Source organism: Paroedura picta, chromosome 5, assembly GCF_049243985.1.
Source record: "Paroedura picta isolate Pp20150507F chromosome 5, Ppicta_v3.0, whole genome shotgun sequence".
Lineage (NCBI taxonomy): Eukaryota > Metazoa > Chordata > Lepidosauria > Squamata > Gekkonidae > Paroedura > Paroedura picta.
Genome location: NC_135373.1, coordinates 83,287,221 through 83,403,867, shown reverse-complemented (window position 1 = coordinate 83,403,867; position 116,647 = coordinate 83,287,221). Strand labels below are relative to the sequence as shown.

At 41.5% G+C, this 116,647-nt stretch overlaps 3 protein-coding genes across 8 annotated transcripts; 1 reads left to right on the top strand and 2 right to left on the bottom strand.

The window, feature by feature from the left end:
* Positions 1–3,056: 3,056 nt before the first annotated feature.
* On the bottom strand, positions 3,057–16,089 carry RAB21 (RAB21, member RAS oncogene family). The gene is made up of 7 exons (XM_077338828.1): positions 15,759–16,089; positions 9,124–9,183; positions 8,909–9,016; positions 8,640–8,703; positions 6,609–6,663; positions 6,203–6,291; positions 3,057–4,915 (listed from the first exon to the last, which is right to left on the bottom strand). The coding sequence occupies exons 1-7, from the start codon at positions 15,918–15,920 to the stop codon at positions 4,776–4,778; spliced, it is 678 nt and encodes a 225-aa protein (XP_077194943.1). The 5' UTR covers positions 15,921–16,089; the 3' UTR covers positions 3,057–4,775.
* Positions 16,090–32,610: 16,521 nt separating this feature from the next.
* On the bottom strand, positions 32,611–70,430 carry TMEM19 (transmembrane protein 19). Of its 4 annotated transcripts, XM_077338825.1 has the most exons (8): positions 70,168–70,430; positions 67,523–67,608; positions 46,595–46,748; positions 44,750–44,863; positions 41,814–41,951; positions 40,406–40,657; positions 36,718–36,927; positions 32,611–33,978 (listed from the first exon to the last, which is right to left on the bottom strand). In XM_077338825.1, exons 3-8 carry the CDS (start codon positions 46,725–46,727, stop codon positions 33,815–33,817), a joined length of 1,011 nt encoding a protein of 336 aa, XP_077194940.1. In that variant the 5' UTR covers positions 46,728–46,748; positions 67,523–67,608; positions 70,168–70,430; the 3' UTR covers positions 32,611–33,814. The 4 variants fall into 4 exon arrangements, with proteins under 4 accessions (XP_077194940.1, XP_077194941.1, XP_077194939.1 ...); XM_077338826.1 differs by lacking the exons at positions 67,523–67,608; positions 70,168–70,430 and adding an exon at positions 48,358–48,580 and having other exon boundaries at positions 40,571–40,657; XM_077338824.1 differs by lacking the exons at positions 67,523–67,608; positions 70,168–70,430 and adding an exon at positions 48,358–48,577.
* Positions 70,431–70,436: 6 nt separating this feature from the next.
* On the top strand, positions 70,437–116,182 carry ZFC3H1 (zinc finger C3H1-type containing). Of its 3 annotated transcripts, none has more exons than XM_077338821.1 (35): positions 70,437–71,175; positions 75,830–76,246; positions 77,433–77,494; positions 77,686–77,884; positions 77,971–78,197; positions 79,486–79,609; positions 81,169–81,266; positions 81,722–81,925; positions 82,464–82,628; positions 83,106–83,243; positions 86,177–86,295; positions 86,561–86,707; positions 88,043–88,217; positions 88,393–88,524; positions 89,052–89,600; positions 89,690–89,799; positions 90,907–91,038; positions 93,720–93,841; positions 94,531–94,632; positions 95,183–95,302; positions 97,192–97,375; positions 99,546–99,732; positions 100,409–100,600; positions 102,509–102,746; positions 103,704–103,809; positions 104,282–104,480; positions 105,033–105,127; positions 106,756–106,866; positions 109,858–109,962; positions 110,057–110,222; positions 111,696–111,796; positions 113,202–113,303; positions 113,860–113,899; positions 114,943–115,005; positions 115,130–116,182. In XM_077338821.1, exons 1-35 carry the CDS (start codon positions 70,602–70,604, stop codon positions 115,265–115,267), a joined length of 5,943 nt encoding a protein of 1,980 aa, XP_077194936.1. In that variant the 5' UTR covers positions 70,437–70,601; the 3' UTR covers positions 115,268–116,182. The 3 variants fall into 3 exon arrangements, with proteins under 3 accessions (XP_077194936.1, XP_077194937.1, XP_077194935.1); XM_077338822.1 differs by having other exon boundaries at positions 75,827–76,246; positions 77,436–77,494; XM_077338820.1 differs by having other exon boundaries at positions 75,827–76,246.
* Positions 116,183–116,647: the final 465 nt, after the last annotated feature.

Here is a 116,647-nt window from a genome sequence, read left to right as displayed (position 1 = left end):
AGTAGCCTACCCTTTTTGCTGCTGGACTTCCATCGCTTGGGACCGAGCACTGGCACTTACGTCTGTTGACGGTTTATCCTCAGGCTGACAGCAACAGAACGAGATGGTAGAATATACTCCACTACTGGCGGCAGGTTTGCAGTTTACTTAGCCTACCGACCCACCCCTTTCCCTCCAGAAGTCAATATTCAATTAAGTTCTTGTTTATACCTGGTCTTCCTCCTCAGTGGAGACCGAAAACAGCTTGCATCATGGTCCCAATGTCCATTTTAGCCTCACAACTGAGGTTAGGTTATCTTGCACACATCTAATGACAGAGCCGGGATTCAAACCTACATCACACTAGCTCCCTAGAAATAGCTGTTGTGTATGAAAAATACAGCTGGAGGCTCTGTAGCATTGCCAACTCGAGGTAGGAGAAATTCTGGACATTCCATGGGTGGAGTAGGGATGCCAGCTCTCGATTGGGAAACTTTGGGGGTGGAGCCTACAGAGAACAGACTTTGGGTAGGGGGACTCTACTGGGGTATGAAATTCAGCCCACTTTCTAAACTGCCGTTTTTTCAAGGGGAACTGATCTCTATTGTCTGGAAATAAACTATAATGCTGGGGAATTCCTAGGCCCCACCTGGAGGCTGGCATTCCTACGGCCAAGTCTGGGAAAAACAGGGCCCTCAGCCTGATATACCTCAGTGCAAAAGTTGCCATTTTCTCTGAGCAACTGATCTGTCATCTGGAGATCAACTGCAATTCCCTGGGGATCTCACACAAGCAGGTACAATACGTTGCTCTTCACTGGCTCCTTGTTTTATGTAAATTTAAGCTGGTGTTTTATGCCTGTTAATAAACTTAGTGTTACGACATAGTGCTCTAAGCCCATAGGTTACGCAGGGGAAGTAGCTGAAGCCAATTTCATCATAGGAAGTCTATTGTTAGAGCTTGGATAACCATCTTAATGCACAACTAGTAGAAAACCACACCAAACTTCATATAAACATGTGCCTTAGATTAAGCCACCTCCAGAGCTAATCTTTCAGTAGCTACCATGTCCTACAATGATCAATTAAATGATAATCCAAACACTAGTGAGTACTGCACAAAAAGTATCTTTTCCCCTTGTCTTTAATCTATTGGTGGAATTTCATAAACTGTGGCTGCTAAAAAGTCATTAAATTCAAAGCAAAAAGTGCATCTGTTACCCAATTATACAATTGGCCAAACTAGAAGTTTACAAGGGCAATTAAAGGGCAAAATAGCAACTTTAAAAAACTTGTTGGTATAAGCTTTTGTGTGCAAGCAGACTACTTCAGGTCCTCATGAAAGCTTATATCCAGAATTAAACTATGATGGTCCTAAAGGTACCACTGGACTCAAATGTCATTCTATTGCATATGCTAAAGTCACACCAACTCCTTTGTGTAGGACTGTTTATTGGGTTTCATAATAAAACTTGTATAGTTCTAGGAAGTATGTTTAGATACCAAATGGTTCTGTTTAACATTAGGAAACCAGAAAGTACCATATATGGAGGTATTATACTCATTCTCTTTACACTGGATACAACCTATAAAACTCATTCATTTCAGTAAACTCAGTATAGAAACTGAGAACTTGCACTCACTGCAAAGGTTCAGTAATAACTCTACCTTTGCAACAGCATAAAAATTCCAAAACATTCCTCCAAGGTCTATTGAGAAACATCTGCCAATATCTACTATATTGCATGCTACTCTTCCAGTTATATCATCTTCCTTCCTTTCCATGATTAAAACTGCGTGGGTATCCAGATACCTACCATTTTAGAGCAGCCAAGAGAATGTTGCCCAACTGTTTTAACAGCCAGCCATTCCTCTTAAGGCTGTTGAACACCAGTAATACAATAAAATCAGAGTCCAGTAGCACCTTTAAGATCAACAAAGATTTATTCAGGGCGTGAGCTTTCGAGTGCAAGCACCCTTTGTCAGACTATGAACTCCTTACCTGACAGGGAATATTTGAACTGAACATTAGTAATGTTAACAATGATCCTTTTTGGTTTTGCTTTTGGGGTTTATATCAAAACTAAAAACTAGAAATACCAGTGCCGTTGGTGCTAGGAACATAGAAGTAACTAGGGCCTTATCTAAGGCAGGCTTTCTCAACCAGGGGTTCATGAAACACTGGGGCTTGATGGCCCTGGATTTGTTTCCCAAATGACCCATTATGCACGGGGGTTTTAGCGCACATTCGGGGTGGAATGGCGGCGACTAAAATCACCAATAACGCACGGTGCCGGCTGCAACCGGCCACAGCTTCGGTGCATGCCGCCGAAAAAGCCGCGTTCGCGAAACGCGGAAGAAAGCGCAGCTTCCGGGTGACCGGGGCGCAACCAGAAGCGGCGCCCGGATCGCCGCGTGCATAATCGGTTACTCTGGGTTTTGTCGCCGTCACGCCCCGCCCTGTGCATAACCGGTGTGCGTCGCGTCTTCCCCCTCCGCCTTTTCCATGTGACCCGAAATCGCCGTTTCGGCGGCCATGCATAATGGGCCAATGAGTGGTGATGGACTTTTTATATATTTCAATTTGTTAAACATTTATTGAGTGATAAATGGCCAACAATGGCCCTGAAGGAGGTGGGAAGGGGGGGGGCTAGGAGGGCACATACACAGCTATGCTTCCCAACCATATTCCACACAGTCATACCACTTCTGGAGTTTCTTGAAGCCTGAAGACTATTTCAGAGGTCTCTCAGTCGTAAAAAACATTGAGAAAGACTGGTCTAGGTAAGGAAAAGACTTTTAAAAGGTACAAGAAAAGAACAGGACATCATAGCTGTTTGGAAGAAATACTGAGTTTCCCATTCAGAACACATGCAGAGCAGACCACAAAGCCTTGACCCTCAGATCTTGATTTGACTGACCTACTTTATGGCCCATTTCCATTCTGTGTCAGATATTAACACAAGTGGCAGAAAAGTTTTTTTCTAACAGTCTGAGAACCCCCGTCTGTCTGAATATATATATTCATTCATAGCTTTACCATGCTAGGCAACATTCACTAAGAAAAGTATTTGTAAGTAAGAGGTACTAAATGTGAATATTTAATGAAGATAGAGCAGCTTACAGTAAGCAGCACATGGTAAAGTCACAGTAAGCAAGCTATTTAGACATATGTACTTTTGACAGATCATCTTACTTACAATTCCAAGCGGTAGGGTACAGATTACAATGTACACACTAAATTATCCAGATTATGGTCATGTGCAACAGATAGCTCCTTCCCCTGTACCGTCCCAGATCTTTATAATCCACCTTATTCAAGACAATTAAAGCACGCAGTATTTTCTAAAACTATTGCTCTTAAAGTTTGTGTCAGATTTGGGACAGTAAAGTTAGATTATTAGTGACATATTCCAACTATTTTGATGTTTGAACTGTGTACATTCGTCTCTGGACCGGTGATAAGAAATTAAAATCTGCACATGTGGAGTTAGAATGATGTACATGCTCACTAAGCTGAAAACTCTATTACTTGTTATTTCCCACATCATAAATATATCCATTTAACCAAAAAGGAATAAAAGAATTTCCCTTGGAAAGTTGGTGTGTTCCATTTTGTAATTCGTGATTAGCTTGACTGTTCTAATACTGACAATTCTCGGTTCAGTTTTCACATTTTCTCCCTTTGGAAAATATTATACAGTCGGCGGCAGCAGTTGAAATGTTTCCTAATGAAAAATGCAAAGTGGATTTAAACAAGGCTTACACAAAACACACGATTTTTTATCAATTTCAGTGGCCAACAAAATGAACTACAGCAAAGTTACTTTCACTTCATTCCAGCTTTGTACAGGATAAGGGTGAATACATTTTAGTGAAGCAAAATTTAAGAACAGGTTTTGTTCAGTGATTATCAGATGGAGGAAGCCTAATTCATCAGATTAGATTTCTTTGCAGTGTAGAAAACTGGAGAAGTTGAAAAATCCAGGCACATCAAACTTCTTCTAATAGAAACAAGTGTAGCAGCAATTCACAGCATTCCAATTACCATTTTGGGGAGTGTGGGTTAGCCTAAGTGTTATATAGACCAATAATTGCCAGAAGAGTTTCAAAAAGGTATGCAGGCTTGAGAGCAAGCAGAGAATATGAACTTGGAATATAATGGGAGGAGGAGAAATGACCTGGTAGACAATTAAATTTGTATCTTTTCACCAATGGTTATTCACTTCACAATCACCAACAAGACTAATGTACATATTTCTGCACCTGCACGTGTAAAAGCAGATAAAATATTTAATATGTAATTTACAATTTATTTTACCAGCATGGAGTACAGGATGAGTATATCAAAGTAGTCAGACAGTTATAGGTTGATGCCAACCCTGCAAAAATAGTACATGGATATCTGCTAATTAAAAAGAATTCGCAATTTTGAAATAATGCAGTTCAATCTACCACAAAATACAAAGGGCTGCAAAAGATGTCTCATTCCAATAGTATACATAAGTTATTAAATAATGATCTCATTTAAAATATAAATGAATGCTTTAAGTCTCTTCCACATGCAGTATTATTCATTATTAAAGAAACATGTAAAAAGGCCATTGGTTTGCTTTGTTAACCACGGTAGAAAATGCCAAATTTCTGGTCACATACTCCACTAGTTTAGCACTTAATGGTTTTCTGAATTGTTACAAATGATTTTGAATACTGTTAATTCTGATTCTCCACTGATAAAGAATGAGACTTTGAGTATGGCAGTCTTCACTAGGGGGCATGATGCACAGTCTTATACAATTATCCAGATGAGCAGCAACCTCCACTGCTCTGAACAGGAGGCTCATCATCGATGATCTGTACTCCCCGCCTTGAAGGTCCTGTCTGACTGGATCCATTACCTCGTGCTCTCTCATCAATCTGTGCAGTTTCTATCATTCCTGGGAAGCAAGGAAGTTTGAAGTTGCATTCAGATCTGTGATATCATGTAGCCAGATTCACAATATCATTTCTCAAATCTTGGTAGACAATTCAGAAGATGTTTTAAACATTATTCAAGAAGAACAACTGAAGTATTTAATATTCATGAACAGAAAACCATTTTAAGTTTCCATTATACTATGACTAGAGCCTCTTGTGGTGCAGGGTGGTAATGCAGCCGACATGCAGTCTGAAGTCCTAACCATGAGACTGGGAGTTCAATCCCAGCAGCCGGCTCAAGGTTGATTCAGCCTTCCATCCTTTCGAGGTCGGTAAAATGAGTACCCAGCTTGCTGGGGGGTAAAACGGTAATGACTGGGGAAGGCACTGGCAAGGCCACCCTGTCTGCCATGAAAATGCTGGAGGGTGTCGCCCCAAGGTCAGGCATGACTTGGTGCTTGCACAGAGGATACCTTTACCTTTATACTATGACTGCCTATGTTTCACCTTGTAAGAGACAGTGACAACTGCAGTTTTGTCAGGAGGTATAACTCATTAAGATGCATCTGATTTCCCTTTTACTCATCCAAGGCAATATATATGGCCTAACTCCATTTCTATCGCAAAAATCACTAACGGAGATGATTCCGCAAAATCTAGTAAACAAAGTTCAACTTAGTGCTGAGCCCAACTCAGCAAAGCCTGTAGCAGCCCACGGAGCCAAGGAGAGGAGAAAGCTCATCAAAAACTCCCATAAAGAAAGAAGACTGTCTGAGGAATAACTGGAAGATATTAGTACTGAGCCAGATCTCAAGTTTATTCTAGATAAAGTATAGACAAACATGAAATGGGAGGGGGCTTATAGGAATTGTAATTGAAAACACTGTTGAAAATGTTATATCAATGTTTTACCTAAATTACTTTCAAACTTGTATGACAAGAAAATTAAAAAATATTTAAAGAACAATGCCACAATTTGTCAGCATCTTTTGATAATGCAAATGATCCAGAAACTTTCACAGCTGTTCACAGCTGTTACCAGTGCAAGAGATTCACTTACAATATAGCCTTCCTTTCTCATATGGTGTAAATCAATGTAATCTAGAAAATGAGTTCTCTCAGACTGAAAGATCACAGAAGACAAGATATTCTGTATAGCCTTGCTTAGAACCAGCTTTCATTGGGTCTGCTTAGAACCAGCTTTCATTGGGTCTGCTTCTATAGAATACCATGTGATTGCAGAATACACTCAAGGTCTACAAGTAGCTTAACATGACTAGCTGCGCATAAACACAGTGCAAACTTACTTTTACAGAGGTCAAGAAAGAGTTCTTCTATTCCTTTGTTTTGTTTGGCTGATGTGTGATAGTGTTTTGCTCCCACTGATTCTGCATACCTGTAAATAAGGTAACACAAAGATAAGAAGAATCTTCACACAATGAGTGACATCTGCCTCCTAGGCATGCCATTTAGTGTTTTTCCTGCATCTAGCATACCTGCATACTACCAATATGTGATATGCTTAACACCAACTTAATAATGGATTTTTACTTGACAAGCAGAGAATTTACACATAAAGTAGTTCAAGAGCCATAATGAAAGAGCTGAATAATTTCCCCTACAGACTGTGCCTGAGATTGCTCAAGAACTGCTAGAGATGCACTGAGTTCCAAGATCTTTAAAAATGTTACTGAATGAAAGAAACAAACTTACGTTTCTGCTTCTTGAACAGAGACATGTCTTTCTTTGTCCAAATCTATTTTGTTACCTGTTGGGAATTCAAACTTCCTTAGTATCTAATGTATTAGGAAATACATCATGCATACAAAGTCTACAAGGGATTTCCAACTAGTTGTACACTGAGCCTTTGGGGAGGGCAGTATATGGATACAATCAATCAATCCCCTCTTTCCCTTTCCATGCCTAGATAAAGTTAGCTTTTCCCTCCCCAATCACTTACTGAAATGAATCATAGTTCAACATAGCTACCCCAAACTCCATGATCACTAACCAAGGCTCTAAATACATACTATTACTGAAAAGAGTGAAGAGTAGGATAAGTATCTACATGTGTACTCTAAACCAGTGGTCCCCAACCCGCGGGCCACGGCCCGGTGTCGGGCTGCGAAGGCCTTGGCGCCGGGCCGCGGCTCCTTCTTCCCTCCCCCCCGAAGCAAGAAGCTCGCCAGGCTGCGAGCAAATCGGCCGCCAAAGCGGCCGATTAGCTCGCAGCCCAGCAAGCTTCTTGTTTCAGGAGGGGGGGGGAGAGAAGCTTGCCGAGCCGCAAGCTAATCGGCCGATTTGGCGGCCGATTTGATGGCGGCCCGGAGGGGCCGGGAGGGGGAGCCGCGGCCGGTGGCATGGCAGCGGCGCAAACGTGCGTGCGCAGCAGTCCACGCACTCGCGTTTGCGCTGGGGCTGCCGCGCATGGGCAGGCCCCCGGGCCACCCTCTCCCCGCACTCCGGAGCAGCAGTCTGCGGCAGCCAAAAGGTTGTGGACCGCTGCTCTAAACCTTCACAGGTTATGCCACATCACTACTCCAATGTATTTACTTTTGCAATTGTTCAAGAAGCTGTGGTAATTAGGGTGGTGTAATCCTTACCCCTGTATATTTTGGATCATGTCTACTGCATTTCCCCAATTTTTGGGATTCCTGAAAATCTGGATCTGGAATTTTTTGGGAACTCTAAAACAATTTGGGTCAAATAGCCCTGAGTCAAAGAACACTAGTAAAAAAAAAAATACCAGCCCAATCCTGGGGTTGGCTTGGCTTTTTCTGCAGCCTGGTTTCAAGCGAGCAGCAGAAGGCGGCAGTCCAGACCTGTATCTGCAGAAAGCTATTGGCTCTCTGCTGGCACAGCAATCCCAGCTGGGCTGCTTTCTTCTGCTGCTCAGAGCTGTGCTGGTGGGGAGCTCTCAACTCACCAATTCAAGCCAACCTTCAGGGGACTACTCTTGCAGTCCGATCTAAAGAGAAGCGAACTACACCCAAGGCAATAGCGAGTTCTCAGCTCCTCACTACTCCAGCTGACTTCTTTAAATTTTAAAGGGGCTACATACAGCTGCCTGAGAAACAGCTGGGGGATTGCTTCTACCTCTCCACTGTTTTCAGATCTACCCAAAATTCTCAAATATAATCAGGATTTTTTTTCAATCCCCACCCCAAATAAAACAGACACATTTGGTAAAATGAAATATACCCAAACAATACAAATTAAGTGTTTTTTTAGTATATTTTTGGCTCAGGTAGATCAAAATGAACATCCCTAGTGGTTACTGCAACACACTTGGGACATAACAAGGCTTAATTTTAAAGAAATACCAAAGCAATTTACAAGAGACAATAACATGGGTAATAATATCCTACCTTAAGAAAACTTTCTAAATTAGCAACATGAAATAGATTACAACCTATTCGAAGGGTATTACTGTTTGTTCACCAGGAGGTATCTGACTGGGAGTTTTATTAAGCTAACAAAATATTTAGCAATTTATCATCTGCTCAATGAAGCATTTAATCTCTAAACTGCCAGTTCATATCATCAATGGTGCAACTGTTTTTAATTTCTATTCTACACAAGCTCAAAGGTCAAGAATATTGTTTGTACTAAGTGAGCAAAAACAACTGTTGAAGACTTTAGAAACCACTGTTAGAAGTTGCTCAGGAACTGGAAATGTACTTTAAACAATCCATATTTTAAAAGATTATCCAACCATACAACATGTAATGGTTTAGAACTTACCAACTATGCATAGACAAATTTCATTTCCCAACATTTTTCTGAGTTCCTTGACCCAGTTTTTTACCTGTACAGAAGAAATATCGTTTTAATTTAGTTCTTACAACAAATTTAGCAAACTTGTGTTACAATTGAATACAAATGGTTAAAATACCAAATATTAGCACAAAGACCTCAGTTTGTCCCAGTTTTTTTACTTATCTCTTCAAACATTATCCCAAAGAAGCTTTGAAGCTGTTTCTTACAAGGAAAGAGTACATGTAATGAGTTACCTTCTGAAAGGAGTCTTCATCTGTTATATCATAAACCAAAATAGCTCCATTAGAGTCTCTGTAGTAAATAGGACCAAGTGCATGAAACCTTTCTTGACCTGCTGTATCCTGCATTCAGCAAAGAAATGTATGTTACTTATTAATGTCATTAATGTTACTTAAAGCAAAATACAGTATATTATCATGTGAGTTTTAGTGAAGACAGAAGTACATACCCATATTGCAAGGTTGACTCTTTTCCCTCCAATATTTAGTTTCTTTGTTAGAAAAGATGCCTAAAATGAAGAGCAAACATTTTCAGTACTTCAGATGTCCAAATGATGTCAATGTATCATAGCTTATCAAATATGTCGATACACAATACTTTTATATTTATATATACAAGTGTGCCACCTAATACACTATAACAATTCAACAAAAAAGTCAAACCAGATATCTGTAGTTTACTAACATCAGTCATAAGATCCAATCAGAATATTCAATCAACAAGCACTATCAGAGTCTAAAAAAACCTCAGAAGACCAGTTTATACCACTTTTAATAATAAACATGGAAGTGATCCTCTCTTTATGATTTCTATTTATCTATATAACTGAATGCACATACAACCTGATGAAGTGCCAAGCCTGCAACTGGCCCTCACTGAGGGACATGCCCCCAAGAGGTAGAAGGCACTCCCCCACTGAGAACCAATGAAAGGCTCTTCCCTGCTCCCCTTTTCCTCCATGCCAGTTCCCGGCACTTGCTATGAGGAAGAAGAGTCAGCAGAAGGTAAGCCAGGAGAGAGAGGAAAGCTGTTGGACCATGTTCTGCTGCAGGCATGCCATGCTGTCCTGGCTGCTGGGAGACCAGGGAAGGCCATCATGGCCTGCTCCACCACAGCCATGCTGCTCTTCCAGGCCTTCTGAACACCAGGAAAGCAGAAACTGGCCTTACTGACTGGCCCACCACACAGGAGCCCCTCCACCCTCCCTCTGCCTTTCTACAGTCCGTTTTAAAAATGGGTTCCCCAACTAGTAAGATAAAATCATTGCTGAAAATACGAAGTGCATCAATGAAATTCCTAAGCACCATGGCTAACTGGTCCCTGGTATTTATTGAAACTTGTACTGAACATCTCTTTTTAAAACACTCTTGCACTAACTAGACTTGTATCTCTACAGTTTTGTCCTTCTTCCTTGAACTCAATTACACTGCTTAGCAAGGTATATAGACCTACACATGTCCCACTAAGATTTATAAACAAAGTAATTAATGCAGACATGACTGCAACATACAGTAATTCTAAACTAAATTTTCCAACATTTACTGGTACAGTTCTGCCCATTATGTTCCTCTCCCCACCATGCTTTCCAACTGAAAAGATGGCAGCTTTCACTGCACTGATGCTAAAAACTACATGAGCTGCTTTTCCCCTAGCCAAGGAAATGAAATGGCATTATGTCAGCAGCTTCTCTCCCTCTATCCCTGGCATTAATATCAAAATAGTGCTCAAGCACATGAGCATGGCCACTTGGTCACAATACTATTTCCACAGATCTCTGGCTCCGGCTGATCTCCTTACAACACTCAAAACAATGTAAACGCCAGGATTCAACAAGGATATTGATTTCTTATCTCACTAGATATGCTAACCTCACTCAACTCTTATATCCACATTCCTTACAATCACCTCATCTTTTTATTTTATTTGAGGCAATGAGACTGTTATGTGATGTGAGTAAATATGTAATCCTATTTGGAATCTAACTCTCAGGACAGAATGACAAACTCAGCAGGGCTTGTCACTTGTGGGTTTGCCTCCAAGCTTGAGTGGAGATGGATGGGGCTAACAACAACTTGCTTTTAATTACTTCTGCCATTAATAGCCAACTTCACATTTTTATTGCCCCAATGTTTTGGGGAACGACAATTGAACCCAAAGGATTATCATACTGCATATTTGGACCTGCAATGTTGTTTATTAATTTGCTACACATTTACTTTCTCCTTATATCTATACCTGTATGATCCCTGTTCCATTATCTGAGAAAGTGTGCATGGACATGAAAACTCATGCCTTGAATAAATCTTTGTTGGTCTTACAGGTACCACTGGACTCTAAGTTTGTTGAACTATTCCAATTGTTCAAAGCTCAGTAGCTACTAATGCCAAAATCTGAGTCTTTATTGTCTCAGGAAGACAATTAGCTGTGATATTCTCCCCAAGTCTTTTGCTAAATATCAAGAACACGTTCTGATCTAGATGTAAGTTGTAACATAGGGACAGCAGAAGGCAGGGCTAATACACTGCCTGATCTATTCATGGATCATTTTGTCCCAGTTTCTGTGGAGTAGTGACCCAGGGTGAAGAATCACTACTTCTGGCTGCTAGATTTATCTCAGGACCACGTCAAGAAGTCCTATTATAAATCAGCCACTAATTCAGGGCTTCTTCCTTCAGCTACTCAAATCATTATCTACTACTTTAAGTACTTCTCCAGAAAAATGATGTGGCCAGTTATCACCCAGACTCCAACCTGTCGTTGTTTGGAAATGTGATTGTGTGAGCAGTAGCAGACCAGCTCCCAAGTTACCTTAGGTAACTTGTCTGCCCTAGACCCTTTTCAGCCTGCTAGCTTTAGTTGACAATCTTGATCTGGTTGCAGACAGCGGCCATGTCTCCTTGCTGTTTTTGTTGGACTTAGCTGCAGCCTTTGATACAGTTTTTTTTTGAGGTCTTTGGCTGCAAAAGTCTGTATCAGGGAATGCACATTATCCAGGTCAAGGATAAGGGTAGGCGCATGTAGAACGAGTTACAGAAGTCTAACCTAGAGGTGTCTGTTGTGTGGATCTCTGGGGCTAGGTAGCAGCTTGGTTTGACGAAGATGCCAGTTGGGCTACTCTCATGAGGCATCAAGGATCACACCCAAATTCCTGGTTTTGTGGAAAGCAGTAGCTGGTCTTAAAGGTGCTACTGGACTCTGATTTTATTGTGCTACTTCAGACCAACACGGCTACTCATTTGAATCCACCATCTGGGCATGCAGCCAGCTAGGTGACCTTGGGCCAGTCACAGTTCTCTCAGAACTCTCTCAGCCTTACTTTCCTCACAGGGTATCTGTCGTTGGGAGAGGAAGGGAAGACAGTTGTAAGACACTTTGAGATTCCACCAGGTAGTAAAAAGTGGGGAACTATGGTCTATGGTTTCATTTTCCCCATAATGTGTGTGATGCAACACAAAATATTTCTTTAGTTATATATACTTTTGTTTAGAGGCACTAATAACCTTTATTTTGTGTCATGGAGAATGTTTCACATGTGTAGCGTATTTATAACTGAACTGTCAATTTTCAATGGAACAAGAATGTAACTCATTCTAGCATGTCAAGTCTGAACAATCAGGAAGTGGCAAAAAGAGTTCTCTTATATTCTCAGAGGAAACATTAGAACATTTCCTTGAATGACCCAAGACTGAAAATATAGAAGTAGTGAGGATTATCCTCCAGCAGCTGTAATCTCAAGTGTTACCCACTCTTCTTTAAATGTAAGGTTCTAAGAGTTTCAGTACTTCCTCCTGACCACAAGATATTAGTAATTTTTCTTCAGAATTGCAGCAGGAAGTTTGTCAACCCATCAGTGCAGTGTCGTCCCTGCTATTCGACTAGCAATGGGGCGAGTCGCCCACAAACTTTACTATAAACATTTGGGACATTTCTGAAGACACTCGTTTTTCCAACACTTGTAGGACAAGCAATGGAAATTCTCCTGCTTTCAACTAAAAATCTATGCAATACAAGAAGAGGAGTTGGTTCTTATATGCTGCTTTTCTCTACCAGAAGGAATCTCAAAGCGGCTTACAATTGCCTTCCCTTTCCTCTCCCCACAACAAACACCCTGTGAGGTAGATAAGGCTGAGAAAGCCCTGATATTACTGCTCCGTAAGGACAGCTTTATCAGTGCTGTGGTGAATCAAAGGTCATCCAGATGGCTGCATGTGTTGAAGCAGGGAATAAAACATGGCTTGCCAGGTTAGAAGTTGGCATTCCTAACCACTACAGCAAGCTGGTATTACATCAATGAGCCAATGTTCCCTCCCCACCCTTTAGCAGGTCCAAAAGGATGGGGAGGGGGTGGATGAAGTGCAGAGGTATTATTTTCTTGTTAAACCTTGAGATTAGCAGAAATAACAAGCAGGCCAGGTAACATTAAAGTTATCAGAACCAGTGAGATGAAGGCCTGGGAGGAAAAACACTCCTTCTGAGATCTGTTTTCAATTTTTCAAAAACAAGAATGAAATTTGGGGGAACACTCCTATGAAATATATTTGCTTTTAGAATGAGTGAAATGCTTTAAATACAAGGTGGGCATGCTGTACATATATACAGCTCTCAAATACAAGATGCATTTCTGCATCCAGAAAGACACCTGATCCTCATACAGGCTGAATGCATGGCTTCTATTGCTATGGTGGTCTGTTTGAACTGACTCATTCTCTCGTGCATAGCCTTTTCAACTTTCCTTCAAAATACTAGGACACACATATCCACAGATTGGGTGTCAAATAGCTTACTACTCTATGGTGCAGGAGGAGAAAACAGATCATAAGGAGGTGCAGAAACCTGCAATAAAGCTTCAAGAGAAAAAAGTTCACTGAGAGCTCCAACCAGTAACTACAGGAGGAATGAGATAGCTTCTAGTCCAGCTGTGCAAATATTATTCACCCTTTGTGTGACCATTTTTCTGATCAAATAATACATTTTCTGTAACTTAACACAAAGTTTGTCTTTTCTGTTTAACTCTCTCCCTACCCTGATTTTCAGATAGCAAAAAATAAAGATAAAGGAGATAAGGTAGCATGAAGTTCACCAGCTTGCAATTTTGCATGCAGAAGCTAAGTCATTTATGTTTTTTTAATTCTATAAATACCTCAACTACTTTAATTTTATATGCTAAGCTGTAAATGATGCAATGTCTGTTGTTAAAGAATTAGTTCAGGTTTGATAGGACAGTAGGTATTGCATGTATTTCATTTCTTCCCATAGCTTCCAAATTTGAGTGAATTTTATCTCTTTAGTCCAGACTTTCTCAACCTTTTAATATTGAGAAACATTCTTCAGGCTTCAAGAAGCCCCAGAAGTGGTGCAATTGTGCAGAACATGGTTGGGAAGGATAGCTGTATACACGCCCATCCAAGGCTCCTCCCCTTCCCACTCCTTCCAGGCCCATCATTTTGGGAGGGGTTGGTGGGTTGGCATGACCATGCATAGTCCTATCACCTAATAAATGTTTAACAAATTTTAAAAACTTACAAGAAATTAATTAACTCCCACTCATTCAGGAAACCCTTTCAGAGCCATCAAGAAACCTCAGGGTTTCACTAAACACTGGTTGAGAAAGTTTGCTCTAGTCACATCTGACTTTCAGGTTTCATTTGAAACTTCTCAAATCCAAATTGTTAAACAAATCAGGACTGACTTGATTATATGAAATTATTCCCCCCCCCCCCAATTTTCTGCAAGGGCCTGCCCTCCTCATCACTGCAACTCTGAAGGAGAGTGAATGAAATGATAATTTGGATTTGAACATAAATCTTCCTGGATCTAATCCAGCACAAGATGCTATACAACACACAGGATCCCATTATACCTAAAAGCAATAGTCACACTGATAAAAAAACATATTGCCCATTTTATGGTTGTGACTGATGATACTGGGGGGGGAAATACACCAACCCAACTGCTGAAGCACTGCAGAGCAGATGTTCGTGAGTATAAATGTAGGACAAGCTACCACTTATATTTTAAGTTACAATAGCATTTACTTTCCCTCTCACAAAATGCACACAACCATATTTTGCTTATCACTGGCCAGATAAACAAACTCATGTGCAACTTTATCCTATGTATAAAGGCCTGTCCATCATTCTTTCCACCAGCCTTCCAAACTGCAATACAAAACGTATCTAAGTAGAGAAGAAAAATTTCTAGATCACTCTTCCGCAAGGAATTGAATTGAAATTTAATATATTCAAGTTGTTATTTGCTTGCTTAGCAAACATGTGAAGAACAAATAAGCAAAACGTCAACCACTGATTTAGAACCTGGGCATTCTGCTCACAGAGATGAGGTAGGGGCATTACAGCAACGTAGGAGGATAGTTCATAAGAAATCTCCCTCTAGCATCAATAGATTTTTGCACTGATGCGTTACATCTACAAAACATTCTTCCCAAAGTAAACGTAACCACTTGAATTAGAGACATGTGCGACTGGCATACCCACCCTTTGAAACTACTTCAAACTACCTCACCAGCCAGATAATTCTTCATGATTGCAAAAGGCCTTGTCGGAGAGCTCAAGTTACTTAACCAGGAGCAAGAATAGTTAACATGAAAGCCTGGAGTTCGACTATGTATACTATTCTGGAACCTTGGGAGCTGCTTCGCACTCCCCCATAGATCCAGAAGCAGGCATGTTTATTACAAGTCAAATTACTCGGTTTCCACAGTCCATTTGGCAACTGGTTTCTGAAGATAGCCCAGGCCTCTTTCGCCTCAGCCAGGTAGAACAGGTAGTCCCGCAGCATTTTGCGCCCCTCATCGACTTCCAGCAACGTGCTTCTGGCTTCACACCCCCTTGCTAGGGGAGCGCGCAGAGCCTTCCCCGGCGACTGTGCGGGGGAGCAGGCGGTGCAAAGAAGCGGCCGGTTCGGGGACAAGAGCTTCACTCGCCGCCGCGAACTGAGCGTTCCCCCCAAGGGCACGTGCAAACTCCGTCAGAAACGGAGGCGTTCACGGGGGAAGGCGAAAGCGCTCCGGGGCGGGCGGGCCCAGGCCGAGCCGAAGCGGCCTCCTCCGGGGGGGAGCCCTACCTGCAGGGTGGTGATGTGCTTGTCGTTGAACTTGTTCTCGCAGTAGCGGAGCACCAGCGACGTCTTCCCCACGCAGCCCTCGCCGAGCAGCACCACCTTGAAGGAGAAGTTTCGCCCGGCCGTGCCGCCGCCACTTCCTGCGCTAGAAGTCGCCGTCGCCATCCGCAGCGAAGTCGCCGCCGCTGCCGCGGCCTCACATCCGCCACAGCCGCGCCCCCCGCCCCACCTCCGACACGGGACGCGGAAGAAGGCCTGGCCCCACGGGACGGGAAGAGGTCGCGGCGCAGACGCCCCCCGGAGCGCCCCAGCCGGGCTGAGAAACAGGCACACGCCCCGCCCGCCCCGCTCTAATGGCGCCGCCGTCTTCCTCCTACGTCACGCGGCGTGCTGTCACGCGACCCGCCGGGCGCTCGCTTTTAAAGCCCCCCCTCCCTCCCTTCTCCGAAGACGGCCAAGCGCGGGGCGGGGCCGTTGCCTTCCTAGCTGCGTTGAGGAGGCGGGGAGAAATTGCCCGGATCGCAAGTGATAGGACGCGGGAGAAGGCGGGACTTGTCACTCTCGGGTTATCCCAGTTCCGGGGGGAGGGGTTCCGCCGTCTTGGGAAAGGAGGTTCCCCGCCGCCGCCGGGACGCGAGGCAGCAGGCCACGCTCTCACCCTTTGGAAGAACTTCCCAGGACATCGTTGGGATTTCCTGCCAGGGGAGACCACAAGACTGTCGTGCGGCAGCACAGCGGAGAGGCGCTTCTGCTTCAGACGCGAGTGTCCCTCGCTCCCCCTTCGTCTTAGGCGCTCCGTACGTTTGGCTGGCAGACGGGATGAGAGTGAGGCCCGTTGGGTTCTCCCGCCCAAAACGCAATTCAACACCAAAATGTTGCGTGTTTTATTAGGATTGTACGTTCACCCCCTTTTTGGAAAAACCGGTTTGATGAACAGTAAGAGAATTTAGAAGCTTGTAAACGGTGCTGTTGTAGTTTGCTAGCTCCTTTTGGAAGGTATCAGGTGACGCTTGTTAGACAGCTGTGAGCTAACCTGGAGACTAATTTCATCTGGATCACTAGATAGTCCCTTATTTAGCCACTAGGATTATGAAGGCTGGAGGAAAGAAAGGTTTGGATCCTAGTAGTACCTAAAAGACCAACAAAAATACTCCAGGGTAAAAGCTTTTCTGAGTCAAACCTGATCTCTGAAGGTAAGAGGAGCTTAAGGAGACAATTTTAAAACTATTTAAATGCATTGCAAGGCATGTAAACTTATTACAATGCAAAAGCAGAATGAGAACAAGTATTTAACTTAAAAGTGTAAGGGGATTTATTGTGAAATATATAATAAACTTATATTTTGAACACATGTATATCGGAAACTGCCTAGCATGTAGAAATGAAATATGTAACAGAATATGTAGTGATGAAAATGAAAATTATAGTTATAAGATACATCAGTTATGAAATTTGAAGTGTTTGTATTTCTTAGAGACTGTCTTGAGGATTTTAATGGAGATGTTGGGAAGAAATATGTATGGTAATATAGTCCCCCGTTTGCCCTGACCTGCATAGGCCAGGCTAGCCTGATCTGGTCAGATACTGGAAGTGAAGCAGAGCTGGCCCTGCTTAGTGCTTGGGTGGAGAAAAAGGAAGCCCAGTGTGGCTTAACAGCCATTCCCTTTTTTTTTTCTTTTTTTTTTACAATACAGAGGTAAAGACAATCCAACAGGGCAGCAGATCTACTGTCCCACAACAGTTCTTCAGAGAGTGAAATCCTGCCCGGCAAGGCACTTGTGTTTACTCAGCAGTGCTCCTCTGCTCCTCTGTCCCTTCCTGAGTCACAGTTTGGCATCCTCCTCTGTCTCTTACCTTCCCCCCCCCCCCACCACCACCACCACCACCACCACCACACCCATCTATTCCCACTCCTTCCACTTAGGCTGGAAGCTCACCTCTTCCAAACCTTGAAAAAAATCAAAGCGTATTTATTGTATTTCTATACCACCCTCCTCAAAGGCTCAGGGCGTTTTACATGAATACAGGTAACTGAGTTTGTAATAATGTGGTGATAATGATAAAAATAAATAACAATAAATAAACAATAAAGAGCCTCTTGTGGCGCAGAGTGGTAAGGCAGCCGTCTGAAAGCTTTGCCCATAAGGCTGGGAGTTCAATTCCAGCAGCCGGCTCAAGGTTGACTCAGCCTTCCATCCTTCCAAGGTCGGTAAAATGAGTACCCAGCTTGCTGGGGGGTAAACGGTCATGACTGGGGAAGGCACTGGCAAACCACCCCGTATTGAGTCTGCCATGAAAACGCTAGAGGGCGTCACCCCAAGGGTCAGACATGACTCGGTGCTTGCACAGGGGATACCTTTACCTTTACCTTTAATGATAACAATATAGTGATAACAATAAACAACATTTTGGAATGGTAGAATACTGGGGAGAACATTAATCAACTTGTGCTGATGGCCTAGTGGGTTGGGCAGATCTGTAATGAGAGGGAGGCTTGGGAGCCAAAGGGAAGCAGTGGTTCAGGTCAACCTTAACCAAATTCGTGGCGGAGGAGCTCCCTTTTGCAGCCCCTGTGGAACTGTTCAAGTTCTGTCAGGGCCCTGATCTCTTCTGGGAGCTCGTTCCACCAGGTGGGGGCAGGATGGAGAAAGCCCTGGTTGAGGTTAAGTGGGCTTCCTTGCGGCCAGGGACCACCAGGAGGTTGGAGGTTGTGGAGTATAAGGCTCTTTGAGGGGTGTAGGCAGAGAGGCAATCCCTCAGGTATACTGGGCCCAGACCACATGTGGCCTTAAAGGTGATAACCAAAACTTTAAGCCTGATCCTGAATTCTACCAAAGCTAGTGCAGCTGCTGGAGGATGGGCTGGATGTGGGACTTCCATGATGTTGCTGTGAGGACCCAGGTAACTGTGTTTTGGACCAGTTGTCATTTCCGGATAAAGGATAAGGTCAGGCCAGCATAGAGCAAGTTGCAGAAGTCCAGTCTAGAGGTGACTGTCGTGTGGTCACTGTGGTTAGGTGTTCCAGGACCAAGTAGGGCACTAGTAGTTGAGGATAATATGCTTTCTCTCCCTACCCCCTCATTTCAGTTTGAGGTTAAATTAGTAATTTATAATGAATAAAAACTTCTAATTGTTGGAACACAAGGTCTAGAGCGGGGGTCGTCAACTCCCGGTCTGCGGCCCACTAGTGGGCCGCGAAGGCCTCGGTGATGGGCCGCTACGCCTGCCTCTCCTCCCCCCCCCCCCCCCCGCAGAGAGAAACGGCCACTTCACTCACGGCCCGGCTAGTTTTCTGCTGTGAGAGCTGGGGGGGAAGATGCAGGCACAGCTGCTGGCGGGCACATGCGCGGAGCTCCCACGCATGCGTGTTAGCATCCCCTGGTGGTGAAAACATGCATGCACGTTTTCACCACCAGGGGCGCTAACTCACATGCGTGGCACCCAGGCCGCCGGCTCTTCACCACCCCCGGGCGCGGTCCTCAACCTTAAAAAGGTTGGGGACCGCTAGTCTAGAGGACACTGCTTTTCCATGATTAGAAGAGTGGTGTAAACATTTCCTGCCCACAAGAATAACAATTTTCCTTACTGTATTGATTCTCAGAGCTATCTGAATCTTTCAAATAGTAGTACCTTTTTATGACCTCCAGTAATTTTTTCGGATGATTCTTCTGGTTTGATCCTTTTGAACCTCATCTCTGTTGGTCTTATTGAATCTTTTGGCTCCTTTCTCCTATGTGACTATAGGATTTCGTCAAGTCTGAGTAGCTATTGTGCATTAATGCAAGAGTGCAAGAATATGAATTTGATGTTAATTTTTTGCTATGGTCCTACTTATCCTACGTTTTCTCAGAATTTTCTATAAAGGAACTACAGTATATAAATATACACAGTGCCATGGCTTCTTTATGGTTTAAGTTCTATTAACAGTGACTCATATAATTGATAGTGGATCCTGACAGATTTTTGCCTAAGCAGAATTGCTTGTGCCATTCTACATTTGAGGCCTGAAAAGCACAATCTTTGCCATGGTAGAAATTAAGAAATACAAATACAAATACAAATTTAGTGTGAGGGAATAGCACTAATAGCTTATACTACACTGTTTTTAGGAATGTTGGGTAGATAATTCTTCAGCTAGTTGGCCTAAATTACTTGTCTGTGGCAGGTCTTTCTCAGGGAAAAGTGAGATGGATAAATGTTTGTCAGTGGCAAATAAATTATATATTAAAAAATCCGTGATCTAGCCCTATTTCTGAATTGCATTATTTCCTTTTAAGAACATAAATCCCTGCAAAAACATACATGACTTTAATAGGTGGATGGATTTCAGTTCCCTGGATGTTTAACTGGTAGATATATTAAGGAACAATTAATTTTTATTTTATTATATATTATATATTTAATGCAGTTCTGAAAATGCTTGCCCCCACACACCCCTGTTATGGGCAGTCTGCACCGTCACAACTAGTGTTCTAACAGTATAAATGTTTTCTGACATTTAATATTGTCTTGTATTGTAACCAAGCTGGATTTCATAAATTGTGAATGCAGTACTAGAACAAATCAGCATTCCTCCTTTGAATCATTATATAGGCCTTTTCATATTTTCCCAGTGACATCTCCTGTATGAAATATTCAAACCAGAGCAATTATCATTCAGGCTTATCTTGTTTTTTTTGATGCTCTCTTTATGTCAAAACTCAATGCAATGATTAATGTGTGGGGGAGGAAAACAGCTTCCTTAGATCATATTTCTTAGAAGGATAAGACCTAAAATGTGAGACATTATCACAGAAATATCCCACAACAGGCTTTCTGTGCTTCATCATGAACTATTGGCCTTCCACACCCATCTAGCATTAGGGGTAGCTCTTCCTAAGTTAGAGGAAATAGCTTAAGCATTTTTCCCTTAGTTCATTTAGAAAAGAGTCGGTTCTTATATGCCGCTTCTCTACCAGGAGTCTCAAAGCAGCTTACAATTGCCTTCCCTTTCCTCTCTCCACAACACTCTGTGAGGTAGGTGAGGCTAAGAAAGTTCTGATATTACTGCTTTGTCCGAACAAACACTGTGCACCATTGCATATTCCAAAGTCAAGGAAGGAATTTTCTTATTTGCTTTCAGTAGGTGTTGGCAACTGGAAAATTGAAGTTTGCAAGTCTGCATGAACCACAATCTATCATGAACCATCTTATTTTCCAAACCAGTTTAGTTCATGAGGTTTGTAATGTGGTAGAATGCCCCCCCCCCCATTTGTGGACTACAGATGTCCAATTCACTGTAGATCCCCAAGGGCATCGTTTCACCTACCTGGTCACACACTTCAGCTTTTAAGGATGCTTAGTTTGAGAGCACTGTCACAGGGGCCTCCTGGGATATGGCCCCCTTTCCTGCAGTTGGGGTGATAGCTGGACTTACGATTCTAAGCTACCCTCTCTGTTAACACCTTTCAGAGGGATTTAGCCACTGGGTGGCTTGGCTGAAGATCCACACACCGTGCTCGTCATCAACACCCTTGTGTGCCATGCAGATGAGAGTGGGCACTAATGGTGGCTGTTAGAAAAAAATCTCCATCTAAGCCCATTCTGCCATCCTCCCAGAGTCTCTCTCTCTCTCTTAAAGGGTGGGGTTCTTAGGCAAGGAACCAATATAGCTAAGCCCCTCTGTTTGTCGTGAGCAGAAAAACAACAAATCTCCAACCCCACAGTTCACATTGAGAATCCTTTCCACAGTAATCCAGCAGTTCCCTTCCCTCTCTGACTTCTGCCTTTGTCCCACTGTTTGACTTCCAGTAATCCTCCCAGATTCCTTCCCTCTCTAACTGCACACCACAAAAAATGCCAATGGAAAAAAAACAGTTGTGTGCATGCTTGGCAGTGCTGCCTGTTGAGCTTTGGAGGGCCACTGTTGGTGTTTCCAGGGCTGCAGAAGTCAATCTCACCCCCCACCACCACCACCCATTGCTTTGACAATCAATTGGTCAGCGCCAGCATGTATGCTTAAGACAGTGATGACATGCCCTACCACAAACTGCCAAACTTTATTGGAAAACTACATGGAGGGTCATGGGAGGCTCATGCAAGATCGCATGGACCTTGCCTTGTGGACCATTACCCAGGTGATTTTTGTGATGTTTAAGGTTCGTGCACTAGGTTGTGCCCATCCCTAGTAGTAATTAATATAGACAAGAATTGCCTATTCTAGGACTTCTGGACAAATATCAGTGTTATAATTGTAATACTGAAATACCCTGGGGAACTTCTGCATTGAACTGAAACCAATTTTATGACATGAGAGACTTTTACTTGAACTCACTTTACCTTGAACTCACTGAATAAGAAACTTAAGGGGCATAGGAAAGTTAGTATCACAAAATGCATTTCAGATCAGTCCACTGCAAAAGTATTCCAGCTGTTGCTAAGAATGAATCATCTCTTGGATTACAAAAATAAACTTCACACAGTACCTCATTCAATGACACTTCAAATATACAATGAACCTTAATTAGTCTGGCAATTTATCAGTATCTCAATACTTGACAGACATAATCCAAAACATGATTAGTAGTTAAGACATAATCTCAAGCCTTCCTCAGCTTGTTTGAGAGACACTGTGTTTGCCCGCAGAAGAGAGACTCAGCCAGAGGTTCTCTAAGGTAGCGGTCCCCAACCTTTCTCAGGTCAGGGACCACCTCCGGGGTGTTGCTAACGCGCATGCATGCAGTTGCAGCATATGCGTGTTTTCACCACCAGTGGGCACTAATGAACATGCGTGGCAACTGTGCGCATGCGCGTTTGCATCGCCGGTGCAACCCTGGACTTCATTCAAGTACTGACCAGGGCTGACTCTGCTTAGTTTCTGATGTCTGACAAGATCAGGCCAGCTTGGGGTATAAAATGAGACTTCTTAAAACACTAAGCCATTATGCAAAACAGTGGCTCCTATGTCTGCAATGCTAAACCAAAAAAGGAACAAAACCCAACCTTAACAGGTAGGAACTCAAAAGTTGAGCTGAACAATAAAAATAATGTAAAACTTGTTAATTATTTATTGCAAAATTAAAAACAGAATAAAAACTTCTTAAAAACTATACCGAACTAACGGCACATAGGACCAAGGACCAAATGCGTTTCGACCCTTCCAGGTCTTCCTCAGTGGTCAAGATTATGATAATACACTATATATAGAAATATAGCTATATAGAACTCTCTATAGTGTGTAGCTGAATGGTTGAGTGGGATCTGTAAATTATCGCTCCAACCAATACGTGTAAATTTTATCCTTTTTGGAGACCAATTCCTATGTTATGTTCCTAAAGTCACCACTCTTCGCTTTCATTAAGTTCTGTAAGAGTGTAATCTCATGTGCGTAAATTTTTACATCACTTCCTTATCCATTGTTCCTCTTAATATTGTGAAACAGTCCTGGGGGTGGAGAGCATCCTGGCTGTCCAAGATGGAATAGGGACAATCTGGGTGCGGCCAGCCTGATAGGCCTTCCCTCTCCAGCTCCCGCCCTCCTTCCCTGGATGCTAGTCACTTTGCTCTCAGATGCCTGATAGACACACAGAGGCCCCTGCCAAACCACAAACAACCCCTGATTACCTGCTATGGCTCCTGCTGCAAGGGAGAGAGACAAACAGAGACAAACTGCGAACAATCCCCAAACTGCAAAGGACCCTTGCTTCCCTGCTAGGAGCTCTGATTACCTCCTATGGCTCCTGCTGTGAGAGAGATCTGCACCTGCCGGTGTCTCCTGGGTCCTAGCGCCCATTGCATTCCTGGTTGCCATGGGCTTTCTTGCTAGTTTAAGTACAATTGCACCTTTTAAAATCAATGTTACTCTTCACATGTGGCACCAAGCCACATGCCAAATAAAACAATGGCATAATTTGATTCCATACTGTACCATTTGTATTCTGAAGCAGCAGACAGAGGTGATATTGATGGAATCAGAAATATCACTTCTGCACTGAAGGACATATTACAGGTTTATAGGTCTGTCAAACCAAATATGAAAATTAATTTCCAAGCACATAGTATTCTTATTCAGATCAGGAGTGCAGCATGCAAGGAAATATGACTTAAACCTTTCTTTTCCAGCCAGGTGCCATTTACTACCCTAAAATGGCTTGGGGGACCAAGATACGCACCACTGTGGAAACATACAGGTAGCCCATAAATTTCTCCAGGGGGCAAATTAGCAGTCTCCTGGTTCTACATCAAGTAAATTGCATGGGACTATGTTAAACCCCTTCCCCCTGTCCACCACAATCCCAATGTCAATCAGGGTCCATTGCACCTTTGAATTGTATTCCAACACAAACTTCAGGCAGATGACAAAGTTGACACAATGTAAGGCAGATCCATTAACCATGACTGTAAAATTGGGGCTACAATCTAAAACCAAAGAAGAAAAAAACTTGATTGCCTCCACTGATGGTTTATCCAGAAACAAAGAATGGAAAGTCAGTAAACAAACTATCCAGAGTTGAACTATCAAATTATTTTTGAAGTCCTGCAGGCTTATGACCACCACAAGTTCCTCTTTAAGCCACAGTACTCAGAACAAGGGGGAAAGGAGAAAATCTTTGCTGCATACCTCCAATAATTGTTGCTGGGCTGGGAGAACTGCTTTAAGGTGGTGGAGAATATAATATAAAAGGTAAAAGGCATCAAAGGTAAGCATTGCACAAAGAAATTGCTAAGTGGAACATTAAGTCCTTAATTATGGAATTAAGAATAGGCAGCAAGTGAAAACAACACCTGAATTGGGCAACACACATTGCAATATAATATCTGTGAGTCTAGCACTGCCATTAGATTTTACAATGAAAATGCTTTACATGATGATTAAACTAGATGCTTGAGGAACATTGTCCTTAGGAGGCTTACCTAAAGCTGCTTAGTTCTTGTAACACTGAGCTGGAAAGGAAGGAACTTTATCTGCAAGACTCACTTAGACCCATGTTACCATATTCTCCCACGATTTACACTGTACCAGAACTATGGGAGAATTTGTACATTTATTTATTCACTTCATTTATATCCAGTCTTTCTCCCCAGTGCTGCTCTAAGTTACTTACGTTGTTCTTCTCCTTGTCATTTTATCCTCCAAGAAGCAGCATGTGAGACAGAAGAAGCTAAGAATGTATAACTAGTCTGAAGCCAGGCAGCCAGCTTCTAATGCACCATGGCTTTGAACCTAGTTCTCTCAAGCCCAGCCTGACACTAACCACTACACTGCACATTGCAGAGACTTTGTAAAAAAAGGAGAATGCAGGCCTTGAACAGAGGAAAAATGCCCACCGGAACAGCTCCCCCAGGGAGGTGGGTCAGGCCCCTCCATTGGCAATCTTCATGAGACGGGGGGGGGGCAATTATATTTAGGACCTCATTTTGATTGATTTAGCTTTTATTATAGGCATCACTAACTGGATTTTTAAATTGTTATTCATATAGGTTTTATAATTGTCATTTTTATTGTGTTCTAATGATGTTTTTATTGTAATACACCATGGGTTCTGCAAGGGATAAAGGTGGCGAATAAATGTTTTAGATAAAATGAATTTGTCCCATGGATGGACCTCAGCAATAGTCACTGATAATCAAACACATCATCTCTAAAGATAATTTCCCAATTTATTTAAAACATTTATATCCTGCCTTATCTCTTTGGACTCAAGTCAGCTAACAATGTTGCAGCAAGTTGCTAGGAAACAATTAGCAATTTTGAAAGACACAAATGAAAGAGGAATAATCTGAAAGAATGTATGATAAAATGGGCAGAAAACATTGGACATGAACTACAAATGGAGCCATGGGAAAATATGTGGACACAGGGTCTTAAATTTACATTAAGGTCTAATCTTGAGAACTTTTATAAAATGATGTATCGTTGGTATTTGTCACCTGGAAGGTCATAAAAATTGTACAAAAATACGTCTAATACTTGTTGGAAATATGAACAACATGAAGGGACATATTTCATCATTGGTTGACAAATGGTTGTAAGAAGGTCAAAAAATTGGATACAAAACATAGGTTTATCCAGAAGTTACTAGAGAATGAGATACAAATGAAAGTAGGGACAGTCTTCTTGGGATTAATAGGGAAATAATTTGAAAAAAAGGAACTTTGTTTCTAATATATGATTACAGCGCTCAGACTGCTATATGATCAAAAACGGAACAGTTCATTATTACCTGCAAGAATGGATGATAAAGATGGTAGAATAAGCTGAAATTACTAAACTTACTGCTTTCATTAAAGAAAAGACAACTACAGTATTTGTAGTTATTTGCAAACATTTTATGGACTTTCTGTATGATACAAACCAAAATTAAATCAAGGTTTATGGCTTTGAGTACTAAGGGGGGAAATATGAATGTACATAAATGTACAGAAAATACAGTGGTTTTAAATTCCTTTATATTCTATCATGCTGCAAAAGGTAACGACTTGATTTATTATAATCATAAAATTAGAAGCCTCGTCATTTTCTTTTCTTTTACTTTTATGTCCTTATTTAGTATTTTGTATCTTTCTTTTTATCTGTTATATTTTAAAGTCTTGAATAGAAATTTTATTTAAAAAGATAGATTAAAAATAGCACACATACAGAGAGAGACTTAGAACAAGCACAGGTAAATTTTTTGGAACAATTTACCCTCCACCAAATGCTTTTAAGACTGTCTGACATACCTTCCTAAAGTTAGCAAGTAAAGATGTCTTCTGTACTTACTGTAAGCCATTTCAAAGGCCCACCACAGAAAATGCCCAAGATCTCAATGTAAATTTATGGACAGTCATAACAGAGGACACCTTACAAAGAAGGCTGTCTGAAAAAGTTAACTGGGGCAGGGAAGTATACAGAGAATGAGCCATTGATCAAGAATGAAATACAACAGACATGATAGGACCACAAATTCATCACAACCCACCAGCTTACCAAATTCTTGACAACATTCCCACATATCCAGTGCTTGTAAAGTAGTAGTAGCAGACACAAGATATGTGACCAAGGGTTTTTTTTCGACCACAAGAGATGTTCCTGATGTATCGCTGTATGTAGCTGGTAGACAGCATTCATTTGGGTAAATGAATTGTGCAGGATTTCAGAAAGCATGCCATACATTGCTGTCCTGTCCTGATTTATTGACACAGGGCAAGATATGCATTTGCCATACCAACAGGCAAACTATTGCATAATAGACATTTTTTTCCTGTGCTTCCCAGAAATAGACAGCAGTAAGCTATAGCAGTAAGCTCCCTTTGTAGATATTCTAACATAAATTGTTGAAAAAATAAATCATAATTTAACCTATTACATCTTATTGTTGTTGTTAGGTGCGAAGTCGTGTCCGACCCATCACGAACCCATGGAAAATGATCCTTCAAGCCTTCCTGTCCTCTACCATTCTCCGGAGTCCATTTAAGTTCACACCCACTGCTTCAGTGACTCCAGCCAGCCACCTCATTCTCTGTCGTCCCCTTCTTCTTTTGCCCTCAATCGCTCCCAGCATTAGGCTCTTCTCCAGAGTCCTTCCTTCTCATGAGGTGGCCAAAGTATCTGAGTTTCATCTTCAGGATCTGGCCTTCTAAGGAGCAGTCAGGGCTGATCTCTAGGACTGACCGGTTTGTTCGCCTTGCAGTCCAAGGGACTCGCAAGAATCTTCTCCAGCACCAGAGTTCAAAAGCCTCAATAACATCTTATACATCCCTTTAAACAAGGACCCCCAATATCAATTTTTTCTGGCCACCTTAGCTGAATCCCCACAATAATGGATTTGGAAAAGAAAATTATTTAGTATTTGGGTTGGAGAACAATGCAACTATTTAACATATATTGTTCTAAAATCCATTAAAACACTTTGAAAGAGCGATACAGCATTTTGTACTCCAGAAAATAGAGTTGGAAGGGGCCATAAAGGCCATCTAGTCCAACCCCTTGCTCAGTGCAGGATCAGCCTAAGCAGGGATTCCCAAACAGGGAGCCATGATACCCTGAGGGTCCATGGGAGCTTTGAAGGGGGTCCACAGCCTTTCACCTTAATAGACTTCGCCACAAACTAAGGAACTGGCTGCCTCTCCCCAGAGTGCTCGGTGGGTAAGTCATGGGTGTAAATATCAAATGAGAAGTTGTTTGTGGTGTATGGGGGGGGGGGGATTGGGCTGTCTTCTCAGCTCCTGATCTTCTTTCCAACCTACATGAAGTGGAGCCACCATAGTAGTAGTAGTATAGGGGAAGGGAGGGAGTGATAGGAGGGTGGTGATATCACTTCTGGTGGCATGTCACTTCCAAGGGAACTGGCAGGGAAGTAACATCACTGTCAGGGGTCCACAAAGCCTGAAAATTTATTCCAGGGGCTCTTCCAGTCAAAAGGTTGAAAAAGACTGGATTAAACCATATAAGTATATATCCAGCTGCTGCTTGAAGACTGCCAGTGAAGGGGAGCTCACTACCTCCTTAGGCAGTTGATTCCACTGAACTACACTATGAAAATTTTTTCCTGATATCAAATATAAAGTTCTCTATTTAGATAGGAAAACCTATATAAACCAGTATAGGATAGAGGAGACCTGTCTTGACTGTAGTATGTGTGAAAAGGATCTAGGAATCTTAGTTGACCACACACTGAGTATGAATGTGACTCGGTGGCTTAAAAGGCAAAAAGGATTTTGGGCTGTATCAAATGGAGTATTGTGTCCAGATCACGGGAGATGATGGTACTGCTTTACTCTCCTCTGGTTCGGCCTCATTTGGAGTACTGTGTTCAGTTTTGGGCCCTACAGTTCAAGAGGGATGTAGACAAACTCGAGCATGTCCAGAGGAGGGCAAGAAAGATGGTGAGGGGTTTAGAGACCAAGACGTATGAGGAAAGGTTGGGGAGCTTGGTCTTTTTAGCCTGGAGAGAAGATGACTGAGAGGGGATCTGATAACCATCTTCATGTATTTAAAACGCTGCCATGTAGGGCAGTGGTCCCCAACCTTTTTATCACCGGGGACCACTCAACGCTTGACAATTTTACTGAGGCCCGGTGGGGGGGGGTAGTTTACTCCTCTACTCTCAACCACTGCCCTAATACTCTCTGATCGCTATGGTAATGTTTAAACATCCCTTCAAAATAAGATACAGACACGCCACAACAATGAACATAAGGAACATTTTATTTTCATGGAAATTTTAACTCATGACAATGACAAATCAATGGGAACCCTGAGCTTGTTTCTCTGCAACGAGATAGTCCCATCTGGGAGTGATGGGGGACCATGACACCTGAAGTGTGTTGTAAAGGGCCGGGGGGGGGGGGAGAAGGTGTCCTTCGTGGCCCACCTCCAATTAGTCGACGGACCACATGTGGTCCACGGCCCACAGCCTGGGGATCGCTAATGTAGGGGATGGAGCAGAGTTGTTCTCTCTTGCCCTGGAGGGACGGACCAGAACCAATGGGATGGAATTAATGCAAAAGAAATTCCGTCTAAACTTCAGGAAGAAGTTCCTGACAGAGCAGTTTCTCAATGGAACAGGCTTACTTGGGAGGTGGTGGGTTCTCCGTCGTTGGAAATTTTTAAACAGAGGCTGGATAGCCATCTGACAGAGAGGCTAATTCTGTGAAGGTTCAAGGGGGTGGCAGGTTAAAGTGGATGAGTGATAGGACTGTGAGTGTCCTGCACAGTGCAGGGGTTGGACTAGATGACCTAGGAAGTCCCTTCCAATTCTATGAGTATGATTCTAGAACATGAAGAGGAAATCTCTCTTTTTGCTGTCAAGTCACAGCTAATTTATGGGAACCTCATAGGGTTTTAAAAACAAGAAACGTTCAGATGTGGATTGCCATAGTGACCTTGGTATTCCTTGGTTTCCCCCCAGACCCACCCCACTTAGCTTATTATGGTTACTTCCAGATACCTATGACAGTCATCACAACTTATGTTTCTGGAAGCCACTTATGGCTTTCTCCTTCACACTTCTTGAAGCATTGGAAGCACCCACAGAACATGATTCAACCAAAAGTTACTGCAGGCAATAATGTCTCTACATTATTTTTATATACCTAATTTTTGTTGGAATACACAAGATCCCTGATATTTTTCAAATAATCCGCTCTAGAGTCCTGATTGGCTCATTTAAGACTTCCTGCTCATTTGAGCACATTTCTTCCATACTTGTCCTCACAACAGACAGAATGCAGAACAACAGTTCAATAGCTGGGACTCTCTCTTCTCTGTATACAAAGTTGTCCAAGTTGGATTAGGGCCTGTCCCTACAGCTTCTGCCCTCTCTTCCTGGACGCTAGCCACATTCCTCTCAGACACACCAGAGACAGAGAGAGAGACACACAGAGCCCTGCCAGACTGAATATGAGCCCTCATTCCCTCCTTTCGTTCCTGCTGCAAGGGAGGCACACAGAGACACTGAGAGAGCTGCCCCAAGCTGCTGACAGAGACACAGAGAGACTCGCCCCTGCTGCAACAGAAGAGAGAGACAGAGAGAGCTGCCCCAAACTGCACACCAGCTCTCCTTCCCTCCTAATTACCTGCTATGTTTTCTGCTGCAAGGCACAAAGTGAGGAGAGAGAGACACAGAGAGATCTGTACCTCCCGGTGTCCCCTGGGTCCTAGCGCCTAAACCATTCCTGCTTGTAATGGGCTTTCTTGCTAGTAGGTTTAAATAAGACTAATGCCCTCCTCAAGTGTCCCTGATTTATCTGGTACCGCAAAGCTAAAATGAGAACTTCTTCCCCTTCACTTTTGCAATTTGAGTAACAGGTGAATACAACTGAATCCTGGTTCAGCTGTTTCTCTCCACTCCTTCCTGTTCCAGAAAAGCTCTTCACTGTAAGGCACCCCATATTCACTTCTTGCCTTGTTAAGAATCGCTTCTTTAAAAGCCTAAAACTGCTTTGGGGATTGAGAAGTTGCTTAATGACATGAACCATATGCACAGCTGGTTTGTGATACAAGTTTACCAATCTGTTTTTTAAGAGAATAGTTTAGCAAATAAAAGTATATTTGAATTAGACAAGGCTTCCAAACTAAGCTCGCTACTTTCTAAAAAAAGTAGCACATCGCCAACTGATGTGGATTCCTTACACAGTGAAATTCTGTTCCACAGTGACAGTTTTAGAACTGCTCCCCTACAAAAACCAGAGTAGAAAACACTGTCTTAGACTGAGAAACTATGGGGAGCAGAGCTTAAAACCCTGATGGACTCTGTAAGCAAGAGTTTTAATTAACTTATGTATACATAAGGAAAAATAGATTCAGTGCGATTATGGTCAGACTTATTTGAATATATTTTTTTTTAAGGATACAAGACTTTGACCCATTATGCAAGGGCCGAAACGCCCATGCTGGCGCTGGCAGGGCTGCGGGGAAAATCCCTGATAATGTACGCCAGCGCAGACGTGTCCCGGCCCAGGCCCTTGGAAGATTTGCGTTAACGAAACGCAGTTTCTTCCAGAGTCCCAGGACTCCAGAGGGCACAGGCAAGGGCCAAGTCGCCCGAGCCCCATGCATAATCAGAGGAGCTGGGCTTTTGGCCAGGCTCTTCCCCCAACCTATGGCGTTCCTGCAGGGACATGTCTCGCCTCTGCCGGCTCCACAGAGCCGACAGGGGCAACCCCTCGCCACCGCCATGGTGGAGAGCAGCATGCTGCTCCCCACCATCCTGCAGTGGGGGGGGCCCTCCAATTCCTCCCCCCCAACCGCTGCTACCCCCTACCTGCACTCCCGGCCCCACGTTGCCTGCGTGGGGCTGTTGCGCTGGGACAGCTGGCAGAGTTCTGCCCCTGTGCATACACGGGGGACAGCAGGGCTTTTTGCCTCACTGCAACGGCATGCTGTGCATGATGGGTATTTGTCTTGGTGAAAGAAATATTCCTATATTTCCAATAGGGGTAGTTACTGCCACATTTATCTCAAAGCACAAGTGCCAATACAAAGCAAAAGCCCTCCTCCTCACTTTGCTGTTGTAAATAACATTAATATAGCCCTCTGCTTACTCTACTGTTCCTTCCATTTATCACTTGCTCTCACCTTCTTACGGTTTTTTTGTCCTAGCAACATGCACAGGGAACAACCCTATGTCATCAAAATGCATTTTTCCTTTTCCATTTCCCATAAACTTTTCAAGATGGAAATTATGCACTATTAGTACAATCAGCATGTTGCGCTGTTATTCTCTATTTACTTTATCACTATTTGGAATGATGGATATAACATAAAACAGTATCAAAGGAAAGAATGCATTCCAAGGCAGTGTCTTTATAACTAGATTTATAAATTGTTCCGTTACTTGCTCTGCATTTTAGCCTTAATGGTTAGGTTACATGTCAGCAGAAACTCTTTGACAAATTTATTTATAACTAATGCTTGATGCTTGATATAGGCAAAGCTCATAGCTGTTTAAGCACTTTGCAACTAACTATATTTCCTTTCCAGGGAATGGTAGAGGACAGGAAGGCCTGGAGGATCATTGTCCATGGGGTCGCAATGGGTCGGACACGACTTCACAACTAACAACAACATTTCCTCTCATAGAACAGGGGTAGTCACAACCTGTGGTCCTCCAGATGTCCAGGGACTACAATTCCCAGGAGCCCCTGCCAGCGAATGCATGGGAATTGTAGTCCATGGACATCTGGAGGACCACAGGTTGACTACCCCTGTCATAGAAGATATTTCTGGTAGTAGAAAGGGAAAGTGTGTCTTTTGACAACCCCTCCCCACACAGCTCCTCATGCTGATCCCAAAGGTCCACTGAATAGCAGATAAATTGAAGGCTGCAAGGGGATGGGGAATACATGGCTTCCAGAAGATCTGGTCTGCTTACACTTGACAGATTCAAGCCTATACATGCATATGCTCTTTATTGTATAAGTCTGTTTCCCTCTTTAATATGTTACACCAAGTATTAGCCTCTATAGTATACATGAAACTACAGGAACATCTCAATTTTATCTTGAAAAAATAGGTGTAGAACAGACAAAAAGGTCACATAAATAAAAAGGGTATTTAGTATTTTCTGGCTCTTTAAAACTAATTGATGACACCGATGCACATTTCCTATAGAAAATTACCTATACTCTGTATTATTGATTTTCAACTATTACCATAGTTCATCAAAGCAGTCATGGCTAACAATAAACCAGAGCATAGAAACCCAGTTGTAGATTGTATACATTAAATGGTCAATCAAGAACCGGATTCCATAGCAACCTGAAGAGTCACTTTAGTTATCACCACTATCTACAAGTAAAAAGAAAAATAATAAAGAACTACTCAAAAAGATGCAAAGAACATTTGTTAAATATACCAGCATAAAGCCTTAGCTAAGAAACCAATCAATTACAAATGCATTGACCATTTCCAAAATATGCACCTTTTTTCTAAATACAAGACTTTAAATCCAATAAATTAATCCTTAGACATCAATAATTTAGTAGTATTATAGTCAACAAATATCACATGTACAAACCAACATAGGCAAGAAATATAGTCTTACTGTCTAGAAATGTTTTGTTGTTAGAAAGTCAGTCACCTAAGACTTCAATGCTGTCATTTCCCACACACCCCTTAAAACCAGAGATAGAAAACCCCAATACATAAATGCTTCCTTCTTCCCACAAGAGAAATACAAGATTTCAAAAATCTACTATAGAAGAAGGATGCGGCAAATACAAAAATTCTGAGATCTCTTGACTTGGCTTATGAACAAAATATGTAATTATCAAAAGATACTCAGGTTTCCCACCTCCTTCTCCCTTTATTTGGCAGACCCTGGGGGATTAGTGGAGATCAAACATTCAAAAGTAGTGACATAATTCAGGTGAGAATTGTATTCTGTTACAGAAGACCAGATGTCAAACAGCACTGTTTCTTTGGTCTACTCAGCCAGCAATGACTGCAGCTGCTGTAGGTAGTCCAGTCTTAGTCATCCAGTAGTTTCATGCCTTCATAAAAGTTGCAAGACAAATTTTCCAGCCAAAAAATAAGAAGTGTCTTTTAAGCGATCCTTCAGTCATACCTTGTCTATTCAGGATACATGCATATGACTTCATCCTTTCGGCCAAAAGCCCCATGCCAGCCCAGGCAATAACAAAGCAACAACTACAGAGGAAAAAAGATTCACTGCATTGTTATCTAGAATAGGTTTTCCAGATATGTGCTTTGTGTCTTCTGTCTGATGGTTGACAACCAGTCCAGTGCGAGTGTCTAAACCTGGGGTGGGTGGGGAGAAAAGCAAAATCAATTCAATGGGCAGGCAGCCTTATCAATATTTATAGTGTGTCAGTATTGAGTGTATACCCCACAAATAATGACGACAGGCGATGAAACAAATTTTGAAGGCCCTAAACAGAAAGTGAAAAATAAACACAAAGTGTAGAACTGATTACGTTTTATCTATTACTCCTTACAAGCAGGGGACTCACAAGGACTTGCAAGGGGGCACCTTGTTTCTCCTCACTCACTATTCCTCGTTCTCTTCCGCTATAGTACCTTTGCTTTCCCTACTTCCTTCTCATTCCCACCTACTAACCAACCTACCTTTTAGCTGCTCTATTCTAAAGGCATATTTATTAACTTCATTTATACTGTATCTCTTCCCAAAATGAGGACTCAAAGCAGCTTGTGCCATTATCCTTGTGATTTAGCAATATTTGTCAGAAGGATATTTTGTTTATTTGGGAGATTCTTTTGAGCAGATGTTAACTGGGGATGTATAGGTTCCTTGGCTAATGTTAGAGAGCACTCAAAATCGCTTTCAGAACCACTTTCATTCAGAGGGCAAGAGTTCTGGGGCTCTTCTGCTAGCATTAAATAAGATTCAGATGGACTCAGATGAGATTGAACTTCCATGTCTTCTTCTAAATCATGAGTGTTTTTCAGAAGTCTAAATTTGATATCTTTGAGCTTTCTCTTTAATTTGGTAAGTTCTAGGCTTTTTTCATCTGAATTTACCTTCAGTACACTTTTAGAATTTTCATTCCTGGAGAGATTAGAAAAATCAGTGCATTTTGGAGGTTGGATTTTGCTGCCCTTATCTGCCGCAATTTGGACATTTACCACATTTACCACTTTTCCAGTGATGAGATCACAAACAGTCTGCTCCTTAAATACTCTAGTAACATTAATTCGGTGTGTCTGCCAGAGGCTTTTGCTCATGCGTATGATTCTACTAGGGAGAGCTGACTGAGCAAAGGAAAGGAATATGCGCTTGCTTTTCCTAAAGTTTGGGAGATAGTGAAAGTCTTCCAAGACAATTTTTCCTCTTTGGCAATTTAAAATTTGAGACAAAGAAGTCACTATAGCCCTGCAATTGTTCTACCTGTGAACATTCTGGGAAACTTCAAAAAGAAGTTGTTTTCCTTGAAGGGTCCGGCAGTAACATTGCTTCCAGCTGCTCTGAGGGCGTGGAGCAAACAGCCTGATTGCTGCCGTGATCAGTTATGGTTGGCATCTTAGTTCCTTGTTTTCCATGTGTAGTTTGTAAGTCAAAGTTGTGTTGAAGTCTATCCATTTTATCAGCAAGTTCATTTAATCGTTGCAATACAATAGTCAAGGTCTCTGCAGAGAGATAGCAGACCTCCTGGAAGAGTTGAGTGAATTGCCCGGGTGAGCTAGCCACAAATTCTTGAGAATTATCTCTCCTACCTCCCTCCCCCACAGAGTGTTTTAAACTAAGGCGTTGGTGGGTTGAAGGAGAAGTCTGCTGTATAACTGACTTCTGTATTTCCTTGTTCTTCAAGGGGGAGGAAGAAGGGAGTTCTAGGTCAATAGTTTTACTACTCACATCTTGCAGGGGGTTTGCAGTGGCAAGATAGGTGTCTATTCTCATCTGCTTCTCTGCCTTGTTGGATTTATGTTCCCCACTATCATTGTTGGGGCTTGTCCTAGACCTTTTCTTGCCTCTTGAGGTCATCTTGACAGAAAAATTAGTCCCAGGGGAGGATAATATCAGTCATGGATCAGGAACAGAGTAGCAGCCGTCGTTCATTCCCGCAACCGGAAGTCCAACCACAGGCGCCATTATCCTTCATTTTATCCTCACAACTACCCTGGCTCAAGATCACTTGGTCAGCTTCCAGGGCATGATGGGAATATAAACTGAGATCTCCCAGATCCTAGTCTGAAACCCTGACCACTATATTTGGCTATTAAGGAGTGGCTGCTTTTGAACAACATGGAGCAGCCATGTCTGGGTGAATCATGAAAGTCAGGTGGTAGCAAGTCAATTGCTGAACCTGGACCCAATAAGTCCCCCCCCCTCAAAAGCTAAAATAGTCCCCTGGAAAGTGTCCTGCCCTCAGCCCTTGACGGACAGAAACCATGGCTCAGATGTTGGCAATACTGTTGTAAGTTGCCCAATAAGAGCTGTTGAGGGCAGCTACAGGGGCTGCTTCTATTAATTTAGAAACATTAAGCCCTGTGCATGTGTTACTATTTCAGATTTTTCCACAAATCTGGTACTTTTTCAGATTTGTCTTTGGCCATGGTTCCAGTCTACAAACACAAGAAACCACAGATTTGGCCACATTGAGAATTAGATATATTGATACTAAAGGTACTTTAGAAACCATTTAATTTAAACCCTCTGCTGAACCTGGAAGAAACTACTGTTTTTGAAACAAGTAAAGTGTGAGTTTATTTTTGGAGGATTTAAGCATCTTCATGTTTGTGTAGTGGAAACAGCAAGTTTTTCGTATGTACCCAAGCTTGGTTGCTTATAATTTCCTTTCTGTTGGTCAACACAACAAAGAAGTTACAAAACACAGTTCTCATTATCTGAAGAAGGCATGTGAGGAAATTTCCAGTGCTTACATATTGAGCAAATTTTGAACTTTTTCAGTACTACTCAATTATCTGAATTCAACCTTTATCAACAGACACTAGACAATAAAGTAACTGAGGATTGACTTTGAAAAACTAGGTTATGCTACTTTAACAGTAAAAACTTACCACTGTACTGCATGGTTGCTCCCAAATAAGAATCAATCATTGATCCCAGTAAGCCAGCTATTCCACCAAATACAATAATTGGCCATTGTGGAGCAGATATATCCAGATCGTTCACAAAGATCAACTGAGAAATGAAGTAAGCAACTCCCACTAATGTGCCCCCAAGCAGACTTGAGATTAGGCCCACTATAGTGACACCACCATTGGTACCTAAACAAACAGATGTAATCAAAGAAACACACCATAAGTTACTCTAAATATTTTCAAACATGCATTCAACAGCGTAGAAAGAAATCCAGAAGCACAACATTTCCATCATTCATTTGGGGATAGGTAGAATCTTGCCTTACTTCAAACTCTTATCAAAAATCAAAGTGAGTTAAGCAACAGAAGATACTAGTCTTCAGCAACAGAACACTACAATTAAGAAACAGAGTGCTGGATTTTTAAAACATTGTTAAATTGCCTTTTTTAAAAGAGCTTATAGCAAACACTTTAGATGAAACATTTCCAATTTCTTCTACCATGCATTTAGGATTGCAATATACTATTTTGATTTTTTTTAGTACACATCAGGATACAATGGCTGTCTCACAAAAATGTATCTTGCTGCAGGGTAGATGACTAGGCTTGGCTCAACTTTTATATATAAGATTAATTATTACACATATATAGATTGCTTATCGGTCACATCTAGTAGGATCAATTTATCAATCAGTGCTGCCCTCCAGATGTAGTCACACCATATGCTTATTTGAGTTGGGCCTGGAACTTCTAACATTGGGTGATAATAATCCAAGCTGTGTATTTAGAGATTTACACACATTAAAATTTTGTGGACATCTGTAAAAATCTGAAGTGCTAAATTTGGGTTCAGGATGCTTTTGCAGTCTCTGATTTTGCAGAAAGTCTTCTCACAAAAGATTTTTACTGCATTACATGCCCAGAGCATGTTAAAAGTATGACACAGAAATGTTACAGTATAGTATAGCAGGGAAGAGATGTTATACGTATGGCAGAGTGATGCTACCTGAATAAAAACTTTCTCTAACTGAGGGAGAGGGTTCTCTAGTCCCTTCCTTATGCCTCTGGCTGAAGCATACTTATGAATATCTGCTTCTCAAAGAGGACAAAAATTATTAAAGTCAGCACACGGACTTTCATAGATATGGGAGGCCAAACTTTGGATATATTAGCAATAGTACAAATTAGTAATTCAAAATTAATTTGATAATACACAGCTTGTTGTTTTACTGTCAGACTGAAAGAAAATGTTTTGACATAATGCAACAGGGCTGAAGTATAAAATCTTGTAGAGGTGTTATCATTGTCAGTATTTATTCAGGAAAAGATGGTGGCTTAGGAGAAGGAAGACAGCCAATTTTACTGATGTTTGTCAGATTTGAAAGGAGTAGACTATGAATCCTGTGTGAACCTTTGGCACCCAAGCCAGGAATTTGGGGGTGACCATTGACGCCTCCCTGACTAAGGAGGCGCAGGTCAATAGAGTAGCAGGCCAGGCATTCTTCCATCTTCGCCAGGCCCGGCTACTAGCGCACTACCTGTCACCTGATCACCTGGATACAGTGATCCATGCAACAGTCACCTCCAGATAAGATTTCTGTAACTCGCTCTACGTGGGCCTGCCCTTGTCCTTGATCCGGAAACTTCAGCTAGTGCAAAATGCAGCTGCTAGGGTCCTCACTGCCACACCTTGGAGGGCCCACATCCAGCCGGTGCTGAGGCAGCTGCACTGGTTGCCAATTGCTGTCCGGATCTGGTTCAAGGTTTTGGTTTTAACCTTTAAGGCTTTGCGCGGGTTGGGACCCACATACCTGAGGGACCGCCTGTCGCCCTATGTGCCCCACAGGGCTCTATGCTCTGCGGGAGAAAACCTACTGATCGTTCCCGGCCCCAGAGAAGCGCGCCTAGCCTCAACCAGGGCCAGGGCTTTTTCTGTCCTGGTCCCCACCTGGTGGAATGAACTCCCGGGTGAGCTGTGGGCCCTGCGGGAGCTGTCAGCATTCCGCAGGGCCTGTAAAACGGAGCTCTTCCGCCAGGTCTATGGTTGAGGCTGGGATTGGCAAGGAAGAACATTGCCCCCCTGGGGGGTTTGAAGTAGTCATCATCACCCTCCATCCCCCAATGCCCTTGTTCGGGTAGGGGAGAGTGGTATTTTCCACCGTGTTGGGTATTTTTATAGTCTTTGGGTTTTAATGGGGGATTTTAAGACTATTGTTATCCACCACGAGCCTGTAGGGAGTGGCGGGAAATAAATCGAATAACAACAACAACAACAATAATAATAATGTCAAGACAGAATAATTCTCATACATAGAATATTTATGCACAATGTGTCTAGGGAAACCTGTCGGCAAACATTATCCATGGCTAGCAAACCCTCGTTAAAAGTTAATGTTTGGTTTGGTAAAACACTGTATTACGGTTAGTACTGACCAAGAAAAGGAGAGAGAAAATTTGTAAGATAGAAGGGAGTGTCCAAAGTTAATCAATGACATATTCCTAGTCTCTTGGAATAGTAGTTATTAAATTGCCATGATATAACCTATAAGAATTCAGAACATATATATTAAAATGTTGAAATCAAGATGATCAGGAAAGATTAAGGTAAAGCAAAAGGTTGTAATTATGTAAGTGACTGGGCTGTGAGACAGAATTCAGCATCTTGAAGGATGTAGCAATTCACTCTGGAATATATAATGGCAGATATCATGACAAGTCTGTTGTTGACTGGCATAAGTACCACTTGTGCTCATGGGATAAAAGGCTAGCTTTTAATCCTGATTTACAAGGATGAAGCAAACTCCAACTTGCCAAGATGCCTGCATTCACTACACTCTATGAGACACATGAGAATACACTTAGGCTGAGAGAGGGCTTCAATAAGGGTGGGACTTTGAATAAATATTTTAATTGGGGGCTCCAAGAGAGAAACATTTGGACACATTATAAGTGTGGGAGCCTTTTCATTTATACTTTTTTACCACCTTATAGTCCCCATTATTACATCATATGAGTGTATTTAAATATTAGACCACTGAAGAATACCCCAAGAGGGGTGGAAATGCATTGTTTTTTTGTCATTCATCCATGTGTCAATGTGCTTTGGATTTGTGCAGTAATGCATGACTAATGTTGATGTTTTAAAATTGTATATGTGCACATGAATTCAAATAAATATTTATATTTTAATATTTAATACATTCTGCTGCTCAACCTTTTAGATTCCTAGCTTGTGGATACAGGTTGGGTTACTTTGTTCCTTTTTTTGTTGTTCATTTCTTTTTTTTTGGTATACATGTGTAATACATATTTTCCTATCTGAAAGATATTTTGGAGTATCATTGTCTAGTCCTTTCTAACAAAGTATTATCTATATAATCTGCATAAAGCTAGCCACAGATTAAAGAGGAAGACTCACAAGCCGCCATAATACTTGTCACTTTTGCCAATTAGACTGGGGTACTACACAGAGAATGGAGCCTAGTACTAACGGGCCAAGTTATAACTAAGATAAAAGAAAACACCATGTCAAAGGTCAAACTCAAGGCTATACAAGAATTTACTTCAAGGTATTCCAGACCAAAAAAAGAAAATTTCCCAGCTGCCCATTGCCCATTCTAATAGAAATGGTTTCTGGAAATAAAAGGAGAAATTCAGACTTTACCTACTGGAACTTTTTCCCAGGTTGTTATTAACCGGGGTTCATGACTCATGACAGTACCAATCTCCGAAGCCCATGTATCCCCAGCACAGGAGGCCAAAGCACCCAATAATGACAGGCACATCCAGGATGCTGTATACTGTTTGGAAAAGTCGACTGGAATTTCACCTGGTCCATTTTCAATCATGTACAGTAGAGCCAGTTCTGTAGGTACACCACCATTGCAGAAAACTTGAACCCAATTTCTCTGCCCACCTATATAGAAAAGGTAAATCACAAAATAATGCCTCATGGAGGACACAAAAGGAATCAAAGCTAGACTGGAAGAGCTCACTACTTAAACCACTGAAGTCAACTCCACCATGGCTGTCCTTAATTGGAAGCAAGAAGTACAATCACTACTAACATCTTTGGTGCTCTTATTATAAGCTGTACTTTATAACAAAGAAAAAGCAATATATAGAGTAACACTCTCTCACAGACCCTTATGGCTTAAGCAGCACCCAGCCTGTTGGTCATAGAGGTTAAATGTACACAAATAAAGCAGATCTTTGTAAAAACACATATAGGCTTAGCAACAGAAATAAAAAGCTAACTTTTTGATGTCATACATTTAGTACCTGGTATTAGATGGTACAGCATAAGAATACAAGCTATAGTCTAAAGCGTTCTATACATTGCTGTACATCATGATTTAGCGGAGCACATCAAGGCATACTAGCATGACACAAGCATAAAGTTAGCATGGCATCCTTCTGGCCTACAGTCTTCGTATACTCTTTCGCTTTATGGCACCAGATATTTCCTTGGATCTAATCAGGAATCTCCCTTGATGGAACTTTATGGAAGACGTTAATGTCTGTTCCTAATTCCTCCCTCCCAGCTAGTTATACAACTGAGTACAGGTTCTGCAATTAACCAATTACCACATTCTGGAATCCAGCCTTGAAAGAGATAAGGAAGGTATCTACAGGAAGGTCCAAACCATGGAGACCTGTGAGTCAGAGCAGGCCTGCTAATAATTAATTAACCCCTGAGGAAAATTAAGGTGCTTCGCTTCAAACATTCATTCTGTGCATATTTTCATTCCCTTAATGAAAAGTCAAAATGAAAGGATTTTTTTCTTGCCACCAAGTCACAGCTAACTTCTAGTGACCCTGTGGGGTTTTCAAGGCAAAAGACATGATTTGCCATTACCTGCCTCTGCATCACAACCCTGGACTTCCTTGGGAGTCTCCCATCCAAATACTAGCCAAGCAACCCTGATTAGCTTCTGAGATCTGACTGATTCAGGCTAGCCTGGGCTGTCCAGCTCTGTTAATGAATTTTACCCACTAACTTGGAACTAACTTTAGAAATATACTTAAGGTAGGAAAACAGACAAGCAAAAAGCCCAATCTCAAACTCTCACCTTCTTTGTATTCAGGATCAATTTTCTTTTTTACTTCTCCTTTCCACTTTGTAAGTTTGGAGGATGTAATGAAAAACATGAGCAAGGCGGTGAAAAAGCTGTAATTCGCAACAGTAAGAATAAATCCAACTAATAAACCTGAGGAAGGAATAGTGATAAAGAGTTATTACTTTCATTACAAAGTTACTTCTTGACTGAAAAATAGTTTAATATGTTAACGATCAACCTAGATTAAGTTGATGCATTCATCAATGACATTAGGCTGAGACAGCGACTGGCCCAAAGTCACCCAGCTACTCAATGGCAGAGTGGAGCTTATATATGGGGACTTCCCAGTTGTTAGTCCCCATGCACAAACCTCAGCACCACGGGGTCAATATGTGTCTTTGTAGGTCAGGTCTCTAAGCAGGACTGAAGTGCAAGGAAAGGAATGAAAAGGAGTGGTCAGCGGAAGCAGACTTGAGATTTGGAGGAAAGTTAATAGGTACAGTTGAATCACACAGAGGTGGCGAGAGAAAAAGGCTGTTTTAGGAATTCTGGTCATTGACAGGTGGCTGATGAATCTGTGGAGGGTTCATGATCTTTGTGGTAGATTGAGCAAGTGTTAAGTCCTTGGAGAGTTTATCTTATATGTAGATGTTTTGGGATGGGTCTTTCTAAGTGGGGAAGAAATTCTGCTTCACACAGAAAAATGTTTCCAGGGTAGCAGAGAAAAAATGCTGCTCCTCTAATGTATTGGTGAAGTGTATTTTCAGAGAAGGAAGAGGACCCCTGGGATTACTTGTGCCGAGGAAAGACATGTGGGCAGGTGAACTTTCTCTAAGGTGGGAGAAATCCACATAGTGAGTCAGTACACTTGACAAAACAGGACATTCACACTGCTCCTCACCTACCAATTACAGTATGCCACAAACTGCAGGTTTGTGGGAGGGCAGTGTGATGCTGTACTGAAGGATAAGCTTTCTGAAGTTGGCATTAGCAAATTTTACCAGTTTTGGGGTCCAAACTACTCCCAGGCCTTTGCTTCTTGGTATAGTGGTTAGGAGTGTGGACTTCTAATCAGGTGAGCCTGGTTCGATTCTGCACTCCCCCACATGCAACCAGCTGGGTGATCTTGGGCTTGCCACGGCACTGATGAAGCTTTTCTGACCAAGCAGCAACATCAGGGCTCTCTCAGCCTCACCTACCTCACAGGGTGTCTGTTGTAGGGAAAGGAAAGGGAAGGAAAATCTAAGCCACTCTGAGACTCTTTCGGATAGAGAAAAGCAGCATATAAAAAACAACTCTTCTTCTAAAATTCTGTCTATGTATGGGGCAAAGTATACCTGTGAACAGCTCTTTTATGTAATGTCAATAAAGGAAAACTATGTCCTCAGTTTACAGATACACACCTAAGCATTGCTACAGCATAAATATTGACTCCAGATTTAGATGCAATAATTCAGAGCAAGTGGTGTCAGTTATCAAAGTCTGGTAAATAAAGGACATACTATTAAGAGTGTTAAAATTTTAAGCATATATGTATTTTGAATAGATTCAGGTGGGTAACCATTTTGGTCTATAGCAACAGAACAAAGTTTGAGTTGAGTGGCATCTTTAAGACTAACAAAGTCTTATTCAAGGTATAAGCTTTTGTGTGCGAGCAAACCTGCATCTCCTGATACAGAGAAAAAGAATTTCCTCAACCATTACACATCGGTAGAGAGAGGGTGGGGAATGTTTTAACTGCCAGGAAATGCTAGCTAGAGACAAGATTACTCCCAGTTTAAGAAACTGGGTGATTATAACTGAGATTGGATTAAGACAGCTGTCAAGGTCTTTGAATGACAGTAAATCAGCATATAAACACAAGAGTTAACAGACATGAATAAAATTTTTGAGTGAAAGGAGAGGTCAGTGGGTGCAGACTTGAAGAAGAAGAGATGGTTCTTATATGCTGCTTTTCTCTACCCGAAGGAGGCTCAAAGCAGCTTACAGTCGCCTTCCCTTTCCTCTCCCCACAACAGACACCCTGTGGGGTGGATGAGGCTGACAGAGCCCTGATATTACTGCTCGGTCAGAACAGTTTTATCAGTGCTGTGGCGAGCCCAAGGTCACCCAGCTGGCTGCATGTGAGGGAGTGCAGAATTGAACCCAGCATGCAAGATTAGAAGTCTGCACTCCTAACCACTACACCAAACTGGCACCAAGCAAATCTCAAACTTGAGATTTGGAGGGCCTGCAAGACAGAAGTGTTCTACCAGGCCAATGGTTGAGACCTATAGAACATCAACAATAACTAGCCTCCCCATACACACACACACACAGAAGTAACATCTAGACACCACACAGTTTACATCAGCATAATACTTTATTCTGATTCCCCCCCCCCCAAAAAAAAGGGTGGGAGCTCCCGGGTTTTTAAATAACTGTATTTTAACATGAATTAGTTTAAATAAGTTAAATGTTTTAACTGAATGTAGTAATATGTTGTAAGCTGCCCTGAGCCCTTAGGGAAGGGCAGCGTAGAAATTTAACAAAATAAAATGTACACTGTTAATTTGGTATGCCTGTATCCTTTAAAAAGCATTACATTTTGTGACACACACAGCTTGGCCTTACAAAGTGACAATTATGTTAGATCTGGCCTTCATAACATATGAGTTTGAAACCTCTGATTTAAGTCTTCATCAAAACAAAAGTATGGAAAGTAGACAAATAACATTTTGGAAAGTAAAACCAAGTACTGTAATTGTAGTCCCTGAGTACAAAGACTTGCAGAGAAATAACTTCAGAATGTGGCAGAGATGGTATGATTTGATAAAGACCTTACTATGCAAATAATTTGAAGTAGCCCAAGAACAGCAAGATTTAAGAACAAATGTTTAAACATTTTATGGAAGATGAAAAAAATTAGAAGTATATACAAAAACCAAAGTCAAGCTACAACAACTGACCTCCTATTGCTCCACCATGATCTAGACTTTTCTTCTTAAATCCTCGTGAAGCAATCATTAGTGGAATTAGAATTGAAAACAGCCATCGACATGGAGAAATAGGGCGTAAAGTACCTAGACAGGTTGTTAAAAACAACATTTAGAAAACCATAATAAGGATCAAAGAATCCACAAAGTAGTGTCATGATCAGAAACAAGATTTTTTGTTTTGTTTGGCTTTTTGATAAATCCTGGAAATCCTCCGGGATTGCATTTAAAAAACGCAAAACTTGTTTAAAATAATTGTTTTAAAACCTGAAAGCAGGACTCAGACAATATGCTGGTCAAAATCTCAAAATATCTTAATTATCATAACAGACATTTTAAAAACCAGACTGAGAGATGATAGCTGAAGAATGATGATGACCAGGAGATGGCAACAGGGCAAGAGCTGGGATCAAAGATACGATGATAATGGCACAAGGGGGGGGGGGTTGAGAGGAGGTGGCAGCCATTACAACACTTGCCATTATCCACACCCAGTTAGCTGGATGGTGAAGAAGAGGAGGCAGTGAAGCTGAAAAATATCCTGCATATGTCCTACTCCAAGACTGTTGCCACTTCCTGTTTGCTGATGGCTCCCCCATTACTGAACAGGTGACAGCAAAAACCTTAGAGAAGAATTTATGTAGGATGCCCCTTCTACTTCAGGATTTACACACACAAAACTGGGGTTTCAGCCAGCAACAAAGCTGATGATCGAGAAAAAGCAAAGGTGAGGAATGGTGGCCCACAAGGTAATGTAAGAGAAAGTAACAATACGAAGGAGGAGAATCTGGAGGTATGAGTGGATATATTTCCCTTCCTCACAAATGTTGCTTTCTTATTCTTGTCTTAGTTATAAAAAAAAGGAATCTGACAACATAAATTAACGATTAAAGATTGACAAACAGGAATTACTTCTTCAAACTATCCAGTGTCTTTTTGTTTAAGCTATAACTGAGAACTAAGTAAACTTGTCTTTGAATGTCTAATTTGTAAGATAGAAGGGAGTGTCCAAACACTCTGCTAAATACTACTGGCGGGTGCCAACAGGGCCTGTCCCATGGCAGGCCTGTTAGGATAGGAAGAGCTGGGCCTTCCAGGCCTGGCCCCTCCCCACCCTATGAAGGCCTGCAGGGGACAAACAATGCCCTTGATGGCTTTGTGACACATCCTGGTGCCACAGGGTGGACCAGGGCATTGTTTGTTTAGTCTGCAGGAAGGTGGGATTGCATTTTACGTAATCCCACCATCCAGAAAACTACAACATTCCCTGCCACGCACCCCACGCAGCGGAACCTACCTGCTACCACCACATTTTCTCGGGGGAACTCCTTTCAGAGGGACACCGGATGTCCTGTTGAAATGTGTCACCTGTGGGGACTTCATACACTGCAGAGCATGCAGCTCTGCAGCACTGTACCAGCAGCACCCCAGAATGGTGCCATTGATGCAGAATCGCCCTACTTCAGCTAAAGTTAAATATTTATTTAACTTCTGACTTAGGGTAATTTAAATACAGTAGACAACTGACTACGGCACACCACCTCTGCTTCTCACTTGCCTTGAAAGCCCTTTGCTGAAGTTGCCATAAATCAGTTGTGACTTGATGGCACTTCACACACACACACATACACGGTCAAATGCCTGGCAAAACAATGGCTGCCAAGAGCTGAATACATTTTTCCATCACCATCCTACTCTCATGAAACCTGACCTTACCTGAAAGTAAACATGAGATACTCACATGGAACTTATTAGTAAAATACCTGTGTACAAATACACCAACTTGTAACATTTAATGAAAAAATAACTAAGCCTTACCATAATAGGTGCTTGCAGTCATGGACACAATCCAAAAGGATAAAGAAATACAAATAAGTACACTTAAGATGATAATATTAGTTATCATTTTGACATATTGTTTGTAGAAATCGTCCCACGAATACAATGGCATGGGAAATCCAAGATGTATTATCTGCATGCAACAAGCAAAAAAGGCTTTCAATTAATTATTTAATACGTTAATAAAGCATATATCAAATATTGTAGAGACAAGGTAACTGCTGAACAGTCGATGTAGAAATCAATTAAGATTTTAAAAGTAAAGCCAAGAGGAGCAGTTTGATAATGTGTGCTGCAGAGATTCTTCTTACTGTTGTGGAGAACTGAACTTGGCCTTTATAAGCCAAGTTAGATGTGATAAGTAAGCCACATGTTTCTGTATAAATACTTGAATGACTTCCTAGGCAACTATGTATTCCATTTATCACTCTCAAAGTAGCATGTGATTCTATCTCAAAGTATTACCTTTGGGAAAAATTAATAATATAGTTTAACATGTCTAATAATATTTTCATATCACACTTCCCACAACAATCTAAATGGCTACAGATAAGCTAACTGGAAGAAGCTTTTCACATGGCAGCTATTGTTGGCCAAATTTAATATCAAAATGACGCATTGACCATACACACACACACAGTACATGAAACACAAATCACTCAGTGGTGATGAAATATTGGTCCTGTAGAGAAGGCCCACAATGGTTACATTTGGTTCTCCTAATAATTCTATCTCCAACCTGCAAGAGCCCAATGGGTCTAGGTCCAGAGCCTAACAATTTATCCTCTCACAACCTAATAATGAACCCACTCTTCAGAAATCACAGAAGTAATCGATACAGAAAATATCACTGCTCCATTATTATTGTTGCATTTTATTCCCCCTTCAATATCTCATCCCTGATGTTGTCAGATTTCATAAATTAAGCAGGGCCAGCCTTGGTTAGTATTTGAACAGGTAACCAGCATGGAGGTTTAGGGTTGCTACGTAGACACCGGCAATGGCAAACCAACTCTGAATATCTCCTGTCTTGAAAATCCCATGGAATCACCATAAATGGGCTGCAACTTGTCAGCGAAAAACCAAAAAAGATATCTTCTTATGTTGCATGCTAAAAGTCACTTGTTCCAGACTTCCATTCAAAGCTGAGAAATATGCCTTGAAAATCTAGACAGACATCATAAGGAACTGTACTGGAAAATTTAGTACTTTTACAGAAAAGACTTGCAGTAAATCTAGAAGTACCCCAACAACAATCACCATCCGGGATCAACCAACACAAACCACCAGCTTCCAGTCTATTATGTGAGACACTATCAGAAACCCCAACGGATAAATCACGCTGTAAATAAAAGGCAGAGACTAAAGTCAAGTTCCAGGATTAGACACGTGGAACTTTTAAAACCTCAACAAAATCACTTCAACTACCAGGATCTTCCCAAAAGGTTTCTGAGAAATACAGCCTTGTGCAGTCTGTGTCACAAATTATACCTCCAAGTTCCTCTCCCAAAGTGATGGGAAATACAAGACACAAACCAGTTTTAAGCCAGTATGAATATGCAAGCCCCCCCCCCCCGAGAAAAAGTGGCCCAGGCACCTTGGGAAAGCCTGAGTGGGAAATGAAACAGAGCCCAAGCATGCTGGCCAGAACGAAGGTTCTCTGTAGGGGAAAAGTCAGAGGACCCCCCCCCCTGCCCGCAGGCTCTCCATAAAAGGGACGTTTCCCCCTCTGCTTGACGCACCTCAACGCTGCTGGGGCCGCGGAGCCTGGCCTCTGCTGCCTGCGCCGGATACACACGAATCGCGGCATCTTCCTCTGTTGCGTTGTGCAAGAGGCTCGCTCCACACCCCCGCAAGAAAAACCCATCCCCGCCACCTCAAAGCATCCGGCGGCGCTTCGCTTCGGAAAGGCGAAATGGACGCCCGACTCCCGCGAGCCGTCTTCCGGCGCGCATGCGCAGCAATTGCTAGAGAGAAAAAAGTTTCTGCCCTTCCCCTTTCACGCTCCGCTTTCCTCAGTCAATTGACAGCCTGTTTCCACTATTAACAACCGAGTGACTCGTCTGACGCTCTTCAGCTGTCCCTTCCATTCTCAGTAGCACCTGAGATCGTGTTTCTCTCCCAACGGGTTCTTTCCACCTCCCTAAAGCAAAACTCTTCGTAGCCCTCGTTTTTTCTAAGCCTGAAGATCGCAACCAACGCACAGAGGGACACCCTCTGGATATAGGTTATCTTGGTCTAACTAAACATTGATGAGGACTGTCGGGGAAAGAACTTTAAATTGTAGTGGATGGCTCAATGAAGGCAAAAAGGTACTCACGTTGATTCACAATCCCACTTCTCAGAAGTAATATATTTTATTTTACAAAAACCAACCAAAATTCTGTAGCATAAGACAATATGCAAGCTTTGAGCTCTCTGGGGTTTTTGGTCAGGCTGAATAGTAAAATAATAAAAGGGAGGAGGGGAGAGAAGAAAGCTCTCTTCAAGTGTGTGCTGTGTAGGATGCTTGCTACCTTCAATGGGCACAGGGTGTGGTATCAGGTTACACCCTGGCATGCTAGGAACAAACGGGGGGGGGGGGGGACCTGAAGCCATCCAATTGCAAATATAAGGATGTTGGTTGTATTTTCAACTGGGTGGTTTCCATACTTTCTGCTACCCAGCATTGTTGGGGTACAACCTGTTAAAAGCCACAATATGATTTTAGTTGGTCTTAATAAAAAGACTTTTGTTTTTGAAGTTCGATGAAAGCATTGACTTAGTTTACTGCAGCCAGGAGACAAATTATTTCATAGGGTTTATTAAGAAGAATTATGATTACTTCTTCATTGCCCTTGTATTATAGTATTAACTAAATTTACTATACTCAGAATAAAATGCTGAATTACAAGAATGATACACAGGATAATAAGGAAACTGCCTTCTCGGCATATAAGAACCAACTCTTCTTCTTCTTCTTCTCAAACCCCAGAAGTATTTTGAATGGGGTAAAAGTAAAGTTAAAGGTATCCCCTGTGCAAGCACCGGGTCATGCCTGACCCTTGGGGTGACGCCCTCTAGCGTTTTCTTGGCAGACTCAATACGGGGTGGTTTGCCAGTGCCTTCCCCAGTCATTACCGTTTGCCCCCCATCAATGGGGACACTGGGGTTATACAGAATGGGGACACTGGGGTATACAGAATTTTCCAAAGGATTGATTAGAAGAAGAAGAGTTGGTTCTTATATGCCGCTTTTCCCTATCCGAAGGAGGCTCAAAGCGGCTTACAGTCACTTTCCCATTCCTCTCCCCACAACAGACACCCTGTGGGGTGGGTGAGGCTGAGAGAGCGCTGATATCACTGCTCGGTCAGAACAGTTTTATCAGTGCCGTGGCAAGCCCAAGGTCACCCAGCTGGTTGCATGTGGGGGGAGCGCAGAATCGAACCCGGCATGCCAGATTAGAAGTCCGCACTCCTTACCACTACTGTTCACCTGCCATCTAATTTAATGTGCTGTAAGTACCAAGTTAAAGTATACCTATTCTAAACTTAGGATTTGGGTTATTTCCCCTTCTCACTTTCCTGCTCCCAGAATGACATTAAATGTATTCGTGGGCCCTTTTTGACTTGTGAATGAGTAGCTCCCTCTGCTTTATAAAAGCATACAATTGGATACATTTATATATTTTTACATTTATACCCTGCCCTTCCCTAGAGGCAAAATTTAATAATGATATCAGATTTAATAACGATATTTTTGCTGGTATGTAGGTCTAGTCAACATAGTTCAACCAACAAGACCCAAACTGAAACTAACATGCAGGAGAGACAATCCAAGGACAGCCATTCCAAGGGCTTTATCTTAAGGTACAGGAGATAAAAGGAATTTTCAACATGAAAAAAGCATTACATGGTGATTCTGCCCTTCTGCAAAGAAGCTCACTGCAGTTTTACAAGGTTGGCACTTCCTCTATTCTATTCTTATAATAACCCTGTGAAATAGGCTATACTGAAATATAAGCAAATGGCTCAATATCAGTCACAATGCACAAGCCTAAGTAGAGCTGCATGCTTCCATGTCCCACCAATCAAAATATTTGTTTGATAGGCACATAGAGAGGGGCTCTTTTCAGCGGCAGCCCTACAGTGATAGGGTGACCTGACCCCCACCCCCCAATGTCAATCTTCAAGAAGCAGTCAAAGACTGCTTTGTTTAGGTTATTTTATTAACAGTGTTAACTGGAGTTTTTAAATTGATTTTAATGGGATTTTATAATTGTTTTGTATGTTAGTGTATGACTGATTATGCATGGCAGCCACGGACCGCTGCCAGTTCCGTGAGGTGGGGTAGTAAGCCCCACTGCTTCCCAAGTATTCTTCATCTGAAGGCAAACAGGGGGCAGTGTGCTCAAAGGAGCAGGTAGTCTAAGGCCCATTATGCATGGCCGCCGAAATGGCAATTTCAGGTCACATGGAAAGCGCGGAGGGGGAAGACGCGAAGCACACCGGTTATGCACGGGACGGGGCGTGACGGCGGCAAAACCCAGAGTAACCAATTATGTACGCGGTGATCCCGGCGCCACTTCTGGTTGTGCCCCGGTCACCCGGAAGCTGCGCTTTCTTCCACGTTTCGCTAACGTGGCTTTTTCGGCGGCATGCACCAAAGCTGCAGCCAGCACTGTGCTTTATCGGTGATTTTAGTCGCCGCCATTCCACCCCAAATGTACGTTATTCCACCAGTGCATAATGGGTCCAACTGAGGCCAACCAGGAAATTTGAAAAATACCAGGAAATTCCTATTTAATTATACTAACTACATATCTCTTCCAATGCACCCTGTAGAATATTCTTCATAAACTCTTGAATCATGCACTCTACAGATCTTGGATAATCTAACATTTTGAATTTAATTCAGGCAAGAAGGCAACACAAGTTTCTTAACACCAAGTTTTATTCTGTCTCTCTTACAAGCACTGCTCAAACTTTCTCCTTCATGTTTTTTTCCCTTACTCTACAACCTAGTAAGTAGAGACCACAACAGACTACAACCTTTCTCAATTTTTTTTATCATTGAGAAATCCCTGAAACATTCTTCGGGCTTTGAGAAGCCCCAGAAGTAGTGTAATAGTGCAGAATATGGGAGGGAAACATAGCCCCTCTGTCATGGTGGAGGAACACAAAAACAAAACCATGCTTCCACCATGTTTGGTGGAACCAACCAGAACCAACCAGATCCTGCCATCTGCTACCAAAATCTGTTGTGGATCTCACTGTGGCCCCCAATAACTTCTGCACTTGGCCAGACATTACATAGCAGCCAGGTAAAAGTCATCAAGCCATACAAAAGAGGCTTGCCCTTTTCCCCACTGCATAAGGTTCCACTCTTAGCATAGTAAATGCTTTACCTTAAATCCTGTAAGTATAGCTTCAATGAGACGCTGGAACAATAAGAGAGGCTAAAGAAATAAAATTTATTTGCTGTACAAATATATCATGCTCACTGATATAGTACTCTTTGCCAGATTAGGACTTTAAGCTTACACATTACAGCAGAATCGGTTTTACATGATGCTGCAAAATGGAGAACATATGCAAAGAAAGTCAGACTCAAAATGAAAACTTCTCCTGTATGAAGAGGAAATGGGTGTTCCCATCTGAAACAAAAAGCCTCTGATGACTCATCCTGTTCTGCAGCCACCAGGTGTTCCTGCTGAGCACATAATCTTGAGGTTTGCAACAACCAGCCTTACAAGGTAGGCCTGTTCCAAATAACTTGCTGATTGTATTCCAACACCCTCCCCTTTTCCATTCCCTCCAGGCTCATAACTGGCCATTTGTGGGGGAGGTCGACATGACCATATGCAATCATATCACCTGATAAATGTTTAACAAATTTAAAAAATATGTACAAATTAATTATATTCTACCCATACCCTGTAAGATGGAACTCTTCTGCCAGGTATCTGGTTGAGGCCAGAGGAGTGCCTGGAGTTACAAACTGGGGTCCCACCCAACATTGGAGTGCTGCATACCTGGCATGATAGATCTGAGCCTAACTGAGTTTTTAAATTAAATAGATTCATTGGAAGATTGTAACAGCTGACTGGAATAGAGGGTAACTGCTGGTTTTTACCACCATCTGAGGATTTATGGTTTTGATAAATATTGCTGTATGTAATTGTAGATTTTAATGTTTTTATTAATTTTATGGGGTATACTGTTTTACCGTAGTAAGCCACCTCGAGACAACTTACTCAAGAGAGGCGGGGTATAAATTGAATTATAAACAAAAAATAAATTCAGGAAAATCCCTCCAGGGCCTTCAAGAAACTTCAGGTGTTCCTGAAACCCTGGCTGAGAAAGGCTTCACTACAGCCTCTCAAATAGGGCACACTTCTAATCATCAACAATGAAATAACTTGAAAAACAGCTATTAAAACATGAGTGGTTAACCATAATGAATGCTTTTTAAAAATAAAATAATATTGGCAATGAGACTTGTCCACTAGAGCAACCAAAGGTAAATCAAATTCATAGCCTGAGATCAAACTGAAAAGGGCCAAGGGCCAATGTATCATCCAGAAAGCCCATGAGCTGTTTATCAACAACTTTATTATCTTTGTCATGAAAGAACACATTTGAAACTGGCCTGTAATTAACTGTTGTCTAAGAAATTAGTCCTCACTGCATGCAGGATTCTGTCAACATCCACCAGGAACAGCAAAATACCACTCAAAAAAAGAAAAGAAAAGAAAAAAGAACCAGACTGTGTTCCATATGCCCCTGCTACATTATCTTTTTAATAAGTGACATCTAAGTTTGAATGGACCTGCGAAGAACTGTATGAAAGTATTGCAGTTAATAGCCATTTACCTGTCTTCTGAGAACTCCAGCCAAGGACTCAAGGCTATAGTGCCACATATGCCTTTTTTCTCATGTTAACTAAGCACACATAGCTGCTTTACTAGCCCAGTTGAAAGGAATCACTAGTAGGCATATAAAAAGTCACATGGGTAAGTGCTTTAGCTTCTTTAGCATCATATTTCTATCTATCTAGTACATCTAACCTGTACATTTTATATTTAAATCAAGCCTGCTCCAGTTAGTGCGCTACAAGCCTAGGCTATTACACATGGGTGGAAGAGTGAGTCTGGCGGAAAACTCGTGATGAAGCATCAAGAACATCTTATAAGCGGCAGTAAAAGCCACTAAGAAGGAATTCTATCTGGCCACCATTGCCTTTGCAAGGTCACTCCCAGCTCAATTATTTAAAACAATTAGATAATTGACATCCATTGGATTGTCCCAAAATAAACTGAATATTAGCTGTGATGTTTTTGCAAGCTATTTTGTAGAGAAGATCTTGCTGCTCCACCAGGACCTTTCCACCAGGTTTGATGCAGAATGTGAACTAGAGACCCCTTGGCCATCTTAGAGTCCTATTTTGGACCACCTTAAATGCCACCTGGGCTGGCCTCTTGGCCTCACCTTGACCAGCTCACAGCAGTACTCAATCCTTGTCTGACGAAATGCCCTCATCTATGCTCCCTCACTCCTACAGCAAGCTTCCAGACTTGCACTTTGCCAGAGAGCTCTCAAATCATCTCACTGGCTCCATCTTCAGTGCTCCCCAGTGACCCCTTTGGACTAAACAGAACCAGCAAAGGAGAACCCAAGCCCTTTGGTGCACCCAACTGAGCCAGCTCCTGGACTGGGAGTGCATCATCCCAGGAGACCAATTGCCCCTGATTTCCACCAGTACCTCCAATCCCAGCTCCACATGCCATGTGACTGGTCCAGGTGGAGCAATCCCAGATCCCTGGCATCAGAAAGCCTGCTGGCGCTTCACATGGGGTATGTTTCTTTTGCTCTGAGACCAAAGTTAAATTAAGAAGTTGACTGGCTCACTGCTCTGGGCCTTATAGAGCCAGTAGCTCACATAACATTGAGCCTCTGTTGAAACCAAATAGCAATAAATGCATTTGTAGGGATTATAGATGTTTGGTAATTAAGGCACTCAAGCAAGACCCCTATCATAAACCCTGTCATAAACCAGTTGTTTTCTGTCCTAGTAGGAGAAAAGGGTTTTCCTAAACTGAACCTTGCTGAAGCCCATCAGTAACTGGTAGTGAAGGCTGCAGATACTCAAATCATAATTACACACTGAGGGGCTTTTCATGTGAAATGCCTTCAATTTGGAATCAGTGGCACCAGGAATCTTTCAGTACTTTATGGAAACTTAATTAGCAAGTATTCCTGGGGTTGTGCCTTATTTTAATGATGTGTTAATGATGGCCTCCCCTGAGGAGCAATTTGTGAATCAACTCAAAAAGGTTTTGCAGAAGATTAAGAAAGAGAAATGACAACTAGGGGGCTTTACACACCGGGATCTTTGTAGCAAATTGGTCACTGAATGAAAAATCGCCATTTAAAATAGTGGAATTCGTCGTTATGCATACCTACCTTTGTAGTGGAATCCAGTTGCGTTTTGTAGCGTTTCCCACAGGCTTCCGGTCTCGGCAGAAATCGCTAGAAAGGAAGCGCTATTGCCGAGCTCATCCCGCCCCTGGCCGTCAAGCAGCCAATGGGCAGCCGTTAGCATGCTCCCAAACAGCCCCTTTCCCTTTAAGAAAGGTTTTTTTTTAAAAAAAAAAACACCCATTGTAACGAATCTGTGTAGATTCGTTGCAACGGAGAGACCCATCCAGCTGCCTGGGGTGTTTGAGCTGTCGTTTGATCGTTGACACGCTGCCTCCGAGTGAACCCCCCCCCTCACGGGCCCGATTTTCGGCTGAATGACTGTGTAAAAAATAAAGTGACTGCTTAGTAGTGTGCTTAGTGACTGAAGTGTGCTTAGTGACTAAAGAGGAGGGACTGAAGCCGGGGAAGCCTCTGTTTGAGCTGTCATTTGATTGTGGCCACGCTGCCTCCGAGTGGAAAAAAAAAAATCCCCCCCTCCCCCCCCCCTCCCACGGGCCCGATTTTCGGCTGAACGAATGTGTAAAATGTGTGTGCTTAGTGACTGAAGGGGAGGGACTGAAGCCGGGGAAGCCTCTGTTTGAGCTGTCATTTGATCGTGGCCACGCTGCCTCCGAGTGGAAAAAAAAATCCCCCCTCCCCCCCTCTCACGGGCCCGATTTTCAGCTGAATGAATGTGTAAAATGTGTGTGCTTAGTGACTGAAGGGGAGGGACTAAAGCCAGGGAAGCCTCTAAACTGAAAGAGGCTCGCTGGTGCGTTTATCCCCGCTCGCTCGGAGAAAAAAAAAATGGCGAACAGTTCGCCGGAAGTTTGGAGGACAGGCTCAGGAGGAGGGACTTTGAAGAAACCGCAACAATGTTAACGCACAGGTCTTTTTCACTAGTGTTGCAGATTGGTTGCAGGAGTGTATCGCTTTCCGGAGGGTGAATCCACTTTTGGGGATTTCCCTGAAAGCGCTACAAGGAAGCGCTTTTTGCAGATTGGTTTCAGGTGTGTGGCAGATTGTCGACGACGTTGTGCAAAACAGCAAATCAGTAGCGTTTTCAATTGGCAACCATTGTGCTATTTTGAAGGCGTGCAAAAAGCCCCAGGGAGTTTCCAGTGTCGCATTCCTGGGATACCAGATTGATGCAGCTGGTAAGGTAAATAAGGTAAAGGCAATACACAATGTGTCTAGATCAAAATGCAAGGAAAGTCTTCAGGCATCTCTGGGACTCCTAAATTTTTATCATTGTTTGTTTTCTTAGAAAGCCACTATAGGAGAAATCCTCTATCGCCTGTTAGAATAAGGTGCTCAGTGAAACTGGACATAAACATGAAGCAGCTTTTCTGGCCATAAAGAAGTTGTTGACCTCTGATTCCATAGTCACTCAACATGATGAACAGAGACCTCTATCCATTACATATGAATATGATGCCTCATCATTTGGAATTGGAACTGTACTAAATCACATACTACCAGACGGTACAGAAGCACCAATTGCTTTTTGTCCTAGGACAATGACCTCAACTGAAAGGAATTGTGCTCAGATTAGATTCAAATGGGTAGCCGTGCTGATCTGAAGTAGCACAATAAAATCAGAGTCCAGTAGCACCTTTAAGGCATGAGCTTTTGAGTATAAGCACTCTTCCTCAGACTATGAACTACCATTGTGACAGTGGGAATATAAAGCAAAAACTAAGTCTGTTAAATTAGTAAACTGTGTCACACATCCAAATATAGCCATATGATAATTCTTGGCCAAAACAGCCAATCAGTCCCCTCAAATTCAGTCATAGTTCACAAAAACATAGGAGAAATAAAACTGTCTATGTCAGTGATCAACGGCTCCCACCCCACCATTTGCTGCTGGCCCCATCTGTTTTCATACAAGTGTGAAATATTCCTGCAAGTGTGTGCCAGTGCAGCAATTCACTTGCAGGAATGTTTCTGCCCTCTTGTTTGGGAAGGGAGAGTTGAGCTAGAAGTTTATTGAGTACTAACACCCGCTTAACCCCTGACAGAATTCCTGACATTTCTCTGAGCCTTCCCCTGCTTCCTTGGCCAGGGTTTATGGCTCGAAGAGGCAGTTTCTCCCGTGCTCTGAAAACTCTCATCTACCAGTATCCTTGGTCTGTCTGGAAGATGCTAGAAAATTTACTGCCAGAAAAAAAACAGGCAAGATATACCAGATGTTTCCAGCTATTCACGCCTTTTTAACCTTTTCCTATGTGAATCCCTCTTTCTGCCTAAAATGCCCCCCTATATATGGGTGCTACCCATCCTTGTCTCTGTCAATGCATTCTGCACTTGCCACGCTTGCCCTGTTTCAACCTTATGGAACCTTTCAATAAAGCCTGACTTAATAGTACCACATGCATCTAGAGCAGCTTTGTATGAGGGGGTCACTTCTGGTCAAGTGGATCAGCCCAGGGTTCATGACACATGGTACATGAGGGCTGATACATTGAAGCTTAGTCCAGATAAGCCCAAGGGGTTGTTAGTCTAAGGTAGAGTCAATCAGGGGCTAAACAGTCAGCCTGTGCTGAATTGGACTGCATCCCCACTGAAATATCAAGAAGGCAGATTGAGGGTGCTGTTTGAACCACAATTGAAAGCATTAAAAAAAATTTTTTGTAGTACATAGCACCTTTCACTAATTCCTGCTAGTGCAGCAATTGTGTTTTTCCTTGAATTGAGAGATTTAGCTACAGTAATCTGTCCAAGTTAGATTACAGTAACATACTTAATGAGGAGCTGCTTCTGAAGACAATCAGAAACTGCAACTGGTGCAGAAAATGGCAGCCAGATCACTGATGGGTGTTTCCTATGGAAAACATTGGTCTTCAAGCAACTGCAGTGACTGACCATTTGTTTCCAAGCCAAATGCAAAGTGCTGGTTTTGACCTTTCAGTGCAAACCTCTACAATTACACCAGTCTAAGCCAAATGAAATATATGAGACTGAATTTAGATTGGGATTGTATAGTCAAAGCACTAAAAAGCTTGGAATTCTGATACTTGAAGGACCACTCACTCCTGTATATGCCTACCTGCCTTTAAATTCATGGTTTACAGGCCCTCATGTGCTACCTATAATGAAAATTATCTTACAAGAAGGTACCACAAAATTATTTTTAACAGATATTTCAGCAAACCTGGGGGTTCATTCTAATTTGTAGAACCTTAAACTGTATCATTGGCTGATCCTTTCATTGGGGCTTTTCTATTTGCATGGAGACATGCTCTTGACTAATAGATGTGAAAAATTTGCCTATACTTTATCCTCAGGAACAGGAAGAGTACAAGTCAAGCTGCAACAGGATGATATCAACAGCAGTTTGAAAATAAGACATCATCTCTTTATGAAAGGGATACTTTTAAATCTTCTTCAAGGTTATATTTTTTCAAACACTGTAAAATCCTTATGCATAAGGAAAGATTGTAAACACCCTAAAATTACATCCAGGTGACTACAAAACAAGTCTGTCAAGCAACTTTAGCAAGCTGACGCCAAAATAGTATGTCACACTGTCAGCAAAGCAGCTAATAAAAAGTCAGCTTATGGGAGGTACACTGTAGCTACAAACAGATCAGAGAATGGCCATAAGTACATTTCATTCATTGGAGCAAGAGAAGGAAAAAACATCAAGGATTTTTAATTTTCTTTTGATACGTGGGAGATACTATACTTTCTCATACCATTGCTTTTAGTAATTTGGCATCTGTGACCCATGAACAACATAGACAGGTAAGAATATATAAGTTTAAACTACAGCTTACGTAATCTTAAAGAATTTACTTAGTATTGTTACTTAATTTTGTTTTCTGTACTTGATCATTAAACTATTTGGACAGGGCTTATACCCTTTTGTATTCTCTACACCGCCAAATGCCACATGTGTGTGCGTATGCCCAATGAAAATAAATGTTACTATTGATTCATTCATAAAATATATTTCCTGAAAATTTCATAGAAGGCAATTACATACCAGAAAATGCAGTTAAGTTCACCTAGTGAAACCCTCAAAAACAGACCAGATTAATGCAGACTGGGAAAAATCAACATATGCACACTACTTTGCATTCTAATTCTGCAGTATTATGTTTTCCTACATTGATTTTTCCTATATTTATTATTATTATTATTCAATTTCTAAACTGCTTCTCTCCCATTGGGCTCAAGGCAGTTTCCAACTTTTAACAAATACATTTAACAAATACATTTGCTAATTTATTTATTTATTTATTTATTTATTTATTTATTTATTTATTTATTTATTTATTTATTTATTTATTTATTTATTTATCATACTTATATACCGCCCTCCCCGGAGGCTCATATTATATATTATATATTCTAAAAATTAAATACTAAGAATAACTAACACTCTGTCCAGCAACTAATCTGGTTAATGAAGTATCTAACTACCTATTCCCCTCCCTATATCTGTCATTGTTTCATTCCCTGCCTATTAGATATTGCAGGTACTTTAGGGGCAAGGGAAAAAGGCAGTGGGAGGAACTGCGAGGATTAGAAGTAGGTCTCTCTGGCCTTAACCATACGCCTTGTGGAAGACTGCTGACTTGCAAGCCCTGCTAAACTGTTAAACAGGGGTAGTCAACCTGTGGTCCTCCAGATGTTCATGAACATCTGGAGGACTACAGGTTAACTACCCCTGCTGTAAAAGATCAGTCTGTGCCCTAATCTCAAGCAGAAGGTCATTCCACCAGGTCGGTCCCTGGACTGAGATTTAATTTATTTGCCTCAAAAAGCAAACTATCTTCAGATCCTGTTGCCCTTCATCATGTCACTGGGCTTCTTCTACTACAAGTGTTCTAATTGAAATCATACAAGTGTTCCACGCAATATTTTAATTAATTAATTTCTTTGCCATGAAGCTGTAGTCAGTTTATGATGATCCTGCAAGGTTTACAAGACAAGAGATGTTCAGAGGTGGCTTGCCCTTTCCTGCTTCTGCTTAGCAAACCTGGTATTTGATGGTCTTCCATCCTTAGGGCTGACCCTGCTTATCTTTCCAGATCTAACAATCCTAGGTTGTCCAAATCAGGGTGATGATGATGATGTTCATTCATGTCCAACCCTTGGTGATTCTATAGGAAAGTCTTCGCCATGTGCCCCTGTCTCTGACTGCTTCTTTTAGTTGGTTCATGGTCATCCCTGTATCAGCTTTGATCGCGTTGAACTAGTAGATCCTGTGGCGACCATGTTTCCTTTTGCCGCTGACCATGCCGAGCATTAATGATTTTTCTAGCAAGTTTGATCACATGATGTGTCCAAAGTAAGTGAGCTTTAGCCGTAATAGCTTCCCTTCTAATGACATAGTTTGTTTGCTCCTCTCTAAAACTATCTTGTTGGTAATTTTGGATGTCCATGGTATTCGCAGCATTCATCTCCAATACCACAATTCAAAAGCATTATTCTCCTCCTGTCTTCCTTCTTCAGGGTCCAGCTTTCACATCTATAGGTTGTTATGGGGAAGACAATGACATTGACTAGCCGGCACTTTGTATTAAGGCTGATGTCCTTACTCTTCCATATTCGGTTCATGCCTAACATTGCATTCTGGCCCAGTATTATTCACCGTCTAATTTCATGGCTGCATCCACCACTTTGAGTGATCAATAGAGCCAAGAAAGATGAAATCATCAATACATTCAATGTTCTCATTGTCAATTGTGACTTTGGTGTTACTGCCAGTAGTCATGATCTAGGTCTTTTTGACATTTAGATATAGTCCTATCTTTTCACTTTCTTCTTTTAGTCTCTTTATTAGGGTCTTCAGATCACACTCCGATTCAGCAAGGAAAATCAGGGTACCATGGCCAATTATGCTCAGGTACCATTCAATCAAATGCATAACTGTATTTTAAAGATTATTTATTTATTTAACATATACTAGGGGCAAAGACCATTGTATCCAGGAATACAATGGGCGCTAGATATAAAGATGGGTGTCAAGAATCTGTGGTTTGGAATGTCCATTGAGTGTGGGAGATGACTGATCTTTGAGAATTATGGTATAGTGGTTATAGATGAGCTTTCCAGAGCCATGTCTTTGGATATGTGAAGGGAAAATCAGACTGGACACTCTTCTTAGGGGGAGATTACATGGCAACCAATTACTCCCAGTTCTGCATTCAATGTCATTTCCCAAAACCGAAATGTCCCCCACCCTAATACACATGGGGTAGTCACAGTAGACAGGTGTCCATCCTAATCCTTCTGTCTCCATTTTTTTTTTACTATTGATAAAATGTTATTTGCCCACATGCTTCTTTCATGGTTGCTCCTTAGAAGAGCTGGATTTTTGTACCCTGCTGTTCACCACCCAAAGGAGTCTGAAAGTGGTTTACAATCACCTTTTCCCTATTGTCTCCCCACAATAGACAACCTGTGAGGAATGTGGGGCTGTGAGAGGTCTGAGAAAACTGGGAATGGGCTGCATTCACCCAGCAGGCCTCAGGAGTCTCAAAGCAGTTTCCAATCACCTTCCCTTCCTCTCCCCACAGCAGACTCCCCGTGAGGGAGGTGGGGTAGAGAGCCTCATTTGGAAGACGGCAACCCTAAGAGGAGGTCTCTTTATGCACGTCTTGACTTTAGTCAAGTTTATGCACACCTAGATAGTGTGGAATTCCAGAACATGAACCTACAGCAATCTGGCAACCCTACCTCTTCTCTGCAATGTTTTCTTGACCTGAAATAGGTCAGGGGGTGCTAGGTGGTTGTGGGGGGCATTATACACTTTTGAGGCCCCACTTCCAGGCTTCAAGCAATATGTTCAGAACAGGGACAGCCAACCTGCAGGTGGGACCTGGAGATCTCCTGGAATTGCTGCTCATCTCCAGACTATAAAGATCAGCTCCCCAGGCAAAAATGGCTGCTTTGGAGGGGTGACTGTGTAGCATTGTATCTCACTGAGATTTAGGGATGGCAGCCTCCAGGTGGAGTCTGAGAATCCCCTGAAAGTACATCTCATCTCCAGGAAGTTAGGCTTAAGGAAAAGTTATCTCCATTCATATGCATCCCTTCAAAAGGAATGCATGTGGCCCCAGACACCCCTTCGTTGCTTGGCTGGTGATGTCTGCTCTTCTGAAGCCTGAGGCCTACTGCTGGCAATTGCAGTCCCTGTTGTTGTCCACAAGGCCAAGTGGTTGCCTAATAAAAGTGGATCACTTGGTTTCCCCCAAAGTCTCACATCTACTTTCCTGTAAAGCTAACTCCACTTGAAATTCAAAAGAACCTCCGCAACAGCATCCAGTTTTGTCTGCACAACAATCCTGTGCGGTAGGCCTCAAATCTGCTGCTGATCAACCTTTTGGGTTCCTACCTTGTGTACACAGGTTTGTTCCCTCTTTCATTGTTTCATTGTAAACTAACTGAAACAGCCCCACTGGCTTGTTTCTAGTTGCTAGAATGTAAGTTTAAATTTAAGTAGGCTCTCTCTCCTGTTACGTTAGCAACATTCAGAATTGATACACTCTACTAAAAGGCATTCCTAACATTACTTTTGAAACCATTTCCAGAGATAAGCCTTGAAGCAGATTAGTTCAGATCCTCTGCTGAAAAATATCAGAGTGGCTTCACTGAAACTGTGTAAAGCAACTTTTGATTGATTGAACCTAGCTCTGAATCAAGTCCAAGGCCATTACTATCTAGTAAAACAGTTTTCTAGACTAAACAGCATGGGAAATTTCAATATGCAAGGAATCACTGTAGTACAACTAACGGTTATAAGCCAGCGCTCCCAAATAACAAAGCATAAAACTGCAACAGGATATTTTGTGATCCCTCTGCAATTTCTCTGCAACTTCTTTATCCTATGAATATAAATTCAAGTGGGTAGCCATGTTGATCTGAAGCAGCAGAACAAATTTAGAAGAGCTAGTTCTTATATGCTGCTTTTCTCTACCAGAAGGAGTTTCAAAGCCACTTACAATCACCTTCCCGTTGCTTTCCCCACAACAGACTCCCTATGATGGTAGGTGAGGGTGAGAGAGCCCTGATATCACTGGTCAGAGCAGTTTTTTCAGTGCCGTGGCAAGCCCAAGGTCACCCAGCTGGCTGCATGTGGGGGAATGCAGAATAAAACCGGGCTTGCCAGATTAGAAGTCTGCACTCCTAACCACTACACCAAGCTATATAATGTTTATCTGAAAAAGCGTGCATGCACATAAAAGCTCATACCTTGAATTAAAAAGTGTTGGTCCTAAAGGTGTCACAGGACTCTAAATTTGTTCTTTATGCTACGGCACTCTAAATCCCAGTGGTTTAAAATGAGTTTGTAATTTGGCAGGCTGTAAAATCTGATCTCAGAAACATGCAAAGCAAACATTTCTGAGGGTGCCAGAGAAACTTATTAACTAGCAGTCATTTTAATTTCAAAAAGAGACAAACAGAATATTTACAGTATTGTTGTTGTTATTATTATTATTACCCACTTTTAGATGGAATTGACCCAGTTAAGGGTTGCACTCATGAGGACATTCAAGTAGATGCAATTCCCACTAAACTCGGCTGATGTTGTTGTTGTTAGGTGCGAAGTCCTGTCCGACCCATCGCAACCCCATGGACAATGATCCTCCAGGCCTTCCTGTCCTCTACCATTCCCCGGAGTCCATTTAAGTTCGCACCTACTGCTTCAGTGACTCCATCCAGTCACCTCATTCTCTGTCGTCCCCTTCTTCTTTTGTCCTCAATCGCTCCCAGCATTAGGCTCTTCTCCAGGGAGTCCTTCCTTCTCATGAGGTGGCCAAAAGTATTTGAGTTTTATCTTCAGGATCTGGCCTTCTAAGGAGCAGTCAGGGCTGATCTCCTCTAGGACTGACCGGTTTGTTCACCTTGCAGTTCAAGGGACTCGCAAGAGTCTTCTCCAGCACCAGAGTTCAAAAGCCTCAATTCTTTGACGCTTGGCCTTCCTTATGGTCCAACTTTCACTTTTTCTTGTTCTCTCCACTGCAGACTTCTTTGCCATTTCTGCCATTCCAAAAGGTTAGTTGACCAGGGAACAAATTTGGGGATGGGAGTCTCAATGGAATTCAGCAGGAAGGAGATCACAAAATCTAACAGTGGTTAAGATACATATCACCATTGTGTTCTCACAATAACTGTGATGAAAGAGGATGGCATGCTCAGGATCACCTTCCTAATATTATGTCTGGATGAGGATTTGAAGATGGGCTTCCTTGGTTGACTAGCAAAGAAAAAAAATATGCAACAGTGCTGATATTGCTCTTTATTATGGCTGGGGAATTTAAGTTCAACTGATCAATCTATTGCCTTTCAATTTGGATTGATCAGATTGTCAACTTTATTCAAAACTCATTTTTGGGGAAGTATATCAGCTGATCCTGGCAAATAGATGGGGAAGAAATGGAGGTAGTGACAGATTTTATCTTCCTGGGCTCCAAGATCACTGCAGATGGGGACTACAGCAAAGAAATTAAAAGACACTTGTTACTAGGGAGGAAAGCTATGGCAAATCTAGACAGCATCCTAAAAAGCAGAGACATCACCCTGCCAACAAAAGTGCATCTAGTCAAGGCTATGGTCTTCCCAGTTGCAATGTATGGCTGTGAAAGTTGGACCATAAGAAAGGCCGAGCGTCAAAAAATTGAGGCTTTTGAGAGAATGAGGTGGCTGGATAGAGTCACTTGAAGCAGTTGGTGAAAACTTTAATGGACTATGAGGAATGGTAGAGGACAGGAATGCCTGGAGGATCATTGTCCATGGGTTCATGATGGGTCGGACATGACTTCGCACCTAACAATAACAACATAGTATAGTGGTTAAAAGTGGTAGACTGGGGGGCTTTACGCACCGGGATCTTTGTTGCAAATTGGTCACTGAACGAAAAATCGCCATTTAAAATAGTGGAATTCGTCGTTATGCATACCTGCCTTTGTAGTGGAATCCAGTTGCGTTTTGTAGCGTTTCCCACAGCTTCCGGTCTTGGCAGAAAAGGAAGCGCTATTTCCAAGCTCGTCCCGCCCCTGGCCGTCAAGCAGCCAATGGGCAGCCGTTAGCATGCTCCCAAACAGCCCCTTTCCCTTTAAGAAAGGTTTAAAAAAAAAAAAAAACAGACCCATTGTAACGAATCTGTGTAGATTCGTTGCAATGGAGAGACCCATCCAGCTGCCTAATGTGAGCTGTCGTTTGATCGTATGATCGTTGCCACGCTGCCTCGAGTGATAAAAAAAAATCCCCCACCCCTCTCACGGGCCCGATTTTTGGCTGAATTAATGTGTAAAAAATAAAGGGACTTTATTTCAGCAAACGGGCTTTTATGTGGTTTGTGCTTAGTGACTAAAGGTGAAGGACTGAAGCCAGGGAAGCCTCTAAACAGAAAGAGGCTCGCTGGTGCGTTTATCCCCGCTCGCTCGGAGAAAAAAAAATGGCGATCGCTTCGCCGGAAGTTTGGAGGACAGGCTCAGGAGGAGGGACTTTGAAGAAACCGCAACAATGTTAACGCACAGGTCTTTATCGCTAATGTTGCAGATTGTTTGCAAGAGTGTAGCGCTTTCCGGAGGGTGAATCCACTTTTTGGGATTCCCCTGAAAGCGCTACAACGAAGCGCTTTTTGCTGATCGGTTTCAGGAGTGTTGCAGATTGTCTACGACGTCGTGCGTTATGGCAAATCAATAGCGTTTCCAATTGGCAACCATTGTGCGATTTTGAAGCCGTGCAAAAAGCCCCTGGGTTTTATTCCCCACTGTTTCACATGAAGGCTGATGGGTAACCTTGGGCCAATCACAGTTCTCTCAGAATCCTCACAGCCCCGCCTACCACACAAGATGCCTGTTGTGGGGAAGGAAGGGAAGGCAATTGTAAACTACTTTGAGACTCCTTAGTGTAGATAATAGTAGGGTATAAAAACAAACTCCTGTTCTTCCTCCAGGTGGGTGTGGAGGTCTCCTAGAATTGCAAGTGATTTCCAGACTATGGAAATCAGTTCTCCTGGAAAATATGGCTGCTTTGGAGGGTAGACGCTATGGCATTGTAGCCTGCTAGGATCACTACCCTCAGGTTCTACCCCCAAATCTTTAGGCATTTCCCAATGTAGAGTTGGCAACCATACAGTTGTAGGGGATGAGGGCCCAAGCTGGTAGGAGATTGCCCACCTGAATCAGATAAATTGTATGTCTATCTCAGATACAGGAACCAGGACATACGTGGTTTGTCAGTAGTGAGAACCAAACAATACAGATCTGTCCAGAACAATGTGTTGATATCGCCAAGGATGACTCCAAGCACCACTAAGGACAGCTTTGTGTCTATGTTTTCTGTCTTCCTATATGGCTGGGTTTATGGTTTTGGTGCCATACCAGTACTGTACAGGGGACAAAATGTCCGGTCCATCAGAAGATCAAAGCAAGGCAACATAAACTGGAACTCTTGGGCAAGTCACAACATACTGTGAAGACATCGCTATAATTTTATACCCTGCTATTCTCTATGCTAAGGAGTCTCAAAGTGGCTAACAACAGCCATCCCTTCCTTCCCCACAGCAGTCTGGCAGCAGTAATTCCAGTTCTGCAACATTACATAATCCATCAGATAAAAAGACATGCCTCTGGCGGAAAAAGGAAAAACTTGAAAGTCATGTATCATTTAGTAGTAGGCCCAGCTCAAAGCCAGTCTGAAACAAAGCATATATCAGTTTCCCAGCTGGATAATTAAGGCACAGTTAGTCAGCAAACAATGAAGCCAGAGAGATCCAGTCAAGGGACTGGATTTTGACAGTTGCTTGCCCATAAGGCCACTGCATTATACCGTCTATCCTCACTGGATAGCAACATATCCAACTACTTTTTTATGATTCATTATTATACTGACCTTGCATTCATTTAATCTAAATCTGATTCAGGCTAGCTATAAGTATACTCACTTGGAGGTAAGTCTCATTGAAATCAGTAGGACTAATTAGGAAGTTAAAAGAAATTAAAATCACTGGAAGCTGCTGGATTTTGTGGCTGAAGGTGACTTAAATCAGGTAACATGAAATTCTGTCATTCTTGGATTTATGTTCTATGCACATTTATTTGGAGAGTAGCCCCCTGAACTCAGTGGTATTTACTTTTGACCAACCATACATGTTTTTAAATTAAATATATGTTAAGCATATTAATTGTATTTGTTATACTTTAAAAAGCAAGTAGTTATTTGTGTTTATATTTTATTTTAGAAAGATTATTCTGCAGAAAAATAGTAGCATTGAATTCCACAGCATTTTACTAATATCTTTCACCCTAGTCCTAGTGCATAGTTACTGGCTATTTTATCTGTTTAAATTTTATAATCCACCTTGAATGTCAGAGTGAAAGATGGGCTCTAAATGAAGTCAGTAAGTATTTGTTTCAACTGTAGAAAATCTAAACTGTGAGAAAACCAATATAATGGAACAGTAAAAATGGATTTCACTAAAAGCATAATCAAAATCCCTTACCTGTTCTGGAGAACTGTTGTGCAGGTTTGAAAATATTCCTGAGGTGGTAGTTGCAAGGAAAAGAAGTTAAATCTCTGACTGAAGACCTGAGAAAATGTCAAAAGTGGCTTACTAAGTTTTTCTTCACAGTTCCTTCAAGAATATTGAAATGGAATATCTTATATTTGCTTCTCATCCAAAATAAACAAGTTTCAGTTACATTATCTCAAGCAAGACCAACATTCTTTTGTGACTCATTTTGTTGTGAGACTGAATATAACTGAGGAAAGTAAGAAAGGGAGCACCCTAGCCTACAGGCCTCACATTAAAATTGTATCTATAACTGGTATATGTTTTCTCATGTGAAGAGATCCACCCAGTGCCTTTGATGAGCACTGAAAGAACAAAATGAACCAAGCAATATCACACTGCTATTTGTTCCTGTGCATCTGATTCTATATGTTTACTCAGAAATAATTTCAACTTTGGCTATAAAAGATGTAGAAGTTGCTGTTCTGTCCCTAGTCATTGGCCTGCAGATGTTAATTCTACCTATCCTCCACAAACTGTGCAGCACTTTGTCAACAACTTCCAGGGTTCCCCCATACACTTTTACATGTAGATGTTTGATGGGTGGGTGAAATGGTTAATGTGTCTAGTGTAATGGTTACAAAGTGGTATTGTGGTTGGAGTGTTGGGAGAACTTCTGCCTTCTGCTGTAGATCAGTGGGTGACCTTGGGTTGGTAAATCCTTCTCTGCTTGATCCTACCCCATAGGATGGTTGTGAGGATAAAATGGAGGAAGGGGAGAATAATATTTTAAGCAGCCTTAGATCCCTATTAAAGAGAAATAAATAAACAAGATCCCATTGTATGTTGTATAATTTAAATTATCCATGTCCCTTTTTTGTATGTTTATTCAAATGGATTTTACTTTTTAAAAAGGAATATTTCTCTACTGTATGTGCACGCCTCTTTTTTAAAAGGAATATTTCTCTACTGTATGTGCACGCCTCTCCACAGAAGAGTGAAAAAAATTCTTTAGAATAAGTACAAAAACAACTTCAGGGAACTCAGGAAAGTAAAAATTACCAGTACTTTAGCTTCAGATTTCAGATTTCAGAAATCTGAATCCTCAGTACTTTAGCTGTTTACACACAAGTATTTTGCCTTGTCTTTATTTCAGGAGTATCTGTATGCCATGCTTCTGTGTTTTCTACCATTTTGCTGGAATCTTTTCCAAGCCTGAGTTGATACAATCTTTTGGAATGATTCGTCAGAATACTTTTGGATTATGCACATGGGCAAGGTGTGCATTTTTGCTCATCCCGTTCATACATCATTGCTATTTTTTCCTTTCTTTAATTCTCAATGGCTGCTTCTCCTTCAATTTAAAGCAGGGATTGGTAAATGACCATAGCAGTATGATCTGTTTCCATGAGGTACTAGTTTCCAGCATTCATTGAAAAAGGGGCAAGTTTCTCGTTCTCCTTGATGTGGAGTGCACATGATTTGCAATCTATATATGTTATACACTATTCTTAGGGTAAACCTGTGCTTATTGTTCCACTGCATGCTTGACATGTAGCATGTGTGGGGAAACCATTAATAAAAGCTAAGTCTGGTCTAATATGGAATGTTTTAGCATGAGCACAAAAAGGACAATATATATTGTCCAAGGGTTAACCATCCATATCGTTTAATCATTATTTGACCTGTCAGCAGACCAGATTTTGTATGGCTAATCAGATAGCCAACAGTAAGCCTAAATGAAATATAAATAGGCTTTTATTTATGACAACTAGTAATTTCCAACAGCATACATTTTACTATCATCTAGTAAATGAACAGTGTTAGTTCAGAGGGTATTTTGAATGTCTTGTATTTAGAATTCTAGAATGAGTTGGAAGGGGCTATATAAGCCATTTAGTCCAACCCTCTGCTCAATGCAGGATCTGCCTAAAGCATTCATAAGTATCTGTCTAGTTGCTGCTTGAAGACTGCTAGTGAAGGGGAGCTGCAGTATCCAATGCTAAGAACGAGTATTATAACTGTGGATCATTCCCCACCCTCTCTTTGTTTTAAGAAAACCAAAGCTACAGCTTCACAGTTTAAAAGAATTAAAAACATTAAGAGAAGTCCAGTCAGGCACACAGAGATTATTTTTAAAGCAGGTGTGTGATGGATGCTGTGGAGAAGACCAGATAATCCAATTTTACGGAACAAGAATCCTAATCTTATGTTGCTGGATATTCCTTGAATCACAGGAGAGCTAAGGAGCACATATGATGCTGTTTCATGAGCACTCTGATCCTGTAGTTACCCAGTTGTATTCAGGTTGGGTAGATGTGTTGGCCAGAAGCAGCAGAATGAAGTTTGAGTCCAGTGGCACTTTTAAGACCAAGAAATGTTTAATTCAAAGCATCAGCTTTCCTAAATTCACACTTCCTCGTTGTGTCTGAATAAAATTTTGTTGAAGGAGCCACTGGACGCAAATTTGGTTTTGCCCAGTTTTAATTACACAGTTGTTTCTTCCCCAGAAGGATGAAGTTCCTCACTCCATATTATTCTCGACCCATAAACTTTTTACATTTTACAGTTTGGCCCTTCCCTGAAGAATCATAAACATTTCTGGAATTTCCAAACACTGCTTTATAGACACCCACCCGTGACACATTTGGTGTCGATTCTGCCTGCCTCTCGACTCAAGCTTCACTGAAATGGCTACTTTTCCGTCAGGCAGGAGCACCGATTCCGTTAAGGCACCGTTATTCCCCCCTGCCTGTTGCTTGAAGCAGAAACCACTTTCCTCAGCCAGTCTGCACGGTTGCCAGGCAGCGGGGGACTACAATTCCCGTCATGCAGTTCGCCCCTTTTGTGATGTTTGTTCCCCCCTCACGGTCCTTCTCGGAGAGGAAGTGGGGGGAATCTCGCGAGAGTTCCTGTCACTGAAGGGGAAAGGGTGTTGTACGCGTACAAGTTTAGGGTCTGTCCGACCGGCCGCGCTGTTCCGGGAAAAGACTGGAAGCGGAGCAGAGAGTCCGTGGGCGGATCGGCCCGAGCCTCTTCCTCTGCTTTCTGTTGGCGCCGGCTGACTCCGATGGCGGCTGCTGAGGCTGAAGAGAAGGCGGCGGCGGCGGCACCACCAGCCTCGAGCGGCCTCTCCCCGAAAGAGGAAGGCGAGCTGGAGGACGGAGAGATCAGCGACGACGACAATGCCGAGGGGCCTCCCGAGCCCAGCAACCGCGGCGCTGGCCCAAAGGGCCCCTACGCCAGGCGTAGGCCTCCGCCCGACCTCCGCAGCAGCCTTCCCCTCGTCTTGTCCCGCCGCTTCCCCCATTTGCGGCACCAGCCGCCGCCGGAGCTCGGGCACTTGCACAGCCACGGCGGCGGATACCGGCTGAAGGAGGCGTTCCGGTCGCACCCGCCGCCGCCGCCGCCTCCCTCCTCTGCCTGCTCGCGCCTGCCGCCCGACTCCGGCCCGCGGCTGTCGTTCTGGGAGCGCAGCCACAACGCGCTGGACCGGTTTCGCTTCCGCGGCAGGCCTTACCGGGGCGGGGGCCGCTGGGGCAGGAGCCGGGGAGGCAACCCCCCCGGGCGGCCCCCGGGAGGCGGGGGTGGGAGCGGCGGCTACAGCAGCAACCAGGGCTGGCGGGAGGCCTCGCCGCGGAAATGTATCCTTGCCACGTGAGGCCTGGCCTAGGGCTGCGGCACCTTGCCCTCGGAGGGAAAGGAAGGGGGTGGCGGGCCCGGCCTGCCTGCCTGCCTGCCTGGTCCGTGTAGAATCAATTGGCCAGTCGCCCTGTCGTTTGCTTCCCTCGGAGCGGGGCGGGGGGCGTTGCTTCGACCGCAGCATAAAGGGAGAAAAAAGTTGCAGCCTTTTTTCTTTTCCTTTTTTTTATCAAGGGTGGGGCTCTGAGTGCAGAGTTGTAAAAAACTAATGTGAGTTTGGTGTGTTTTCCAGAGGAAGCTGTAGATGTGTTTTCCTAACAGCTGTTGTTTGGAAGGGCATTTTAATTAGGCATGCTTGAAATTTGGCGTTTTGGGAAAGAACAGGATGTTAGATGTGTATGAAGCACATTGGCTGCAAAACTTCACACATTTGAACAAAAAGATGGCTGTATAGTTGTGTTCTCGTAACTGGTAGTGGCAGTCTCCTCAAATAGACACATCGCAGTTTGGTCATGAGCATTTGTTAGTCACGTTACAACATCCATGTATGTGTCTGTGGTGACAATTTTATTTATTTATTTATTATATTAAACGGGTTGCAGTGTCAAATACACTTACTAATAACCCAGTAGTAACTTACTTTTTGTACAAGTGGATCAAATTGTAATGCACAATCACAATTCCTTGCTATGGTGACTTGTTTTTGTAAAATCTGGAATAATTTCTACACTGGAATAATTTGATCATAGTAATTTTGTATTGGTTACTTTTACCATGAACTAGATTTGGGATAGCCTGTGTGGTTCAAGGAATGTTCCAATTTTTGGAAGTTTGTATAGCAGTTTATATCTTGAGTATATTTACTATATCAGCAAGTAAATTGTTGAGGAAATGTAACTTACAGCAGTGGTCCCCAACCTTTTTTAGGCTGGGGACCGGCAGGGCATCGGGCCCTGCCCGCAAGGACCGCGCCCGCGCGGGCCACGCCCACGCTTCGGGCCACGCCCGCGGGCCGCACCCTCGAGCCGCGCCCGCCGGCCGCACCCGCGAGCCGCGCCCGGCCGCGCCCGCCGGCCGCACCCTCGAGCCGCGCCCGGCCGCGCCCGCTGGCCGCACCCGCGGGCCGCGCCCGCGGATCGGGCCGCACCGGCGCGGCCTGCACGAGCGCGGCCCGGCCCTGATTCCTTCTCCCCGCCCTCCCGCAGTAAGTAGCTTCCCGGGCCGCAAGCTTGCGGCCTGGGAAGTTTTTTACTGCGGGGGGGGGGCGGGGAGAGGGAGCCGCGGCCCGGCGCCATGGCCTTTGCGGCCCGGCACCGGGCCGCGGCCCGCAGGTTGGGGACCACTGACTTACAGTCATCTTACCATTCCTTTGCTTCTTGATCAGGGTGTGGTTCTTGTATTGTGTTCTAGTTTCAGTTTTGTTTATAGAATACAAGGGAGAATCTTGGGATTCTTACCTGTTATTGTTGAGTAGTTTGGGCTGTTATATTGTAACTTACCGATCTGTTGTCTGTTCAGAAAATGCTTTTTAGGTGTCCTAGAATTACAGTTGAAGCTTCTATTCCTGTATATTGCTCCTCACCATTTCCTATTTTTATACTTGTTGAAAGTGACAGTCAATTCTCTTTGATTCCTTTATGTACAAAATTTAAATAGCTGCTTTACATGAACGAAAACATTGCACAGCTTTTCAACTTGTAGTAAGTATGACGGTGTAGTAGTAGTGCGTGGGTTCGCATCCTTAACTTGACTGTAAAGCTAGGTGGAAAGATAGTAAATAATTATTTCACATTGTGGTAAATTTTTTTTTACTGTTAAAATATATAATTAATAACTTAGATGTTTGGACTTAGAAGCCATAAGTGATTAACTTACATAGCCTTTAAGTAACTTTATGTAAACTGCCTTTTCAACTCCTTTTGTTTATCACAATATAGGCTTATGCCTGATTATGACAGATGACTTATTAGGTGTGGCAGTTACTGGTGATTGACTTCCTCCCAGCTGACTTTTTCCCACAGCTGTCATTTCATAACTGAAGATTTGTTCACCACATCAATAAGTCACTGCATTTCTAAAGAAGTTCAGTGACTTTATGTACCTCATGTGCCGTAGATGCAAAGGAGCATGTGGGTAGGATGAGCCTTTTTCTTTCTCTGTGCTTCCTATGAAAGCTTAGTTGAAATTATTGAACTTTTAAATTGGTCTTGTCACAGTAACGTGGGTAACGTTGTTTTAACTAATATTAAACTCAAGTATAAATATATATTTTAAAACTCTTAGGAAGCCCTGGGGGGGAAACTTGGGGTGTATTCTGAATCCATTTTTGGGGGAAGGGAATTTTTAAAAATGGATAATAGAATGTTTGCTTTCACAATTATAAAAAACATTTCTGTGACAAGGTGTTCATATATTCAGTCCTCGGCATTATTAGTATTAAAAGCTACTCAACATGAAGACTTTTTGTAAGGTTATATAAACTATCAAATTATTGCAATTCCTGTATACTGAGGATAAGCAAATGCTGGAATACAGTCCATATATACCGAGGCAGTACTGAGGATACAATACTCAGATGTACAGGAGGCATTACAGGTGTCACAAGAGAAGGAAAAGTTTCTATTGTTGTCCTCATCTTGTTGTTATAGTTAGTGGATCTATTACAACTACTTATACTATGGAGGAGTAGGAGTACTAGAGGAGGTAAAATAATGTTCCTAATTTTATTATAGTGATGGTTTCTTTAGTTTTTATTGTTATGGGGGAATGCCTGCTCTTATAAATTGAAAAAGAGTTTCCTTGGAGTTCCACTTGTAACAACAACAAAAAATTAAGTACATTTTATTTGGTTGTGGCTGGGCTGAAGCCCCGGGGTATTCGATCGGGTCTTCCCTCCCCCTGGCTTCCTGGGCTTGGTTGTAGACCAGACCCAGATGGTAACAATCTATCCCAATTTACATCTAGGGCATTGTTTGATCATGCTAAAGACCATAGTTATGAGTCATTAGGAAAGGGGTTTTTATATTTATTATATCCATCTTAATTGTAATTGTGTTTTTGGTGGTATTAATGATTGTTTTATGGGGTGTTTTAAATTGTGATAGGGTGTTTCATTATTAACTGCCGTGAGCCAGCTTGCTGAGAGCGGCAGTATAAACATCAAATTAATAAATAATAATACATAAATCTGTTAGTTTCTGAATAAGCTGTACTTTTAATACAGCCTTGTTGAACCTTTTGACAATGGAGGGAGGAGCCCCTGAAATAATTTATCAGACTTCAAGGACCCCTGGAAGTGATGTCAGCTTGCCCTACTCCCAGGAGTGACATCACGTCCCATACTTTTAACTCTCATTTTGCTCCCTCTCCCAGCCTTTAGGATCTGAGAAGACAACTCAGACCCCGCCTCCCTTCTGATACCATGCTACTTCAGAGCTCCATGGACTCCTAGGGGGTCCAGAGACCCCTGGTTGGGAATTCCTGTTTAATGGTACTTCTATGCCAAACCAATTTATACACACTACATTTGATAGGTCCAAAGTAACAAAATGACTTTAAGTCTGTACTTTTAAAAAAATCCAAAAAATGTCTGAGGTTTTTTGGGGGGCATACTGGTTCTCCTACTCCCATGACTTCTAAATTTATGGAAATTTTACATCTATAGAACGTAGCTATAGAAGGCACCTTACTGACAATCTCTGCCTCTAAAAAAAACATCTTGTTTTTAAACATATTCTTGAATATTTGAGAATAACACCTCCTGAAATCAGAAGCCTGAAGTTTGTTCCACCAAGGTTTCTAGTAGGCTTGTGCGCTTTAGTGGCCATTCAAGCCCGGGATGGCCCACGGCACAGGGGTAATGCCAGTGGCAGCGCGCAACCCAGCCCCCGCATGCAGGCATAGAACTGGCGTGCTGGTGATGCCCCTACCTCCCGTGCGGTGGCTCTGGTTGCCTTGGGCTTGAATGGCCACCAAAGCGCACAAGTCTAGTTTCTTAGAGGTCTTCGGTGATTTCCAAGTCTGGGAAAGCCAGAATATGTAAATGGTAAAATCGTAGAATAAATAATACAAAATATATCTTGATCACACTTTAATGTGTTTAGCTCCAAAATATGCACTTTTTAAAAGCACAGTGTACATTCATATGCCGCTCTAAGTTAAAGTGTTGAGCTTGAGAAGTTCTCCCTTTTCTCTTTAAGCTGAATGCTAGGAGATGATGGCTTGCAAACAGAACTTCAAATTTAGAAAAATTAAGGTTTACCTGACTCTTAAACTGATAGACTCGCTACAGGAAAGCAAGAAAATGCATCTTGGTAGTGTCCAACATTCTGATTTTTTTTGTTTGAATTTAGTGATTTATTGGCTAGACCTTGTAAGTGATATCACCTGGCATAGTTGCAGGCAAACTGAGCATGTGTCAGGGTGGAGGCTTGTTTTGACAGTGTTTCTCCATAAAGGGCAGGGATTCTCTGTAAAGCACTAAGATAGCTGTGATTGTCATTAGACTGTAGATGGTTGGAGTGGGGGGAGCTGCTTGGAATGAAAGATTTAGCAAGTGGCCTCAGAATAAAATCACACCTGTAGAAATTGAAGTGACTATGTATTGTAGATTATGGTGTTAAAGATTCAATGAAATTTCCTTAATAAATGAAGCAGCTAAAACATTTGTGAAGTCCCCATCTAGAAAACAGAATTATTCATCTAAAAATGATAATGCTGTAGAAGAAAGTTTTGAAGATCTCCTGCTAAAATATAAACAAATTCAACTAGAACTTGAATATATTGATAAAGATGAAAAACTGGCTCTGAATAACAAGGAAGAAATTCCTCAGCAAGATGATAAAACGGCCAGTTTTGCGGACAAAATTACTGTAGATCATGTCAGTATTACAAAGGATACTGTAAGTGAAGTGTTTCCTGAGGAGAAGAATCAAGTATTAACCTTTCAAGCATTTGAACTGAAACCTCTTAGGCAAAAACTGCCTACATTGGCTGAGAGAAGCAAGCTGAAGAAAGCGAAAGATGGAATAAAGCAACAGTCACAGAAATCTGAACTATTGGAATCTAACCAGGGTAACTTCTGTTTACTCATAAGAGCCTCATGATTATGGAATTCAATTTATGCGTGTTGGAAACCTGCCTTTTTACTCACGCAAAAGTAATTTTAGATGATATGCATAGATTCATAAGAACAGTTTGGAGTCCATTACTGATTATTTTGCTTTTTTAAAATTTAGAGTAATGTTTTGAAGATGAGAAAATTTAGAGTAACCTTTTGAAGATGAGAAAAAAAGGAAATTGTTTCCTCTTATTTTTAGTATCCTTAGCATGTGCGCTGTCCTTTACTCATTTATAGGAATTATATGTGAACACAAGTTGTAGTTATTACAACTGGTGTATTGGAGAACAATGGAGAAATATGTGCCCCAAGTATCAGTAGGGCCATGCATTTGACTACTGTTCTACTTTTGGAAAAAGCTGTGGAGGGCGTGGTGGATAGACCAGACATTCTCAGCCAGGGTTTCATGAAGCCCTGGGGTTTCTTGACAGCCCTGCAAGGGTTTCCAGAATGGGTGTGAGCTAATTAATTTTTTAATATATTTTTTTACATTTGTTAAACATGTATTGGGTGATATGACTATATATGGTAATGTCGAACCATTTCCCCCTGACAAAAAATGACCAATGATGAGCCTGGAGGGGGTTGGGAGGGGCCCTGGGTGGGCGTGTCCACGATTCCGCCACATCTGGGGTTTCTCGAAGCCTGAAGAATGTTTCAGGTATTTCTCAACAGTAAAAAAGTTGAGAAAGGCTGAAATAGACAAATCCCTCCTACACATGACTATGGGCACAAGTGGTTTTCAAGAGAGCCATGTCTTGAAATGCATTTCAGTCATTCTAGAAGAGAAATCATTTATAGTAGTCCTCCCAGCCTTTGTCCATGTCTTCAAATCTCTCTTTGTAGCTAGGCTGCCTCCTTGAGTATTCTTTCCCCAGTGTGCTCACTGTGTGCCTGGGGTATAAACAAATTTATGAAAGGAAAATAGATGTCTGGAAGAATCCATGCTTGTTGCAACACTCAGAGCTTTGTGCCTTGAAACATTGTGAGAACCAGATAGCCAGGCTTTGGAGCACTTCCTGTAATAATGCCCACTACTTTGTATATTTTGAAACAAGTGTAGCTTTTGATGCGCTTTAATTCATTTGTTTCCAAGTATTTGACTTTGTCATTAAACTTGGGAAATTTTGTCTGTACCAGCAGCCAATGAAAAAGAACAAGTTGAACAAAAACTTAGTCCTTCAAATGCTGCAGTGGTGAAGGTAAGGAATATTATGACTTTAGTTTGCAAAATCAAGAGCTGCCACTTACAAAATGTAGACTTAATGCTTGAAAATCATCCTTCTGTTGTTCTAAACTTTGGATGTATGTGCGTGCGGGGAGGGGAGGGGCTTGATCAGTTTGGTGATGACTGCAAAGCTGAGAGATTGTTATCCTTTTCCTCCCACCAAAGAAGCTGCTTGATGAAGAAGAGGAGATGTCAGAGTTGCAACTAAGGCTTCTGGCCCTGCAATCTGCTAGTAAAAAGTGGCAGCAAAAAGAGCAGCAAGTGATGAAAGAAAGCAAAGAAAAACTAACAAAAGCAAAGACTGTGCAGCAAAAGGTCAAAACTAGTGCAAAATCACACTCTGCAAAAAAACCCAGCACTGCGGGTAAATAATTATAAATTGCATTCTTTGTCAGTTCTCCCTGCACCTGGGGAAATAAAGTATAATTAAACAGTACTTTTATTTTAAAGCTAAACAAGCATTGAGGAAACAGCAAACGAAGGTATGGAAAAAACTCCAGCAACAGAAAGAGCAGGAAAGGCATCAGAAGGAAGAAGAGCAACGAAAACAAGAAGAAGAGGAGGAAAGAAGAAAAAGGGAAGAGGAAATAAGAAAAATCCGTGATCTTTCTAATCAAGAAGAACAGTACAATAGGTTCATGAAGTTGGTTGGGGGAAAGATGCGATCAAGAGGCAAGGTAAAGTGGGATTATCAAGAGTCTTGGTATTGCAGATATGTATGATATATGCATGTCTCAAATGAGGAGAAGATGGGATTTTAAGTCCGTGAGTTTTTGAGTCAGTGCTGTGTATTCAACAACTGCACTTATTTATTAATTAAATTATTAATACAAGCAAAAACCATTGCAGAGAGGTACCTCTACAAAGTATTTTATATAAGTACTTCAGTATAATGGAAAATGGAACAAGCCACTGCACACTTCCTTAGTTTTTAAAGAAAGAAACAATATTGATTGAGGTGCTAGTATTCTGGACAAAACTGTAAGTCTTGCTAGTTGCAGAGAACTTATGTGCTGAATAACCCTGTAGGATTGTGCTATTACCATAACTCTTTACAGTTGTTTTTATGCAGGAAGTTGTCAAATGGTGTACAGAGTTTTAATCCATTTGTTCTAACTTTCCTTGGGAGTGAGTTGTTACTCCAGTTCTGCAGTGGTTGAGAGGAATCAGTGATTTGCCATCCAGTATATTTGAGGATTATTCTAACATGGTTCAGTGAACTTGGAAAAGATCTGTTATGCTTTTACTTTGCAGCAGCTGAGAAATTTAGCATCCATTTGGATAAAACATTCATTGTCTATCTTGTAAAAGTCTTCCTTGAGGAACATATTCGTGATGTTATCCCCTTTTTAAACCTGAGCAGTTGCAGCAGATAAAAGCCAGTGGTAGGCCCCATAACCACAGATGACCTGTGCTTGCTGTGATTTTTTTGTGCAGTCAGTAGTAACCCAGATGTATTAGGAACAAGTATTATGGGAGACAAGTAGTACTTTGGCCACCTCATGAGCCTATGCTGGGAGCAATTGAGGGCAAAAGAAGAAGGGGATGACAGAGAATGAGGTGGCTGGATGGAGTCACTGAAGCAGTAGGTGCGAACTTAAATGGACTCCGGGGAATGGTAGAAGACAGGAAGGCTTGGAGGATCATTGTCCATGGGGTCGCAATGGGTCGGACACGACTTCGCACCTCAACATCAATATTATGGGAGAAATCAGTGATCAGACTTTAAAATAGAAAGCAATCAAGAAACCCCCTAATTTACATAGAAAGAACCCTTTCCTTCAATTTCATTTTCCAATAGCTTTTCCTCTGCCCAACCATATCACACCCAGCTGCACTTAGATTCTCTTTCTCAACTAGATCTCCTGCATCACAGAAATTTACATGATGTTTAGTTTCGCCTTAAAGCAAAGTGACCTAGGAAATATTCAAAACTTGGAAAGAAAGTAAAAAATCTTTTTTTAGTCCTCAGATAAAGACTTGAGACGATCATTAGATAAGCAATCTACTGAGAGTGCAGGAGGAATCTATCAATATGACAATTATGATGAAGTTGCAATGGACACAGAGAGTGAAACTAATTCTCCTGGTAGGTGGTATTTAATACTTGGATTAGAATATCTTCTCGCTGTTTTCTTAATTTCAGATTTTATATTCTCCGTGAAAAGCTGGTTTGAACCGTTTTGTTAAACAGTAATTCCTCCTTCCCTCTAGTGCGGCTGTACCAAACAGGGAAAGAGATGGTGTTGCTCGGTTTGCACATGTTCTTTCAGACATTTGCCATTTAAATCATTACTATTCAAGGCATATTTTAATCCGGGTGTTAGTGTTGTGGTTTGGAAAGGTCACCCGATCTTGTTTGTTGTGTTCCTGAGGACCACCTAATGGCATACCTATAATGGCAACTTAAGAATTGTTGTCTTGGTGTATTTATTTACGAAATCTGCTGAGATGATTCTATGTTATCAGAGACAGAGAGATGTTTAAACTGGTTCTGCTTGCACAAGGTCCGTCCCTTTTTGTATAATTTCACTGTGTTTTTATTCCCATGTCAGCAAATACAGTGGTATTTCAGACTGTCAACTCACATAGAAACATTCTGTTTAAAAAACAATTTACTCAAGCTTGTATGAGAGCTGACCTGATGCTTTTATAGATGCAGAATATGCTTGTTTGTATAATGTGTGACAAATAAGGACATGTCTTATAACTAAAGTTGGCTCAGCAATTGGACTTCAACTTGTATGAAACTTGGATTTTTACCCACTTTTCTTAACATTCTTTTTACTGTCTGCTCTGTGTTTGGATTTTTTTTCCTTTGATGGGTTTTGTTTTCAGAACGCTATGAATTTATTTGATTTTTTAAACAGATTGTGAGTTTTGTTGTTAGCTGTCTTACAAAGGTTTATGGGGAGGCAGAAAGTGACATAAATATTTTAATATCTGGATACGTAGATTTTATATAATGTTACTTCTACTAATTTGCCAAATACATGTTGTTCAATATTCTTTTATACTTTAATTCTTCATGGTCTTTTTTCCAATTTGCTTGTGTTTTAGTTCTGATCATGTATCTGCAGAGTTCAGTTCACAAAACAGTTTTCTCCTCAAATGTGTTAAGGCAAGGCACTTATAACTATAGAAAGGGGGAACTTTTCAAATATAGCAGTTGAACCCATTAATGTCTTGTGTGCTTTATATGCTGATAATAGTTAAAATTATTTCCTCTTTGGAATGTTCTAGCATTGGCATTTTGTTAACAGAGGAAGGAATAACTTTAACATTGAATATTGAGATGTACAAGAGGCATTTTTTAGAATGATGTTCTGTTAGTGTCCAAGAACTCTTTACCTATATCCACCAAATAAACAGGCAGTTGGCTACATTTTCCAGGGGGAGTATGGAATTTTCCTGCTCTCCCCCACCTGTCCTGCTACAACCTGCTGACCTCCACAAAATACTGAGAGGAGGGCTGCAGCGGGAAAGAGAAATGGATGGAACCTGCCAATTCCATTTGCTTCTAGCCCAGAGGTTTTTCAGCACCTCACAAAAATATACAGTTAAACTATGAATAGTACCCTTTAAGAAAAGCAACCATTAAAAATATTGTTTGTAACATGACTTTTGTTTTGTGTAATTCTTTTAAAGCGTCTTCTCCAGTACAGCCTCCATACTTTGAATGCCCTGTTGGATACTTTTCTACTGCCATTCCACAAATTTCATTGCCTCTTACACCACAAGTTACGGTATGTGATTTTTCAGGATTGAAATAGTATTGTAAGTGAACTAGAAATAATCCTAGATCTTCTTATTTTTATGTAATTCATAAACTATTTGAATATTATTGTAGACTCTGCAGTTTTTCTGACAGTTTTGCTTTCTAGTAATCATTGAGATTGGACTTCTGCTGAATCAGAATTGTCCTTTCAATTGTCTACAGCAGGGGTAGTCAACCTGTGGTCCTCCAGATGTCCATTGACTACAATTCCCATGAGCCCCTGCCAGTGTTTGCGGGCAGGGGCTCATGGGAATTGTAGTCCATGAACATCTGGAGGACCACAGGTTGACTACCCCTGGTCTACAGTGTAATCTCTTAATTTTGGGGATTGCGTAACTTCTTCCATTCTGAAGTGTGACGCTGGCATCATCTGGCAAGTTTCTTATACTGCTTAGGAGGTTTATTTCTTCTTGTTTACTTCAGGCCCAATCATCAATGAGCCAGTTGTATATTGAAGGCATTTCAAGTGTTTCTTTAGAGCCTCTCCCGCCTCTTCCTCCTCTTCCACCTGAAGAACCAGAACAGCCCCCAAAGCCTCCATTTGCAGATGAGGAAGAAGAGGAAGAAATGTTGCTACGTGAAGAATTGCTTAAATCTCTGGCAAGTAAACGAGCTTACAAACCAGAAGTAAGTGCTAAATATAACCATGAGATGGCAGTCTTGCCATATAGGAACAAATGTGTTATTGTCCAAACTGCTCTGGTTTCATCTGAACAAAGCAGAAATGAGGCCAGAAACTAGATAGCTTGAATGTGATAGGCAGTCATAGGCTTTTGTTACAAAGCTGAGGCTGCCGTTAAATTTTAAAAAAGCATTGAAGCAAATTTCTGTAAACTGAAAATGTTGCCCAACCCTGGTGTTAGCTTTGTCTCATGGTGATCTTACTGGAGCATTAGTAGGATTATTCAATTGTGGAAACTTGAGCAGTACTAAGAAAAAATAGATTACTGTTGTTCTGATTTTAGTTCAATCAATGCAGTCTCTAAATTTGCTGTTGTCTGCTATTATTAAAGATTCAGATTGCTTGACGTTACCTCGTCTTTGTTCAGCTTATATTGTTAGCTTTTATATGGGAATTTTATCTTGTACCGGAACAGTTTTAAAATCATATAATTTACTAACATATTTTTCCTGATCTGTTACTTTTACCTGTTTTCTTAACTAGGAAAACTCAAGTAATAGTGGTCCACCTTCACCACCTTTCCCCAATAATTCCCATTCTTTGCCAAGAAGTAATCTTGCAGCAGTCAGTATTAATACAGTGTCTCAGCCTCGTATAAAGAACACTAAGATTGTCAGAGTACCAAGACCCCCGAGAACAGTGATTGCGGTAATGAAACATATTTTACTAGTTCTGGGTACGAATTGTGCATAATACTGGTTTGCATGTTTTTATTTTGTTTTAAAGTGGGCACAAACCTAAAAGGTTAAGTCCTAGGCATTTGCTCACGTTTGTTCAGTAGCTTGATTGGTAGTCTATTATAACAGGCCTAGATTGATGTAATCTTTTTTGGAAATGAGTGTTCTTGTAGAATATTCTAGTTCTTTGTCCTTATCAGGAGATAAATTATTTTGAACAGATTATTATATTTGATGAAGGATACCTCTCATCAATTTTAGTTACTCTTCCTTTCCCTAATGAGAAGAGTAGTATGCTGTTATGAAAAACAGAAAAATGTTAACTTGAACATCATTATGTGGTGTTGTGATTGAGGGGAGACATTGCTAAAGAGGTTAGTAGGCTGTTGATGTGTAGAACTAGAAATATAAATGCTGTGACTTTCTTATCAATTCTCTTTTTCTGTAGCTCCCAAAACACAAATCAGTTGTTGTTACACTGAATGATTCAGATGATAGTGAATCTGATGCAGAACAACCTAACTCTACTACAAGTGTGTTTGGTGGTCTGGAATCTATGATTAAAGAAGCTAGGAGAACTGTAGAGGTAAGTGTGAAACTTCTTTTTTGAAAGTATATTTAACTTCTGAAATACTATCATGGGAATGTGTCGTGTAATACTGAAAATTATATAAAAACCAAGGAGAGGAGAGCCAAAGGATATTAGCTCCTTTGTCTAAGAAGTCCAGGCTAACCATCTTGAACATCACTTCCTGAGAGGAGTTCCATTCTCTTGGTCTTTACTATGAGATTCACTGCCAGTCTTTACTTAATTCCCTTCTCTTTCTGTTGGAAGAATGGTTTTGTCCCTGTCCCTAGTAACATTCCTGCTATTCTTGCTGCGAATGTCCTGGTATGCATGTATGTCTGCCTCCCAGTGAATTGGCATATCAAAATTAGGAACAGAATCCCCTCAGGAGTAAAATTGCCAAAACCTCTGATTCCAATAATTCTTCTGTCCTTATTAAACCTGCTATTTATTCTAGTAGCAGGCTTGACTATTCCCTTGATGCTGCAATGGCCCAAACTCAGCAGTAATGGAGTCCAGTTTATTCTCCATATTTCATGCTTTATTCTGGACTAGTAATAAAGCCCATTGTACAAAAATATATGCAGATCTTCTGGAATTACAGCTCATCTCCAGACTAATAAAAGATCAGTTCCCAGTTAAAAATGGCTGCTTTGAAGTGGGGTTATGAGGCATTGTACCGTATAGAGGTTTAGGGATGCTATCTTCCATGTGGAACCTGGGAATCCCACAGAATTACAGTTCATTTCCAGGCAACAGCGATCAGTTCACCTGGAGAAAATGGCAGCTTTGGAGGCATTGAACTCCTTTCATGGTCCACTCCCAAATCTCCTGGAATCTCCCTATCAGGTGTTGACAGTCCAGAAATGGCTTTCTCCTGAGCCCTTGAGAGACACAGGCTTTGGGGGGCCCAGCCCTCCTGCACAGATGAAGCCAAGCCTGGCCTCTCTTCCCCTGCCGTTTGGAGATCTGCCCCATCACCATTTTGGTGATTCATGCCATAGAAGAGGTGGTAGAAGCTGTCTCTCTTTTGAAAGGAAAAGGTGTACAAGGCTCTGAAAGAGAATCTTTGTAGTGCAGTTTTGTAAAAGGAGGAGTTAGAACCATGGAGTTGGAAGGGATCTCCAGGGTCATCTAATCCAACCCCCTGGACAATGCAGGAAATTCACAACTATCTGCCCACCCACAGTGATCCCAATTTCATGCCCATGTGTCCTCCTCCTGCCTTGAAAACCAGAATGATATGGAGGAATTTATCTCCTGACCCCAAAATGGCGAGTGATATTTCCCTAGGCATGCAAGAAAGGGCCACAAGAGTCAAGCACTGAAACAGTCCTTCCTGCCCACCCATTCACAATCTGCCCAAGTTTACAGAATCAGCATTTCTGTTAGATAGCTATGTAACCTCTGCTTTAAAACTTCAAAAGAAAGAAGTGTGTGTTCATAAAGATGAGTGAAAAAAGAGGACATAGCAATGAGGGCTGGTGGGAGTGGGGTGGTGGGTGGGGGAGAGACACTTGTGGCTTGGCTGCATCTTCCCTCCTGCAGTGAGGCTGGCCACAGACATCTCTGCATTGCTCTCAGAAGAGCAACAGCGAGGGCTGTCCCCCAGCGTAACATGGTCAGACAAAGAAATACATTCCTTACCTCAGTCAATTCTTGTTAGAAGCTTTCTTCACAACAGACCCGAAGGGAAGAGAAGTGTATGTGCAGAATCCTGAGCAAGAGCCACAATTGGCACTGAGTGGGAGATATTTCACCAATAGTTGATTTTGTCAGTGGTTGCTTTGCAGATCCTTCAGCCTGCACAGCATGCTGTTTAACTGGTGAGCTGTCTTGGTGTCAAGAACAGCAGTTTCTAATCTGGTGAACTGGGTTTGATACCTGCTTCTCTACGTGCTGCCAAGTGTGTGACCTTCGGCTACTCACAGTCCTGTTAGAAGCTGTTCGCACAGAGCAGTATCTCTCAGAGCTCTCTTCAGCCCCACTGCCTCACAGGGTGTCTGTTGTGGGGAGAGGAGGGGAAGGCGATTGTAACCGCTTTGAGACACCTTAGAGCAGTGAAAAATAGGGTCTTAAAAACAACCCTTGATCACATATTCTCTTTTATATGGGATGATGTTTTAAGTTCAGCTTAAAGGTGAGGAAGTCTCATAATGTAAGAAGAGAAGAGAAATTATTCACCTGCTGCAAATGTTTCTCCATCCTTCACCTTAGCATTTTCCAAGCTTGAAAAATAAGTGCAGGAGGAGTCACAAGAAGCTTGATCTAAAGGATTTCTCTGAACAAGAGGCACTAATCTCTGTTGCCCTGCAAATTAGTATTCCCATAGGGGGTATTGGTAGTGTGCCCAGAGTGACTTCTTCCTCCTTTTTTTATTTGTTACCATTAATCCTCTTTTTAAATCTCTTATTTACAAAATTTGTATCCTGCCTTTCTGCCTTTACAAAGATCAGCAAGGTGGCTAACTATTTAAAACACACTCTTAAGGTAGTAGATGATATAGAAGAGCTTACTGTGAAGATTCTTGTGGTGTAATGTGTAGGAGTGGAGTCAGTCTGGAGCAGTCCAGATGTAGCTTTGGGATGGTAGTTAAATGTCATGTTTACAAGATGGTTTGCTAGGGGACATTGCAATAAGGTTTAAAGTTATCATAGTTTCAGTTTCCTTTCTGCTATTTAACTTCTGCAGTCTTATATTCAGGTTTTATAATATGAGTTAATTTATTCCATTAGTTCTTGCTGAAAGTATCCCCAAAACTGGGTAGAAACTTCCCTCCGGAAGAGGTTATTAAAGTTCGCTGGACCAAACTTTTGAATCTATAGAGGAATTAATTGTTTTGCATCCATGCCCTTTCTTTACTACACATATGTCAATTTACTCCCTTTTTCCAGTACTTGAATTCTTTTAACTAAATGGGATGTTTGTTGTTTTGAATCTTTCTGTTATAGGCATCAAAACCCAAAGCACCTTTAAAGTCAGAAAAAGAAAATAATCCCATAAGAACCCCTGAGGCCTTGCCAGAAGATAAGAAGATAGAGTACAGGCTCCTAAAAGAAGAGATTGCCAGGTATGTTTGTTTTATGGACTAACATTCAAGAAAACTAACTGAAGTGATCAGGAGGTAAAAATTACTGATATCTCTATTGGTTGGGGCTGCTCCAGTCAGAACACTGTTCTTTATTTTATTGTTTACATTACTTTGCTAAATGGCCTACTAACAGTCTGTAGCAATGAACTTTGCCTTACATTTCTGGAATTTTCCTGGGGTTTGCATGTAATTTTAAAAGATTTAATGTTTGCACTCTTTAAAAATGTATATTTGAATCTTTTAGTCGAGAGAAGCAACGTTTAATAATAGCTGAACCACTGAAGGCAAGTTCATCACCAGCGAACTCTGATGGTGAAGTTGATGGAGTTAGTCGAATAGCATTAGTAACAAAGCAAGTTACAGATGCAGAAGCAAAACTCAAAAAACACAAGTAAGTTAACTCATCATAATGTTAATCCTGCATAAAAAGATGTAGTATGGAAGAGCTGGAGAAACATTCTCTGTAGGGCAGAGCATTTCCCTGTCTTCCTTTCCTCTATCCTTTTGGATATTTGAAAACAGTGAGCATATTTTCTCTCATAACCTTACTTCCAGCTATTTGAGAATCCATTACAGTGCAGTTGCCCTTCTAGCTACTATGTTTTGTATGGCACAGTCGGTTCCCAACAACTCACTAGGAAGAATTCTGAGAAGAGCATGTAAAGATATGGAAAGTTAGCAGCTCTTTTGATATATACAGTTAAATTCATTTTGGATATGTTGTTTGGGTTAATATAGTCCAAGCAGAGCCACTCTTAACTGTATTCAGATAACACATGTTAACTGCTCAGAATTTCAGATGGGCTGAAGGCAAGACTGAACTCTGATTAACTCTCACGTGGTTCTGTTTATTCACATCATGGTTAACCAAAAATACTTTTAAGTAACATTCTCTAAATGAGATGAGAAGGGAAGAGCCTAAAAGCCTGGAAACAGTCCAAATTAGTTCACATTGTTACTGTATCCTAGTTCCATGTTTTCCCTGAATGCTGTATCTGTCTCCTTTGTATTTTTCTACAAAATGTATATTTTTCTACTAAACATTATTCAGCCACAGAAAAAAGCAACTAAGGGCACAGGAGGTATACACCATTTTCTGAGTTGTGTATATGCTTAACTACAGCAGTAAGTGCTGGCAGTGCAGAGCCTTTCAGTGTGTGTGTGTGTGTGGGGGGGGGGGGAAGCAGGTATATGCTTTAAATTGTATCTGTAGAATGAAAGCCCTAAGTATGCACCTAAATATGGTACAAGGCTAGTCTTTCATGATGCTGTTATTGCAGTGCATGGTGACTGTTTTGGGCTCCCCCACTCCCAAGACTAGGTTGATTCTGTTTTATATAAAGGATCCTGCACTTAGATTTAAAGGAGTCTAGAGGGGAGATTGGCTCAGCAGACTCCAGAGTGGTGGTATTCAGGGATTATGTTAAATATCATTTCAGGAATAGTTATTTTGACTACAAAGTACAAGGTTAAGGCTTGAAGGGAGGAATTGTTCAGTATGGCATATCTTTTACTGTTATGACATTTAAACTTTCTTAAATGTATGGACTTGCATTGCTTTTAGTTGAAGTATTTAATGCAAAAGTAATTATACAGCCCGCTGGCAGAAAACGCAGTGAAAACCCTTGCATTTAGAATTGTATGGAGATAAGAGCATGCTGGCCTAGTTTCTAACAGGTGTCATCTTGTGAAATGTAGGAATTTAACTCAGTTCCCTTTTTGTCAGGCTTCTCTTGATGAAGGATGAGTCTGTGTTGAAACATCTCCTACAGCAAGAGGCAAAAAAGAGAGAGTCGGTTCGTCTTGCTGAAAGCAAGATTGCTAAACTTAATGAACAGCTGCAAGCAACAGAGAAGATACTAAATGCCAATAGGGTATTTTTGAAGAAACTTCAAGAGCAAGTAAGATTATTTTTCCTTTAGCTATGTAAATATTCTGGCCTAAATGCAATAATTTTCTAGGGCTTACTGCTGCCAAAAGAGGAGTGGTAGGACTCACTTTATCAGCTTACTTTTCCTAACATACATCTTTTGGTTCCAACATGGTATTTACTGAAAAAATGTCAATATGCTTCAGATTCACAGAGTACAGCAACGTGTAACAGCAAAGAAAGCACTGGCATTAAAATATGGAGAAGAACTTGCTCGAGCAAAAGCACTGGCTAGCAAAGAAATTGGAAAACGAAAACTTGAATATGATCGCTTTGGAGTAAGTTCTCACAAATTAAGAGTCACAGAACCAAAAACATTCTGACACTTTCAAATCACAATCTAGAACACTTAAAACAAGAAAGCAAAATGAACTTCCAAATAGCTACTGCATAAATAACACTTTTTAGATCTGTATAAAATTCAGCTCCCATGAATTGCATCACATGAATAATGTTTATAGAAATGTGATGCTGCTGCTCTTCAATGTGGAATCAACCTCTGTGACTTGTGCTCCTTTGGGGAAACAACTGTCCATGTTCAAGTAGAATCATCATCTTCACTCTTACGTTATACTGATTTTTTGCCTGTTCCCAAGTATTGATTTGGTTCCAGAGGCTGTTCTTCAGGCAACATAGATATGTGCAAGACCTAGCATAGATTGGTTTAAATGAAATTCTGATAACACTGTCAATGAATTTATGGCAAATGGTATTGTGATTTTCTTCTTTGTTTAAAATTACATGTTGCACTTTATGCTGCTTGCTCATATGAGATGGTGACTTTAAACATTCCGTGTTTTAACAGCCAAACAAAATACTGAAATTGGAGAACTCTCCATCATCAAGCCCCAAGAAACATTCAGCAGAACTGATTGCTCTGGAGAAAAAAAGACTACAGCAGCTGGAATATGAATATGCTCTAAAAATTCAGCAGCTGAAGGAAGCTCGTACACATCAGACCAAGGACCGGTCAACTGTTTCTCCCATTGGTGAAGAGGAACCTGAATTTGCACTACCTCAACCTTCCCTTCATGACCTAACACAGGACAAATTGACTTTGGATATTGAAGAGAATTATTTTGATGATGAAATTTTATCCAGTTCTAGCAGAGAACGAAGAAGGTCTTTCAGAGAATCAAACTCTTTTACTAAACCTAACCTTAAGCACATTGACACTTCCAAGCAAGAAACTACAAACAAACTTCCTAAAAAGGCACTAGAGCAACCTGAGCTTTTTCTGGGTCTCAATATTGATGAACTGAAGAAACTTTATGTGAAAGGAGATGGCTTGAAAGAGGTTTTAAGGAAAAATACAGCCCTTTTGGTGCCTAATGAAGAGAACATGTGTGGTCAGGTAAATCTTACATACATTAAATAAGTCTGAATCACTAAAGTTGGAATATTTGTCTAATTAAACTGCATTTGTTTGTCTCTGTTATCCAGGTAATAACAGTGGATGTAGATCCCTTTACAGTTCCAAGTAGACAAGCAGAAGGGAAACCACACCCATTTGGACCTTATCATAGCCCACTTCTTGTTTTTAAATCCTACAGGTATAGTACTTAAGCAAATAGCATAAGGCTGCCAATTATTTTTGGATGTAGGCAGGAATTATTTTTGGAAACAGAAAAGCAGTGATATAACAATGGTACTGGAGTACAGAATGGTAAAAGCATTGCTAATTGTGGGTGCAAAGCTCAAGGCCATAATATTGTTACTTTAAATTATTCTAAAAAGAGAAATTTTCTGGAAAAGGCTAATTTTATTTTCTAACAAGTGTCACTTATATGTATTCCACACTGATGAAATACGGCTTGTCTTGAATGAGAGGGCTCTCTCTGTGCTTTCTGTATGCACCTTCTTACATCCGCCGAATGACTTTTACAGTGAGGTCAGCGCAATCCAGATTCTGGTCTGAATTTTATTTTCTTACTTAGCGAATATCTGCAGGTCACTCATGGGGGCAAAAGTCAGTTTGGGTGAACCATAATGGCAGAGGCAAAGCTTGCTAGTACAGGCTCTTCAGAGCCTATATCTGCCTCTTCATCCAGCTATGCTAAAGTGTGTGTATTTATTAAATGCTTTCATAGTAGAAGCGCTATGAGAGAACAAGAAAATACTAAAAAGCTTGGAAAGAAATTTCTGTCAGTTGACCTAAAATCAGCATAATTCTGCAAGGTGCTTATCCTCAGTACATTCTTCTGGTGAATCAGGACGTTGTGTATAATATCTGCTTGGGCTCAGAATTTCAGCTAGAAACTGGCTTTTATGGTAGATGGGGAAACTATCAGATTGAAGGGACGTTTTACATGTTTCTAAGAAATTAAAACCTGAGAACGCCATACAGAATGAAACACTAACTATTGATGCTATTTTAATGCCATTCTGAAACTGCTTCTGAGATTCAGATAGCTGCGGATGAGATAATGCATCATATAAATACTGATCTAGATGTAATAATGTGAAGAATTTTCCTGTTATTGAGGTTTGTACTTGAAAGTGAACTGTAGTTGTCTTTTTGTGTCCATGATAGTCCTTCAGAAATTCAGAATTGAGCCAGGAGTTAAATGTAGCTTAACTGGTTGTTCGAAAACAAAGTGCTAATTTGCTCACCTCGATTTGAAAATACTGACATCTCCATTCAACCCTTTCTTTTTTAGGTTTAGTCCTTATTTTCGAACAAAAGAAAAACTTTACCTCAGTTCAGTATCATACAGCAATATGATTGAGCCAAAACAGTGTTTTTGCCGTTTTGATTTAACAGGCACGTGCAACGATGATGACTGTCAGTGGTGAGTTGTTTGGCTTCTCTAAAAATACTTTCAGTTCAGCAGTATTAGTTGCAGATGTGACTACCCCAGATACCCAGACACATTTAAGAGCAACACTAAATCTTTGAGATTGGAACAGGATCTCTGTGAACGCGGCCAACTCCCTCAGTTACAGGGAATGTGAGGTTCATGTGTGAAACAGCTGAGCCTCATGGGGCAGCCTTCTCCCGCAGCTTCACAGTTTACAGGGGATTTCTTGGACACACGGTGCTGGCCAAAAAAGCTCCTTTAAACAGTTGTGTCTCCTGGACCAAATGGTTCCCATGATTTAGCTGTTTAAAAGTGCTTTCTTGGGCAGCTAGCCCCAGACTTGGAACCATTTCAACCTTTGCTTTCTGCTCCCCATGTCTTTTCATAGGGACCATAAAGCATTGGTTTTAAGTGGTTCCCAGCCTTCTAAACTAAACTGCTAAGTGGCAAGAAGCTCCCCATCTTTCAACTGTTTTCGATGAAGAAAGTTTGTGTTGGTTCATCACAACTATTGCTTCATGAACTGGCCAAAATTCACGGTTAGTTTTAATTTGTCAGCCAGGTTATGCATGTCCCAAGACTTAGCACTCCAATAATTCAGAAAATTAAAATACATGTTAAATGATAAATAGAAACCACTAATCCCTGAAGAGTTCTAGATACCTAAGCTGAAACTGACATTTCTTCCAAAATGGATTTCTGGTTCTCAGAATTAATTTGCTCCACTTAACATATATTTCTAACTTAATAGGCAAGAGTTCAGTTGGGAGTTAATTGATCTGATTCATATTGGTACTAATGGAAGCTTTTCAAGCATGTAGTCTGAAATCTTTGAGGCTGAAACTACTTAAATTGTTATGACAGTCTCCTTCAGGGGGAAACCCTCCACAACTGCTTAGGTCACACCTGCACTCACTCCAAGCAGAGGTATGCAAATTAGTGTGGTTCCAGGATAAGATTGAGCTGTCCCTTCCAGTCTCCATAGCTCTGCAGCTCCAGCAGGATGTTCAGAGCCCAGCTCCTCAACATGCCTGTAATGGCCCATTAGTGACTATGGAAACAAAGTAATCCATCCATGTGCTTGAAGAAAAGAAAGTAGAGTCTCTCTGGCCCTGAACAGCCAGAAGGGAGAAAGATCTTGGATAAACCTCACCCCCTGTCCATGTGCTTGGCCTAGGTGAGGGCTCACCTGGGCTGAAGTAAGTATACCCATGCTATCAGAAGACCATAAGGGGATTGAGGCCCTGGTCTTCTTGCTGGGCTGCCCACAGTTGCGGTGATGGCGTGTGCTTCTCTCTTACTGCCCAGGATTAAGGTTGGGCAAGGAGAGAGCACCTTGGATGGACAAGGCTGAAAGAAGAGGTAGGCCACAGGAGATCAACCCCACTCACAGCAAGAGGGTCCTGACATGTTGAAAAGTGAGAGTTACAGCAGCGTGGTGAGGCGGTCTTCTGGGGCCCAGGAAATTTACATACTGCCTGTTTGCCAGCCAGGACTGCAGGGTGGGTTTTTCCCCCTCAGAGTGAAGACTTTTAATTCAGCAAGCCCCAATGAGTGTGGTGGGCCAGCCCATGACAAAGGGAGAGCTGTGGAGGCATTGGCTGAGATGGACACGTCCCCAGGCTCTACAATGGCGAGTGTTCCTTACCCTGGCTCGGAAGGAGCAGGGAGTGCCAGAACGTGGGTGGGGACCATGTCAGCAGGGTCCCTTTACAATCCAGGCTATAATGAGTTGCCTCCCCCTCCTGCTTCAGGGTTCTCTGGCTCATCAGCAACAGAGGATTGACTGGCCACCAAAAAGAGAAGATAAGCTGTTAAAGGGCTTTGAAGGGGGAATCCTCTGGGGACACCACATACACACACACACACACACACACGTGTCCTAGTATTAGGAAGGAGGGTGGAACTCTACAAATAAAGAGGTTGAGATGGGTGAGACCTCTGCAAAGCATATGACTGCTTTTGCCCACCAACTGGACATTTTGAGCAGGTGAAAAAAGCTGAGTGGGCAATCACAGGTGAGAGAGTGTCCTTACTTTCAGTTACTGAAAGTCTTGCAGACTTCAGGATAATGCAAGAGAAGACCTAGAAAGAGCCTTAAGGAGATGCCGTCTATGTTGGAGCCACACCCAGGAGCTGTGTTGTCAGAGGATGGGGGAGTATGTTATTCAAGGTCCTCTGGACAGGAACAATAAAGCTACATGAAGGCTTACACCTTGCCGTCCATCCAATATGGAAGTGGCCCCGTCTAATCTGCCTGGAGTAGCAGTCATTTGGGCTGTCAGCCTGCTATAAGATCCTGAACCACACAACATGGTTCTTTAAAAACCAAAACAAAAAATACTGTCTGAAAATAGAGCCTGTCAGTCTGCTGAGGGTGCATCTTTAGGATGCTATGCAGTTTTCATCCAAAACTGAAGTGAAAATCATCCTGGTTATGGGGATTTTGTGACAAACTTCTGAATGTGAACATGATTTCCAAATCCAACCTGACGACTGAAAAGTTCTCAGAAAGGTTTTCTGTTTGGGAAGGGGCATTTCACAGGTGCTCAAATAAGCTTACAAATTAGCCTGAAATGGTCGTGTAAGCATAACTTAAAATTCTCATTTTTTTGTTCTTTGTGTGTGCATGTGTGCAAACTGATTCTTGGTTGGATTATTTCTTTTTTAAGGCAACACATGAAAGATTGCACTCTCAGCCGAAGGCAGCTGTTTGAAGATATTCTTTCTTATAATTTAGCTTTGATAGGCTGTTCAGAGAAAAGCACCAATGAAGAGATAAGCACTGCAACAGGTATGTTGTCTGTTTCTTTCATGAAAGCAATTTAGTTTGACATGTGCCCTGCTTACTTGGGTCAAGCAAGGGTTGGTTTTAAATGCTGGTAGAGGGCATATGCAGCTTCTATAGGCATGCTTCTGTGAGGATTGCCCCAAAAGACACCACAAAGACTCGTGATTTGTAGAAATCAGAATTTTTAAATTTTTGCTTGAACTAGGGGAATACCCCCAGTTCAGGTCTTAAATACCTTTTTGGTGGTCTGCCCCCTCTCCTCCTGAGATTGCAAAAGATGATGGCGAGGATGTGGGGGATATGCAGAAGACTAGAGAATGTGAGTGACATGTGGGGCATGAGAGGCATGTGGAATTTATAGGGCTTAATGGCTGCCTGCTTGCAAAACCAAGTCAAAACAGAAATGTTGTATTTCTGTGGCAAACACCACAGGGTTTTGACAGCTTCCTTTCTAACCAGAGCATAGTTTAGATTCTTCTATTGTCTGCTGTCTCAGTAGTCCGCTACTCCTGGGAAGCGGCTTACTTAGAATAGTGACTAAACTTTATAAAAAATGAAATACATTCATTCGTATTGATCGTCATCAGTGTCACTTGTAAATCCTGCTTGTTGTAGCTTTTTTCAAGACATTTGTAATTATAATATGATGAATGGCAGTATATGTCTTTGAAACTGCATCCACCTCATTTCAGAAAAATATGTTGAAAAACTTTTTGGAGTAAACAAAGATCGCATGTCAATGGATCAGATGGCTGTACTCCTTGTTAGCAATGTCAATGAAAGCAAAAGTCACAGTAAGTAACTTCCTTAAACATGACTCTCATATAATAGTTTATAAGTTTATAATACACTAGGGATAGGGACCAAGCTCGTTGCATTCAGGAATACAATGGGCACAAGATTAGGGGGCGGAGTGGAAGAACTCTGCGGACGGCCTCCCCCTCCCCCCAGGACCTGTAAAGGCTGCAGGCAGTTGTTATGGAACTCACCAGCAGCTCTCACACAGGGATCTGCAGCCTCCAAGCCTCAGAGGGAAGTGGAAGGAAGAAGGGGTGGTTAGGGGTGGGGGACAGAAGGTGATTGGCTAGCCGCTGGACAGACAGGCAAGCTGGTTGGAGGAGGAAGCACTCAGGGGTGAGACAGCCACCCTGAGTAGGTGTTAAGCACTGAGTGGCACTTAAGCCATGACACACTTCTCCTCCAAGGCCTTACAAGAAATATATAGTGGAACAGATTTCATGACATTATATAGAGCTTTCTCCGCTAGTGACTCCGCATACCAATATCCTAGGATGGGAATGCTACTTTTACATAATACATAATTCAGTTTTACTTTGCTCACAGCCCCTCCATTTACAACCTGGAAAGATAAAAGAAAATGGAAGCCCAAATACTGGGGGAAAAGTACTTTGGACAGTGGTTCCAGCAGTGAAGAGGACCAGTCCTCTGGCCCTATAAAATATGGTAACTTCACTATATTACAACTAAGTCTGGACTGATGGAACATATAAATGATATTATGCTGGAAAATGTTTGATTTCAAGTTGCTTCCCCCGCTTTTTTTAATCCATCTTGCTTCTGCATTGTTGAACTTTTGAGGCCCTAGGCAGAAATTCATTCTTCTGGGGTCATTGAAGTCAGTGGTCTCTGAAGAGTATAGCCTAGACTATGTGCCTCCTTGGGAACCCTTGGAGGGTGTTTATGGGCTGTGCCTTTCAAGTAGTGGTTAAAATTAGAAGGTATTTTGTGATTCAAAGTTATGTGTTGCTGATGTTTTAGATGCCTTGCCAACCTTAGGGTACGAGGGACAGCCCTTCAGTGGCTGATCTCCTTTCTTTGGGGTCACGGATAGAGGGTAGCAATAGGAGAGAACCAATCTCGTTGCTGGCAACTCCCATGTGAGGTGCCATAAGGAGCTATTGTCTCCCCAATCCAATATCTTTATGTGCCCTCTTGCCCAGCTGATACGGAGGTTCAAACTGGGATGTCATCAATACGCAGATGTCACCCATCTTTTCCTCATGATAGGTGGCCACCCTGATACCGCCAGACTTATTAGTCAGATATCTGGAAGCAGTGATGGGCTAACTCAAGTAGAGCCATCTGAAGCTAAATCCTTCAAAGATGGAGGTCCTGTGGTTTGGTAGGAAAGGGCCAGCCGAGGAAGAGCGACTGTCCTACCTGGATGGAGTGTATCTATCAGTAGCACACTCAGCCAGGAACCTGGACGTGATCTTTGACACCTCCCTGTCCATGGAGGAACAGATCGCAAGAGTATCTTGGCTAGTATTCTTTCACCTGTGTCAAGCTAAGCTACTAGTGCCCTTTCTGGCCCCAGAACACCTAGCTACAGTAATTCAGGCAACAGTCACCTCTAGGCTGGATTTCTGCAACTCGCTCTTCACAGGGCTGCCCTTATCCCAGATCTGGAAACCTCAACTGGTACAGAATGCAGCAGCCATTCCAACAGCTCCACTGGTCACCAGTTGAAGACCGGATCAGGCTTCATCCTGATATGTTATATGTAACTTGTTGTTGATGCTAATTGGGGTTTTTATGGAGATTTTATTGTGTTTTAACTGTTTATGTTGTAAACCGCCCTGAGACCTATTTGGAGAAGGGCGGTCTAAAAATTAAATAATAATAATAATAATCCCCTTCCAGTCCAAATGTGGCCTGTGCCCTGAGTACTGTACTCCACTAACATCAACAAATTGGTGATCTCTGGCCTGAGGGAGGCTCATCTAGTCTTGACTAGAGCCAGGGCTGTCTTGGTCCTGACTCCTACCTAGGGGAATGAGCTCCCAGATGACAGAGCCCTGCTGGAGCTGAAATAATTCCGCAGAGCCTACACCCACAGAAAGGAACCATAGTGCAGTAAACTGAATTAAAGATTTCATCATTAAATGTTCCATAACTGATTATTAATTGTTTTCTGATACAAGTTCCTATTGTTAAGGATATTATATATTCAAATCAGGTATCTAATAAATAAATAAATACTAGAAAACATCTGAATCTGTAGCAGTTTTGATTAAGCATAGAGTTCTGTAAAAATCTGAATTGGAATTACATGCTTAGCGAAAATTTCCAGTGTATTTTATTACCAATGCTTGTTTTGTTAACCATAGGGTATTAAAAAATACCCAGTACTTGTTCAGTTATCCTTTCCTTTCAAAAGGTAAACCAGTTTTCCATGGAAGGTTCAAAGTCCTCTGTCATCCTTCTCAATAATGCATACCTGCTCAAATTTGAACAAGATCTATTTGCACAAAAGTAATGAGTTGCCTCACCCAAATGGGGCTTGATTTCAAGTATGAAAATTGTGGTGTGTTTTTTTTAATTATTTGCAGCTCCTACAGTTGAGAACAACATAAATGCACCAGCTCTGGATGCTGTCGTGACTCCTGATGATGTTAGGTATTTTACAAATGAAACTGATGACATTGCTAACCTGGAGGCAAGTGTTCTTGAGAACCCCCATGATGTTCAACTTTGGGTCAAATTGGCATATAAGTATCTGAATCAAAATGAAGGGTAGGTAATTCTTATTTCACAAAAAAAATGAGCTGCACTTTCTGTGTGAACTAAACTGATCTGTGCTGTTTTCCCACTAGCTTTGAAAGATCCTTTATTTATTTGGTCAGGTTTCAAGTTGGCAATTTTTAAAGAGAAACTGGAAAAAATTATTAGATCTCTTGAAGCACTCAGGGCTCCACAGTATAATCAATTAAATATTGAGGCACTTAAGACATCAATGTTGTCAAAGTACAGCTAGTGTATAGGTGCTATATGGAGGTGGATAATATTTAGAGAAGATTTAATGTAAGTCAATGTAATCTGTCGTGGTAGATTTTCCATCCAGGACATAACCATATCCAGTCAAAGACAATTTGATGCTTGAGATTGCAAATAGAATTTATACTAGTGTCATAGTGACTAATGTCAGACTAGGACTTGGGAGCCTAGCTTCAAGTCTGTATTTTGTCCTGGAAACTCATTAGCTAACCTTAGGCCAACCACACTGTAAGTCTAGCCTACCTCACAGAGCTGTGAGAACAACTATGTGCACCATTGTGGGTCCCCAACAAGGAAAATGTGGGGGTATAAGATTCTTTTTTTTAAGACAAAGAAGTTGTTAAATTGATTTCTGAGGCTGTGGGGCAATAAAGCAATCCACTATTTTCCAGAATGATGGTTATAAAAGAAGAGGCAAATTTCTACTTTTAAAATCAAATGGCAGTTTAGAAATGGCACAAATTTCAAATCTAGAGGTGTGTAGAGGAGGGGTTGTGTTTTTTGTTCAGTTCTATTTGACCTCCCAAAATTTCTGGATTTCTGAAAAATCACAAATTCCAATACCAGCAAAGTATTCAGAACCAAGATTTTTCAGAAAATCCAATTTTGGGGGGGAGGTGTCCAAATATATTCAAGGCAGGGAAAATATTATTTATTTGATTTGTATCCTGCCCCTCACTTGCAGTCTTGGGGTGGCTAACAACACAGTTAAAAATGAAGCTTGAAGTATGTTAAAACAGTAAAACGATTTGATATAAAACCCAGCTATCAGTAAAACTAGGAATAATCCACCAACTACAAAATGGCAGCCTACTACTTACCAGAGTATTTCCTAATAGAACAGTGGGAACGGAGTGTAGGGGGAGGCCCATGATTACTTGGTTATATGCACACTGACCTCAACCAAAGGCTTGGCAGAAGAGCTCCATTTTATAGGACCCAAGTTCTGACAGGGCCTTGATCTCACTTGGGAGCTCATTCCACCCAGCTGGGGCCAGGGTCGAAAAGGCCTGGCTGGCTCTGGTCAAGGTCAGATGCACTTATTTGAGACCAGGGAGCACTAGCCTGTTTGTGTTGGTGGAGCATAACGCTTTTCTGGGGACGTATTCAGATAGGCAGTCCATAATTTGTCTGGGGGACCAACCCAGGAATGGCAAAACTGTAAAAGACAGCTCAGCAGCTGTTCCTGCTTCTCTGCTGTTTCCCTAATCTTTTCTGCAGCCCCTTTAAGCCAGTATGGTTTAAGGCCACTGCAGAAGAAAAGGTGGGGAGCAAACTCCCCTGCCTCTCAGCTGTTTCCCCCATTTTCCTGATTCCTGAAAATATTCAGGATTTTTTTCAATTTCCCCAGAATATCCCAGATACATCTGGGATAGCAAAATATACCTGAACAATACAGATGTTATTTTGGGGGTACATCTTTGGCTCAGGAAGATCTGAACATATCTCTCTATTCAAACCTTTACTGCTGGAACGAGAAGATATCCTGAGAGTATTGACTTGCACACTACTAGTGCCTTTTGTTACCATTAAGTTCTTGCCATGATCTCTGTTATATCGTGGAACAAGACTAGCCACTGTTTTGCCCACCCTTTCCATCACTGCCACTGCTTTGGATAAAATCCAGCCCCACTTTCTCTTGATGGTTGCCTGAAGCCAACCTTGCCAGCGGTATTGTTGAGTAGCAAGCCAAGGTGCCAGTTAGGTCAGTAAGGACTTGAGCACCCTTCAGTTCACCCAGCACTTTCTCTGCCTCTCTCATTTCAAGATCCACCAGTTGTATGTGAAATGCAACAGAAAAAAATCTGTGTGCATGAGAGAGGGGGACAGGGTTTGGGGCTCAGGACTAAGTTATAAATGCGAGTATAAAATGTAGAATATTCTTGTGTTTTTTCTCCGCTTGTTATAGATCATCATCCGAATGCTTGGATTCTGCTTTGAATGTTTTGGCTCGAGCTGTAGAAAACAACAAAGAAAATTCTGAAATCTGGTGTCATTACCTCAAGCTGTTTTCCAAAAGGGGAACCAAGGAAGAGGTGCAAGAAATGTGTGAAACAGCAGTGGAATATGCTCCCAATTATAAGATCTGGTGGACTGTAAGTTTGACCTCTTGAAATTTGACACATTCACAGAATTAACCCAGGGGATTTGTGTATGCTGCACATTGTGTGTTACTTACCTGTAAACTAAACTTTTCTTTAAAGAATTCTTCTTGTAGAATCTCAAGGCACATTCCATTATTCAGTGTACTCTTGTTTACATGTATTTCTGGACTTCACATTCCCAAATATGGGACAGGAACATTTGGAGCAGAAGATACTCCTGGATTCTGATCTGTCCTACCTTTTCCCAGCAGCCTCTCTGGATCCCCAGAAAGTGGTTGTTAGGGAAGGCTGGGGCCTCACAGACAATGTCGCACAAGGAGGTGGGCTCATCTCCAAGTGTCAGTTTAGTAAGGATCACAGTGGGCTTCTGGCAAAGGAGAAGTAGACAACATCCCTTGCAATATGTAGGATTCAATCCTCAGAAACTCAGAAATACCAAATTGTATCCCTTCCATGCATGCACACATCCAGTTCCTGAAAATGAAGACTTTTCAGAGTAGTATATGATGCAGTCAGAAGCAGTCATCTGGAATTTCTCCATATGTTTCCACAAAAATGCTAAACAAAATTTATTAAGTGTCAGCAGAACAAAGCTACCAAAACAAAAGGAGATATAGTTATATCCTGTTGTGAAATAGTATTCTCTGTTGAGATGTCTTCTCTTCAGTTTCTAGATCTGGAAAACTCCTTTGATGGAAAGGATTACGTGTGTGGGAGAATGTTGCAATTCCTGATGAAAACTCCAAAGTGTGAGGAAAACTTTGATCTTCGATCCTTTCACTTGCTGGAGATGTTGCTGTACAGAGTTCATTTAAGCATCTTTACTGGAAGGCATCAAAATGCGGTTGCATTATTCCAGGTACTTTTGTGTGATGTTACCCTGATTAGACTTTCATCAAATTGATTGTGGCTTCAGTGTTCACTAATAGTTTTGTGATGTTACGTAGCATAATTTGTAGGTGAACACAAGTATCCTCTCCATCCCAAGAATTAAATATAAGCAAACAGCAGAGGCAGGAAGGGACTGTTTCAGAAAGGAAATACTTAAGAATACCTTCACATGTTTCAAGAAAGGAAAACCTACTTTACTAGGTAGGTTTCTGAACGGTCTCAATAATGGGTGTAGTGATGATGCATGGATGCTAGTACACTGTAAAATCATGCCCAGAGCTACACCCAGTTTTCTTTGAATAAGCCTTTTCTATAACGTGACTCTAATTCTTAAAGCATTCCCTTAGTGTTGGCAGCTGTTCTTATCTAAAAATATAATGCTTTTTAAAAGGGCTGTTTTTCTTCACTGTAGGTATAACTGTTTTACTTGGGGAGTTCGGATAAAGGCTACTTAAGTTAGAAACAAATATGTATATTCGACCTTCATTTGGCATATTAATTCCACTTGCATATTGATAATGTCATAGCAAGGAAAAAGACTAAACAAACAGAGGTACCAGATTGAAATCGCTGCTACTTGGTCTGCAGACAGATGCCGCTTTCAGTCTTCCATAACGATAGCTGTACTCCAATAAGCCTGTTCAGATTTTTAACGGATTGCGTTTATTTAGCAAGCCTTTTAACATAACTTCTGTTGCCCCCTCCTATTTTCCAGCGAATTACAGGGATGCTTTGTCATTGCGTAAATACTTGATTGCTCCCATGTTACTACATCCTTCTATTTTTCCCATTTTACTATCTTGCAATATAGGGAATATAGGACTAGGGAAGAAAGGATAATATGTAGCAGAAATCAACAGTTACAATTTATATACGAGAGTGAAGGTTTATAAAAATTATTTCACTTAAAACTAATTTATTTGACCTTAAATGTTCTGTGATTTCAATGAAAGAATTCTGATTATTGATGCTAGACTTCTGTGCATTTCATGCAAGTATAAAATTTGATGTCTGGGTATGATATTTAACATAGTGCAAGCCTCTCTTTTTATGAAGTGGCTTATATTCTTGGTGATTGCAGACATGACACTCAAATTCTTACAGTTAATGGTGGTTTGTGTTTGGGGTCCCCCACTGCTACCTGCCCATGCTTTGATTGAAGCTGCCTGTTTATCTCTCAGAACTTGTCCCATAAATGCAATGCATTCATTCATTATTTATTTATAATTGCATTTGTTTACTGCCCCTCCTGGCCAGTAGTCTTGGGGCATTTTACATCAATACAAAACACATTCAAAATAACAATAACAAACAAACCCCTTTCCTCCCCCCTCCCCCCTCTGCAGTTCAGAGGCTGCTGCTAACGCTGCAAGGCAGGGTGTATGGAAGAGGGGCCCAGATGATGTTCTAGCTCCCAGCCTCAACCAAATGCTTAGTGGAAGAGCTCTGTTTTACAGGCCCTGCGGAACTGTGAAAACTCTGACAGGGCCTGTAGCTCTTCTGGGAGCTCATTCCACCAGGTTGGGGCCAGGACCAAAAAGGCCCTGGCCCTGATTTTCTTCCATATGCTTGTCTATCTTAGATGCAGAACAGCTGTAACTGTGTGTATAAGGACTAAGATGTAAATTTGTACATTAAGCAAGGCATGCTTCAAAAAATTCCATAATTGTCTCTTTCAGTCTTGCATGATCAGTCTTTTTATATTGTGTGTATACACATGCATGCAGAGTACAACAGTTCTGAATGTTATGGTCACTTTTTAAAATGACGTTTAATTCAGTGTTTGGAATGCTTTTAAAATTTGGAACAATAGACATAATATAACCTTGGTTGCTTTATATTGACCTTTTAAGTATATCATTTTCTTCTGCCACAGAATGCTCTGAAGTCAGAAAATGATAAGGTAGTTGTGCAACACCTTACCATTAGTGACCGCTGCTTAGCTTGGCTGTCTTATATACATCTGATTGAATTTGGTGACCTCCCTCTCAAATTCTATGACCCTGCAAATAGTAATCCTTCAAAAATCATGAAGAAAGAGCCATTTTTAATACCTTGGAAAAAAGCTGAAGATGTGAAGACTAATCCTGATATGTTGTTAGCTGTCTTTGAAGGTAATTCTATCAGTGTAAATTATCTCTCAGAGTTGGAACTAGCCAGAATGATCCATGTGATGATTACCTCTTGATTAAACTTCTGCAACTCACTCTGTACAGGGCTGTCCTTGAGACTGCTCCAGAATCTCCAACTGGTTCAAAATGTGGCTGCACAAGCCCTGATAGGGACTCAGTGGAAAGTACACCTGTGCTTGTTTAGCTGCATTGCCTCCAGATTGGAGGCTGAATCAGGTTCAAGGTACTGGTGTTAACCTTTAACGCCCTAAACAGTCTGAGACTGGTATATCTGTGGGACCACCTCTTCCCTTACAATCCCCCAAGAGATTTAAGATCTTTGGATTAACATCTGCTCTCGGGTCCCCAGCCTGAAGAAGGTAAAACTGACCTGGACCAGAACCAGAGCTTTTTCGCCAGGCTTATAGCTGAGGCCTAAAATAACATCCACCAAGGAGGCTGCCATTCACTGCTGGGAGGAGAAAGAGAGTCAGAAAATTGGCTCCTTGCCAAAGGACTCCCATCTGGGGATATTTCACTGGGGGTGTTATTTGTAACAATTGTAGTTGTTTTTAATTCTGAATGATGGTTTTATTGTTACCTGTTTGTAATAATCTCACTACAGTATCTTTAACATCATTGAAATTTTTCTGATCTTTGTTAATTGACAGCTAGTTTTCATTTGGATAGGGCATATAGAAAGATAGAATAACTGGATTTATTGAGACTAGTTGTAGATGAGGGCAAGGGAGACACTCTGGCTGAACTATTTATGGCTTTAAGTATGGAATCACAGCTTTTTTGCCTTCTTTCCTTTTACATTTTTCATTCCCAAGGGTTGAAGGGTATTAGATGTACATTGGGAAGAGACTGTTATTCACAGAAGCGCAGACTATACTCTGTTCTTAAGCCACAAAATTCATGTCTGTCTTTGTAACTAAAAGTATATCCTCCTTTTAGATGCCATTCGATCCTGTACAAATGAGAATTCTGAAGATGGTGTGAAAATAGTTCTCTGTCTTCCTCTATATAGGAATATGATTCTTTTGCAGCAGCTCCTAGAAAGGTAAAGAGGATTTTTTTTGTTTTTGTCAAAATGTTTTATTTTCTTAAGCTAAGGGAGACTGTATAACAGTACAATAATGTAATCAATGTTCTGTCCATAGTGCATCGTAAATTATTCCTGATACCAAAGGAATAGTTTCCAAAGTAAGTTTCAAACCATAAAGCCAGTGGTTTGATCTAAAGAGTTAGCTCATTTGCAGCAAACTTAGAATCATAGAGTTGGAAGGCCATACAGGCCATCTAGTCCAACCCCCTGCTTAATGCAGAATCAGCCCTAAGCATCCTTGATAAGAATCTGTCTAGCTGTTGCTTAAAGAATGCCAGTGAGGGGGAGCTCGCCACCTCCTTAGGCAGCTGAGTCCACTGGTGAACTACTCTGACTGAAAAATTTTCTCCCGATGTTCTCATAGATTGCCTCTTAGTAAGCCACTTGTGCATTGCTTCATTTTTTCTTTGAACTGTTTTCATTCCAGGTGGGAGGCAGCCATTGAGATTTGTAAATCACTTCTGAAAGTTTGCCCTGTTGATTGTCAGCTGTTGGAGGCTCTGGTTAGTTTGTATTTGCAGACAGCCCAGATAGAGAGAGCTTGTGATGCTTGGCTTACTGCATTTGAGAAAAATCCTCAGAATGCCCAGGTGTTCTACCATATGTGCAAATTCTTCATCTTGCAGGTAAAATGGCAATAGATGTTCAAATATTCTGTAGAATTCAGTTAAATAAGAAAAGTGTCTCTGCTGTAGTAAATACAACATATCTGTATTCAAGCATATCAAAGGTCATTACAATGAAATGATTTTACTGAGAGCAGTGTTCAGGAGTGGTTCAGTTTGTCACTGTAAATGCTGGAAAGATGGAATTTGTATCTGAGCAGTTCCATTCTTTGGGTGGCATAAAACATTACATAGAAGCTGCAGTACCAAATGACTTGCAGAAGAGTAAAAGCTGTGTAGTGTATGGGGGGCAGTTGCATCTCTTGGTGAAAAGGGCATGATAAATAGGTCGTTGCTAAGAAATGCAAGAATTTACCCTTTATAAAATACGTGAAGCTTTTGTAGAAGATATGCAAGCTATTCATACTACTACTGTGGAATGTCTGACATCTGCCTTTGAATATCCCTTCTAAATGGTGGCTTTTAAAGATAAGTGTGTGTTCAAAGAGCCATGAAAAGCATATCAAAGATTTTTGTATTCTGATGTGTTTTAATGTTGCGTTTTTCTGACAGAAAAGAGCAGACAGTATTCCTCCCCTCCTGCAAGCCTTTGTTGCGACGTTCTTTGAGTGTTCACATCAAGAGCATAGTCCTGTGGAGCTGTTACGGTGAGTTAGCTATCTAGGCCATGCTGCCATAAAGCATTTGATTTGTTGATTGTGTTCCTAACATATCTGATTCTATGGAAGCAATACTTACAGTGTAATATCTCTGCAAGCTCTTGGAGCAGCATCTGTAAGAATGTTAGTTAAGAGAAACCAAATATAATATCTGCAGATTTGTATCATCTCTGGTGGCTGTAATGAAGATATATGACTTATTTTTGAGCCCTGTCCATTGTGTTCTGTTAACCCTCAGTAATTGTGGCTTGCCAAACCCCAGCTTTAATTCCTGAGGTTTGGAAGTGAAATAGCTGTATGGAATTCAGAGGCATATTTGAGGTACCTTGGAGCTATTGAGACTGAGCTACTGCAATAGGTCGCCTACTCAGTGTCAGTAGGTTCAGGATGGGCAAAAAGAAATACTACTTCACTCAGGGTGTGATTAAAATAGAGAATCACCGTTGGAGGATGTTGTAATGGGCACAGGATTCATAGAGGATGAGTCTGTCAGTGGTGACTGAGGGGAATCTCCACATTCAGAGGGACACAGTCTCTCAATCCTGGAGCTGTGAGGCAGCATCAGGGGAAGGCCTTAGCCTTCATACCCTGCTGTTAGCTGTCCAGGGGAACTGGTTGTCCACATTGCAAGAAAGGGTGCTGGATTAGATGGACCATTTGTCTGATACAGCTTTGCTGTTATGTCCTGAAGGGTAGAGTGACTTGCTACTTTATGAGTAGCTGTGACTTAAAGGTGTTCACTGCTTTCCCTGGTTTTATTTATTTATTATTTCAGTTTATATACTGTCGCATTTCCTAGGAACCCGCGGTGGTTCACTGAATAAAACATTAAAATACAATAAAACCACAATTTTCAATAAAACAAGCAAGTGGTCAAAAACACAAATAATCTATCCCATCCCAACTCGTACAGAAGGTTCAGGCGGATCAGGGGGAGGCCGAGTCTTCTTCCACTAGGAGTGAGTGGGAGCTGGTCTAATAGACTCTAGTAGACTATGATAGACTTTGGGAAGGGGTCCTTGATGGAAACACCGGGGTTTTACCTTGGCCTCAACCAAATGCCTGGTGGAAGAGCTCCGTCTTTTCCTTTTTAAAAAGCGTCTTAAAGCACAAAACTGATCTGTTGAACTGCACATTGTACAGCTTTAGGCTTTACCAGATTATTAGCCTGTGGTAGCCATTGTTGTTTGGGTATCTTCTTTTTTTAATGTTCAGCTAGAAGTAAATTAAATGTTAAGAGAGCAATGAACCAGAAGCCAAAATCATCAGTGGTATAAATAGTGCCCCCCCCCCCTGCTCCCAATGAAACATCTTATACATTTTACCTGTACTGTGATTTTTGGTGTTTTGCCTTCCTCTGTAATACATTACCATAGAGGAATACATTCAAGATACGAGATTAGTGGCAAATGGCATGAGCTACTGCAGCAGAAGGAACTAGACCGTGGCTCCCCTGGAAAGGTATCTGCAGTGCGTAGCTTTGGGACCCTCTTTAGTACTGCTCATATTCACTTTTGTTCACCTCTTTCAGGATAGCTAATTATTGTATAGAGTGGTTCAGGATTATTTCTTTGTACAGACTATCTTCATGCTCAAAAAGAATTCTTTTGTTCTAGATATTTTTTAAATTTCCCAATGCCAATTGAATTTACACCACCTTCATATAAGGGATGCTTTACAGAAGAAGCTTTGAACCAGCAAATCCCTTACTTGTGGCAAATATACTGGTAAGTTACACACACCACTGCCAACTCAGTTTTCGAGAGTTTTGTTTGAAGAAGAAGAGTTGGTTCTTATATTCAGCTTTTCTCTACCCGAAGGAGTCTCAAAGCGGCTTACAATTCACCTTCCCTTTCCTCTCCCCGCAACAGACACCCTGTGAGAGAGGTGAGGCTGAGAGAGCCCTGATATTACAGCTCTGTCAGAACAGCTTTATCAGTGCTGTGGCGAGCCCAAGGTCGCCCAGCTGGCTGCATGTGGGGGAGAGCGGTATCAAACCCAGCTCGCCAGATTAGAAGTCCACATTCCTAACCACTACACCAGTTGTCATGTTCATGCTAATTGGATTCTTATAAGGTCAGCTATTCTGTCTTAAGTCTCTCTTCCCAACCTTATTTATCATCTTGCCCAGCTCGTCCAGGGGTTTGGACTGGGATGTCACCAATATGCTGGTGTCACCCCACTCTACTTCCTGAGGGATGGTCTTCCTGGAGTCAGTTGCCAGATGTCTGAAAGCAGTGGCGGGATGGATTAGAGTTGCCTGAAACTCAGCCCTTTAAAGTCCTGTGAGTGGGTAGGAAAAGGCCATATGAGGAAGCATGCTTACCCAGCCTGGGTGGTATGTAGCTTATGCCTACTCACTCAGCCAGGAACTTGGGCATGATCTTTGATTGCCTTCCTTACTACGGAGGTGCAGATCAAGAGAGTAGCATGGCTGATGTTTTTCCATCTTCAAGCCAAACTATTATGCAATGGTCGCCTCTAGACTGGACTTCTGTAACTCGTTCTACGCTGGCGCTCCCTTATCCCTGACCCAGAAATTGCAGTCGGTCCAGAACACAGCTGCTTGAGTCTTCACAAGAACATCTGGAAGGTCCTATATTCAGCCTGTCCTATGACAGCTGCACTGGCTTCTCATTGAATTCCAGATTAAGTTTAAGGTTCTGGTACTTACCTTTAAGGCCAACCATGGTCTGGACCCAGCATACCTGAGGGACTGCCCCTCTGCCTATACCCCTGAAGAGCACTCTGTTCTGCAAATTCCAACTGGGTGGTGGTCCCTAGCCTCAAGGAAGTATGTTTGGCCTCAATGGGGGCCAGGACATTTTCAGTCTTGGCCCCCACTTGGTAGAATGAGCTCCCAGAGATCAGGGCCCTGTTAGAGTTGGCACAGTTCTGCAGGCCCTGTAAGTTGGAGCTCTTCCACCAAGCTTTTGGTTGGGGCCAGTACCCTCATAACATCTATGGGCCCTCCCCAACAAAACACTCCCACAGACATTCAATCTGGAAAAGAGTTCCTGGTAGTGACCAACTTCTGGGTAATAAGACAACAAATGGATGCTGCTGTTGATCTAGGTGCTGCTAATATGCATATTTAAATTGTTACTACTGTTTAATGTTTTATTCTGTTGATTTTAATTGTTTGTTAATAATTGTTATGTACTCTGCCCTGAGCTGGTTTCAGGAGGTTGGTATAGAAATAAATAATAATAAAAGTATGTTATGAAACATTAGATTGAGTTTAAAAGAGAATTACAGTGTTGTTGGTAGGAATGCCAGGCACCAAGTGTGTTGCTTGAACCGCTTTCTGGCCTGGCATGATACCTGAATTCAGAGCACCAGTGTAGGGTAGTGTAGTGATTAAGCATGTTAGACGATGCAGGCTTGAATCCCTGTCATGCCTTGAAAGCTTGCTGGGAGATCTTGGGTCAGTCACACTCTCTCATACTAACCTATCAGGGTTTTGAGGATAAAGTGGAGGGAGGGATGATGGCCTGGTGGTAAAGAAAAAGATTGCAACCTTCTGATTGATCATATGGTTATTAGAGTTAGCTATAAGTCTACATCCTGTCCTGATTCAAGTCTTTGGTTCTTACCAGGCAGAGAAAATGGCCTGTTTCTCTCTGGAATGTAGTTTAAGATAAGCTCTCTTACAAGGCCAAAGTTTATTTTATAGCTGAGATAGTCCTTCTCAAAGCTAGAGAAATGGAAGAAGAGTGTGTCACTACCATTTATGTAAACAGTTGGAGGTTGCGGGGGGGGGGGGACGGGAGAATGCGAGCAGCTTTTCGGACCTGTTAGCAGTTCCTGGAAGGCTGGCATAAGGGCTGTAGGGTGTTCCTGGGAGGTAGAGTAGGGAGGCTATTGGCTCATCCTGCAAGCCCAACCTCCAAGGGAAGGGTATTTAATATGATGTAATCCTATTGTTCTCTGCACAGATTTGGGAACTCCCCTGTGTCTATATTTATTCCGTAGTAAAAATTAATTGGGGCTGGGCAAAAGAACCCTAATTTGGCCATTTAACTATTGTGGGGGGGGGGAGAATGTAAGCTACTTTGGGTCCCCATTAAGGAGAAATGCATGGTACAAATGAATGAATTAAAATAAATTACAAGAGGAGCTGAATAACTTGGGTGCATCAGGATGACTGAAGGTGAATTATTTGGATGTAGTCAGTGGGAAAAAGCAAACTGGGGTTCCATGAGAAATCATTTAACTGGCATTCACTATGTCTGACATCATGACTTTGTAGGTTTTCTTTTGATTAATTCACAAAGTCATATATTCTGCTGATCTGGGGTCCACCAAATACATAGTTCAGACCCCTGCTTTTCTGTGGGTAGTCTTATTTTGTTGCCTGTAAGGAGCAGCTAATTTACTATTCAAACTGTTTTCTTTACAGTTAAGTTAGGCAATCTGTGTCTTTTTGGTTAATTTCATTGTTAACAGCAGTACTTCTCCTAGAAGCCTGATGCTGACCTGGAAAGAGCGGAACACTTGTGTTTGCCCTTACAGTATGGTGCATGTCATTAGGCATGTTTCAGCTTTCTTCCATGTAAGCTTGCATATTTTACAGTTAACAACAATTAGTAGAGTTGAAGTGCAGTTTAGAACAGTTTTACTTCTGAAATTGTCTGCTTGTACGTAATGTCAAGTTTGCAAATGAGTTTATAACAACACAAAACCATACTTTAAAAGTTCATTGTGTTTTAAAACAGTTTATACCAGTCTCTTCATGGAAGTTCTGGAGAAGCAACAGATGCTTATGAGGCAGCGCTGGGAGCAGTTATGCAAGAGGAAATAGTTCAGCACATTTGGATGGAGTAAGTTGAAATGATGAGGCATTACTTGACTCTACAATTGTAAAAGTAATGCATTCAGAAGTGTTAACATCTGGGTTTAATTTCTGTTTTCCAGTTACCTTGTTTTCATCAATGGCAGAGTTGTCAGATCCAGCAATCAAGCTCAAGAATTCAAGCTTTTTACTGATCTCGTGAGCAGATGTCTTGTTACGGTTCCCACCCGTTACCCTATTCCATTTAGCACTGCTGATTACTGGACCAACTATGAGTTTCATAACAAGGTATGAATATTTTGCGAATCCTTAAATTTTGTGATCCTTTTAATATAAATAGCCAAAGTAATTGGAGTGTTTCCCCAGCATTTTCTTTACTACAGTGAGCTAACAAGGCTTTTCTGTAAGCAAAAAGAATGGAAACTCAGCATGTGAAAAAGCTTTGTGTTTGTGTAGTTTAGGCTTCCTCAACCAACATTTCATAAAGCCCTGGGGTTCCTTGAGGGTCCCAGAAGGGTTTCCCAAATGAGTGGGAGTTAATTTTAATTTTTTAAAACATTTGTTAAACACGTATCAGGTGATAAGACCATACATGGTCATGTTGACCGACCCCCCCCCCATTGGCCAATATATGGGGAGGGGAAGGTCCCCAGGTGGGTGAGTACACAGCTGTACTTTCCAACCGTATTCTACATGATTGCAGCACTTCTGGGATTTCTTGAAGCCCGAAGAATGTTTCAGTTGTTTTTTAATGATGAAAAAGTTGAGAGAGGCTGGTGTAGTGAATCAACAGGTAGAATTCAAGTTTTCTAAACAACTACAGCAGCCTTCTGTGACTGTAGTTTCCAGGGTTATCTGTGGGCTGGCAACTTACCTCCTCCTGGGATTCAGGAAGGCAGTTGGATTTCCTTCTCAACTAACACCAGGGACTCTTATCCTTCCCCCAGCTCAGCACATGCTTAATAGCCGGGGAATGCTGTGTCCCCTTCCTACGAGATCGGCAGCATCTGGAAGAGGTGTTCAAACAGCTCTCTATTCCTTGTGGGAACACATTCTCAAAAATGCTGTTAGTGCTGCTTACAGACAATCCTCTTTAAGATTGCTTCAAGGTGCTAATTTCCAACTGAAGTACATGACTGCCTGGCTGTGCTACCATGTACTCTCAAAGGGCCACTCATTTTAGGCAGCTGTCAAATATAATGGTTGCTAATGGCAAGGTTAAGTTTGCAGGAGTGCTCTGTGGGGCTCAAACTCATTCATTCAGTTCAGACGCATTGCCAAGCTACTAAATAGAGAAGTTTGATCACTGAGTTGAGCCGTCATGAAGCGACCCACAAAATCCATAGTTGTAAGCCGTCTGAGTAGGGCCATTCCCCCCTTTTAGCAAACTGTAGTCTTCAATAATAGCTCTAGTCTTTACTGAGGCCAAGACGAAAACCACGGATAATCTGAAAAATAATTTTTCACTTTGTTTTTATTAAACCCTGCATAGAATTGTGCTGTGAGATGCTGAGCCGACCCCCCCTCTTCTGCCATGCTATACAGTGCTGACAGGAAAACAGTAGAGATTCACGTGAATGTTATTCAAGGGCACAGTAGTTAATCGCCTTGAAGTTAAGATTCTTATTTCGAGTGTGAAACAAAGACGGTCTGTCAGTTTAGCTGACCTATTGCATTTGAAAAAGGATCCTTATCAGATTCCTTAACAAAACTGTAGGCAACTACAATTTGCTGTTAATTTAAAACAATGCACCTTTACAGGTAATTTCCTTTTATCTGAGCTGTATTCCGAAGTCTCAGCATTCCAAAGCCTTGGAACGATTTTGCTCCACCATGCCTACTAATCCTGGACTTGGATTCAGGTACTAAATACTGGTTGAAGCTATTATGTTAAAAAAAATAAATACACACACACACGCACACACAAACACACACAGTAGCTTGAATGGCCAATTGGGGATTTTCTCATGACTTCCAGTTCCTCCAAATTACATCATTCTAGTCAATGGTTCTACTAAGGGGAGGGGGGAGGGAGATACACATGGATCTGTTTGCGGCTGAATATAAAGTTAAAATGCATACAGATTCATAGCAAAACATGGTTAGCAAATACTTACTGAAGAGAAAAAAGGCCTAATGTGTCATTTTCCTTCGAATCCAATGTATCCTCATAACATGAGTGTATAATTTGTTACAATATTACCTGCTTGCTTCATTCTTCCTGATTAAAACACAGCAACTGTTTATTGCAACAGGGAGAAAGTGCTTCCCATTGCTACTTCATTTGTCTCAAAATTGCTTTGTATGAGAAATAAAATTTTACCAATATGCCTACAAGAAAACATGAAAATGCTAACTATCCTAAAAATTAAAAAACAAAAGTTCATTGTTACAAACTGACCATGCGTTCTATTAGTTTAGAATGGTATTGGTCTTAAAAGTGATTCGTCTACTATCTCTAGTCCCTATAGTTGGATCAAATACCTAACGTTTTTTTAATATATGGAAGTGAATCGGTAGCAATAAATGAATCAGTAGGTCTTCAAAAAGACTGCATCATTATAGTTAAAAATAGTTGGTTTTTCTCTTGGAAGAAAACCTGAAATTAATTTAGGCAGAAAAATACCCAGAATTCTAGATAAGGATCAACAATGCTGGGCTTCTCTCACCAATCAAATATGATTTTGCTGAGATGGGATTAATTGGTTACATTTTTCATCTATTGACCTCTCCTTTACAAACTTAAATTTTTACAAAAAGGTCCCTTTTGCTCCTATTTTTATAAATGAGGTTTATAAAACTTTGGATGGTTAAGTCAAAAGCAGAATAGTTGGGGGCACATGATGCATACTGTACTTTTCTACATCAAAGGCATTTGCAGATACAGATTGTATGATTTCACTAAGATAAACTTTTAAAAAGTGTAATATCTTTGAAAATATACTTTCATGTTTGGAATGAGCTCTAAACAGGGCATTTTCTGGTGGATGTTATACAATTGGACAAAAAGCTTTTTTAGCGATCTCCCTGAAGCATAGCAAGAAGTTAAGTCGGATCCTTAAAATGAGGTGGAACAGATCTGTTAATGCTCTGGAAAGTGGGTGGAGTGAGCACTTCAGCATCATGCTGCATTTTTGCACATACACGAATGATTAAATTGACCAGCAGAAGCTCTTTCTGCTGAATCCTTTTGAGTTACCGTAACGTTTAGCAGTCAAAATGGTGTTTTTAGCAATGTCATTCACTGTTTGTTTGTTCCTCTTGTAGGCTGCTTCAACAATATTGGGATGAGAGCAATATTCAGATATTGAAACTGCAAGCCAAGATATTTACATATAATATCCCAACCTGCCTGACCATCTGGAAAATGTAACTCAATACTTATACACCTGTTACCATAGATATTTTAAAAACTAATGCATTAAGATTTGTTTCAAAAGTAATCACAGTGGACTTGTGCTAGAAAGGCTTTTCATTATTGCAGTTGTTCTGCAAGTGTGACATTAATATCGTAAAACAAGAACTCTTGGTTCCCCAACCCCAAATCTTTCAGATGTAAGTATGCACTCTGTGGATAAGTAAGGAAAGTATATTCATAGTTTTCATTATTTCTGCTGTGGAATTTGTTTTTATCATTAAACTGTTGACTTTTTCCTCTTCCTCTTTATATATTATAATAGCAATATCCAGTGGTCCTTTTTTGCCGTGTTTTTATACATAATGGGAACAAGTGAAATATTTTGTTCATGTAAGCTTGTTTATGAACCAGATCTTTTTTTTACCTCTTCACTATAGATTGTCTTCACTGGGAGTCAGTCTGTTACTTTCCATAACTCTTATAGTTCCATCCCAGACTCAGTGGTTCTGATGGTAAACTTGTTCAGTATTGTACAAAATGTAAGTCCTTTTTATTTCTTCCCTTCAGAGCCATTGCCGCTGAGTGCTTTCTAAAGGGACAGAAAGAGGTATGTAAAAAAACAAAAAACGTTCATGGAACAGCTAATTGTAGTACTTGGCTAATTCCTTGGTTTGATGGGGGGGGAAATGTCCACATGTTTATAGGGATGTCTTCTTAGTGTTTAACAGTTTGTAGAATGCTTGTTTGTCAGTGATTCTGAAGTGTTTTTATCTCTGCTGTCAGTTGAGGTAGAAAAGGGGGAATGTAGGCTTTTCCCCCTCCTGAGTGAAGAATGTTCCACTATGACAGGGTTTTGTGAATCTCTGGGTTTTCTTGATGGCCCTGAAAGGGTTTCCTGAATGGGTGGGAGTTAATTTTTTATTTTTTAAAAAAATTGTTAAACATTTATTGGGTGATTGGGCCATATTGTCATGTCGACTGTGCCCCCTCCAAAAATGGCCATTGATGGGCCTGGAGGGAGTGGGAAGGGAAGGAGTTCTGGGTTCTGCATGATCACACCACTTCTGAGTTTTCTTGAAGCCTGAATAATGTTTCAGAAGGTTCTTAATGATAAAAAAAAATTCAGAAAGGCTATACTATGGGAATCACAAGCAAATTTATCCAGGCTGACAACAACAAATGGCAGATTCTGCAAGTGAAATAGTTTCAACTGCTAGTCAAACCACTTTAGATGTTAATTTCTTCAAATAATTTTCCCATGTGCTGCTTCAAGAATTCTAAGGTACTGATTGGCATGAGATACAGAGGGTTGAACATGTAATGAAACAGTTTAATCACTAAAAAAAGCAACAGAACAGGAAAACATGCAGCTATCAGTCCTCTTATGATTTCTCCACTATGTTCTTGTTTTAAAAGCCCTAAATCCACACAATAGACTGTGACTCACTTGCATGTTTGTAAGTCTTGTTATAATATTCCCTGTCCAAGGAAATCTCCGATCCCCTTTGTCTTGGTCATACATAAATTGCTTAAAACCACTTTGTGGGTTTATTTCCAGTGTTTTCCCAATATATGTTTTTTTTTTAAATTTAGCTTTGATTCATTTTGTGCGTACTGAAGTACCATTGACTTGGATTGTTCTCTTTTCAGGTCCATCACTTATATCAGAGAACCTTTCAGAAGTTACCTCTATGTGCAACCCTATGGAAAGATGTAATGCTTTTCCTTATGCTTCCGTTTAAGGCTTCATTTCAATTTTCTACATAGCCCATATCCATTGATATGGTGGTATTCAAGCCCAGGCTAATTCTTATGTCTGCTTCCCCATCTCTTACAGCAACTCCTGTTCGAAGCATCAGGAGGAGGTAAAACTGATAACCTGAGAAAACTAGTTTCCAAGTGCCAAGAGGTTGGAGTCAGCCTAGATGAGCTTTTAAATTTAAACACTTACAGAACAGAGAGCACGAATCGCTGAACACTGGGCGCAGTCAGTGCTAAATCCTATTAAATGCCAAAATCATTTGAATGGTTCTCCAGGCTGATCTCTAGCTTTAGGCCTGTTATCGAGCAGCTGAGCAGTGCTGAGCAGCATATCAAGTCTTTCTGATCTGCTTTCCTTGAACCTGGAAACATTTAACACGAACGCCACCTTGGATAAATGAACTCCCTGCATGGCCTGCTTCTGGGCCCTGCCAGACTGACATAACGTCACGTACGTAAGTATAGTTAATCCCAATGATAGACTTTAAATGGTTTTCTTTCTTCTTTCTTCTTTCTTTTCTTTTTTTGGCTTTTGGTTTTTAGTTTCAATTCTAATTTCCTTTCTTTGTGCTGTTTCTGAGTTCACTTGACACACTCGCACTGATGCCTGAGAGATCTGTATTTGGGATTAATTATGTGGGCTGTGTTTACATAAGAAAACAAGCAGTCCTCTTTTGTATTTCCCTCTTTTTTACTTTAAATCTCCCTTCTTTGCTTCGCTTCTCTCTCTCCCTCTCCCTGTCTGTCTCTCTCTTGTTTTGGTGGAGATTGTTTATTTTCATTGCAGGATTTAAAACAAAACCAACCGCTCTTAAGGAGAGTAACTGCCATGGCTTCAAGTATGCTTTTTGCACTTGAAGACTGTATGAGGGTTGTTTTACTGCCCTTTCTGCATTCTGGACTTGTGGCAGAGACATTTTAAATTTGAAGATAAAATCTATTGCAAATGCCAGTGCATCAGAACCTGAGAGTGGTCAATTTACTATGTGCAATTTTTGTAAAGAAATTTTAATTTATAATAAAAGTTTAACAGTTAATATTGAACTGCTTTGTATTAAGATACTACTCTGTAGTATTGCCATTGTTTATACAAAGGTATTTTGAATATAAATTCTTTTTAAAAAAATCATTGCCTGTGTTTTTAATCAAGCTGCGCTAATACGGTTGAAATGTGTGGGCTAGAAAACACAACCCATTTTCTCCATTGCCAGAAAATTATTATATTGTCCTGAGTAATGCATCGTTATTTTTAATAGAACTTGAAATATTCAAAATTCATAAGCATGCCCAATTATTTTACACTGGTGATGGAACCTTAAGCTCTAAAACTGCAGCAGGTTTATGGTGGAAAAATTCTTGCTGCTAAAGATAAATGCAGCCACCCTGCCTTATTGAATTTATTCTTCACACACCAATCCTGGCATTTAGGTCATTGTTTTTATTTCTATATAGAGGCACTTAAAGTTTCAGGAAAAATGATTACTTGAAGATCCTCTTGTTGGGCAAGTCTTTTTGCTAGGCAGAGAGGTGAGACGGCTAGGCATCTAGTTCCTTTGAGCTCTGATTCTTCAGTTGGTTGGATTCAAAAGTCTAA

Bases quoted from the DNA above. Each gene is read 5' to 3' on its own strand.
- RAB21 (XM_077338828.1), bottom strand. From the start codon at position 15,920: ATGGCGACGGCGACTTCTAGCGCAGGAAGTGGCGGCGGCACGGCCGGG. The intron at 6,664-8,639 runs GTAAGTTCTAAA...AATTCCCAACAG, and splicing joins AATTTGTCTATGCATAGTTG to GTAACAAAATAGATTTGGAC. The intron at 4,916-6,202 runs GTAAGTTTGCAC...CTTGCTTCCCAG, and splicing joins CTTTCTTGACCTCTGTAAAA to GAATGATAGAAACTGCACAG.
- TMEM19 (XM_077338825.1), bottom strand. From the start codon at position 46,727: ATGCCATTGTATTCGTGGGACGATTTCTACAAACAATATGTCAAAATG. The intron at 44,864-46,594 runs GTAAGGCTTAGT...CAACCTGTCTAG, and splicing joins GACTGCAAGCACCTATTATG to GTACTTTACGCCCTATTTCT. The intron at 41,952-44,749 runs GTCAGTTGTTGT...TTCCTTCCTCAG, and splicing joins TCATGGTGGAGCAATAGGAG to GTTTATTAGTTGGATTTATT.
- ZFC3H1 (XM_077338820.1), top strand. From the start codon at position 70,602: ATGGCGGCTGCTGAGGCTGAAGAGAAGGCGGCGGCGGCGGCACCACCA. The intron at 77,885-77,970 runs GTAAATAATTAT...TTTATTTTAAAG, and splicing joins AAAAAAACCCAGCACTGCGG to CTAAACAAGCATTGAGGAAA. The intron at 94,633-95,182 runs GTAAGTAACTTC...CTTTGCTCACAG, and splicing joins CAATGAAAGCAAAAGTCACA to CCCCTCCATTTACAACCTGG.